At 48.5% G+C, this 142,687-nt stretch overlaps 2 protein-coding genes across 2 annotated transcripts; one reads left to right on the forward strand and one right to left on the reverse strand.

The window, feature by feature from the left end:
- The first annotated feature begins 24,236 nt into the window (after positions 1-24,236).
- On the forward strand, positions 24,237-92,007 carry NKD1 (NKD inhibitor of WNT signaling pathway 1). The gene is made up of 10 exons (XM_049786079.1): positions 24,237-24,408; positions 24,541-24,573; positions 25,245-25,378; positions 63,977-64,043; positions 78,951-79,057; positions 81,704-81,799; positions 87,222-87,369; positions 88,002-88,086; positions 89,751-89,878; positions 90,726-92,007. Exons 1-10 carry the CDS (start codon positions 24,384-24,386, stop codon positions 91,313-91,315), a joined length of 1,413 nt encoding a protein of 470 aa, XP_049642036.1. The 5' UTR covers positions 24,237-24,383; the 3' UTR covers positions 91,316-92,007.
- A 26,739-nt stretch (positions 92,008-118,746) lies between these two features.
- On the reverse strand, positions 118,747-140,371 carry SNX20 (sorting nexin 20). The gene is made up of 4 exons (XM_049787399.1): positions 140,236-140,371; positions 139,837-139,962; positions 121,864-122,015; positions 118,747-119,415 (listed from the first exon to the last, which is right to left on the reverse strand). The coding sequence occupies exons 1-4, from the start codon at positions 140,369-140,371 to the stop codon at positions 118,747-118,749; spliced, it is 1,083 nt and encodes a 360-aa protein (XP_049643356.1).
- Positions 140,372-142,687: the final 2,316 nt, after the last annotated feature.

Genomic DNA, 142,687 nt, shown 5'->3' on the forward strand with positions numbered 1-142,687 from the left:
GAGGGTCACTACTTACTGATCAGGGGAACACAAGAGTGTGGTCAGAGAATGCATGGAGGTCCTTATACCCTCTCAGACCTTCACAGCATGAACAATTCTCAGAGTGAAACTGGAGTAAGATGCACTTTTTGTTGCATGATCATTGGCAGGGTGAGGGAGATACTGGTGCCGGAGCCTGAGTCTGCTGAGAAGCCCTCATAAGGATACCTGGGAAAGATAGTCTTGCCCATGAATGATCTTGAAGACTGGAGAAATAGTCCAGGGGTTAAGGCACTTGTAGAACATGTGGCTGACCTAGGTTTAGTCTATGGCACCGAGCACCACCAGGAGTGATCCCTGAGCTCTGAACCAGAAGCAAGTTCTGAGCAGCATATAAAACTGCCCAATCCACTAGGCACATGCCTTACCCCACCAAAAACAAGTGTTCTCAGAGCAGGAAATGTGTCAGCTTCTAGAGAAGCTTCTCTAAACCTGAGTCTAGACTTTCACTATTCTGTGTGGCCAGAGGCATAAAGTCTTTTTCCTGGATGCTGAAGGGAATGGCAAAACTTGTCTGAGGCAAAAGTGCTCGTGCAGTTGTGTGAACTGTGAGCCATTATGAATGAAGATCATTTTCACTTGAAAAAAAAAAAGAATAAGATGCTGTTTGGAGGTGTAGTATGGCTGGCAGGATGCTTTCCTTTCACAGCCCACCTGGGTTTGATCCCCAGCATCCCATATGGTCCCTTGAACTTTGTCAAGAGTGATTCCTGAACATAGAGCCAGGAGTAAGTTCTGAGAACTGCTGGGTGTGCCCCCCCAAACAAAAGCAGTAATAATAAATAAAAGACTAACAGAGAATTGATGCTTGTTTAGACTTGAGTTTCAACAGACCTTTGCTAGGAAATGAAATATGGAGCTACAGCGGGTAGGGCATTAGCCTTGCACAAGGCCGACATGCTTCAATTTCCAGCATCCCATATGGTCTCCCAAACTAGCCAGGAATAATCTCTCAGCACAGCTGGATGTGTCCACCCCACAAAAAAAAAAAAAAAGAATGAAATATGACTGTGGCTTCAGGGAGGGAAAGAATGGGCAGTGTTTGTTGGGATGATGAAATTTTAGCTTTCAAGATAATGGCAAATGCCTCCTTTCTGTTCTCTGTGAAGATTCTCATTTCATCCTGTCAAGTCCTGAAACATTTAGTGTGAACTTGGGGAGGACATAACAGTGAGGACAGTGGGTAAGTAGGTAAGTAAGCTGCTGTAAGAACATCCCCGGGTGTAAGAAGATATAAAATCATGCAATTTGCTATTATACAGATAGATTTAGAGAGTATTATACTGAACAGTTAGCCAGAAGGAGAGAGATAGTCACACAGTCATCTCTCTTATATGTGGCATATAAAGAAACTGTAGGGGAATAACAAATGCCCAAAGATACCAGAAACTGAGAACTGGTCTTCAGTAAGCTGCATATCACTGCAGGGGAGATATGATGGTGGGTGGAGGGGAAACTGAGACAATGGTGGAGGGAAGTGGACACCCTGAGAGAGGGTGTGGTGCTAAAATATTATATACATGAAATATAATAAATAGTAAATAAAATAAATAAACATGTTAAATTTATTTAATAAATTAACAATAAAATAAATATATTCTATTTATTTAATAAATAATTTAATGATAATAAAATTAATTATAATAAATATTATATACGTGATACTCTATTATTAATAGTATTGAAACTATAGTGTTTAAAGTTAACTTAAAGTTTAATTTCAAAATTTATTGAGGGGTCTGTAAAGAGCACAGTAGCTAAGGCAGACCAGACTCAGTTCCTAGCACTGCATATGGTCCACTGAGCTCTGAATACCATCAAGTGTTACTCTTTCCTCTGCAAAATCTCTCTCCCTGAGCCAGAGATGGTATAGGGATAAGGCACTTGCCTTGTACTTGACAGACTCAGGTTTGGTCCACAGCACAGTATGTGGTCCCTGAGCCCTGCCACGCAGGATGCCTGAGCATGGAACCGGGAGATCATCCCTGAGCACAGCTGGATGTGCCTCAGTCTCCCCCCCAAACAGCACCAAAACAGCATTTATACAGTTTCTTTATCCTCATTGGTTTCTCATAGAGAAACTTGTAAATGGGAATAATTGGTATGAAGGTCTTAGGACTAAGTGAGTGAGGCCTGAGGGTTTGCTCCTCTCAGGCAGAGCTGGCTCACTCCCACTCTAGAGGACTCTTCTCAGAGCTGACAATTTGTTGTGTTTTTTTTCCCCCACTTTTTAAATATAAATCTTTATTTAAGCACCATGATTACAAGCATGTTTGTAGTTGGGTTTCAGTCACCATCACCAGTGCAACATTCCCACCACCAATACCCCTCCTCCCCCACCCCTGCCTATATTCACAACAGGCATTCTACTTCTCTCATTCTTCAACATTGTCATACTAGTTGTTAGTGTAATTATTTCCCTAACAGCATTCAGCACTCTTTGTAGTGAGCTTCAAATTGTGAGTCAATCCTTCCGGTCCTTCCAGCCCTTAAATCTATTGTCTCTGAACCTTATTACAGTAATGTAATTACAGTAATGTTTTTAATTTTTCTTAAAACCTATAGATGAGTGAGATTATTCTGTGTCTATCTCTCTCCCTCTGACTTATTTCACTCAACATAACGTGACATGACATGACATAACATATAATAACATGCACATCCATGTATAGGAAAATTTCATGACTTCATTTCTCCTGACAGCTGCATAATATTCCATTGTGTATATGTACCACAGTTTTGTTAGCCATTCATCTGTTGAGGGGCATCTTGGTTGTTTCCAGAGTCTTGTTGGGACCTAAATTCTGAACAAGAAGGGATGCCATTTTTCAAAAGCCACATGGCAGGTTTCTTCTTAGATTCTGAGCAGGGAGAAATACCATTTTGTAAGGACCACATGGTGTAGGTCACATGCTGAGGCTTCACAAGCCCATTTCCATTTGCACCCCCAAGCTACCTGGCCATATCAGGTAATCTATCTTGAAGGGACAAAAGGCAGCAATGGAAATACCCCTAGAAGACAGCCAATCATTTTAAAAATTATCAGAAGGCTAGAACCTCCCTATATCCCTATCCTATATAATCTCATTCGCGACCTTGAGCGAGGTTCTTTCATCCCTCATGGGGGAGAACTCTGGCCGGTCAGTTAGGAGCTGTTGGCAGGCAGAATAAAGTTTAAACTTTACTCCAATTTGTGTGGTCTCGTCCTTTCATTTCTGGACCCTAACAGTCTGGCTATGGTAAATAGCGCTGCAATGAATATAGGTGTGAGGAAAGCTCCTCCTTACACACCTAACAATGGGTGTGCTCTATTCAAAAGGCACAAGTGTTTGAGAGAGCTTCGAAGAATTAAAAAGTTTGCCTTGCACGTCTCCCCCCACCCACTTTTAGGCTGAAGGCAGAACCCACACACACTCTCCTCACTCACCAGATCATAGCTTGCTTTCCAATAAATCCCCAGAAGGGATACATCTTCAGCTGGAAATAAGTTAAATAAAGTAGTCTACAGAGCATAAGATCTTGGCCTAGTATCCTTCTAAAGAATGCTCCCTAAAATGTTTGGAAACATCTTTATTATCCCTTATTTGTTGGAACCAAGGGTAGAATGAGGAGAATGGACAGATAAACAGCAACCTGATATTCAGAAAATTGGCAATTGTTGTGGACCATCCCTGAGGCCAATTTCTGTTTTTCCTCCCAGAAAAATCATCCCTTAAGATAAACCCATTATGAAGATGCTTGTATTAATATGTGAAGGCCTTCTAATGTGTAATACTTTACCCAGATAGATTAAATTAGTTTAGGCAATTGACCAAAGAATGTTGTTCCTCTGATGATTCCTGATTCTAAGCAATAAATGTTGACTGTGAAGGACAGTCAGTCCATAAGGCCATTAGATTCTTGACCCCCAAGCCTTTTCTTTTATGTCTGTCTTTTTTCCTTAATCCTCTTGGTATCCCCACTTTGACACCGTTCACCTGGGCTATTCCCCAGCACTAATTTATTTTTGGCTCAAGAGACTGAGTCAGGTCTCATGCATGCTTTATACCGCTGAGCTACATTCTCAGTCCTACAATGATGATCACCATAAGTGAGCAAACATATCTGGTACAGATACAACTTTTGAATGCAGTGATGGCTCTAGAGGCCTAAGTAGAACCTAGGGGGCAGGTTTTTCTTACCTTCAAGATGACATGGTTGATTGGGAGATGATGTTACTTGCTGTTTGTTGACCACAGGCAAGAAAGGGCTTATCTTTCTTAGCATATCAGTAGCCTCGGAAAGACCAACATTTGAAATTTAAAGTCAAAATAGAGCTTTTCCACCTTTGTCAAGTTGAACTATGTTAAATGAGAGCCTTGTTAATCCAACCATTATGAATTGGGAACCAGCTGTGTCTGTGGACCCTTCCTATGTGTGTGTTTGAGGAGCCTGGATTCTCTATTGGGGAAAAAGATGTTCTGGTACTTCCAAGATCCCTGGATGAGACCTAATACCCAAGACCTGGTGCTTTACAATTCACAACTGACTTTAGTTACAGTGGGACACTGGAAGAGACAGGCAAACTAAGGTTTGCTGTGCGGCTTCTTTCTCCAGAGATACGGTATCTCCTCACAAGCATTGCCTCCTTTCTCGAGGGGCTGCATATTTTGGCCCTGACCCCAGATCCCAGACTTTCCCTGCTTTCTTCTCATTTTCTCCTTAGCCTAACTTCTGAGTCTCTATTGTATTAGTGCTAATCAGGGTTGGATTCTAATCTAACTCTCAGAATCCTTATTGGTTTAGTAGAGTACACAACACAATGAAGTCACAAAGCCAGATTGAGGATAGTTGAGTACAGGCCAACCACTGGAAATTTAATCACTTGGGCCTCTGGTTCTTCCTGGGGAAGTTCTTCAGAATGACCAAGATTCTAGCCTGTCAGATGCCTGACCAGTGTCTTCCTCCAGGCTCACATAATGGAGCTCTATTTTTTTCTCACTGTGGGTATAAAAATCATCTGGAATGTAGACTGGAATAGGGCTACTGGCAGGGAAAACTGTCTTGGTGAATAGTAGGAATGTTGGATGAAGAAGTGGCTCTTCTATTAGTTTGTTTTTGTTTGGGCTTCCCAAGTGGTGCTTAGGGGGCCTGTGGTGATGCCCAGTAATTTTCAGCCAACTGGTCAGAGCGGCTAAGTGGTGCCACCCCAGAGGCTCCTAGGAGGCATCAGGGCCATGTCCAGTGGTGTTCAGAGACCTCCAGAGCTACCCCTAGTAATGTTTAGGATATCATTTGGTTCCAGGTGTCAAAACTGACCTGACCACATGCATAACCTCTGTGCTATGTCCCTTCTATGCCCTGATGACTTTGACTTGGAACCACATCTCTCTCTCTTTCTCTCTCTCTCTCTCTCTCTCTCTCTCTCTCTCTCTCTCTCTCTCTCTCGGCCATATGCGGCAGTGCTCAGGAGTTAGTGCTTGTTCTGCACTCAGAAATCACTCCTGGCAGACTCAAGGAATATATGGGATGCCAGGGATCAAACTTGTGTTGGCTGCATGCATGGCAATGCCCTACCCACTGTGCTATGGCTCCAGCTCCAGGTTCAGTATCTCTTGTGTCTATGTTCAAATGTGTGAAATGAATCTCATGAACAGGCCTATGGGTGTGGGAGTCCCCTTAACTCACTGTGACTCTATATAGAGACAGGCAAGAAGGGATTAAAGAGACAATTAGGGGCTGGAGTGATAGCACAGTGGTAGGTTGTTTGCCTTGCACACAACCGAACCGATCGAGCTGGGTTCAATCCCTGGCATCCCATATGGTACACTGAGCTTGCCAAGAGCAACTTCTGAGCACAGAACCAGGAGTAACCCCTAAATGCTGCTGGGTGTAGCCCAAAAACCGAGAGAGAGAGAGAGAGAGAGAGAGAGAGAGAGAAAGAGAAAGAGAGAGAAAGAGAGAGACTATACCAGGGGTGTTTCCCCACAATATAAAAGAACATTGACTTTGATCTTTGACAAAGTTGTCCTGGTTTTGGGGGAAAAACTGTATTTTATCAACTTATCATTGATTTACAATGTCATGGTATTTCAGGAGTTTAGCTTTTTTCATCTGTGTAGGAGTCACCACCTCCACAATAAATTAAAAAATCTCAACATGTGGTATAGAAAAGATACATTTGGGCGAGGAAACAATAAATGGTCCAAGTCTTTGGAATGGAGATAGTGTCTTACATGAGCTTGTATTGAGTTGTGGCTTGGAGAGGTACTTGGGAAACAGGTGGAGGGAAATGGGCTCTCTGGTGATGATGAGGGTGTTAGAATGGTGGATGCATGAAAAGTATGATTAACAGCATTGCAAATTTCTCAAAAAAAAAAGGCTTAAAAAAGAAAGACTAAGAATAGACTGTCTTGGTGTCTAATGCACTTTCAGGGAATAAGAAGGACTACTCTGGACTTGAGAAGTCATTGGAGAAAGAAATGACATGATCCATCATACACCTGGAAAAATGCTTCTGGAGGGAGTCTGTGGTTATGGAAGTTGGAAGATTAGCTAGCTAGCAAATAGTCACAACTGAAACAGAAGGGCTGATGGAAGCTTAAGCCTGATGCTCAATATCAACTGCTGTGTAATCATTCTGTAAACCTAGTTGAAAATAACAACCATTTAAAAATTTTAATGAAAATATCATGGTATACAAATTTATTCATTGTGGGTTTTAGACATACTGTGGTCTGGTGCCATCCCATCACCATGCTTTCCTCACTCCACCAGTGTTCCTGACTTCCTCCTACTCCCTCATCCTGAGTCTGCCACCCTGACAAGCACATCTACTAAGTTTGGTTGTTGAAGTTTGGATCTCTTGTTTTCAGTGTTGTTGACTCTGGTTTAACTATTTAGCTCTACCACTACTTTATACCACCAATGTAACTGGATCTCCTTGACCCCTGGTGTCTCATTACTTCTTGTCCAAATCATCTTCCCCTCCTTGACTTTTTTCTTCTCTGTATTTCTCCATTCTATAATATGGAGCCGGATTTCCCCCATTCAAACACTGATCTCATCCAGTCATTCTATATACCTCATATAAGTAAGATTGTACTATGTTTGTCCGTCTGGTTCATTTAACATTCTTTTTACATAGTCCTTCTTCTGGGTTACTTCATTAATATGGATGGACCATCCATGTAGCATATTTCCATCCATCTAGCAGCAAATTGCATGCTTTCATTGTTTTTTTCTTGCAGTAGTACAGTAATCTATTGTGTGTGTGTGTATATATATATATATACATATATATATTTACTACATCTTTAAGATCCACTTATCTCATTGTCCATATCTTAGTGCAGCAGTGTATAATGGTATGCATATTTTCTAAGGGTAGATACCTAGAAATGGAATGGCTGGGTTACCTGGCAGCTTAATTATAAGTTTATTGAGATATCTCTATACTTTTTCCCACAAAGATTGGACCAGGGAGCATTCCCATCAGCAATGGATGACAGTTCCTTTTCATCACAATCCCACCAACAGAGACTGATCCCAAACTTTTTGATATGCACAACTGAAATGCTGGTGTAAGATAATATGTCATTGTTTTAATTTGAATTTCCCTAATAAAATGTGAAGCTAGAGAGATAATACAGCTAATTGTCTTGTATGAGACTGATCCGGGTTTAATCCATAGCTTCCCATATGGTCCCCCAAACCAGCCAGAAGTGATTCCTAAATGCTGAGCCAGGAGTAACCCCTGACTACCACCCCAAACCCAAAAATTTTGAAGTGACAATGAACAATTTTTTATGTACTGTTGGCCATCTGTTGGTCTTTCTCAGAGAAGTCCTGGTTCATTTCCACTCCTCAATTTTGATGATATGCTTGAATTATTTTGTTGTTGATTTTGAGTACTTTATACACCCTAGATATCAACTTTTAATCTGATTGTTGGATGCAAATATTTTCTCTCGTTCATTTAGATGATTTTTAATATTAACCATTGTTTCTTTTGTCATGCAGAAGCTCTTTAATTTGATGTAGTCCCATTTGTTTATTTTTGATTCTGCTGCCTTTGCCAGTAGCATTGCATCATCAAAAACACCTTTGAAGTTCAGATGTTGGAGCGTTCTGCCTATATTTTCCTCAATGTACTTTGTAGATTCTGGTCTGATCTCAAGTCTTTGATCTACTTTGAATTGACATTTGTGTAGGGTGTGAGATATGATTTCAGCTTTAATTTTTTCATGTGGTTTTCCAATTTTCACAGTACCATTTATTAGACTGTTTTTTTATTTCATTTCCTGCTCAGCATTTGTCAAAAATTATCTGAACATAAAAGTGTAGGTTTATCCTTGGTTATTCTATTCTGATCCTTTGGTCAGAGAGATATCCTAATTCCAGTACCACTCAGTTTTGATCATTATGGTTTTATTGTATAATTTTAAGTTAGGTAATGAGATACCTCCTAGTTTTTGTTTTTCAGTTTGGTTTTGACTTTTCAAGGTCTTTTGTTTCATACAAACTTTATTATTGACTGTTTGAGTCCTTGAAGAATATCGTCTGAATTTGGATAGGGATTGAATAAAATAAATATAGTAGTTTGGGTAGGAAGATCTTTTCATTCTTATAACCCATTTCCTAAGGTCTTCTATTTCTTTCTCAAGCTTTTTTAAGTTTTCATGATATAGATATTCCATCTCTTTTGTTAAGTTGATTGCTACATACTTGATGTTTATGGACACTATTTTGAATGAGATAAATGCTGATCTCTTTTCCCCCAATTCATTATTTGTATATAGGAAGGCAAACATTTTTTGTGTACTGACTTTATAGTTCCCCACTTTGCTGTAATAGTTTATTGTTTCTAGGAGGTTATTTTTTGAGGGGGGCACACCCGGTGGTGCTCAGGGGTTACTCCTGGCTCTACACTCAGAAATCGAACCTGGTAGGCACAGGGGCCAAATGGGATGATGAGATTTGAACCACCATCTGTCCTGGATTGGCTGCATGGAAGGCAAATGCCCTACTGTTGTGCTAACTCTCCAGCCCCTGTTTCTAGGAGATTTTTTGTGGGCTCTTTAGAGTCTTATGCATATTATTATTATTATATCATATGAAAATAGGGTAATTTGACTTCCTCTTTTCCAATTTGGGCCCCTTTTATTTCCTTTTTGCCTGATTACTAGTAATTTGGGGGCTAACCAATCTCCGAAGAATGTTTTGCTCTGTGTGCTGTTGACAGGGACTGCAGTACCCTGGGGAGTCATTTTGCTAATCACATAATATGGTACCCCCTCAGATTATTGCTGAACACCTGCTAGAAGCTCTCCTGGGGTGCCCATTGGTCCTACATAGATGACCTCCCCATGACTTGAAGTTCCAGAACTTGGGTTGGGTTCTGATAGAAAATGTTCCATAGTAAGCATTCCAGTGGGAGAAAAGAAAAGCATCTTATCCACTTGTAGGTGAGATTCAGCACTTGCACAGAGTTACTTCTGTCATACTGTGGGGGTCAGTAGTCACAAGGTCAGATTCAAGGGAAAGTTCAATACCTGTCACAGCTTTGCAGAGAATGACAAATAATAGATGGCCTGTTTTAATTTCTCCTACCTGGGCAATTGCTGGTAGTGGGAGGAGAAGCAGATTTGGGTAGAATGTATAGAACTGGATATTCTACTGGCATAGAAAGGAGAGTTGTAATTCCCAGAAAACCTTACTCAGAGTGGCAATTTGGAGCCCTTGAATCAGTGAGCTTTGGGGTTCTAGCATACCCTTCTCTATCATATGTTGAATATAGTCTCTGAGAGGGCAGCATGACTAGTCCCTTACAGGGTCTACAATTACTCCAGCAGGCATGATCTGGGTAGATGAACAGGGCTTCCATCAATCATTAAATTCTCATAGATCAAAGACCTCTTGGATACTCCCAGAAGTAAAAGGATGCTGCAGCCAGAGGATGATATCTGTGAGTGGTTGGGGTGACCTCTGATGACCTTGTTATAGCTTTCTCCGGAAACTGAATTCTCCCCCTGAGAATAGCACTGGCCTGTTCTCAGTTCTGCCAGCTGGTCTGGGTGGTCAGTTTTGAAGACAATACCCCCTTTCTTTTTGGAGATGTCAGGTCGCCTAGCAGAGGACATCACATGGTTCTACTCAATGGGAGAGAACCACCATTCTGTCTTCTTGAACATCCTAACCAGACCTAGAGAGCTGGTCACTATTTGGTCCAGGTAGGACATCACAAATCTTTCTCTTCCTTTAACACTAAGATATTTTTCCCCATTTCTTTTGGCTACCAACTTTCCCTCAGATGAAGCTTCTGGTCTCCATGTCACAGCATTTCAGGTACAAGGAATTTTGCTATTATTTCTCACAGCTTGCTTAAGTTTCTGCAATCTTAGCTTTTGCTTTCCCAGGGGCCAATTTCAAGAGCTCAAGGTTACCCAAGTCAAGACACCCAGGCTGGGTTCTGGAGGTGGCTGGGTAGGGAGGCAAGCAGCTGATTCAGCAGGGAAGACATATGGGACTGTGTGTGGTCTTTGTCATCTTCCTGCATTGCCAGGCCTACAGGGATTGGATGAAAAAAAAAAAAGCTATGAATTCAGAATGTCAGGGCTCTCACTTATAGATCATGTGACCTTGGGCAAGTTTTTCCACAGATCTGAGCTTTACTTTCCCATCCACTTCTCTGACAGATTTTGACTTTTGTGCATTAGAGGGTGGAGTTAGGAGGGCACTCTAGCTTATGCAAGAAAGAAAGAAAGTGCCCCTCCTTTTTCTGTCCTCTTACTATCCAAAACTATGATTGGGGTGATATAGCCCATTAATTCTATGTAATCACCACTGTGTTGTGAAAATTCTCAGGGTGAACGCATCAAACTGCTATAGTGATTGGTCTAGAAAGGAGCATGTGTTGTGGCCGGAACAATAGCAGCAGGTAGGGCATTTGCCTTCCATGTGGCTGACCCAGATTCCATCCATAGCATCTCATATGGTACCCTGAGTCTGCCAGGAGCAATTTCTGAGTGCAGAGCCAGGAGTGCTCGGTGTGTCCCTAAAACAAACAAAATATAAAAAAGGAAGGAGCATGTCATCCAAGGATCAGAGGCTTTCTGTAAGATTTTTCTCACCTAGTTGGAAAAGAAATTTTTTTTTATCACTCCTAACACCAGATTATAAGGTCATAAATGTGAAGATGCTCATGGTCTGTCCTGCAGCATCTATATACTTGAGTCCACAATGGTGCTTTTGGCTTTTGGCCACTTTCAGTTGGGTTCAGACATAATCACAACTGAAAAATTCCAAGGAAAATGTTATTTTGGGTGTGCTTTGATAATAGATAAGCATGAGGGCTCCTTGATGGTGGAATACTTGGCAGGCGTGCCATTTGCCATTTGCCAGACTCTGTGCCCAGCATATCTGATACAGGAGCTCATGACAAGTATTGTGTATCTGTCTCTTTGGCCTTGGGTTTTTCTTATCTGGTGTGGTGCTGCCTGGCTCGTTGCTGTGGGAAGGCCTGGCAGCACCCTCCCATAAGCCATGTGAGACCTAACATCTGTGTGAGGTAAATAGGGTGGTCTATACAGAGGTCTGTCACTACCCGGGGTCCCCAGGCCACATGCAGTTATCAGGTTAGTGTGTGGTTATCAGGTCAGTGTTTGTTTGGGACTAGTCTTCAGCAGATAACTCCTCAAAGCATCCTGCATACATACCCCCAAAACTCAGGCCTCCTTCCCTGTAATGATTTTCATAGCTCCTTCCAGAATCTTTTGGGGGAGGGAGAGGTGGGGAAAGCAGGTGAGAAGTGGTTCCTATTGTATCAGTGGGTAGAAGATGAGTCCTCCCCAGGCTCCAGGTGGAGATGAAATGGGGGAGACTGGCTGGGTAAGAGAAGTCACATTTCCACTGTGACTGCAGGACAAGTGCTACCCAAGTGGAGACATGGGAGGAACAAAAGGAAGCTTGGGGGAGTGTGTGTGATCTCATAGGAAGTCTGAACTTCCCAACGTTGGGTTTTGTGATATCAGTAGATGGTATTGATTTAAAAAAAAAACAAACAGAAAACTGATGATTTTGTGTTATAAAAAGGTGACTATTTGAATTGTTTTTACCTGAAGTTAGAAACATCCAGAATGTTACATGTGCATTAAAGCAGTGTTGAGAGGTCTGGGATATGGCTCCAAGGGGGCAGAAGTGTATCTGGTCTGTGGGAGGGGAGCCCTGGGTTCAGTTTTCTGCACCACATGGCTCCCAAGCATGATGCCCAGAGCACTTTTGGGTATGATCCCAAAACAAAAACAAAGCCTGAACCACCAAATAGAAGTAGAAGTGAATATGGGACCTTGGCTCTGAGTAGGACTCTCCTTAGCCCCCTTTAAGCACCTAATGGCTGTTTTGTCCTATTTCCAGTTTTAGGCTGAGGCCTGGGAGCATCTCAGGATGCTTAGGATGATCTTAGGATGGGAATCCTCTAGATTCAGTGGTTCTCTGGGTGGCCAGAGTTTCCTTCAGGCACCTAACAGCATACTCTTAGAAAGAGAAATGCTTTGGGTTTAGGGAAGGGCCGTGGGGTAGGAGTGGGGCTCCAGGCTCAGTCCTCACTCTACCTTTTGCAAGTCTGGGGTGCTTTGCAGTAAACAGCTTTCCTCTCACACACCCCCTGGAGAGACCCTAGCAGTGATGGAGGAGTCTCCACCCAGAGAAGCCAGCTCCAGGTGCCCCAGTCACCTGGGGCAGGGGAGGAAGGAGGAAAATCCTCTGGCTTGTTTCAGGTATGTTTTCATAATACCTCAACTATGACCCACATTCACACGAAAGAAAACAGGACAAATGTAGGAAGTAGAAAGTCTTAATGTTCTGCTTCAAAAATTCATAAGATAGATAGTCTTCTTCTTCTTCTTCTTCTTCTTCTTCTTCTTCTTCTTCTTCTTCTTCTTCTTCTTCTTCTTCTTCTTCTTCTTCTTCTTCTTCTTCTTCTTCTTCTTCATATTCTTCTTCTTCCTCCTCCTCCTTCCTCCTTCTTTTCTTCTTCCTTCTTTCTTCTTCTCTTCTTCTTCTACTTCTTCTCCTCCTTCTTCTCCTTCTCTTCCCCCTCCTCTTCTTCCTCTTCTTTCTTCTTCTCCTTCCTCCTCCTTCTCCTTCTGTTCCTCCTCCTCTTCTTCCTCTTCTCCTCCTTCTCCTCCTCCTCCTCTTCTTCCTTTTCCTCTTCTTCCTCTTCTTCTTCTTCTTCTTCTCTTCTTCTTCTTTTCCTCCTCCTCCTCTTTCTTCTTCTTCTTCTTCTTCTTCTTCTTCTTCTTCTTCTTCTTCTTCTTTTTTTTTTTTTTTTTTTTATTTTTTATCTTTATTTAAACACCGTGATTACAAACATGATTATAGTTGTATGATTACAGTCATGTAAAGAGCACCCCCCCTTCACCGGTGTAACATTCCCACCACCAATTTCCCAGATCTCCCTCCTCCCCACCCCCCTACACCTGTACTCGAGACAGGCTTTCTACTTCCCTCATTCATTCACATTTTATGATAGTTTTCAGTGTAGTCATCTCTGCATCTTCTTCTTCTTCTTCTTCTTCTTCTTCTTCTTCTTCTTCTTCTTCTTCTTCTTCTTCTTCTTCTTCTTCTTCTTCTTCTTCTTCTTCATTTGGTTTGGGGCCACACCCAGCAGTAACCAAAAATTACTCTAGGCAATGCTTGGGAGACCATATGGGAAGGCAGGAATCAAACCCAGCTTGGCTGCATGAAAGGCAAATGTCCTACTCACTACACTATTGCTCTGGCCCCATAACTAGCACTTAAAAAAATTAGTTTCCAATATTTTAAAATGTGGACATCTGTGATTGGAAAGAGCTCAGTGGGCTGGAACACACCAGGAGTGCTGGCTTGTCTCCCAGATCTTGCATGGTACTTCGAGCCCACTAGGAGCCACCCTGGAGCACTGAGCAGGAGCTGCTCCTGTGCACAGCCAGGTGTGACCCCCCCCAAAAAAAAACCCCAAAAGTAAAGAAACAAACATAACATTTGGAGATCTCACCTAGAAACTGGGTTTCAAGTACTTCTAATAGATTTACTATAATTGTCTGGGCCTCCCCAGCAAGACTGGAGCCCCAGGAGCTGCACCGAGAAATGCTCAGGAAGCTTTGTGGTGCCAGGACACTGAGTCCAACTTCTACCCAAAACACTCCTGAAAGTCAAAGCACCTGGTCACTTGGTGCCCCTGGCTGGCAGCAGGCTTGAGCCATAGCAGTCCCTGTAGGATGGTCAGAGGCCTCTAGGTCTACCTGGTTCCAGTCCCTTTGTTTCCCCCTATGAAATTTGATGGGGGTCCATGTCTCTCTGGTTTCTAGGTTCACAACAACTTTGATGGGGCCTTTATCAGGGTTTGAGTACAGGGTCTCCCCCGCCCCCTGAAGTGCAGCCAACAGGCCTGACTAGTGACAAGCCTTCATTGTGACCCTCCCACGGGGCTGGCGCTCTTCCTCCCCAACCAGCCAGCCAGCCAGGCCCCTGCATTGTTTTGGGACGCAAACATACACACGTTATTAGAACCCCAGATCAAAGGCAGCATCCCTCGGCCTGCTTCTCAATGGCCCCTTTGTGCTAGAGAGTTCGAACACGGGGAGAGGGAGGGGCTGGAAAGGGGGGCTCAGCACAAAGATACTTGTCACCCTGAGAAGTCAGCAGGCCACGATGTTAAGAGAGACGCCAGGTGGAGGACGGAGCCTGCCACAGTTGGATTCTCCTTCCAGCATGTAGTTGTGGGATGAGGCACAAGGGCCTGGGTGCATTCATTTGCCCCACTGCACTGGCTGGGGGCAACTACAATTGGAGCAAGAGCCCCTTGAAACCACAGGGAAGACTGTGACCTTCGCTTGGGCTCAGAGTCAGAAGCAACACAAAACATGTGGGCAGCAAAGTCAGCTCAAGAGGCAATTAGTGCCACACACACATTTCTGAAGCCCTTACCATGTGCACAGGGCAGGGGGCACATACAGAACTATGTTGGGGTCACTCTTCTCTTCTGCTACTCTCTTATCAGGGAGACTGGCATCTGCCCAGTTGGGCAGGCGGGCGGCTGGGTGCCCGAGTCTTTCACATGGTCTCCTTTATCTCAGTCCTGAACAAAGGTGTGCTTTGAGAGCCTGAGCCAGCTTGCTAGTAGGCTGTGGTGAGCAGAGCTGATCAGGGTGTAGTGGGAAGGGCCATCTCTAGGAGGGTCCCCAGGAGGAGGGAATGGAAGTGCAGAATTGTGGTGATGCTGAGACTGGTGGAGCAGTCTTCTGGGTCTGGGTAGTTCTCTGCATTCATCCAGGAGCTCAGTCTACACTGCTTTAAATTACAGTTACTTAGCCAGGCAGGAAAGACAGCTTGGTCCAGTGCAAGCAGGCTTATAGGGTCCCAGACTCGACCCTTGGCACTGTATGCCCTTGAACTGCATGTTAAATTGTGGCTCTCCTGGCCTCCAGCTACCAGCTCCATGCAGAGACGGTCATTGGATTGAGCAATAACAGTATCCTGTCCAGTGGCTGAGTGTCTCTGTAGTGGCCTCCAGGCCTCCTGAGTCCTATATGAAGGACCCAGATCAACTACAGCCAACAACTTCATCCCTGCCGGCCATCCGCAACTTCTTGTCTCCAGCCCTCAATTGGCTTCTGGACTCCAGCTCAGAAGGCCCATGGGGCACTTGTCCTTGTGGATGGGGATAAGAGAGCTCTTGATACACCGTGTTCAAAACTCAGCCTCCATGCTGCCCAGCCACATCCTCAGGAAATAGCACCAGCGCCATAGTTTCTGCACTTGCCAAAGGCTTGAGTCTTCAGACGCCCCACCCCATGCTTCGCTAACACAGCCCTTCTTGTCACTTCTTTCTCATCCCTCACCCTTCCATGGCAGCGCCTGCCACAGTCCCAGTTGAGCTCATGCTGAGCCCACAGCAGCCCTCTTCATGGGCCTCTGGGCATCTGTCTGATCTCCTGCCACACTCCACCGCCTTATTATGGCCCCAACACAGCAACCCACTTGCTTGGGGCCACATTTGTCCTCTAATGGTTCCTGTGTTCTTCCAGTACAGTGACAGTCTGGCCAAGGCCTGCAGTGCCCTGATCTATCCTTGTTATTTTCTTTTTCTTTTTCTTTTTTTTTCCAGGAGATATCAGCTTTATTTAGTGGATAAGGCTGAAGAATCCCCAGCCTTCCTCAGACCCTTGCTTTTATAGACAACAATCAGCTACCATCCTAGGGTGGGAGCAGAATACCAAGTAAGAAATAATCCAATATACTATCACCAGGTCACACCCTAAACTTGTCATTTTCTAACCTCCTTTTCTCCTCACGCCCACCCCCTACTCCCACCCCCCAACTACACTCTGCTTTCGAGCTGAGGTCTCCTGAACATTCTCATTTGTTCCTATCTCAGGATCTTTGCACCTGCTGCTCCCTCTGCCTGGACCAGTTTTTTTCCATGTATGTCTCCTTGCCTCTGCTTCCAGTCTGCACAAACCTAACTCCACCCCCCAGCTCACAGCCCAACCCTCCCATGGTATTTCTTCTCCCTCTTTCCAAGTTGATATTTGGTTTCATTTTGGGACACATCTGGCTGTGCTCAGGGTTTATTCTTGGCTCTGTGCTCAGGGATCACTCTTGAAAGGACTTGAAGGACCATATGTGGCGCCAGGATCCAACCCAGGTCAGTCACATTGCAAGGAAGTACCCTCCCTGCTGTACTATTGCTCTGGCCCTCACAGCTGATTCCTGCCCCATGTATTTCACTGACTTATTTGGTTTGTTCTGTTCACACAAGTCTGGTCAGCCAGGCTCTCAGTAAAGCATGGCTGGATGACTTAATCAGAAAGAAACACCTTAATTTCTCAGGTCCTTCTTCCTAGCCCCTGGCCTTCTTCTCCACAGTATTGCCACTCACTCAAGGGAGAGACAAGTAGGCTACTCTGGGGAGCTGGAGTTACCTACTGCATCAACATTCGCAGTTTGCAAATTCTCAGTCCAGCCCCTGCCTGCATTTTAGCTAGATGCTCAGCATTCTCACATGTGAGTTAAATTCCAAGAATCCCTGTGATTTGACCTCAGTTCAAGAAAGGGGACTAAGGCTCACAGGAGCAGAACAAGGAGGCAGCACTCTCAAGGGGAGGAACTGGGGATAAACAGTGTCGAAAGGTGTGTGCATGAGCATGTGTTTGAGTGTGTTTGTATCTGAGTGCATGTATGAATATGAGTGCAGGTGAGTGTATATGTGTTTGCACACACATGTTTTTATGAGGACACATGTGAGTAAGTGTACTGTATATTTGTGAGTGCATGCATGTATCTGAGTGATATATGTGTGAATGTGCATATGTGTATATGTATGTGAGTGTGTTTTTCCTCCTGGTACACTGGCTCGATTTTGCTCTCATGACATGGGTTTTGCTTCCTTTTATTTGTTCAGGACAACGATATGTACCCGAGTCACTGCTTTAGTCCCTGGGACTATAGAAACACCAGCTTTTAAGGCCACTAACAAATGGGACCCACTTCTTTTTTTTTTTTTTTTAATTATGCCAGAAGTTCCTGTTTGAGGTCAGGAGAGCTAGTCCAGGGTTAAGGCATGTGTCTTGCTTGCCTTGCTGTAGTCCCCCAAGCACTGCCAGGAGTGATTCCTGAGCACAGTCAGGAGTAAGCACCACCAGGTGTGGCCAACATTTAACCTCCCAAATTCCTATTTAGTCAGCCTTGTGAATCAACCATCAATCAGCAGTGATCAAGGAGTGAAGGGGTTACGAGGTACCCACTTTTGCCCTGTCGATGGGAGGAGAAGGAAAAGGAAGAGGCCCAGTCAGTAGGGATTCAGGAGAGTCAGCATGTTGGCCATAGCTAATGCTGCTACCCTTTCTCTCCTGGAATTTGAGCCTGCCACATAGGTTTGTGACTTCCCAGAGGCCTGGAAGTGAACAAATACACCCTAAGCCTAAGGGTAAGCTATCTCAGCACAGAGTTCCAGAGCCTCCCACATAGCCTGTTCTCACCAAGCTTCTGCTGCTAAGATTGTAGGTTAGGAGCCCTGGATTCAGGATTTGGAACCTCAGATTAGAAGGATACTGATGTCATCTAGTCCAGCATTTTGCAGATACCCTTATTTTCACCTGAAATGCCCAAAATATGTCCATTGGCCCACTGAGAATGGAAAGTGCTGTTTAGATGCCCACGTCTTGGAGAGTCACACAGCTTGAGCCAGTGGGAACCCCAACCTGTTCTTGGTAAGGGAACTTGTTCATTTAGCCGGGCCCAGGATGGCCAAGATTCCCTGGGAGCCTTTCCTTCCTCCCTCCCTCCCTTCCTTCCTTCCTTCCTTCCTTCCTTCCTTCCTTCCTTCCTTCCTTCCTTCCTTCCCTCCCTCCCTCCCTCCCTCCCTCCCTCCTTTCTTTCTCCCTCCCTCACTCCAAACCCTTGTGTTGAGAGAAACCCATTTTGGAAAATGCTGGCCCACTTCTTTTATGAATGCAAGAAAAAGCAGTCATTGGTAAGAGTCACTGCATGTAGTTGGAAACTAGCTGCTTTAAAGGTTAGGCACTTCTCTTCTTCCTTTTGCAGAAAGGGGAGTGGAAGGTTGGCAGCATGGTACTGTGATTGGCAAGACTTCTCAGAGGAAATGGAGAGCAGCAGAGAGGAGGCAGGGATAGAAAGGCAGAAGCAGGATGAGGCCAGACCCACTGGCTTCCTTTCCTCCTGTCTCTCCTGGGACACTTGTACTCTCACACTAGGGCTAGTTGGTGCTGCCAAGTCAGGAGATACAAGACTTCAATTTTGTGGATCTAAGATGTAGATTTGGGCAGGTTATTGGGTAGAGCACCCTATCCTGGGTTTTAGGAGGACTCCAACTTTAAGACCTGATTCTGGCAGATGGTGTTCCATTGGCCTCCTTCTGCTCCTCTTGTTTCAGTTTTTCCTCTTGCAAGACTTTTTCAGTCTGACAGCCACTCTGTGTGCTTGTAGCCCTACTGACAAGCTCTGAGGGGTCCTTTACCCAAGCCTATCTGAGCACAAACCAGAGCTAAGGTTAAATTTTGCTGAGTTTTGGACTCACAGAGGGTGATTCTAGTATGGTTCCAATTGGGATCTTAATTGGCATTTAATTGAAGTTTTAGTTCCAGTTTTGGACTGACTCAGAACCAAATTCCAGTTGTTTTGAGTAGGGAAACTATTGATTGTATGTTGAATGTCAGTGTACTGAGATTCATTACAACACCCTTTATCCCATGTGTTCCTTCTCAGACCCTTCCTTATCATTCATGGGAGTTTTTTTCCTCCCTGCACCCCAAAATTTCTGGACTTTCTCTGGTAGAACTGTTGAGCCCTTCTCTCCACCCAAATCTGGTTTCCTGGTTTAGCAATGCTAAGCTCATTGGGGAGCTATGGAGTTAAGCAACTCGAGGGCCCTGGGAGGACCCTGGAAGCTTGCACATTCATGATTTCCTTTCGATTCTCCAGATCATGCTCTTGGCAGCCTTCCCACCGTCTTACTACCATGCTCTCTGGGTTGTGGTGAGCTGGGTGGTGTCTTTTCCGTTCATACAGAGCGCCTCCTATGGGAAGATCTCGGTACTGCATCTAGAATTGCAAGGAGGCAAGTTCAGCTTCTTTATTAAAACAACAACAACAACAACAACAACAACAACAACAAGCAGAGACATATTGAGGGGGAGGTGTTGGATATTCAGAGTCTTCAAGGAGGTCAAGGAGGTCTTCCTCTAGGAAGGGACATTTGAAGGACAACAGATCAGACAGCTTCATAGGGGGACATGTGTGGGATTTGTCAAGCAGAACGATACGGGTGTTTTTAAAACAAAAAACCTCCCAGCTCCACATCTGACAGATTTCACCTAAAACAGCCTTGCTAAATCTCAGGCCCCATGAAACCCGTTTCTGTTATAATCTCTCTCTCTTATCTCTTCCTTGCCTTCCTTTCCCATTCTCCTCCCCCAAAGGATGAGAAATCTTCAAAGAAAAAGATGTGTCACTGTGAGTATACAGCCCAAGAAATGGGCCAGATAAATTATTAAAACACATAAAAAGAGAGTGAGTCGAGGGTGGGGAGCTGCCAGAAGCCGACTAGCCACCCCAGGTGGACAGAGGACCAATGCCCCGGGCAGGGGAAGGGCTCAGCTGGAGAGTTTTATGCTTCAGGGCCAGTTGGGGGGAAATGTATATGTGAGTGTGTGTGTGTGTGTGTGTGTGTGTGTGTGTGTGTGTGTGAATGTGTCGGTGTGTGACAATGTATTGTGAATATTTGTGTGCGGTATATATGTTTTTAAGAGTGCATGCATATTACACGAGAGTGTGTGAGCATGCTGTGATGTATGTGAATAGTTCTGTGTGAGTGGCATGTTTGAATATGTGGTGGGGTATGTAAGAATGGGAGTATGTATGTGAGCATGTGTGTTTGGTATATGTGTGAATTAGTATGCTTTTGGGAGTGTACTTTGTGATGTGTGTGTTTATGAGTCTAATGTTTGAGTATGAGTGTATTTGTGGGTGAGAATGTGTGTTAGTGTGTTTTGAAAGTGTATGTATATGTACATGTGTGTATTTTTAAGAATATGTGATAGTATGTTTTGAAAGTATACAAGCCCATTGGTATGTCGGTGTTTTTGAAAGTGTGCTTTTGAGTGTGCATGCATTTGTATGCAAGTGTGTGCACACGCTCATATGTGTATGTATGCGTGTGCGTGTGATCCCAGCAGCAGTATAGCCTCAGCACCTGCTGGGCTGGGCAGGGCAAGCAGAAGGTGCAGGGGGCCTTTGTGTCCGGACATTTGGGATTTATTTCCCACAAGACTCAGGCTGGTAACTGCAGAGTTTTAGTTCTTGCTTTTATCTCCTTTTGAACTGTAAAAAGAAATTCCCAAGGGGAAGTGGGGATATTTTTTTCTCATGAAAGAAGAAAGCCATGACTGGTTTAAGGAAGTACCCAACTTTTTGAGCACCGAGAAAGCAGACTCAGGGTTTTGCTTTGATTTCCTTGTAGCCTGGTTCCGGTGAAGGGTGGTGGCACTGGAGACTCACCGCAACCTCGTCAGACTCCATGGCTTTTGAGGGGCTGCAGAAGGCTCGCATTTGACTCAGACATGCAGCCCGACCTCCAACTCCTCCACACCCCATTATGTTAGGGTTTTGTTTTCCTACAGCCTCAGTCTTCTCTCTTTGGCACCATTGTCATTGGGGCTGGGTAATTCTTTTTTTTTTAAATTAATATCTTTATTTAAACACCTTGATTACAAATATGATTGTTGTTGGGTTTCAATCATGTAAAGAACACCCTCCTTCACCAGTGCATCACTGATGCCCCAAATCTCCCTCCTCCCCACCTCACCCCCACTTGTACTCTAGACAAGCTTTCTACTTCCTTCATTCATTCGCATTGTTATGATAGTTCTCAGTGTAGTTATTTCTCTAACTGCACTCACTACTCTTTGTGGTGAGTTTCATGTTGTGAGCTGGACCTTCCAGCCCTCCTCTCTTTGTCTCTGGGGATTATTGCAAAAATGTCTTTTATTTTTCTTAAAACCCATAAATGAGGGAGACTATTCTGCATCTATCTCTCTTCCTCTGACTTATTTCACTCAGCATAATGGATTTCATGTACATCCATGTATAAGAAAATTTCATGACTTCATCTCTCCTGACAGCTGCATAATATTTCATTGTGTATATATACCACAGTTTCTTTAGGGGCTGGGTAATTCTTTTTGGGGGGGTACTAACCCATACTTGGTGGGATGTTTACCTGGGCCAAGAAGCAAAATTCCCTGGGGGTAAAAATCATCCTCCGTGGTCATTGCTGAAAGCTGGTGCTGCAATTTATCTCTACATGCTGTTGACACAGTCCTCACATGTTTGTCTCCAACTTACCTTTATAGCAGGAGCCTCTCTGAGAGTGGGAATTGTGCTCTGTTCACTGGTATTGCTTCAATGATTATTTCCTTCTGGATCTGATCAGCATTTATTTTCAGATGAGAGACTTTTCTAGTAGAAGGTCAGGTTTGGATTCTGTTACAACAGACTGATACAAATAAATAACAAGTGACCACTATATATTTGTTATAAAGAAAACAAATATAGGCAAGGAATTGACAAGTTTGGGTTTGAGTCCTAACCAGGTCACCATCAGGCTGTGTGACCATAGGCAAATGATGACCTCTCTGAGCCTAGGAGATTCATTCCTTTGTAGAACAAGTACACTCCTATTGGCATGACAGTGAGGACTGTGTGATTTAGGACAGTGCCTGGCATGCAGTGGGCATGAGATAAAGAACTGCAGGATCAGGATGCAGTACAGGAGTTGAGGCGCATCCATTCCTTGTGATGAATCAATCCCAGTTGGGTACTTTGAGCTCCAGCCTTCAGCATTGTGGTCGTGGCAGTCTCCAAGCACCACCAGGGTAGCCTTGGTCTTCGAGGCCCCAAGTAGCCTCCCTTTAATGTCTTTGTGACTTAAGGAAGTACCCAACTTTGTTACTTTGTCACTTCAAATGTCTTTGTTAGGCAAGGATCATTGAGTGGCCTCAAGTCCCAGAATATCATCAGGGAGCCTCCCTAAAAACTAATTGCAATTGGGGCCAGAGTGATAGCACAATGGGTAGGGCTTTGCCTTCCTTGCACGTGGCCGACCCAGGTTCAATACCAGACATTCCACATAGTCCCCAGAGCCTGTCAGGAATGACCCTTGAGTGAAGAGCCAGGAGTAACCCCTAAGCACAGCCAGGTGTTACCCATAAACCAAAATAAAAATTGCAATAGAAGATTGACCATAATATTTGGAGTCAGCAGCATACTTCAAATGAAGCCACCCTGTTAGTCTAAGGATAAAGCTGACCTTCATGTTCGGCTTGATCAAACAACCAGGAGCAAGTAAAAATAAAGTCTGGAGGGAGGTTGGATCCAGGAAGCTGTGGGGATGAAGATGTGTCCCAGAGCCCCTTAGAGATGTGTAGGTGTGTGGAGGTATTGCAGGACTATCATGTCCCCAGCAGCTACTAATCATGGGAGTCCTGGTCACTTGAAGGTGCTAGCCTATGCTGAGATGTCTCTAAATCCAAATATTACCACCCCCATATGCATGGGGCTACATAAAATCTGTGAAATTAAGTTAATCTGTTTTTACTTTTTTTTTTTTTTTTTAATGTGGCTACTAGAACTGACAATTACACATGTTGCCATCTTTCTCGGGCACCGGAAGTCAGCAAAAGGGGCTCGGGCCTGAGATCCCCAAACTGAGTCCGTCTCAGCAAAGCAGGGTCTCAGCTCTCCAGCAGGCGCTCCAGTTCCCACGCCCAGGCCCACGGCGGCCCCCCAGCAGAGCAGCCATTCTCTCGGAGAGCCACAAAGGTGGGGTGGGACCCCTTGATGTCGCCCTCTCCTCTGCAGAGAACTCCCCAGACAAAACAAACAAGCCCTTTGGGTCTGGCGAGCTGCAGCGGGGAGCGGAAACCACCGAAGATCAAAAGAACCAGCGGTTACCCCCTTCCAGGCCGCGCAGCTCAGCTGGAAGTGCACCCCAGCCCAGCCCAGAACCGGGACGAAGAAGGGTCTGGGAAGTGGGGCGGGGGGCTGGCAACTCGTGGCTCTCATCTACTGGCCGCTGCCCGCTGTCCCTAACAGGCCCTGGGAGTGGGGACTAGGTGGTGTGGTCGAGTGGTCAGCGATACCCGCTGCCAAGGCGCAGATCGTGAGGGTTGGAACAGACCGCGCTGCCAGCAAGCGCACTGCGGAGGCTCCGCTGTCCCGTCCGGGCCTCAGTTTCTCTCTCACCTGTAAGTGGGGTGACCGAGCATTGCCAGAGCCCTCGCCCCGGAGGGAGCAGCCCGCGTGGAGGGAACGAGTGGAGGGACTGGGCTGGGAGGCTCAGCCGAAGGCGATGGCTGTTCCGGGGCGGGCAAGTTGGGGGGCGCGCGCGCTCCAGGGGCCGGACGCCTCCTGGCCACACCCCCCTGTCCCTGCTCCGGCCCCGCGGAGCCGGGTCCCAGCCCCCGCGCCCCGGGGAGCCCGCAGCTGGACCGGGCGGCGAGTGGGGCCCCGCGGCCCCGCCTCCAGTCCGCCCCGAACGGGGCCCGCCTCGCTTTGATGCGCCGAGCTGGGCCAATGGGGCTCGCGGGGAGGCGCCGGCCGCGGCGGCGGGCTGGGGGCTCGGCGCGCCCGGGCGTCAGTCGGGCCGCGGCCACGGCGGCAGGAGCGGGTCCCGGCGCGGGGGGCTGCTCCGCGGGGAGGAGGAGGACGAGGAGGAGAGCGAGGCGCGGCGCGGCGAGCCGCAGGGCCCCGCGATCGGGGGGCGCATGGCTTAGGGGGCGCCCCCGCCCGCCCGCCGCGCCTCCAGCATGGGGAAACTTCACTCCAAGCCGGGTCAGTGTCCGCGCCGCTCCCCGGCCCCCGCCGCGCCCCTGCCGGCGATCTGGGCTAACTCTCTGCCTCTCCTTTCTTTCCGGCTCCCGCGCCGCCTGCTCCACCGCCGCCGCCGCCGCGATGCGCCTGCAGCCGCCGTGTACAAGCGCAGGGAGAGCCCGGAAGGTAAGGGGCGCGCGGGGGGCCCAGCCGCGGGATCTGGTTACCAGGGCCACCCCCGCCCCCAACCCGGCCAGCAGCCCCACCAGCCCGCTCGCTCCCGGGCCCGGCCTGTCCCGCAGCGCCCCGTCCCCCTTCTCTGACCCTTCACCCCTTCTTTCACGGTGTCCCCCAACCCCTCTGTTTTCTGCACCCTGGCCCCCCTCTCTCTCTCCCGAGATCTGGGCTCCCCTGCGTCGTCGCGGGCACCCCCTTCTCCTGCTTGACCCCCCGTTTCTTTCTTCCCTTCACTTCGCGCTCCCGGAGCCCGTTTGCAGGCTGTCCTCACTCTTACTATACTCCCCAAGTCCTGATTTCGGGGCCTCGCTCTTCGGGACCCCAGACCCTCCCTTGTTTTTACGCACACCCTCGCGCCCCTGCTCTTGGAGCTTGGAGCCCCGCCGGATGGATGGATGGATGGATGGATGGATGGATGGATGGATGGATGGATCCCTTTACTCCTGCAAGAGCGAGTGCGCTTCGCTCTCTTTTTGGATCGTGCCCGGGACTTTCAGCCCCTTCCCGGGTGCTGCTGCCGCTGCCCCCGCTGCGCCGCGCCGCACCCCGGCCCCGTTGCTGGCTGGAGGTTAACTTTCTGCGGGGCCAGACTCAGGGGCTTCGTGTTGTCCCCGCCCCAGGTGACAGCTTCGCGGTGAGCGCCGCCTGGGCTCGGAAAGGCATCGAGGAGTGGATCGGGAGGCAGCGCTGCCCTGGCGGCAGCTCAGGACCCCGGCAGCTGCGGTCGGCTGGCACCGTTGGCAGAGGAACCCGGGTACGAAATCTCACTCATTCATCCCCTTTTTCGGGTCTTCCTATCCACCCACCCCAACTTGTAGCTCTCTCTTGAGTCCAAACATCCCTCCAGCACATGCTCTGACTCCATGCCTAAGGGGACCTTAGAGGTGGGGATGATGGGTACCAGTGGGCAGAGGACACCCGTATGGGGAGATGTGCAAGCAGGACTGGGTCCTGCTGACAGGAAAGAGGGTCAATACTGGAAGTACTGGAGGCCCCTCTTCTGCCTTGTGTCTGTAGCCAGCATTCGAAGGTACATTTGGAGGTGAGGCAGAGAGGGAATGGCATTATAGGAGTGTCAGGGTGGAGAAAAGCACTGGCCAGACTGGGATCATGTGGCGGTCCCCAAATGTGTTGCGAATGTCCGTGACATTCATCAGGACCTTCTACCCCAGATCCCCAGAATGACAGGCAGAGATTTGGGTGGCGGAGCTGGGCAATGAGAGCTGAGTTGGCCCTCAGGCTCTTCTCTCAAGCCCACGCCCCCCAGCCCTACACCCAGGACCCCTTCCCCAGTAGGAGCGGTGCCTAGGGAAGCAGCAGATATGACTGGGGTTCCATAAGTGTAGCCGCAGCTCTGGGTCTGTGACTGGCATTTCGCAAATGTCCCAGGAGCTCAAGAACTCCCGCATGGGGCTTTCAGATAGATGGGCTACGTGGAACTTGAGCGAGCCTAGGATCAAAGGATGATCCTTTTTAGATGTGACATTTAATTTTTTTTTTTTTTTTAACTTTGAGAGGATTAGCTTGAGTGTTGGGCCTGGCTAGTTTGTTGGTCCTGCCCATGGACTTGAAGCAGTGGTGGAGTCTGGGGGTTTGTGTGGCCCAAGGCAGTGGGACCTCACCTCTCAGCTCGATTGAGGGCTGCTGTAGGGCAGTGAGCTGGGTGCCTGGGTGCAAGTCGATTCTTGTAAGCTTATGAAATGCCCCGTGTCGGGGAGATGCACCCTTCCTGGGGGCTTTGCATTTCTCTGAACCGAGTGAGCAGAACTGGAGCTTCTCTCAGTGAAGTTTCCACTTTGGGGTTGGGGCACGCAACAAGAACCCTTTCCAAACAGCTCCTCCATTGCAGTTTTTGATCTAGTTATTTATTTAAACACCAAAGAAAGCGATCTCATTTAGCTATGAGAACAAATGCATTTGCAGCTCAAGGCAGGCTAACTGGGTGGATTTTTATTAATCAAGTTTGGGTGGTTTTTTTTCCCCCTCAGCCTGTGTATTTTTTACAAAGTATTCCTGCAGAATGACTTTTATTTGCAATGTTTCCCTCCCCCCTCTTTTCTAAACTGCCAGGCTGCTTGCTTTAGGGGAAACTTGAAATACAGCAAGGGCTTACTTCAATTGACTTTTATCTTCAAAGCCATAACAAATGTTACCCGCATGTTTTTGGTGGGTCTCCTTGGCATCCAGTCCTGGAGCATGGGAGGGAGGAGGAAGGAGAGGAAAACAAAAGTCTGTCGTTTTTAATTAAATAGTAGTGTTCCCAGCAAGAGGAATGCAGGCTAGTAAAAGTTGCCATTGGGGGAAGTGAGGGCGGGAGGGGGGAAGGGGCCCCAGCTTAAGTTTGTGGCTTTGTTGAAGTCATGGAATTCTGTTGCCAGCTGAGGACAGCATAGGATGGTGCTGGGTGGTGCCCTCCCCCCCCAAGACACACTCAGGGGTCATTCATGTTTGTTCAAAGCACTTTTGAAGATGTGAGGCACAAAGGCATCCCTGTGACTCGTGCTGGGTGGCTCTGCCAGCCGAGATCTTGAGGGGAGAGAACCTCTGCTCCCTGGAGACTTGTCTGTGGCCACTGGGACTGGGACACCTGGGTTCCCACCAGCCCTCATCCAGCTCTTGAGCCCCACAAAAGTGAAAGGAGCTGTGTATTATTCTCTATTTTTCCCCCAGAAAAAAAGAAACCCCAGAACATCAGTCTGTGATTTCAGAAATATTAATGCTTAGGATGAAGCTGAGTTAAAAGGGATGGTCTCGTGCCATCATCTCAGAAAGATAGACCATGCGAGTAGTCAAACTATAAGAGTGCAGGGTTTGGGGCCTGGCCCAAATTGCAGATACTCTGGAAGCTAAACAGGATAGCAGCTCGGAACCCTCCTAGGAAAAGTTCTGCCACCCCAGCCCAGAGAAGGGTGGCCGGCAGGATTTTTTTGTTATATCATCAGGATGGAATTGGACCCAGATCCCAGAGTCCCCTGTGTCCTCAGTGGAAGCCCCCTGATCAGCTTCAGGCTGTTTTGGAGTATGGCCTTGGTTCCTACTCCTTTCTTAGTCCTTCACCAAAGTAGTGCCTATCCAACTTGCATTATTATTGTTACCATGATAATGACTATTTGTTAAGTTCCTGTATATTCAAGCACTTTTTCCATGATTTTAATCCTTTCAGAACCCTTTCAGGTGACCAGACAACTGGTGTGGACTCAGTTTTTCTCACTTTCTCTAGCACTTTATAAGATGCTGGAATCCTGAAGTGGCCAGTCCTGCCAGAGCATCTACCTGGAGGGAACCTAGTGACCATTGCCAGGGAAATGCATGGTGGCCAGCAGAGAGGCAGGTTGATGTGAGAGGAGCCCCTGTTGTCTCTCTTCCTCCCTGAATAGATTGGGTCTGAATAGGGTCTGAATAGATTGGCCGATAGGTAGGTGGGTTAGGTAGTAAGGTCTGGGGTGGGAGAAGGTACATGACCCTTGGAAAACCACACTAAATGAGGTCAAGGTTGCTTGCCACCTTGCACAAGCCATGTCAGTGTGGCATGTCTTAGTGGGCTCATCTGTGAAATGGATATAAGAACATTCCCATCTCTGGCAGAGCATGGCCTATAACTCTTAAAAAAAGAGGAGACCTTTGAGCAAAAGGGAATGGGAGGTCCCTGACACATTGATGAGTGAAGCTGAGGGTCGGTACTAAAGTCAGAGCTCTCCTCACCAGTCCCTGCCCACTCTACTCCATGTTCACTTGGAAAGATTCATGTTAAGGCCAGATTATCAGCCCTTTCTGTGGCCTCATGATGAATGCAGAGGAAAATGAGTTCCTGGGAGCAAAATACTGTGCAGTGCGAGGTGTTACAGGTCCTGTGGGAGAACAATAAAGCGATGGGTTTGCATGTCAGACAAATGTGCTAAACAATGAGAGATTATAGTTAAGTTTGATCATCTCCCAGAGATCCAGGAGGATATTGTAAATAAGAAGCAGGCACAGGCTGTTTCAGAAGAAAAGCAAGGGGCAGCGCTGGGTCTAGGAAGTACAGCGGGGAAGCAAAGAAGTGGAAGAGGTGGGTAGACCAGCATGGACAAGGATGCTGGGCGGGAAGAGCCTCGATGGAGCGGACACTGCTCGGCTGCTTGCCAGATGTGTGCACCCCTGGAGGTGGACCGCCCGGCCTCCGCCCAGCCCCACCCGCCACTCGCTTTGGCCCTTTTGTTCTTGGAGAGTAGAGTTGCCGTGCAGGCCGGCCCAGCTCCGGATCAAAGGTGGCTGCCAGGCGGTTGGTAATTTGATTAAGGGGCGCCGAGTGCATTTTGATATTTGGGGGAGATGGGGAGGGTGCCGGCCCAGTGGGGACAGATGGGGCTGGGTGATGAGATTGGAGGCTGGCCCAGCTGCTGCCCGAGCACCGGATTCCAGGGGAATTACCCTTGAATGATACCAGTTGGCACAATTAAAAGGCCCCATGTCTTCCCCATATGGAAAGTGTTAGGCCTCCTTACGTGGTTTCAAAGCTATGTGCCGGGAGGTGGACTTGACATTTGAGGTAAAGCATAAATTAAATATTTGGGGTTTCAGGATTAAAAGATGATTTGCTGGGGGACGGCAGGAGGGCTTGCCTCTCCCTGGTATCTTTGGGGTTCTCCATAGGGTGGACCCACCTCTGCCCTCACCTCCAGATTCTCTTCCCAGCCAGGTGGAACTTAGAAGCAAGAATGAACAGAGAGTCAATTGAGAGCTGGTCATTTCTGGCACTCATCTCTGAGTTAATTTCTAACAGGGATGGAAGGTGGATTCACCACCAGGAATGAGGATGCTATGGCCCACAGAGGAACATGGTGTCCACATTCCTGAGAGTGGGGATGGCAGTCCTGAGAAGCTTTCCTGGGAAGAGCAAGTGGAGTCCTGGGAAAGCTCTGGTCCTTTGTGGCTCTGGGCACCTGCATGCACTGTGGCCACTTGGCCAGGTGGATGGTGGCACAGGTGTGACACATGCCCCCTGATATTTCCTGGGCAGTGGAGACTTGCACCAGCTATTTGTGGGATTGGTTGGCCACTGCTGTCCTGGCAGAGGCAGTCAGCTGTAGGGCCATGAGGCCCAGCTGTGGTAGGATGTGGTGGGGCTGACTGGGGTGGTGGGATCAGCTGTCTTGGCCAGGGGAGATAGTGACAAGCCAGTCTCAGAGCCCAGAGCAGCTGGCTCTGCCTCAGTGAAGAGGCCTCTTGTCCTGGCTTATCAGATGTATCTGAGGAAGGAGAGTGGGAAGGGCATCAGTCTAGGGTAGGGGGATGGCACAGTGGTCCAGGTGGTTACTGGCACAAGGAATTCAGGTACCCCACAATCCTCCTGGCTCCTGGGTTCATGCATCCCCACTTATGGGCTGTGGGTTCACAGTGTGTTTTGGCTGAGAAACTTCTGGAACTTTTAGTCTGCTTGCTGGCTTCCAGAGCAGGAACTTCCGGCTGCCTCCCTGACTTCCCTCTCTCTTTCTCTCTCACACGTGTTCTTTTTGTGGCTCTTGTCTCTCTCAGACATTCTTTCTCTGCCTTTCCCTCTCCTTTTCCCCCCTCCCTGTCCCTCTCTTCCTTCCTCTCCCCCTCTCCCCAAGGAAGGGAAAAATTCAGACTCTCACAAACAAAATATCTGCCATTCCATCCAAGGGAGAACTGAGGCAGGCGCCCAGAATATTCTGGAAGAAATGCCAGAGAGTGCTGAAGGCCTCAGTTGTTTAATCTGGAAGGCAGTCTTTGAGCCACCGTGCTCCGTTTACCCTGGGACGCTGCCTATTTCCTTAACATTGGCTCCAGGCGCTCCACATGAAGAATGGCGCTGCTCCTCCAGGGAGGAAAGCCTGACCACTCCCCAAAGGGCAGGCCTGGTGATGCCGCCTCTCCTGCCAAGCCCAGGTGGGGTGGGGTACCTTTTCCAAACAAGCATTTCCAGAGACATAAGTAATTCTTTGATAGCTTCCCAGGAGAGCAGAGGCGCTGTTTACCCATGTGGGCACCAGTCACGGGGCTTTAGAGGAAAGTCCCGGCACTGAAGTCATCCTCAAGCCTCAGAAACACAGGCGCTCTTCCACCCCAGCCCACCCCAGCCTGTGGGCCTCAGGAATCATTTGGACTTCACTTTCCTTACCTAGTTAGCATTGTGATCTGTGGCGTGTGTGCATGGCCTTGTGTTTGAGTGGTGGTTTACTGGGTGGACTTCACAATGGTGCAGCATCCCCTGGAATAACCTTCTTTTCTCAAGGCCTTGGAGATGAGTTCAGCAGTAGGATAAAATTATTCATGATAACATAGCAGCTATTGATTGAAATGTGTCCTGGTCATGTCATCCGTGACTCCTTGCTTTCATGTACTTACTTTTTAAATCCATGTATACATTTGCTTTTTCAAGTAAATCTTGCTCTTCATTCTCACGGAACTTTGAATCTAGTAGGAAAAGATGCAGATTTAAACAAACACTGAATTGCACAATCCGAGTTGTGATATGTGCTGGATGCTTTGAGAACATTTAATGGGGACCAGACCCAATCTGGTTGACTGTTCATTCCACAAGTATTTGAGAAGACTTAGGATGTTAGTATGTTGTGGAAACTCTGATGAATAGGACATAGTTCCTGCTTCACAGAACTCAGCGTTCAGTGGAACTAAACTCACACCACTGTTTCTCATCTGCTTTTCTTATCTTATTGCATTGGTTAGATTCACCTGTACCCTAATAGTCATTAAGTGTAGTCTTTTTTGGTTGTTTATTTAGTGAGAAAACGTCCTCAATCCTTGGCTTCCTAAGATTTTTTTTTAAGCTTTTAAAGCAAGAAATAAGAATGGAATTTTGCCCACTGCTGATGGGGCTGCTCACTCGGGACTTGTATGCATTATTAGGTCTCCAGTGTTTTACTGTCTTTTAATGCCTACATGAAATCCTCTGTCACAATAGAGTGCTGTTTAGGAATGTTGCTGCCTGCATTTTACTTTGGATTTTTGCATCAATATTTATCAGATTGGCCCGTCATTTGGGAAGGTAAAAGCTGAAAAGTGCATCCAAAATTAAAGGGATATTTGAGGACAAAAAGCAGGCGTTGGATCAGAGATAGCTTCAGAGGAGAAGCAGTTTCAACTGGAGAATGATGAAGGGAGGACAGGTGAGATGCAGGCAGGAGGAGAGACATATCATGTTCAGAGTCTTCTCTAGATGGGACATCAACAAGGAGAAAGCCTTAGTTCCTTTGAAGCACTGAAGAGGTGGAGGGTCTTCTTAGCCATGTTGCAGAGACTGGTATTTGTCCCTAGGGGCAACAGGTGGCAACCCAGCAGGACATAGGGATTCCCCATGACTCAGGGGAGCTCTGAAGAGTGGGGTATAAGGGTTGGGGGGTGGTGGTGGATGTCTAAGTTGTTAAAGAGGACTGGTATGGATAAGAGGATGTCAAGTGACCACACTTGGCCTTTGTGAACTAGTGATGGGAAGGTCAACCTTTGGGCTAGCACAGCACTCTTCTGGCTCAGCAAGTCCCCTTTGGTCACAGTTGGAGAGAACCAAGAATCATGATGGAATAGGACATCAGGCTGGACAGGATGGGGCTCAAAAAGCAAGGCTCAGAGCTTGTTGATCTGATGTCAGCGATGCATCTCTCTTTCTTCTCTGTGGGTCCTTGGGCACCATGCCAGTGAGGCCAATGCTGTGTCCAATGCTATGTCAGAGGAGACTGGCACACACAGGTGGACTGCTGAGTTTTAGCCTGTGGCTATAGCTTTTCTATACCTATGGGATTGTAGAAAGACAATGTCTTGGGAAGTGCAAAGGTAGAAATCAAAACTGTTATTTTGAACAATGTTTGGTCTCATCATGGAAAATGCACAGTGGATATGGGCTGCTGTGTTAAGCATCCATAGCATGTTCCCAGACCAACGGCTAAAAACCAGGCTCTTATCTTGTGTGAAAGAGGCATGTTCACCCTCTTCCCCAGTGGACAGTGGGGGAGTTCACTGACTTAGCGGGAACAGCCAGAGCTCCAGGGTGGGGTCCCTTCACAGGGTGTCCAGTCACTGGGAGTTGGAGTCCTTGGCATAAGTGAAGAGCTGTCACTGAGCTGCCTGGCCAGGGGACCACTGGTGTGTACTATTTGGGTTTGGATCTCCAGGGAGAAGGCTCAGTGGAGCAGTTATCTATAAATGTGGAGACTTCATCAGGAGCAGAGATAACTGGGTTGCCAAGCAGTGAAGGGCAGGAAAGGAGAAAGCCAGTCCCCATTCCCATTTCTGTTGCTGAACTCTGAGGCCAGAGACCAGGCAGCCTGGGTGACTGAATTCACGGGGCTTGACACTTGCTGTGGCACAGGGCAGCCCTGAGAACTGTAGGTAATGAAATGGATGTGGCCAGCCATAGACCCGTCTGCTCTGTGCCTCAGTTTCTCATATGTAAGAGGGAGATGGTGGACAGAACTTAGAGGGCTCATTTGTAAAACAGGTGCCTGTCTGTTAGATGCTCACTGCTCACTGCTGGTTAGCAGCTTGCACTGCTGCAGGTTTGGGGCAATCTGGGGGCAGCTCTGGAGGGAAACAACAGGGAGCAGCACTGAAGAATGGCCCCAGACCAGGAAGTCATAGTCATGAACCCAACAGGCCCCACATGTACTTCTGGGAGGGGCAGGGCTAAGTGTGTTCTAAGGATCATCTCCCCACCCCAGGCCCCACAAGCTTTGCCAAATGGAAAGGTGGCCCAGCAATGCCATATCTGCTCATCATGAAAGGAAACTCTTTGAAAACACATCCTTTGGCAGGCCCAAAGCTAGATCAGGTCTGTGGTACTCTGGTTTATTGATGGCTGGTTTAGCTGGGGACGATGGGGCAGGGTGTGAGAATGACAGTGATACTGGCCCACAGGATTGAGCATGAGAGGAGCTGAACAGTTCCCCATGTATGGACACACGAACTATGCAAAGTGTCAGCAAGACAGGCTAAGAGCCCAGCCTGGGAGCAGAATTTAAGTCACAGCGCGCGCGCGTGTGTGTGTGTGTGTGTGTGTGTGTGTGTGTGTGTGTGTGTGTGTGTGTGTGTATTTGTAGATGTACAGGGTAAGAATCTGGAAGGACATTGTCAGTAGCTGTAATAGGTTGGTAGAGTAGTGAAGAGAGGAGTTTTACCTTTTTAGATTTCTGCATTGTTTGGCTTGATTTTTAATTTTTCTGTTTTGGGGCCATCACTGGTGATGTTTATTATACTCCTGGCTCAATAGTTGGGTGAAGGGGTCACTTTTCAGGGTGATTGGGAAACTAGCATCACCAGGGTTTGAACCCAGACCTCATGCATGCTAAGCATGCATTCAAATCCTCGAATTATCTTTTCGACCCCAACTTCCTTTTTAATGAGCATTTACTACTTCTATGGGGACTTTTCAAAGAACCAATACATTTTAGTAGAGAATGAGGAAATTAACACACAGAGAAGCTTTTCTGGAAAGAGTGGAGAGGGTAAAGTCGAGGGGAGGGGAGCGGGGAGGACTCAGGTGTGGTGGAGGAGCCCCTGTATCTGAGCTGGTGAGTGCTATCTGAAGTGCAGAGATTTTGGAGCACCCCTGCCTCTGGGACTTGGCAAAATTTAGAATCATTCTGTGTTCTGGGTGACTGTGAGGGCAGGAACTTCTAGGAGAGACAGGGACTGCAGGCAGTTCAGAGGTAGTGAGTGGGTCACCGTACTTGCAGATAAGTGGTATAGGGGTGAGCAAGTAGGTTCTACAGTGAAAGTTTCTGGCCTCATTATTGAACTTTATTTTCTTGTGGGTCTACTCTTGGCTCCAGGGGACACAATCTTAAAATATTTTTGTTTTTTATTTGTTATTATATAGGTTGTTGCAATACTGTTCAAGTTGATGGTGTCAATGTATAAAAATATGCCACTGCTAGTGTAAGGGACAAAGATCTCTGGATCTTGTTTATACGAAATGGTATTGATGGAGAGCTTTCACTTTCTCCTCAGTAAAATGAGGAGACTCCCCACTGCTTGGGGTCTTTTTAAGAACTAACAAAGGTAAAGCATACAGTAAGTACATACCAAGAATTTCAGCGTTGTTGATGTGTTCTAGAAGATTCCCAGCCAACCCACCTGCATCTCCTCTTAGTGCATGGGGCCAGGCCAGCTCTCGGAAGGCACTTGACAGCTATGTGATGGATGCAGCAGTGAAAGGTTATATTTGCTTGCCCAAAAGGACTCTCTGTTCCCAGGTGGGAGGTTTTCAGTGATTTATCCAGGTGTCTTGGGGTGCGTTACGAGTGCCTTTCCACTCAGGCTATTCCTCCCTTACTTCACAAACAGGCCACTGTTGACCTTACATTATGGTTGCTGGAAGGACTCCCTTTCTCCCATCAGAGCCCTTTCCACTTTCCAGCCTCCAAGTCCCAGCGAGTGGCCCTTATGCCCTCCTGGCTGGTCACCAGGCCTAGGGTGATGGGTATTGTTCCATAGAAATGTGAGTTGAAGCTTTGCTTTGAGAGTATTAAGACACAAAGTCCCTGTGGTTAACAGTAAATTAATCACAGCATTAAAGAGGGAATGTCTGGGTAGACATGACTTCATGAGCTTGTCATAAAGTCTGCCCCTGCCATGTTTCACTCTCCAAGATTTTTGACTTTCAGAGAAGGAACTACAGATAAAGTTACCAAGTTTTACAGAAATATTTTTACTGGGCAGAAGATTGCTTTATGGTGAGAGCCAGTTATTTCAGAAGACAAGCAAAGAACCCTTTATTCTCACGTTCTGTGGGAGGAAAATCTTACGCTCAGAAGCCCATTTCTTGGACAGGCCCTTTGAGAAGTTGGGTTTCGTTTTTTGGAGTTGGGACTGGGTGGCAGGCAGTGGGGTGCGACTGGGGGGGTGGGTCCTGGGCTTATGCCTCTCTCTCTTATTCCTCCTCGTGACTTGTTTTGTAGGTGGTTAGTAAACAGAGGCAAAAGTTACAGAGCAGACAAGGGAAATAGAGGATGGATAGCACAGCTCAGAGAGGAAGAAAGTGCGGGTGGCATGTCAGTGCGAGGCTCTACTTATGAAACTTTGGGGTCACTTGTTCTCTGTGTTTTCTTTTCTTTTTGTTTGTTAATTCGTTTGTTTGGGGGCTACACTTGGCAGCGCTCAGGGGTTATCCTGGCTTTGCATTCAGAAGTCGCTCCTGGCAGGCTTGGGGACCATATGGGATGCTGGGAATTGAATTCAGGTCTGTCCTGAGTTGGCCGTGTGCAAGACAAACACCCTACTGCTGTGCTATCTCTCCGGCTCCTGTCTGTGATCTTCTTGATACTGCCTACTCCCATTCTGAACTACTGTTTTCAGTGTGGACATAGGAGTGAATGCTGTATGCATCAAATGAGATGGTCCATGCTAGGCCCTGAGCTGTGTCCTTAGTGCTGGTGAGACCTGGGGATCAGGGGACCAGTTTTCTTCCTCCTCTCTCTGGGAGCAGCTCATCCCAAAGCTTTTGCTGGTCCTGTGTTGCTGTGGGCCAGTCCCACTGGCAGACTTCTGCTTCGACATGCTATGTTGAAATCTGGGCTGCCCTAGCAAGTTGGAGATTTATGGGTCTCAGGCCTTGAGCTCGGTCAGTACTTGGGTTCACGGAAGGGACTGTTCTCTCCTGCAAATCAGCTCAATTGTCTTCTAGGAAAGTAGATTTGACCTTTGCAGAGCAGGACTATGGATGGACGGTGCCTGCCAAACGTTTGTTTGTGTCTGGAGCAACGCTCTGCCTGATAAGCAGACCACCTCCTTGCCCCTTCTTGCTTCAGACCACAATTCCTTTTAAGTTGGGCCACTGCAGAGGGTTGATTTATCTCCTTCTCTTCCTCACCCCCTTTCATTATTTAGAGTGTGAGGGGGAGTTTATCTTGCTCTGCAGGAGATCTGTTGTGGTAGCTTGGGAATGGCATCCAAGTTTACAGAATGGAATCGGATGCCCAGAACCTTCGGGTAAATATTTTGGGAAGTTGGATTCTGCTGGCATCGTGGCCCACAGTTTGAGCCATGGGTGCTTTTCCAGGACCAGATGATAGAGTAAAGCCCCTTTATGCACACACATGAGCCCTGCATGGAGGCATTCGAGAGCCTAGGTTTCCTGCTGCTTTGGAATCCATTGGGCTGAGCTTTACCCCAGTGACCTCTCTCTATGCTCCTGGAACTCAGATGTCCTTCTTTGTCCTTCGTACCCTTGTGGACATACCTCCCTTTATGGAAAATAAAAGTCTCTCATAATGTGGTTTTGAAGATTTGGGCATGAGAAACACGTTGGTCACTTCTGTGGAGGGTGGTGTCAGTGATGTGCCCAGTAAGAATTGGGGGCATGGTGGCAGCTGGGTCAAAAAGCCCTGCAGGTGTCAGAAGCTTAAAAGTAAGTTAAGGTCTCTCTTACTAATTCTGCTTCAACTGCATATAATGATGTTATTTTGAAATAGCAAAAGAAATTCTGCAGTGATAAATTGATCACACAACATTATTAAAATGGATTTTTCTTTTCTTTTCTCTTTTTAGTATGGCTACTAGAAATTTTAAGTGGCACATATGGCCTTGCTTTTTGTTCCTGTTAAACAAAAATTAGATTTTTGATTCTAGATCCTTCTCAGAGATGGTGATACTGAGATGGCAAACATTGGCTGGAGGGAAAGCTATCTGTCTCTTTTTACTTATGAACTATATTTGCATATCTGATAACTCACTCAGTACAATGGAAGCATTAGCATTTCTTGGAGGTATGATAAGGGAAAATTTAAAAATAGGCTTTATTTGGGCAGGTACAGGTGAGGAGACAGAAGGCCTAGGATACTTATAGTAGTTATGGGCACATGTCCTATCTACCCTTCAATCTCCTGTACTGCATCCCCCAGCCCAGCTCTGCAAGGAATAACCCTGGGGTCCTTGAGTACTGCTGGGGTATGTTAGCACTGCTGGACTTGAGCAGGTTGTATCCTCCAACCCTAGCTCTGAGCCATGAGGTCCCACTGTTCTGGTTTCACAGGAAGTAGTGTTCATGCCTCCTGAGCATTTTTAAGAGTGTCTTCCCTCAGAAGAAGAGAAAAGGAGACAGCAGAGTTGAAAGTGCTCCAGAAACAGCCAGAAAAGATTAGATGCCTGGTTCATCACTTATTAGTTGTTGGCTGTGGCCTAGTTTCTTCCTCTCTCTGGGCCACTCTGTAAATAGGAGTAGAAGTGGCCCTTGGTAGGAGCTGCCACGTGGATGAGGTGAGGATTGTGTGGAACAGAGCACACTCCCTGACACACAGAACAGGGTGGCTTGTCATGCCTCTTAGGGGGAACAGTTGAGGAGTCTACTGTGGAAGTCAGTGACTATAGTGCACACCAGCCTTGGCTTCCTGGGTGGGGTGTGCACCCTTGGTGCCGGGTGTGGCCATGACTGGATGTGGGTATGGAGGTGTGTGCCTGTTGCACCCTGCCATCAGCTTCAGTGCCTTGGTGGCTTTTGCCAGGCTCACGGTGAGGTCCTGTTTCTGTGGGCCTCCAGCTGTCAGCATGGACTGGGCCTTCCCGGGCCTCCTTTAAAAGGCAAGTAGGGGGCTAGAGCCATGGTACAGTGGGTAGGGAGCTTGCCTTGTATATAGCTGATCTGAGTATGAACCCTGGCATCCCACATGGCTCCCCCAAACCAACCAGGAGTAATTTCTGAGCACAGAGTCAGGAGTAACCCCTAATTATCTCCCAATGTGGCCCCAAAAAGCAAAGTCAAAACAAAAGCAAGTGGGCAGCAGGTGGAGGGGGAGGAAGGGGCTGCCCATGATGCCAGCTGCAAGATACAGCTTCACCCTTTCCTGAGATGTTGGGGTCCCCTTGGGTGCCAGGGCTCTGTTGTCTGTGGGAAAAGGGCAGGCAAGGGCGTCAGCATAGCTGAGGAGGAACCCTACTGGATGGGACCAAGATTTATGCGCATGGTGGCTCTGGTAGTTGGCTGGGGAGGCATTGGGAGTTCTCAGTGGTTGGAGACTTGCATGTTCTGTCAGCATTCACACCTCTGGGGTACTCCAAGATTTCCTCCAGCCCTATGATTAACTGGTCCTCCTGTTCCCAATGCTCAGACCATATTTGGAGGGCATCCCCAACTCTTCTTTCAAGGCACCTGGGGGTCTGCTCCTGTTCGTCAGGAGTCTGTGCCACAGTTTCTGCTCCCATTCTGGTCTGTGCTTCCCCCAGCCATGCTGAGGGTATTCCCCAACTGCTGAGCTCTCCCAGTCAGCCAGGACCAACTGGCTGGCTCACACTGCTTGCCAGAGCCCAGCTCAGAGTCCTGTTCGTCTCTCACTCAACACAGCCCTTACCTGCTCTTCTCTTGTTGATTTTTCGTTTGTTTTTGGACCCATAGTGCTCAGGACTTACTCTGGCTTTGTACTCAGGATCAGGCCTGGAAGTGTGGAAGACTGAACCTAGGTCTGCTGTATGTCAGGGAGGCACCCTAGCTATTTAACTCCCCAACTCTGACTCTGATCTGCCTTTGATATGTGTACTCACCCCAACCTTTGCTCAGGCTCTTTCTGTTGCTTATGTTGCATTTTTGGCTTCTACATAGCCCCTGAGAGTGGCTTTCCAGAGGCCCCTTTCCCCCCTCAGCACTACCCCCTACCCTGGTTTTCCATTCCCCCAGCAGATACTTAGCTGTGCAGTTTTTGGCAACTCAGCCAATCCTTTTGAAGCTAAGCTTCCCATCTGTAAAATGGCAAAACTCATTGCACCTCCTTTGCACTATGTGTGAAATTTTTTTTGGTTTTTGTGTCACACCCAGCGGCACTCAGGGGCTACTCCTGGCTCTATGCTCAGAAATTGCTCCTGACAGGCTCGGGGAACCATATGGGATGCCAGGATTCAAACCACCATCCTTCTGCATGCAAGGCAAATGCCCTACATCCTGATATCTCTTTGGCCCCCATCTGCCCCCTGGTGTGAGATTTTGGTGACTTATACTTGCATGTGTACCCCATGGTGGACAAAGACCAGGCAAGCAGTAGAGCAGCTGACCCTCCTGGCACTAATAATTCCCTTTCAGGATGGCTTCTTGCGAGGGAAAAGTCCTCCTAGAACTCCCACCCCATGGAAAAATATTTGTTATTTTCTTCCTTACTGGATGCCCCTATCCTGCCTATCCCTCTTCCCATTCCTTCAACATCTTCCCAGTCCACATTTGTTTTTGTTTTTGTTTGCTTTTTGGGCCATACCCAGTGGTGCTCATACCTGGCGCTGCTTATACCTGGCTTATACTTGGCTCTACACTCAAGGCTATGTTTGGCTATGTTCAAGGAATCATGTGGGATGCCAGGGATCAAACCTGGGTTGGCTCTGTGCAAGGCAAAAATCTACCCACTGTATTACTGCTTTTTTGACCACAGCCCCATACCACTTTGGAGACTCCTGCTGCCTGACAGTGCCAAGGCAAGTGTTATCTGGAAAGAACCCATTTGGGCTACCTAGGGTCCACGTACCAGTCTGCCCCTTGGATGTCCCTTTGGGGGCTTTCTTGTTGGCTTCAGCCCAGGAGGTCCCCTGTGCACAGCCGTTCGGAATCTGAGTTGGTTTGTAGATATGCAACTTTGGTAGGGTCGGGCAGGGATTCATGTCTTTTTGGATCTCTAAGTCTTCCTGTTGATGTTTTTAGAACCTTCCCACATTTACCATAACCTGGGGAAAGGCAACGAAGTGTGCAGTTCCCACTTCTGTCTTCTTTTCTGGGGAGGTTATGAATACAAAGGGAACTGGATCAGGACCTGCCTGAGCGACAGAGACTAAGGAGGCCCAAGGATACGGGGGTATTGTTCCCACAGTGAGGCCCCCAAACAGGTGATGCTGATTGCATGTGTCTGAAATGTTGCCCCTCTTTCTAGCATGCACATATGTAGATGTATATACATGCATGTGTGGAGATCAACACGCACGTGTGTAGAAACACTTGCGTCTCAAGGCTTATTTGGATCTTATCTTGACTTTGGGGACTAGCCTTCTCACTTCCCTTATGTAGATGGTAAAACTGCAGCTCTGAGGGAAGAGATACTTTATTCCTGGTCACATGGGACATGGGACATAGAGCCAGACATTGGACCCAGACCCCATGAGCATTGCCCCTTCACCTCTCTGCCTGACAGACAGGCACTCCTTCTGCTCTTGGGTGGGCAGTGCTCGGAGGCAGTGCTGGGTTGCAAAGTGTGTGAATCCTCTTCCTGGCTAGGACTAAGCTTGGAGCCAAGGCCTCGAGCTGTAGTTGAGGTGTCCCAGGAGCCCTGGATGGTTTGGTTGACCTTTCTGAGGGGGCTGGCCCTGCCTGGCCCCGTGGCTGAGCAGACACAGCCGTCTTTCCCCCGGGGACTAAATTTAGGCTTCCTTGGCTCCTGGCCGGCCCTCGCTTTGTTTTTGGAAAGTCTCCATTTTGTTCCTCCTGCTTTCTGAGGGAGGCCCGGGCCATAGCCCGGGCAGGGCCGCCCTGCCGCCTGTCCTCCAGCTCTGGCCTGAACTGATCTTCTTGGAGTTAATTAGCTGCTGGCCTTGCAGACCAGGCCTCCAACAGGCAGGAGGTGCTGTGTTGGGGTGTGCCAGGAGCCAGGGGGGTCCCTCCCCACCCCCCTGACTTGCTGCTGCCTCAGGCGGAGGCCCTCTGAGGGAGGCACTGGGGTTTTCTTTGGCACTTGGTGAGTAAATGGCTCCCTCTCCCTTTTCTTCTGAGACCTGTAAAAATACAAAGTTAAAAAGACCCTCAAGTTTGAACAGTAAAACCAAATACATGAAATCAAGCTGCTTCCAGGTGGGGGCCACAGACTGTGAACACCCAAGTTTGAAACTTCCTCTCCTCGGAATTTATGGGAGCCTTGGAAACTTTTCCTTTTCCCTTTAAACATCAGAATTGGCTCAGGGCATTCTTTAAAAGCAGAGCCCCGGTGCTGCTCACAGCTTGATTTAATACAGCTTGAATACAATAGTCACTTCTGAACCCCGGCTCTCTTCAGAGTGAGCTGGAAAGTCTTTTCATGACACCAGTAAGTAGGTTCCCCCCCCAACCCAACACACACACCTTATAGCCAAGAAGTATATTCTAAGATTTATTAGATTCTCCACTGCCCTCCTCCTAGTAACCCAGATTTTTGCTGCAAGGAAAAGAAACTTACTCCAAGCAAGTTCTTTGAGTAGTGGCTTCGAGACTGAGACCCCTGGGGGCTGGGGAAAAAAAAGAGATCACTGGGTTTGGGAAGTGGAGGGGGGCCATTCCAAGAGGAAAATGGTCAGGCTAGAACCACACAAGGCTGCAACTTTACAGCACCAACAGGACAGATCTGGGGCACAGTGCCTAGAGGGGGTGGCAAGTGAGGGAGAGCCCCACCTTCTTGCTATGGGGCTCTGTTCCCTGCTGGGTGTTCAGGCTGTGCTCCCTGGACTGGCTGGTAGAGAGGCTGAGGGATATAACTGTTAGATGTCCCCAGAAATAACTTACTCCACAGATGCTAAGCTTTGTGGGGGCAGGTCTCACTTCATAGGGCTCTGATTAGTGCTGTAGGACCGGGGTTTGGCCTGCAGGATGCTGGGGGCTCTTGGCAGCCGCTTGGCTAGTGACTTGCACAAGTAAGTTTTGGTTCTTATTGCTGTCACTTGATTTGGGGACCACACCCAGCAGTGCTCAGGGCTTTCTCCTGGCTCTGCACTAAGGAACAACTCCTGATGGGGCGTGGGGGACCTTGAGTGGTAGAGGGAGGAACGCACATGGGCTACATTCAAGGCAAATACTCTACCCATTGTCTCTGAAATTATTTTTTATTAACTAGTTACCAGAACTAAAAGTGGGGATATGGCATGTGATAATAATAATAATAATAATAATAATAATAATAATAATAATAATAATAATGATAATCATCATCATCATCATCATCAGAGAGGATGAGGGAGCTGAGAAGTCCAGGCCAGCTGGGGCCACACCCTATGGAGCAGGCTTCCTCTGAATGGAGGACTGTGTGGGATATTTGGTTGGTACCACTTAGTTTATAGGGTGTATGTGTTTGTGCATGCATGCGTGTGTGTGTGTGTGTGTGTGTGTGTGTGTATTCGTGTGCTGTCTGTAAAGAATGGGCAACCAAGCACAGCAGACTCCAGAGAAAGATGTCTGTGGCCAGGACATGATTCTGTGCCCTTGGTTCTTTCCCGTGTCCAAGCAAAAACCCACTCAAGTGGGGCTTCCAGGCTCCACTTGGCAGCAGAGCCCACTAGCTATTCTTCTAGAAGATTCTGAGTAGCTGAGATGGGTCACTTGTTTCTCAGCTCATTCCTGCCTTTTGTTCCAAGTTGGGCCTGTATGCTAATTTGCCCTCCCTCCTCCCAGGGCCCTGCCCAGGCTCTGGACAAATGGCTGGCAGATGTGTGCAGGGCTCTGTTCTCAACAAGTCCAGAACAGCTGGGAGCTGCCTTGCTCCTTCCGCCCCTCCCCTACAGCAAAGATCAAACCTCCTGTGTGCCCCCCCCCAGATAATGGTTTCTGATTTAAAATAACCAGAATTGGTTCAGGGGGCTGGAGTGTTTTGCATGTGGGAGCTCCTGTCTGATCCCCCACAGTGTCCCTGCTTAGAGCTAGCTGTGCTGGGAGTGGCCAGCACCCAGCACCTCCCAGTGTGGCTCTCCCCAAATAAGAACAGAAGTTTCCATAATGAATAAGTATTGAATTGCAGTTGAGTTGCTGTGGCCAGGTAGGGGCTCGGGTAAGTATTGCCTGTCCATCTGACCTCTCCCTTTGTAGTAAGAATCCTCACTCTCCTCGAGCTGGGCCTGGGAGGCTGAGGTGACTGTGTGACAGCTTCACGGGGCACAGTTGGGGGACAGAGTTCTGAGGCTGCCCTTAGGAGGTGCTCAGTGACTGTAGGAAGTGATTAGTGGGAAGGGTGGGTGGTGCCATGAGCAGGGGCTGACACCTATTATGGACACATCTGCCTCTCTCTGTCCTGCAATCCTGCTAAAAAAATCTGTGGGGGCTGGGAGCTTCCTAAAGACTGTGGTGGGGTGGTGGGTGGGGTGGGTCTGAATTTTTTTTAAGTTGACTGAGATGGAGTTAGCAGATGTGACTAAGCACCAGGGGGTCAGTGAGGTTGGGAGGGAGACGGGCATCTGGGCTGAAGGTATTATGGCCTAGGCAATGATGTAGTGGCCCCAGCTCTTTCTCTCTCTCTCTCTCTCTTTTTTTTTTTTTTGCATGTATCTGCAGGCCTGCAGTGCTTTTGGATAGAACCAGGCTGTCTAGGCCAGTGCTTTAGTGACTCTTCCTGACAGGCTGTGTTTGTCTCTGGGCGTGCTGATGTCGCTGGGTTTCCTGGAAGAAATCAGTTACTTACCCCTGCAGTCTCATCTGTGAAAATAAATGAACAACAGTCAGCTGAGTCCCAGCTGCACCCTGTGCCTGGCTAGGAAGATGGTCTGGAAGCCCAGCCCTGTGCATAAACCAGCTCATTCATGTTCTCCCTCTGTTCCCAGTCTACTATTCCCCATACTTCTCTCCAGATGACCTGTATTTGAGAAAGGATCCCACTTAGAAGGGACTTGAGTGTTAGGACACTGCAGTATGTCTCCTTGGTGACCTGGCCACTTTGACCACTCTGTACTTGGTGCAGAGTTCATCCCTAATCATATATGCTGTGATGAACCCTGGTGGAGGGGCCCTGAGGTTTAGGGAGGGGGCTTAGCCAAGCACAGTGAACAGGTACTGCCAGCCACTGACCCCTTGGCCCTTCTCCCATGCTCTTCCTGGCCAGTAGACTGGGCAGAACCTGCTGTGCCAGGCATGGTATCCCTCTGGGGGACAATTTAGGGAGAAATGGTATTATAACAGTAGGTTTGGGAACCACTAGACAATTCAACTAGGTTCTTTTTCTGCAGGACTTCTCAGGATCTTGAGTGTGGGGTTTGAGACAGTCATTCTCTTTTTGCTTAATGACTGGATCCCTGGCCCTCCCTACTGTAGGGGTACCTACTCTCTGCTCAGAAGCATCTTGGACAAGAGTTGCACATGCTGGTGCTCACTGTGTGTGCTTGGTGTGTGACTTGGTGTGCAAGTCACTTGGTGTGACTTGCTCGGCATGCTTGGTGTGTGCACTGTGGCCTCCAGAGACTTGTTCTTCCATCCAGTGTATTGTGGGGTGATGTTGTAGCCCCTCTCACGACAGCGTGCAGTCTGGAGGCACAGGTTTTAGAGCTGGAGGGGCAACTATGTGAGTGTAGAGAGGGGGTCTGGCTCCTTTCCCTCAGCTGTGAGTGCTGGATGCTGTGTCTTTCTCTCAGGTTCTTTAGAAGAAGTCTTTAAGCAGTGCTCAGGAGACATAGGCTCTCTGGGGACTGATCAGCCCCACTATGAACACATCATAGGTCAGTGCTGGGGCCCGCCAAGGTATTCCTGGTGGTGCAGTGCTAGAACCTAGGGCCTAGCACATGCAGGAATGGTGTCCTATCCTTTGAGCTCTCTCCACAGCTCCCAGAAAGCATGTTCTTGCCCAGAAATGTGTCATCTCTCTGCCCAGCTCCTGGACCAGATGCCAGCCTTGATGTGCTGTGCTCCCTGGGACATTTCTGAGGAGGCCAGAGCATTCCATCCAAGGTTGTCTCCGCTAATTAGTCCATTAGAGCCGACAGGCTTCAGATCATGAGTGTGGAGCTGTCTGCTAATTATGCTTGAATGTGATTTTAGTTAAACGATTAAGGGCTGCACTCCCTTGAGCACTCCCTCGGGCCTCTGCCCAGAGCTCTCTCTCCAGGAGGGAGAGCACTGCCCTCTCGCAGAGTCTACGGAAGCCACGTCTCACAGGTGCTGTTGGTGGACTTTGAACCTTTTGCAAAGACCAAGGTGGCCTCACACCCCCTGGATGTTTCAGTGTCCAGGCAGAGATAGTGCCATTCCAAGTCAACTCAGAGACTCAGAGGACTCAGAACCCTAGCCTTGGCTTTCACCCCTGAGTCATATGTGACATTTGAGGGAACACACAACACAGGCTTGTTCGCAGCCTCTGTAGCTGACAATCTGGCCATTGCAGGTGTGGGGCCCTGCAGCTGTGCAGAACTGCCCACATTAGCCGAATTAGCATTGGAGGGGGGTGTGACAGTGCCAGGCAGAGGGATTGCAGCTTCTTGTTGGCATCCCTTGAGAGAGGGGCCCTTTGTTGCCTGCAGTTGATAACAGCCTTAACAACTGAAGGTGTAAGTAGGAGCTCCGGAGAACCCATGACGCACAGCTGCTTCTTTGCTTTGAGAGCACTAAACTGCCGTGTGGAATTCGAGCAGGTACTTGGAGAGACAGAGTGGAAGGTCCCACTCAGAGAGGCTCTGAGATGGTGGGATGAGCAGGGCCAACACTGCTGTCCCAGGAGAGTGGGCCATGTTCTGAATGTCTGCAGCTATGCTCTGATAACTGTGATCCAACCTTCACCTACCACATAAGATGTGCATGTCTGAGTGGAGAAGGTATAGTGTCCTGAGAGGTGACAGCAGTGCTTTGCCTCACAAAACACTTCCAGCAGGTGTAGCCCGAGTTGGCTTGTAGGAAGAGATGTTAGCTCCCTGCACATGGCAGCAGCTTGTTTCAGGAGAGCAAGAAGAGTGACAGATGGTGCCACTATAGGCACAATATACAAGTGACAGAGTTGTGACCGAGGGGAGGTTCATTCCTTTGGGTGGTGTCATCAGAAGTACTAGGATCCTAGCTCTGATCTTAGAGCACAGCTCATTGGTAACCAGTCTTTGAAAGTAAATCCTTGGAGTTAAATAGATTTTTTTATTCAAAATACTACACTCTTAGGGCCGAAAAGGGTGGGCTGCTTGCCTTGCATGCAGCTGACCCAGGTTTAATCCCCAATACCACATATGGTCCTCTAAGCCCTGCCAGAAGTCATCCCTAAGAACCAGGTGTAATTTCAAATCAAAACAAACAACACAAAATAGTATCCTCTTCCCCCCCTGCTAATCTCAGGAAGGCCTGTCACCTCTCTGTGTATCCCATTTGCCACGTTCCTGTACTGTGTCCAAGAGACCGGGCAGTTTGGGCACAGACACAAAGTAAAGCGATTGGTTAGTAGCCGTTGCTATGCTACGAACCACCTTGGATGCAACGACTTCAAACAGCCATTCTTTCCTATCCCGTTGTTCAGTTGGAGCAGACTATTGATCTGACTCATGCTTCTGGGGACAGGGGGCAGGCTGGCCCCTCTCAGGTGGAGAAAACACTCAAGGGACAGCAACTGTCCTTCTCTCTGGGCTGCATTGCTTGGCATGGATTTCCTTGTGTGGTGGTCAGAGTGTGATGACCCAAACCGAGATGCAAATGCCAGCCACTCACCTGCGCTGCTGATGCTGCCTGCCATGGGGTCAACGACCCATATGGGCGGAGCTCAGCTCAGTGATGTGGGAACTGTCATTGGGATTCCTGCCGCCTGTGTGACCCCTGCTCAGTGCCTCTGTGCTTCTCTGTCAACTCTATATTTCACTTATCATGCTCCTGTTCAACCATGTCATGAGCACATCCTGTGGTTCTGCTCAGCATCAGGGGTGAAGGACACCCACCCCACCCAATAAAGTGTGTGTGTGTGTGTGTGTGTGTGTGTGTGTGCGCGTGCGCATGTGCATCCACATGTATAGGGAGATGTCAAAGGATGCAACCAGAAATAGGACCCAATAGTCTCACCTTTCTTTCTGACCACAGGTCCTGGAACTACCACTTTGTAGGCGTGTAACTGCCATCATTCTTCAGAACTTCCTTTATCCCTCTGTCTTGTCTCGTCTCTAAAATGGACAAAAATAGATGAGCCATTGCAAGGGTTTAAGAAAGTTGGTGTAAAGCACGTGGCATCAAACACGCTTTGGGCCCAAGGAAGTTCCTGGTAAATGTCAGCCTTTGTGGTAATTACCAACTAGCTTCTAAGTGTCCCTGGGTCAAAGCTCCTGGTAACTGGTTGTTACTGGGGCCGGGCGCTTCTCTTCTTTGGTTTCCAGGCATAAACAAGGGGTCTGTCTGCCCTCCTGGGTGGCCTTGCTCAGCCTGTTTCCTCCTGGCTATGGAGAACAGAAGCCTCATGAACAGCCAGCCTTCCATCCCATAACACCATATACCCATGGTTCTGGATAAACTATCTTAGAGTAGCACATCCCAGAGCCAGAGTCCCAGGTGGTGCCACTCACTGGCTGCTCAGGGTCCCCTGGTAGAGCAGGTGGGATGGCAGTGGAGTGAGGGTGGAGACAGAGAGGGTGTTCTCTCTCCCTGAGTTCCTAAAGAATCAAGAATGCTGCCCATTTCCAGATGTGTTAGAAAATAGATGCTGGGGTCCTCATTGTTCCTCTTCCTGGAAATGTTGCTTTTCCTGGGATTCTGTTCTCAGCCAGTGACACTTGTCATTAGATTGTGATTGGGACCGTGTGGCACCCTTCAGGGGCACTGAACTGAGTGACTGGAGCCCCTCAGGGGAGTGTGCCCAAAGTGTGCCTTTTGAGCAGTGACTGGGACCATGAGCCATGCCGGCAGACTAAGGGGGGGTGTGCCGGCCGGCGCCTCGGCAGCTGTGCCGTGTCAGTCTCGTGGAGACACAGGTCCTGCTGGCCAAGGAATTCTGGGCTTGAGGCTGAGCCCAGCTGCCTTGGAAGCACTTCCCGGGCGCTGGAAGAATCTGAGCGCCCCGGGGAGCAGGCCTGCTCAGGGACTTGGGGCCGGAATGCCGGGAACTGAGAGCTGGCCTAACTTCTGAGGCGTGTGGATCTGGCTCTTAGGAGACTGCCTGGCTCCACGATGCAACCGGCAGCCCCCTCTCCCCACCCCCCAGCCCCAGGCAGGGCCTTCCCCTCTGCCCTAGCCCCATCCTCTTCAGCTGTCTCTCACACACCGGGCCCAGATCCCCAGCCTGCACAGGGGGAACCTGTGTCAAGTTTCCCCCATTCAAGCTTGGTGATAGTAATTTCTGTGGCAGAATGATCTGCACTGAGAGCCACCTTTTACCTGAGACATGCTGCACACACTGTGGTTACTGTTGTTGAGTCTCTGAGTGGTTAACAAACACCAGGAATGCTGGCCTGTCCTTTGTACTGCCGCATTTTGGATTCTTAATAACGTTGCCGACAGCATGCCTGGCACTCCTCAGGAGAGTTTCTTGAGATGAATGCATGACCTCCCTGTTACAGACTGAATGGTGGGTGCTGAGGGGTATTGAGGGGTGGGGCAGAGGAGCCCCCAGAATCCCTTAGAAGAGGCACTCCAGCCGGGGATGGTGGTCCAGTGATTTACCTCACCAGAGTGCTTGGGGCCGTTTGTACCGTCCGTTCTTGTTGCTCCATTCATTTGACATAACATGTCTCATGAAGAAACTTGTCTAGAAGATAGAAACACTACTTTCAAGCTGAATTCCCATCAACAAGTGAGACCACACACAAGAGATTAGATTGACAAGGTCACATGCCCTATTGGCAAAGACTGTCGTTATCCTTCTGTTCCTGCACCAAGAATTTAACCTGTCCCAAGCTTTTGATGATGCAACTTAAGTTGTTAACAGTGTATAGTAGACTATAGACTGTTAGATCCCTAAGGTATTTTATATGTGTCCTGTAGTAATCACAGAAAAACTACCTGAGGAAGTCACACAAAGGGGAAGGACAAAGGAATCAAAACATATTAATACCAAAAAAAATATATTAAGAAAACACAAAGCAAGTGAGCATGAAAGGAAAGGATTAACAAAAGAGCAAGGAGACTAATAGAAACCTTTAAGCAAAGTGGCAGTAGTGAATCCTGCTTCACCAAGAACTACTTTATCACATTAGAGAGTTTTGTTAGTTTGTTTTTGTTTTGGGGCCACTCCAGCAGTGCTCAGGGTTTACTCTTGGCCCGATGTTCAAGTTTCACTCCTGGCAGTTCTTGAGATCAAATGGGATGCCAGGATGAAACCTGGATTGGCCACATGCAAGGCAAATATCCTCCCCACTGTACTATTGCTCCAGCTCCTATGTTAGCATTTTAATTTCCTTCCTCTACTCCTTCCATTCCTAGTTGTTGTTGATATCATAGTGATGGGGCTGTGTATTTGTCAGGGGTGGCATTCACCATTGAAGTGCGTGCACTTGTGTCTCCTGAAGCCAGACTCTTGCTAAAGCAGGCAAATTGTGATTGTAATCCTCCCTGTCTTCCTGCCTGTGGTGCTAGCATACTTTTTGGGTGTGTGGGGTCACACCCCTTTGTGGTATTTAGAACCCCCTCGTGTGGTACAACTAGAAGTTACTTGCACAACCAGGGGTCACAGCAGAGATGCCACAATTGTTTGGGGCCACAGGTAGTGGGGTTTTGACCTCATGACCATACACTTTGGGTAGGCATCCTAGGTCATGATAGTTACTTTACACATTAATGGGTCATACTCCAGCAAAGGACTGGGACCATGCCTACACAGAAAGTAAAACATGCTATCTACAGGAACCGGCCTGGCAGCTGTGAGCTGGTCTGTGTCTGCTAAAGCCTAGTGAGGCCTGGCCAGTCCTGTCCTATAATTAGTGGGTTCACCGCCTGTAAGGTGTGGGCTCTAGTTTGAGGGCAGGAGGGAGGCATTATGATCATGTGGGAACCTTTTGTCAAACCCTCTTTTGACCTTAGCATTTCAGGTTTACCCTTCGGTCTTAGATAGAGGTCGGAGCTTTCCCAAGACAGCCATGTTCACCTCATACCCCATATCCCTTCTGTGATAGTGAATGAACGTGAGAACCTCTCAGCAGCTCACCTAAGGTGCATCTGCCTGATGGAGTAGGTTTCTCCCCTCAGAGTCTCCCCCATCAACAGCCATAAATTCAAAAAGTTTCCCAATGGTCATTCCTTCTTCTAGGGGAGGGGGTCACATTTCATCCTTCTCTACTTCATCTGGACCTGTCTTTATTCATTGAATCACATTTGTAGCAGACACCGTTCTACATGCTGGGGAAATCTCACTTCATTTAGTCACTAGTATTAATTAGGAACCTTAGAAAAAAGCTTTCTGTGGAGGCCTTGCCACAGTGGAGGGAGGCCGATTAGGAGGAAGGGACAGCTCTGACAATGACAGTGGAAAGGGACCACTCTGAACAAGAACTGGGTGCTGAAAAGAGGTAAGGTGATGTGCAAGATATCCTTTCAGTGTTCCAAATCACAGTGCCTAAAAGGAAACAAGAAGAGTGTCTGCTAAAGGAGACTGGGATATGGGAGGGAAACTGGGGACATTAGTGAAGGGAAGTGGTGAAGAGATGGGTGCTCAAATATTGTACGACTGAAACTCAGTCATGAATAACTTTATACTTCATAGTGATTTGATGAGTTTTTAAAGACAAAAATAAATAGAAGGAAGCAAAAGTACAGGGAGGTGCATTTCTTGCTCAGTATTACATAGCTGCAAGATGGCAGAGCCAGAGCCTGGCCCCAGAGCAGCCTGGCAGTGTCTGGGACCTTGGAATGTCTTCAGGAGATTATTGCCTTCAGGACTCAACTGCATGCAAGTGAGCCTGCTCACTGTTCCTTTTCAGGGTGTGCTGTGCAGGTCGTGGGTGCCTTTATCTTGCAAAGGTGCTACTTGCTCTTGTCCCATTTTCGGGGGAGCCAATATAGCTCACTCCAGGAGAGTAAGTGCCAAACCCATGTGAACTCTGGCAGAGCACCCTTCACAGCACACACATCTCCTCTGCCCAAAGAGACAGACCATCTCAAGACACTGACCAGTGACCCTGGGAGGGAAGGGCCTTTGGGCCTGCCAGATATCCAAGAATTAGGGCGAGGTAGAACTAACCTAGTCAGAGTACCCTGAGTCAGGAATGTGGGAGAAGAAAGTCTTTGGAGGTACCGTCCTATCCCACATCACTGCTTTTTAAAGATGAGGAAACTGAAGCAGCACACATGTTTCCTGGCTAGCAAATCCCTCTCTGGTCAGCTCTGTCTTCTCAGTCCTATTCACCAGGAGACCAGTGGACTGCTAGGAAACAGCGAGTCTCAGAGGCCCAGGGGAAGATGTTGATGATATAGAAGTTTGCCAGGATGGGGGTTGTCAGCCAAAGAGCCTGTGTGGCAAAGTGTTCTTCAGGTAGCGGTCTTGGGCTGGGAGCCTGTGTGAAAGAGAAGCCAGCAGAAGCTGCCCAGGGCAGGCCACCCCAGAGGACGCTGTCTGCTCATCAATGGGATGAACCTGGGTGGTAGGGGGGATGGAAGGGGCTAGGGTTCAGGCTGGAGAGGCCTTTGCACCTGTCCATTTGCATTCGGGGCAGTAACTTGGCCGCCGTTGAGTTCAGAGCTGGCTGAAACTGCAAAGAGACGCGGGCTTGTGTTTTGAGCAGGAGCCAGGGCTGGATTCTGCAATCGGCAACCAGCCCAGGGCCAGTCCACGTTGGCCCCAGATCAGTGAAAACTGTCGTGGGGCCAGCCTGGTGCTCCAGCCCCAGGGCCTGCTGAGCTGGGTGGGGCCTTCTGGGGCCCACTCTCCCTGGATCTCTGACTGCAAGCGTATTATCAGCGTGTCCAGGCCTGCCTGGGCGGGTCCCAGCAGCTACCCTACCCACATTCATCCTGGCTCTGTATCTCACCCTGGATGGCTGGATGGACTATTGAGAAGAGGCCTGCAGGAAGGAGAGAAAGGGGGCCACATGCTTCGCTCAAAACATGCTTTGCATGTTCCCGGCCCGGCTAGGGTCTATAAGGTGTTCAGTGTTGAGGCAGAAACTACTGTCCTCATGAGCTGTTCAGTGGGGGATGTGGGTGCTATCAGTCCTGAGCTAAGGACTCCAGTATCTAAGGTCATGGCAGGGCAGACTGAGGCCAGTGATGGCTTCTGACTGAGGCATGTAATGGGTATCCCTGGGTAAAAGAATTAGGGCTTAGTTTAGGGGAGTGAGCTGGCAGTATCCAGAGGGCAGTGGCCACAGACAGAGTGGGAGTGAATAGCCATGAGTGGGGGATAAAGCTGGGGTTGGGAGGGCTGTGCCTGGTCTATTTACCACATCTATTGTAAATGCCACAGCTCTTTTACTCTCAGAGGATTCCTGTTTGGGGTGTAGAATCATGAACACCTCAGACCTGGGCACTGGTGCTCTCATTGCTGGACCAGGGGCCAAGGCACCTGGAGATGTGGGTTAGTTTTGTTAGGTCCTAGGTGGAGAAGGGCAAGACTGGAGGAGAAGCAGCTTGTCTGGCTAGAATCTCTTGTCCCAGAATTCCATTTTCTGTTTGCAACGGAGTATGACTTCTTAAGCAAAGCAACTTCAGCATTCTCTGAGCAGAGCTCTGGGCAAGAGGAGGATGAATAGAGTAGGGGCTCAGTAAATGGCCCATGACAGAAAACAAGCTCAGATTGACTTCAGCAAAAGGGAAATTCTCTGGATTGTGGGATTATAAAGTCTCGGGGGAGGCTAGCTACAGGCATCAGTGTGATCAAGACCTTTGGTGTGATCAGGATCCATTTTTTCATGTCTCACCTCCAGTTCTGTTTCCTTCTGTTGGCCTTTTCATTAGACAATATCTCTCTGTAAAGTGATGGTAATGTCTTCCTCCAGGCCCACTTCCCTTCCTCATATCTTTTTCATTTCAGCAAAAAAGAGCTATGTGATTGCATCTTTTTGTTCTGACTTGGGTCATGGGCTCAACCTCAGTGAATCTAGTTGTCAGGCAGAGGTTATGTGCCTACCTTGATGGCTAGAAAGAGCAATCAGCTTAGATACCACATGGATAAGAAGCATGGTAGAAGGACTGTGGACCCCTATTAAAAAAAAGACCATTGAACTGAAATTTCAATAACATGCTCTTTTTCATATAAACATATCCCAAATTCCTCACAAGACACACAAGCTACTTGCTATTTACCTGAGATTTTGTTTTTGTTGCAAAGACACTTCGTGGATAAACCAAAGTGCTGTCATGAGAATGAGGGAGGTCTAGATTCTGAGGAGAGAGGTGGAATGTCCCCAGTGCAGGCAAATTGAGGTAAAGAATTGTCCTGAAGTTCTGGGGTACTTGAGTATCCCTTACAGCAGTCTGAGGTCAGCTCAGAGCTATTCACTCAATGAGTCCCTGGGGATGGACAAAGTACTCAGAAAGTGCTTTTTGCTCTTGTACTCAATGGCAAGGGGCTTTCCTCAAGAGGCTGATAGGAAACAGGGTGAGACAATGAGCATCCCCGCTTGCCTTCCAGCCCAGGTCTGCACTGAGACATGGGCACCTGTCCTCCTCTAGCTAGACTGGCTTTGGGTGTTCACTACTCTGCTAGGCTGAACCTATGTCTCCTCCATGTGCTTTCAGAGATGGCCCCCACTGGAGGCAGGATAGGCGTTTTTCTGCTCAGTTGGGCAGTCAGACTCAGACCATTGTGGATGGAAGATGAGTTGTCCTGTGCTTTCTTGTGCTTGCCTAGGATAAAGCAGTGTAGGACACCCCCTGGACACCCTTCCTAGGTGTGGCTGCTGCCAGGTAAAGTGCAGCAGAGGTGGAATGGGTATCCCCCACTGGCCTGGTGAGAGCCCTCATGAGCAGCCAGCAGAAGCCTGGGAAGTGAGGGTTTTAGGGGGCCAGGGTGTGCTTGCTCTTAGCTTCTGGGGAAGCAGAGTGTTCTGGGATCCCCTCTTTGGCCAAGTCTTGCCCCATTTCAAGATCTCAGTTTCCTCATCCACAGTTTGGGAGGTTTTTGCACTAACTGCCAAAAGTCTCATCAGGTGGAAGGGGTTCTCTGTAACCTTTGACTTGTGTGGTCTTTTCCTGGGGTAACATTATCAAATAGGTCTAATCATAGATCAGGGTTTCTTCTCGAGGGGGTCTGACTGGTGCTGTGGTCCAGAGGACCAAGTACCATAACTGTTGCCTCAGAGACTTGGTCCATTCCCACAGCCTTGCCTACTTTTTGCAGAGTCCACTCCCCTTAGGTGTAGAAAGGCAGCAGCAGCTCCTTGTGAACCAGTGAGTCTGGTGACCAGGGACTACAATGGACAATGCCTGTGTGGTGGATGGAGTCACCCCTGTGGAAGCTGCTTGTTCTTCAGTCCATGAGCATCATTGGAGCTTGAATGCTGGTGCAGCCTCTCACAGCCCCTATGGGCTTTTCAGGGACCCCTGTGTTGTGAGGGGCCCCTGACTTCCTGCAGGAGCTATGTGGGGTTTCCACCTCTTCCACAGCCTTTATCAGTGAGCTGATGAAGGAGCCAGGATGAAATGTGCTGTGTAGGGTGGATCCAGGGAGAGCTGCCTCTCCACCTTCAGTGATGGTGCCTTGATATCATGCTGGCCTTATGCCTCTTCTGGCATCAAAGCTCTCTGGACATCACATGATCACTAAAAAGAGTGTTGACAGCCCATGCCTGAGCTCTTGTGCCCTCTCAGCCAGAAGCAAATGATCCCTGGCAGAGATCCCTGAGGGTCTGATTGCTTGGGGTGGTTCCTGCGGGAGGAATGGGGTCTCCCAGTGGGTATCAGAAACCCTCCCTCTACCCTTTCATTAACAGTAGTACAAATTAAAAAAAAAAACAGTAGTGCAAATCACATTATCTAAAGGGGGATAAAGGGAGGGAGGGAGGGAAGGAGGGAGAGAGAGAAGAGAAGAGAAGTAAAATGTCCCTTCAAAGCAGTCAGTGGGGAGGGTGAGAGGGAAACTGGGTACATTGATGGTGGGAAATGTACACTGGTGAAGGGTGGTGTCCATGTCCACTGTATGATTGAAAATCAATCATGAACAACTTTGTTACTACATATTTAGATAAAGTCATTAATTAAAAATAAAAAGAAACCCTTCCTCTATGGGGAAGGTACACATACATATGCCTTCTGCAGAACTGTCTTGCCATACCCACTGAACCCCATTTCTCCCAGCTCAGATCTATCTGGTTTCCCTAGAAAGCCAGGCTTCATGCCCTCTGAGAAGGCCAAGCCGGTCAATGGGTGGCAAATGCTTGGCCTGCACCACCTCTCAGTGTATCCCAGCATCGCTTGCACCAGGCCGGCCTCTTCGGCGGTTCACACAGAAACATGGTGGGCCGTCATTGTGCATGGGGCCCAACCTGCTCTTTCAGGAAAGTCTCCCTGGCTCTGACTTCTGGGAGTGAGCCTGTGTGCTTCTCTCTGGTGCTGAGAGACTGAGGTGAGGCTTAGGCTGGAGTGTGTTGCCCCAAAGTATTTATTGTGTGGCCCTCAGAAGAATTCTGAGGTGTCTTTCTACTTTTATTTTTATCCACTGATCTAGGCCATACCTCACTTGCTCTCTCTCTCTCTCTCTCTCTCTCTCTCTCTCTCTCTCTGTTAGCAGTGTAGACCCCTCACAAATAGCAACATTCCCTCTCCTGAGCTTCCATGTGTACCTTATAGGTGACCCAAGACCTCTGTCCCAGGTCCATACCAGGACTGTAGCCACAGAGGTTCTGAGTCAACCAAGGGTCCACACATGTGACTCTGGATTCTGCTCCTGTCCTGGTGGGAGGGGAGATTGGGGGTCCCAAACTCTGATGCTGGAAGGCAAATGCCAGATCTTTCTAGGCCAGGGATGCATGCAAATTGTGTGGAGGTCTTGTGAAGCAAGTGAAAAAGTGAAGCAGTTATGGGAGGACCGGGGCAGGATGGTTTCACTGGGATAAAATGTCAGAAAGCTGACTTCTGCAAGAGGGAAAGGGCCAAAGGGTGGCCTGTGAGTACATGCATGGGATCTCCATTACTCCCACCTATGTTCATGAGTGTATGTACCTGTATTTCTATAGACCTATGTATATGCATAATTGTGTATAAGTGGTACATGCATGTACATATGTGCCTATGTTGTGTACATAAGTATGCCTGTGTGTGTATATCAGAGAGGAGTGACTCAGAATTTGCCCCCCTCCCCACCTCTGTTGTTTGTGTCCTCTTGTGGGAACTGGGATCTCTGAATGCTCACAGGGAGCTTCTAATTGTCACTCAGGGCAGAAGCCCCAAGAAGCCCTGGCCAGCTTAGGCTGGGGGAACAGTCACTCCTGGTCCCCAGACTGTGCAGCCCTTAGCAGGGATCTCTTGCTGGCACGACGTGGCTGTTGTGGGGGCTGCACTCTGATTAGCAGATGACGGAGCTGCCTTAAGCAGCAGCCTAGCTCACAGTGCCTGAGCAGGGTACACATGCTAGATGCTGGCAGACACAGGGCCTGTGCCAGGGCCAGCAGCTGCTGCACAGGAGCCCAGAGGCATCCACTGCCTCATCAGGCATGGCTGGGGACTGGGTAGACAGCTCAGGGGATGTGAAGAGTTTAGCCTGGTAGGCAGAGGTATGACAGGGCAATAGGGAGATGGGCTGATATTAGTAGGGCTGTAGCCAGACCAGCCAGGCAGGAAGGCAGGACTGATCAATAAGTACCACATTCTGGCCACTGAGTGTACTTCAGATGCCACCAGAGGTGTTAATGTGCTCTGCCCCTGTAGGTCTCTTTGGGGACATTGATTGGGCAGGATGAAGGTCAGGCTCTCCTTCCCAGCTCCCTGCCACACCAGCGCTGTCTTCCCCCTGTTTAGGTTAGAGCCCGAGGCTCAGGCAAGTACAAGCTTTGCATGAGGTCACAGTGGAAGGGAGGGGCTGGGCTCAGCAGCGCTGGCTCAAGAGTCACCCGTCACTCTTCTTGGCCTTGGCAGGGTGGCAGCCACAGCAACTTACTTGGGAGCACCTGGCAATGCATCTAGTGTGCTGTGCTCACACTTGGCACAGGCCCGATACTTGCAAAAGTGGCTCTGGTTCCTATTATCACGGAGTCGTTTATAGGTGTGACCCTGGTTACTCCCATGCCCCCTCCGGCCCATCCAACCCTGTTTCCACTGTAGAAACTCCTTTGAACATTAGCCTGTAGGAAAATTCCAGTCACACCAGCTACAAGTTTTCAAAGTCCCAAGCCCCACCCATCCTTGGACAATCTGCCTGGTATGGGTCATCTCTTCCTCGGAGCCTGAAATCCCGATGGTTACCAGTGAGGGAGGATGCTAGGATGCTAGAGCCCAACCACCCTGCTTGCTGCAGGTTTCAGACCTGCACCTGGAACACAAACCTTCCTGAAGGCCTAGGGCCGCCTCTGTGGCTGGCTCAGTGGCCCAGGCATTGTTGAGATGTGAGTGCTGACTTTCATCTCTTTCTCCTCATCAGGCCGTAGCCCTGCCAGCCCTACACCCCTCACCTAGTCCTCCATTTTTTCCTTCTGGAAGCAGCCTGCTGCTCTGGGTGGGCATAGAGTAGAGGCCTTCAGCTCTGGGCTGGAGAAGTCTCAGCATTTCCAGGCAGGATCCACATTCTCTCAGCAAGGGACTGGGACTCCGCGGGGGATTTCTTGCATTTAAAGGTTCCGTGTTTGTTTAATAGGAGTTCTATTTTTGAAAACCCCCAACTGTAACTAGGACATCTCACCCACGATTTCACTGATCTTATTGCTTGTGGCAAAGGGACACGTTTAAGAAAGAGTGAGAGCTGGTACATGTGCTGAGGATGGCAACGATACAGGATAAGGACAGGGACAGGAATGTGGCTCAGGCATGAATAAGATCTGGGCACTACCAGAGGTGCCCTGGTACCTCTGAGCACACTTGGATCTGAGAACTGTGGGAGTCCTTCTGCCCTGTGGTGATAATTGCTCTTGGTAGCCTGGTAGGACTTGCTGTGAGGGTAGCAGGGACCATGACATGCTGGGGTGTCAGACCAGGTGACTTTGCTGGTCTATATTGGCTATATTTCCAATACTAGGATTCCACTGTATGGTCGGGTGTCTTCAACTCCCAGGCCAAGAATGAGGTAACTTCAGAAAATAAGTTAAGACTGTAGCTCCCAACATGTTGTGACAGGGCATGGGGCTTTGGGGGTGAGGGCAGGGCCAGCCAGGGATGTGGGGGAGGAGATAGGGGAGGTGACAGGTACAGGGATGTGGATAAGAGGGGAGGCATGGGAATGAGAAGGGGCAGGGATCAGGGGCAGGGTTATAGGAAGAGGAATGTGGAGGGAAGACAGAGGTGAGGGAAGGGTTGTAAGGGCAGGGGCCTTTGAAGTGCAGAGACATTTATGATTTTTTGAGCAACTATGATCAGGAAGAAACTGGGGTTTTCTTTGCTGCAACTCAGGCATATTTATTTAGTTTTTGGGTCACACCTAGTGGTTCTCAGAGCTTACTCCTGGCTCTCTGCTCAGTGATCACTCCTGGGGGGGCTCAAGGGGCCATATGGGGTGCTGAAGATAGAACCCAGGTCAGCTGCATGAAGGCCTTAATGCCTGTATTCTTTTTGGGGCCCATATCAGGAGTCTTGGCATCTCCACCCAGATGGATCAGCTGTAGTTCCAGAGTACAGGACCATGGCTCTGGGGTTCTGGGGTTCAAGTTCTAGGGCAGTGTTTTTCAACTGGGGGCTTCAGGTGATTTATGTGTAAATGGGGGGCATCGGAAAGAAACAAGGTCAGAGGGGGCTGCATTAGGAAAAAAAGATTGAGGAGCTGCTCTAGGGGGTCAAGAAATTTACTCTGGGCCTGAAGAACCCAGAATCTAGAAGTTTCTAGAAGGTTCTAACCCAGCTTTAGCACTTTTCGTCCTTGGACCCATCATTTGATCTCCTGCCCAAGTCTTGGATCTCTCTCTGGGAAGCGGGTTGTTATGAAGGACTTGGTTAAATTCACTACATGACTCAGGAGCACAACCTATGTTGTGAGAAATGCGACTAACTCACATACATCATGCTGGAAATGGCACCTCTTCAGTAGTGTTGCTTGCTAGGGTAGCACCCCTATGTGGTAGTACTCACACACAGTTGACCTTGACCGTCTCTGGCCAGAAATCACTTGCAGAGGTGCCAGTGCTATAGCTCCTGGGGCAGCACTGTGGATCCAACTCCATTCTTCCAGCTTGTGAGGCAGATCTTTATCCCCTGAGCCTTGTCCAGGCCCTGCCCTGCTCTGTGAGCTCTGCCTGGGATTCTGCAGTTAGTCTATCAGCTCCCTTTGATGGGTACTAGTGTGCCTTTGGCTGTGGGTGAATAGAAAGCTCTGCCCTCACTAGCACAGGTCATGAACAGATCTCCCTGGGGTGGTCCCAGAGTGGACATGAGACCTTGAGTCATTGAGCATAAGAATTGTGCCAGGGCACTGTAAGGGGGCTGTTTCCATCTCATGGCAGAAATGGGGACCCAAGATACTCTTAAAGATGCTGTCTTTATTCAACCGCTCTTGGTGTCAGACCCTGGTGCAGGTGCCAGCCCATATATTTCCATCCATTTCAGGGGGATTTCTAGATCCCCATTTCAAAGAAGGGCAGAGTGGAGGTCAGAGAGCTGCCACTCAGCTGTCCAGGCTGGGGGTGGTGGGGTCAATACTGGGCAGAACTCACCCTACTCCAACAGCCTGAGCTTGCTCTGAAGGGTGAAGTTCCTCAGAGCATGAGTTTAGCCTGCCCCTTGTGTGCTGGTAGGGGAAGAGAGGGAAAGGGGGGAAGGGGAAGAGAGAGGGGAGGAATAGAGGGAGGAGGAAGGGAGCTTGTGCCCCAGGAATTTCCTGAGGCAGCTCCACGCTGACTGTTTGGATCTGAGGGCAGGGCTGGGTGTCGGGCTCCACTCCCACCCGCTCCCCTCCCGCGTGTCCCAGCCCCGTGCATTCTTGGAATCCAAACGGCGCACTGTGTTCTATGGCACCAGGACTTCCCTTTGAAAGCCCGTGGCACCAACATCTGTTAGCTCTTAGAGAACAGGGAGATTGACAGAGTGCTGCTGGGCCAGGCAGTGGGGGAAGATATTAAGCTCTGGAGTATGAAGGCTCAAAGACAAAGAGGAAAAACCCCAACCCCACTCCAGCCCGCTCCCCAAGGCCCTGCTTTGATGTGGTTTTCCTTCCTAGAGGCCTTATAAGGCATTGTGCCTGCGATTCTGGGCTTGGGCTGGTGCTGGCTAAGCTCTCCCTAGCCTGGCTTTCTGGGGCCCAGCGAAGGGTGGAAGGGGCAGTGTTGAGAGGCAGGAGAGGACCAGGTTTGCCCACCAAGCCTGCTCTCTGCTTAAAGGGCAACCTGGCCCTGGGCTGGTGGTCAGGAACTGTCTCGGGGACCCAGGAAGGTCTTTGATTAGAACTTGTATTTGAGGCTGAGGATAGCTGAGCTGGAAGCCAGAAGATGGGGTACAGGGGTTGGGGTGACTGCTGAGCAGACACGGCATGGATGGGGGCAAAGAGGATGGCACCCCAGAATCCCAGCTCTGGCTCCCACAGTGTGGGGGCAAAGGTGGAAGCTGTGGAGCTGGATGGCAGCCTCCAGTCCTGTCTCTGACTCTCCCACTATGCTCACCAGGACCTGTCTCCCAAGTGGTTTACTGGGCTTCGTTTTCTCATCTATGCAGGGATATTAGTGGTCCTGCTTTAAAGAGTTGCTACAAGTGTTAAATGCCAAGTCCCAAAAGCAGTGCCCTGGCTCCTGAGACTGTAACCCCTGTCCATAGAGAGTAAATCCTGAGAGAGACAGTTCAGACCAGAGCACTTTGGCCACTGATCCCTGTGAGTTGGTGAGTGGCTATTTTTTCCTACATGTCCTTCTGCAGAATACTGGAAAGGCTAATGCCAGCCCTCTGCAGACACAGAGCAGTGACACTTGAGGAGCTGGCAGCATTTTTTGCTCAGTGCCTCACTGCTTCAGGATCAAACTCACAGCCTCTTGGAACTCATCCATGGTTAAACCTGGAGCTATTGGGAACCTTCTCCTGAGCTTCTTGTCACTACCCTTTTCAGCAGGCACTGGAATACAAGGCAGGCGTGATGGGCATTAGCGGGATTTTCCGGTTTCAGACAGCCTTAGCAATGGGCCATTAAGAAAAGAAAAATGATGACGATGACGATGCCTTTCACTTGCTCACTTGCTTATTTTAAGGAGCCTGTATTGCTTGTGGACTAGAGAGGGCGAGAGCAGATCTGTGGTGATGGGTCATGGGCCCTTCCAGAACACCCCTCTTACTGCTGCTGAGGGTCTTTAGCGGTCCATTAGGCAGAAGTGGGGAGCCAGGTTCCAGGAAGACAGTGACTGGCCCCAAGACCAAGAATGAGGAAGACAAGAGGCTGGATGCTGTCTCCCCACTGTTGCCTCCAGTCAAGTAACTGGTGCCATCCAAATGTTGACTGCATGCTCAAGGAGGGCATGTGTTTGGACTTGCACTGTGTGGCAGGGTGCCAGCTGAGTTCCAAAGTGTTCTCCAGGGCCAGGTTGCCACAAAAAGAACTGTGTCCAGCACTTTCTTGTCTATGTGGTGGTGAGCTTGGTCTACCACACAGTTTCATTCAGAAGTTCGTTTGCAGTCAGGCTTGTTCAAGAGTCTCTGAATCACTACTCTGGTGGGGGGACATCAGGAGTCTTTTTTTTTTTAATTTTTTAAATTTTTTTTTGGAGTCTTTAAGTTTCTCTCTGTGTGCCAGTGAAGAGTCAGAGGAGTTGGGGGCCACCACTGTCAGCATGGAGCCCCTCTTGCTGGAAGCCATCTGCCTGTGCCTAACAGCCTTTTGTTTTTGTTTTTGGTTTGCCATACTCAGCGGTGCTCAGAAATTTACTCCTGGCTGTATTCAGGAATTATTTCTGGTGATGCTCCGGGGACTTTATGGGATGTGGGGGATTGAACCCTGGTGGGCCACATGCAAGGCAAGCACTCTACCCATTGTACTATCACTCCAGCCCCCTGACAGCCTTTTAGGACATGCATGAACCTTGGGCTCTAATTGGCTGTCAGGTTGTGCTGACACCTAATTGATGCTGCTTGCTCAAATCCTTTTCTGTCATTGTCTTCCACTCCCTTGTATACGTGGTTCCCTTGCACAAACAGCCAGTGTACACACCAGGAAATGCTTCCTGATGATTCTGGCTGGCACTAAGGAGACAGAAGTGTGTGCCCCCCCTGGAGCAAGTAGCTGGTTTTGAAGTCAGTGGGACATAGAGAGTCTGAATGACCATGTCGGAACTGCCTCAGAGAAAATGTGTGATGCTCCAGAATGATTTGAAAGAAGAAAGAGAACAGAGACAACCAGCCCTAATCCACAAAATCTCAGTTGTTTATCTTAAGGAAAAAGAGAGCCACTCACCTCCAACTGGGTGCGGTTGATAAGATCAGCCAGGCAAGGCATTTTTTTTTCCTTTGGTTAACCAAGAAGGGCATGGGTTCTCTTGCAAGCTGCTGAGGGGTGGGATTTTTTTCTTCTAACTTCCAAGGAAAGAGTGTTCTTTTCTTTTTCTTTTCTCTTTAAAAGAGAGAAAGAGAGAGAAATAGAAAGGAAAGAGAGAGAAAAAGAGAGAGACTGATGGCAGCTGCCGAGTTTGAACTTTTTATTGTTTCTCATTTTGTGGTTTTAGAAACCCTAACTAGGAAGCATCATTATGGGTATCCAGAGAAATAAAGCTGATAACCCGCCACCCCCACCCTACCCAGGTTACTTTCACCTCAGAGAAAAGGGCTCTTCTGGAATGCCAGAGGAAAACCAAACTCTAGGCCACTCATCGTTGGGCATACATAGAGTTAGCTTCTGTCCCGAGAGTCTCTGTGCCTATTACCTATGCAAACCCTGCAGGAAGGAGCTGGTTGGACTTGCTTTAAAAGCAATCTTTGTGGGCCACAGAACTCAACTTGGCAAAGTACCAGCAAATGCCCTCGCCTAGCTTGGTCCATATCTAGAGTCATCTTGCAGGGTAGTATCAGATAGCTGAGGCCTTTGTTGATATCCCCAAATTTTCTCAGTCTGCTGGGTCAGCCCAACAACCTTTCAAGTGGTGGCCTAATCAGGTTGGTGGGGAGCCACTGCTGTGGGTGGGTGTGGGTGGGTGTATGTGATGTGCCAGATGTTTTTATCTCATGCACAAGGGCCCAGCCAGAGTTATGCTAGGAGTGTCCTCATTCCTGGAAGCATGTCTGAGATTGTGGAGCCAGAAAGTGAAGGCTGCTTAAGAATTTGGCATTGTGCAGAACTGTTACCCCAGTGCCCCTTGGCTAGAGAGCTTCCTTCTGCCCACCAAGCCCACCTCTCTGGGAACCTTTAATGGGAAGGAATCCAAGTTCAAATCTCTCTTGGTGACCAGGTTTGTTAGTTGAGTCCTTTAAATTGATTTAAAGGTCGGGCCTTTTAGGATCACGTCTGTCTTATTCTAGGCCAAAGGTGGGATTTCTTTCTGAAGCTTTCTTTTCTGTCATGTCCTGTGGTTGGAGTAGGCTGAAAAAAATTCACTTCCTTAGAAGCACTGTGATAATTCCCTTTCCCATTGGAACAACATCTACCTTGTTTGACCTGAATTTTTAGCATGAGAATCAAAATCCATTTCTTCTGTGTTCTGGTGGACTGCTTGGCAAATGTGCACCATTCATGTCCCAAGGCCTGGTTGCCACCTAACCCCAATACTTGATTAATATCCCTGCTTTGTCTTCTAGGAGTTCCTGGGTGAAGTTTTCAGAGACACTCTCAGTGAGGAGGAAGACGAAGACTTTCGGCTAGAAGGTACTAGAAGTCCCCATTGCTTCCTTTTCAGGGACAGTGCAGAGGTAAAGGGGCTATCTGGTGTACCATGTGCCTTGTATTTCTTCCAGAAAAATCCACAAATCAGGTCGAGGACATAACAGATTCCCGAATGGGACCATGGGGAGTGAGGCATAAGAGAGGCATGTACACTCCAGAAGTCTGAGTCTGCATTGGAACGAGGACCCCTGGGTTCATATCCTAAACTTAGACAATTTGATTTCCCTTCACTTTCCTTCTAGAGATGCTCAGAGTTGCTGTTCTTAAAGCCTCCACACTGTGCTAGGAATATAGTACATACTAAAAGCCTATTACATTTTCCTTTTTTCCACCCATATGATTACATTAGAGCTGCAGCTTGTGTGTGTCCTTCCTTCCTTCCCTCTTTTTCTCTGTCTCCTATCCTCCCTCCCTCCCTCCCTTCCTTCCTTCCCCTCCCTCCCTCCCTCCCTCCCTCCCTCCCTCCCTCCCTCCCTCCCTCCCTCCCTCCCTCCCTCCCTCCCTTCCTTCCTTCCTTCCTTCCTCATCACTTGTTAGATTAAGGGCAAACCAGGCCACCTCCTAGAGTCTATTTCCACATTTGAACAATGGAAACATGGGCTCTTTTTTTCTACTAACTCCCTAAGCTGGCTCAAGAAGCAGGGGACACCTGAAAGTTTTGCAAACTGCGATACTATTTCGGCTATTTTGCTCAGAATCAGATGCAAGAATCACTTGACTGGGGAAACCTGGGGCAGCAGAATCCTTGCTGAGGGAAGGGCAGGAAAGCTGAGGGCCGCTTCCAACTGCTGGGCCACCAGTGACTCTTAAAATAGCGTTTCTCAAAGTGCAATGTACACACTTATCTCCCAGGAGCCTATTAAAATGCAGGTTGGATTTGGCAAACTTGGGTGGGGCTCCATCTGCCACAGCTCAGCAAAGACAGCCAGTCTTCCCTGGAAAACCTTTCACACCAGACTCCACATTTAAGGGGAAAGTAATAGGCTAGACACTAAACTCTCCTTCGAAGGCCCCATAAAATCCCCAAGACCTAGAAACTTCTCAGAGAAGTTGGGCCACTAGTGGGGAGGCCAGCAGGGCACCCAAGAACACATCTAGCATTGCAAAATCTGAGGATGCCTCAAATCCAAGGAATGGGGCTTGGTTTCGGTGGCAACAGATTTTTTTCTGACTCTGTCTACCTATGTGGACCCAGGAGCTGCTCTTAGGGGCCTGTGTCTTTGATTAGGCTCCTCCAAGCTTCATCTTGTAATCTTGAAGAAATGCCATGATTTGACCTCGAGAAAAGATTTGGGAGTCAGGTCTGCAGAGTGTAAGCCCTAGGGTCAAGATGACTCCTAAACTTTGGTCACACAGGTTTCAGCACCTGCTCAGTTTATATGTTCATTGACTTACTTGTTCACACTGTAGACTGTTAGAATGTGTAGAATGTTAGTTTGTGTGTTCTCTTTTCCACCTATCCCTCTGTCTTGTCTATCCTTTACCCATTTTCTTTCTACCCAGTTACCCACCTGTCCTCTTCTTACTTATTCGCTAACTCAATATCCATCCATCCATCCATCCATCCATCCATCCATCCATCCATCCATCTGTAATGCCATCAGTCACTCCTTCCTAGTCATTCACTCCCTCCTCTTCTGTCATACACTCAGCCTGCTGGCATTCATCTGTCACCCTTCTGTCCTCCATTCATCCATCTGCTCTTCCCTTCATCCATTAACCCAGCCCCAGTGTTCACCTCTGTCTCCATCAGTTACTAGATCTCTGGCAACTCCTGTCACTTCCCAACATTTTATTACTTGAGGGACAGTCAGAAGTCATGTGGTTGATTTCAGATCAGTTGACTTCCCGATCCAGTGACCTTCTCTTGGATTTAGCCCCCTCTAAAGGAGACAGCCACTTTGTTCTAGATCTATGTTCAGAGTGTGGCATGTGTGTGGTGCATAGAAGAACCTGTGCCCACAGTCCATGGATCTGGTTCCCTTTCCTTTCTGCCAGTGACTTGCAGTGGTCCTGTGTTGGATTCTCTCTGGCCTCCCACTGTCACATAATGAGTAAGAGTTGGAACTGGACTCAGAGGTGCTCAGAGGAGGTAGGCACCAGTGTGGGGTGTGGCAGAGAAACTGATCATGAGAGGGGAAGTAAGGATGGTGACACTGTGGATGACCCAGGGGTTTTGTCACTCCAGGTATGCTGGTATCGTGACATATCACCATTGTCAACCCAAGTTCTTAGGCAGCTCTACCTTGCCTTAGTTTCTCAACCATACAACTAGGGATTGGTATAGGTTGTTTCTTGGTGGTTATTTTCAGCATTTTTCTTCAAACAAAAACTTACACAGACTCCCCAGATGCTCAACAAATTTTCAGAAAGATCCAGGAGGTTGGAAACAGAGCACTTGTGTTTCCTTGTCTGTGTATATTTACATCACAGACATATGTTCTGGTGAAATTAGGGGGCCAGGACAGGCAAAAGCAATAGTTCTTCCATTTATGGGAGGAGGAGGCTGAGATTGGAAATGCAGGTCAGAGGCCTGTAGTTTTACTGTAATTATTGCTTTAACTTTACAACAAGATGGTAATTGTATAGTCCTTATGAAGTGAAAAACTAATGGCAGAATTCGACAGTAAAACCCAGGTCAATAAAGCAGGCTGAGGAGGACTCTTGGTTGGGCAAGGCCTGCTGGCATGGCTTGAGGACAACATGGAGAGTAACTGTTGGTGCAGGGTCTGAGGTCAGGCGTGGAGCACATGGCTGTCATGAGAGGCCTCCACAGGGCAAGGACAGGTGGTGCTTGCTGAGCCCCATCTTCTGAGGAGTACCCCCCTACCCCCGGCCTGGAGCCCCTCGTGTTTCTGGCCAAGGGAGGCCAAACTGAATCTTGAATCTCTTCTTTGTCTTCCTCTTGGCCAAGTTCATTGCCTCTTGGCGGGCTGGAGGGCTGTTTAAGGGAGAAAAAAGGCCATCTGAGGCGTGAAGATAAAAAGAAGTCTTTTAGCCATCCCAGGAGAGGATGGCTTTAGCTCCTGCGTTGTTATGTAAAGCCGGCCCTAATCCAGGGTCTTAACCGCCTTAACTGGCCAGCTGGGAGGGAGAGGGCTGGGAGATTAAGGCCCGGCTTGGGGCTATTGCAGGCTGGGGCCCCAAACTCCTTTTGAACTATGGAAAGAACAAAGTAAACATCAAACGTCCCAGCTCTGAGAGCTTGACTGGGTGTGGCAGAGGTGGGTCACTTGGCTTTCTGGGGGAGAGGGGGAAGAACTCTGCTGGCCTTGTTGGGGTCTGAGGACAGAGGAAGGTCTGCCCTCACTTTCCTCCAGCACCCATCTTCCTTCCTGCCCCCCTGAGTGGGCAGGATGGTACCTGGAGGCAACCCTAGTCTGGTCTGTGGTGAAAGTTGTTGCAGTACTTACAAATAGCCCCATCCCTAACCCTGCACCCTGAGAGGTTCCAGGGAGAAGTGGGGGCCTTCCCATCTTGAGAAAGCTGCTGTGGGATTGACAGACCATTGCTCTCAGCAGCCTTTTCTCCCACCACCTAGTGTTGTCCTCAGGGCCTTGGGCTCTCTCCAACTTTCCACCCTGTTTCCCTGTTTCTATCCTCCACACAGCAGCAGCAACAAATCGCAAAGTCTCAGGTAGACCAACACCAGATTCTTTCTGGACACTGACATGTGGAGATTTCTCTGAGCCCCTCCTGGCAACAGGCCTGCCCCCATTGAGGATCCACTAAGGCAACCTGGCCCTTGCCTGTTAGGCTTGCTGGAGCCTCTGCTCCTAGCCAAGTGCAGATGTGATGTGTTTGGAGCAGTTGATTCTGCCAGGCACAGGGTAGTAGAATTAAAGTGTGGTGATAGGAGGCTGAACAACCCACTGGGAACCAAATTCTCAGGATGTGCAGGAGCCCAATTCCCATTTCCCACAGCCCATTAGTTCCTAAAAAAGTTCCTTCTACTGGACCATGTGCTTTGCATGCAGGAGGCCCGGCTCACCCTAAGCAACACATGGTCCCCCAAACAAAGAACTGGGAGTAGTCCCTGAACACTGCCACATGTGACTCCAAAACCAAAGGGAAAAGCAGCATAACAGTTCCTTCCTCATTTTCTTTTTAGTTTTGGGGAAATTGCAAATTAGACTTCAGTTCCAGCCTCACTATCACAGTTGTTCCATCCCTAGAACCCCAGATGAGCCCTACTATAAGTGATCTCTGAGTACTGAGCCAGGAGTAAGCCTTGAGCAAAGGTGCACATACCCAAAACAAAGAAATAAAAAAAAAAAAAACAAAAAAAAACCTAACAATTCACTGTGACCTGGAATAGGTCCCTGAATCCCTCTATGTTCACTGGGGGCATGTCCTGTTTGGAGATAATCCTAATATGGTTTTAGGACCAGCCTGTCCTCTGACATGGAGGCTGAGTAAGCCCAGAGAGCAGTCTGGGTTTGGGGAGTGGGGGGAGTTCATGTGTGCAGTGTCCTGATCTCTGTGGACATTGGGTCATCTTTCTTGGGGCCAACCTGTGTCTATAATCACTCATTAGTTTAGATCAAAGAGTCTTGGCTTCAAAGGGCTTCTGTTAGCATCTCTGAGTGCCTGTTGGCAACCTGGGATCCGGCTTTACTGGAAGAGGGAACTTGGTACCAGGAAGTCATGAAGTCAAGGACCCCTCTCTCCCTGGGGCACCCAGTAGGACATTCATCTTCCCTGGGGCCCTGGACTCTCAGTTGTGCCATGTCAGCCATTTACAGACCTGGGGGCCTTTCACCTCCTTCATTTGAGAGGGGATGTAACTTGTTCAAGGACCCAAAAAACTGGCCAGTCCCCTCATTTAAATCCCTGCCCTGTGTGTGGGTGCAAGCCCCACCTGGGTCCTGGAGACTCAGGCACAGGCAGGGTAGGTAGGCCCTGCTTGTCAGGGTACTCACAGAAAGGCATGAGAAAGTGGGGAGAATTGGCAAATTTTTGCTCCCAACGGTTTGCAAAGTAGCAGAATCCTGCACAGATAATGACAGGCTGACCTCTCTGAGGGGACATTTCAGCTGAGCAGCAGTGTCCCGAAAGGAGCCAGCCAGAGGGGGCATGAAGGCAGAGAGGAGCCAAGAGCAAGCAAGCCCCCTAGGTAGGAGGAAAGCAGGAGCTTGGATAGAAAAGAGGTTCGTGGCAGTAGGGGCCAAAGGCTAGAAGTGGGGTCCCTAAAAAGCATGAGGCCATGTGCAGAGGCTTTCTGCTGCATCTCTGAAGTTGGCCAGTCTCAGTAGATGAGTGTCACATTCTACTAGCGTTTTAACCACATGTGACTTCTGGCAGCCAGGTCCACATAGAGAGAGAAAAAGGCTGTAAGGACAGCAGGTGACTGAACAGGCCCAGGGTCATGGCACTGAGCTGCTGTGGGTTGGAGAGAAGTGTAGGGGTCTGAGCATGGAGTGAGGAGGTGGATGAAAGAAAAGACAGACCCCAGATATACCTTAGACTCCAGCTGCAAGAATTAAGAAATGGTGGCGTCACTTAAGTGACAGTTGTGACTGGGACTTAGATACCTGCTTGACAAAATCAAAATGCTGAGTAGGGAGCAATTGAGTGATGGATAGGGTGGAGGGAGAAACAAGCAGACTCAGGCAGAGTGAGAGACAGAGGACTTCTTGGGGAGGACGTCTAGTCAGAGAAGAAGCCACATGCGGCTCCTCGAGACTCTTAGGCCAGGCTGGTCAATCGGCAGGGCTGCCCGATGGTGGCTGGAAGTCTCAGAGGGAGAGTTGTTCACTGAGAGCAGGCCCCCCCCCCCCAGATAGAGGGGGCAGGCGGGCCACACCCCGCTGGCTTCTCTGCCTCAGTTCAGAGCCTGCCCTGCCGTGAGTGTCAGTCGGCCCGACTCCACTCCCGGCAGTGCCCCCAGAAGCCTGGGCTTCAGCGGCGACAGCAGTTTCTCTCAAGTCTGTTCTTCATAAAAGCTCAGCTTGAACAGTGGAAATTCTGACTTGTGTCAGATACCGAGGAGGCTTTCATAGTTTCAAGTAGCTCGGGGTTAGGTTTGAAAAGTTGAATTTCATCACATGTTTTAACTGGGGTGGGGCTGTGGGGGGAGAAGAAGGGACATGGTATTTTTAGCCCAAAGCAGGCTTTTTTTTCCCCTCCTCTCTCCCGGCCAGCACATGTTCCTCTCAGTCCTTTCAAACCTCAAAGCCGACTGGCCATCAGCCTTACACTCTGATGAGGAAAAAAGGCCAGAACGCTAGTTGTTGGGTTGGGTTAGCATTTCTCCCTCTTTTTTTCCTTCCGTCTTGATCACCACTGTTCTGACATAAATTAGCTAACAGTGAAATGCAGCCTTGGGAATGGGGGTCGAGGGCAGGATCATGAAGGAGACCCCCTGAGAGATATTTCTGATTTTGAGAAGTGGGAGAGGGCCACTGTTGGGAACTGCTAGAAACAACCCTAAGTGAAAGATGAGGGCTGGAGAAATAGCATGGAGGTAATGCGTTTGTCTTGCATGGAGTAGGTCGTGGTTCAAATCCCAGCATCCCATATGGTCCCCCAAACCTGCCAGGAGCGATTTCTGGCATAGAGCCAGGAGTAACTCCCGAGCGTTGCTTAGTGTGACCACCCCTCCAAAAAAAAAGTGAAAAGTGAATGGTTGAGTAGGAGTTTCCCTAGAAAGTAGGTGTTCAAAGCAATGGAAAGATCATTAAGTTAGAACTGTTTGGGTTCTTTTGGATCTTCAGCTTAAATTTGCTGAAATCTTAGGTTCATGAAATTGAAAAACAATATGCTCTAGGAGATGGTGCCTAAAAAGGGTTGGCTGGATCCAAGGCCGCCTCTTACATCACTGTTTTCTCTGCTAGCCAAGATCTTCTGGGACCCCAAGCATCTCCAGTACGAGGAGAGACCTTATTTAAGAAAAAGAGCTCATGTATCTTTTAGGACCATGAACCCTTCCCACACATACACACGTACGGAGCTCTCTTGCGAACCCTAAATAAATCTATCTCAATGCCACCACCCCTCAGTAAATTCCAGAAATGCCTGTGTCACTGCCATATCATGTGATATAAGAGGAAGTCTGAGGAGTCAGAATGGAAAGAGATGGCAGTTCCCACTGATAGAGGATCAGATTTCTCCTTCAGAAAATGTTGTAGGGACACAGGGCCATGTGCACACACGGATCAGCTTATTCCAGCTGGGCACAACCTGTACAACACGCGCCCAGAGCTCAGCTTCTTTCATGGTACCGTGCATACCCCTTCTCTCCTGGCCAAGTCCCAGCCACCATGGCCATTAGTATGGTCTGACAGCTCAGTATGAGGGACTTAGCACAGTCCTGGAGCCGCCTTGCAGGCTCTGCATAGATTGGGGCTGGGGAGAACGGCCCACCCATGGACCCCCTGATGCTATTATCAGAAGCAAGATGTGGTGGCAGGCAGGAACAGGTGTCAGCCTCTGTGCAGACAGAGGGAAACCTGCTGCCAGCAAAAAAGAGAAAGAGATCATATGTGCATTCCAGGCCAAATGGTTTATTGCAATATCTGCACGAAGTGCTCCTGTGGGAGTCACACACATGAATGTACGCAAGTATACACACACACACACACAAGCACATTGACACACAGCTGTGGACTGGGGCTGACACACAGCAGGGGCTGGGAGTTGGGAAACCCTGGTTTTTGCTCCTTCTAGGTTTGCTTGTTCTTGGTTTTGCTCCTTCCTATTTTAGATAATGATGGTGCTTATGTACCTCTGTTCAATGTGATAGGCAAAGAGCTTCTTTACGGCTGTCATAGGAGGATTCAGAACGTTGAACAAGAAATGAAGGCTGTGTAGATAGCTAGCACCTGCCTTGTATGCAGGAGTTCTGGGATTGATCCTCAGAACCACAGGGTCCCCTGAGTTCTGCAGGAGCCACTCTGATCACATATCCAAGAGTAACTCCAGAGCATCATTGGATATAGTTTCCCCAAATTAAAAAATTAAAATAACATACACGAACAGTGATAACAAGAATATTAATGCCAGCATCCTGAATGAAGAAATGGAATGAGGAGGCCATGCTTCTCAGAAGTCAGAAGCTTAGTTGGGAGACCCAAAGGCTAACTGAGCTGGGTTGGAGGTGGAAAAAGGGGAACAGCAGTGGGTGATAACACAACAGGCTTTGTCTTCCGTACAGGCTTGAGACTGAGGGCATGGTGCAGGTGGGCCCCTGCAGCAGGGACCTAGCTGAGCTGACAGTTCTCCACCCCGCATGCTGTCACTGAGAGGACTTAATGAAACCATGTGTCCACACACACTTCACCTGCCATCCCAGTCCAGTCCACAGCTGTGTGTCAATGTGCTTGTGTGTGTGTGTGTGTATACTTGCGTACATTCATGTGTGTGACTCCCACAGGAGCACTTCGTGCAGATATTGCAATAAACCATTTGGCCTGGAATGCACATATGATCTCTTTCTCTTTTTTGCTGGCAGCAGGTTTCCCTGCCTAATTATATTTGGCATTGGCTAATATTAAAATTCATCAGCATTCCCTTGAACAGCTGCTGTCAGAAGGGTGGGGGAGACAGACATGGTCTGGCGAGCCACTCCACGACGGAAATATTTGTGGCAGATCATCTGCACGTGGATGAGAGAGAGAGAGAGAGAGAGAGAGAGAGAGAGAGAGAGAGAGAGAGAGAGAGAGAGAGAGAGAGAGAGATAGAGAGTGAGAGAGAGAGAGAGAGAGAGAGAGAGAGGAGAGAGAGAGAGAGAGAACTTGCCTACCCCACTAAGGAGGCTCTGGGTAGTGTTAAACCTTAATATTGTAGCAGCTGAGAAGGGCGGCAGATGCCTGGGTGGGGGCAGGCATTCACTGGCCTGGGAGTGTTAGTATTTCTGGTCTTTGCTGGGACTGATTTGGTCCGAACCGTCTTCCTGCTTTGTCTTCCCTTCCAAAGTTTTGTATCCACTGGGCCTTTCTGGGTTCTGTTAAATAAAATAACTTGACATTTGCTGATAGCCAGCCCCGGTTTGGATTTGGCCTGAGTTTGGGATTCAGAAGTTCCCTGTCCAATGCCAGTTTCCAATTGCCATCAAGCCAGAATTGAAAGTGTTTGTGAGGAAGCCTTCCTTTTGTCTCCAGGTGGGGTTTGTGCCATCTAGCTAGCTGTGGTGGCAGCCCTGCTCTGAGTATGGTCAGAAACAAGCCTAGGGTGGAGGACAGCAGGACCCCCACTCAGAAAAAGCCTGCATCAACTGAGCAGACTAGAAGCCCCAGAAGGTCCAGACAGGACTCTGTCAAAGTGCTAGATTGAACAGAGACCAACAGCGCACTGCCAGCAACAAGTGTGTGTGAATGTGAGTGCAGATGAGGATCCTTCTGCCATCTGTCTGGACGATGTCCTCACACAGCTCAGATGTTCATGTCCAGTGTGTGCAACGAAGCTCTTGGCACTATACAGGACACAACTTGCCTGCCTTGAATAGCTGGTATCCCAGTGACCCCAAGTGCCCTGAGAAGCAGTGCTGAGGTGCTGCTGAGGAGGGCCAGTGCAGGACAGGGGTCTGGTTTATCTCATAGTCTCTTTACAGACTGTTTGGTGGCACTCACTGCCAGCAATTTGGGCTACCCAGCTGTGCCCTGTTGGTCACTGCCAGGGAGTTCCCAGGGGAAAAATTCCAGGAAAAGGCCAGGGCACTCCCAGCCTATGGTCCCTGTGAGCCACCACTGCCACCATGGGTTGAGGATGGGATTGTCGAGAAGGGTAGGTGTTGAGGGAGTCCAGACCAGGGGCAAGTTGCCATCATTCAGGTATTTGCTTCCTTGCTCCACTCCGAAGTGCTGCTCCGTGCTGTCCTTTCTCTCTCTCTTTCCATACCCCCCTCTTTTTCAAAACTGGAGGAGGGGAGAAGGAAGAGATTGTCTTTGATCTCAGCAGAGGAAAAAAGTCTGTTCTGTTCAGGCTTTTGGCTAACACAACAAACAGTGTTTAAAATTTAACTTTGCTTAATTAATTAGTAATTCTGTTTAATGCTGTCTGATCTCCCTCCAAAAGGTATTTTGAAGCTTGAGAAGGGAACATCAAAGGGAGCCGGGTGAAGATGGTCAAGTAATGCATTTAATCTGGCAGTTGCTGGGGGTGGAGAGATGCCAGGTTGGGAGCTGACGTGGGAGGGAACCATCATCTGGCCAACACAGCCAGCGGTGTGGGGCGTGTGGGGGGCTGCTTCTAGGGCTCCACCCACTGCCCCAGGACTTGGGCAGAGATTGGTGTAAGAAAGCAGAGTTGACATTTTCTTTCTTCCATGGCTACTGTGCAGATGTGCAGGCTGTGCACAGCCACAAGGGTTTCGGGTCAGACGGTGAGCAGCGGTGAAATGAAGCCTGCTTCCCAAGCAGGTTTAGCACAGCAGTATCACTCAGGGTTGGGAGAACACATGTTTTCAGCTTTATGGACTACGCAGACCCCTAACCCCTGGTGTACAACATAGAACCTATAGACACTGAATATGCATGTGGCTATGTCTCCATAAAACTTTATTTACAGAAACAATGGGCAGGCCACTTTGCTACTTCCTGTTCACAGTCTTCCAAACATTTCTTCCAGGCTCTCTTTCCTTCCTTTACCCTACTCTCCTCTCTTCTTTCAAGCTAGCTGTATCTCTCGTTATTACAACTGAAGAGTAATTGGAATGCCCTCTTACCCCTTAACCCCCTAAAGAGTACTCTGGGTGTGAATTCTTTGCTGGCCAAATGATAGCTCGGACTGTGGTGTCGAAGACATTTGCTTTGACCTGGGTAGCCTGAGCCAGACACTCTCGCTCCTCTCCCCAGTTTGGGGGCTGACCAGTGGGGTGTGGAAGTCTCTGTCTGTACTGGGTCTGAGGGCTGTGAGTTGCCCATGCATGGGGAGGTAGGCACTTGACTGTAGGCACTTTCTGACATGCTCTCCACCATTTCTGACCCTTGGGTGGAGGACCTGGAGAGAGTGAGGTTTCTTTGGTGAAGGAACAGGGTGCATACTGTCTTCATGCACATTCCTTCGGGCTCTTGGATGGGCTGGGTCCCCATCTTTCATCGGTGAAGGTAGCCTGGATCTGGGAGTGGCCCCCTTGGTCAAAACTTGCCCCAGGCAAGTTAGAGCAGGTGGGAGACAAGCTAGTGAAATCACATGGAGGGAAACTATGAAGAGGGTGAGAGAGTCCCAGAGACATTTTTTCACCTTCCTAGGAGAGCAGGCAGGATAGAAGAAGGCAAGGAGATGACTGGTGTGTGTGTGTGTGTGTGTGTGTGTGTGTGTGTGTGTGTGTGTGTGTGTGTGTGTGTGACATGATCAAGCTGTCTACATGTGGGGGTGGGGTGGGCGGGGGGATGCTGGAAGGAGAGACAGGGACAGAGGCTTCTTTTCTTTGGGTTTTATCAAGTGGAACTAGAAAGGCAACATTGAACCTGAAGGTGGTTTTCTGATAACTTCCCTTTGAACTTGAGGTTTGGTTTCGATAAGCCTGGCCGGCTTACATCTCCAGCCAGGACCTCAGTGGAGGGAGGCAGCAGCTTTGAAGATGGAGCTGGTCTTTGTTTTTCTTTTTTCACTTCCTAGGGTGGCTGGGTGGAGAGAGGATGATGCAGGGCATGATTTCTCTTTGCTTTCTCCAGTGGAGAGTTGGGGTGTGGGGCCCTGGTTTGGGCCAGGCAGTCACAGGAGCCAGGACTCCTCCATATCCTTTGCAGTGTCAGCATTAATTGGCACTGACTGTATTCAGGACATTGTTCTCATAGGCCCTTCCAAGAACCCTGCCAAGGAGAGACAATGTATCCCCATTTGACAGATTGAGAGACTGAGAACCAAAGACATCAAAACCCAAACTAGTAAGTGGCAGCTGGGATAGGAACCCAGGATAAAAGTTCAGATGTTCTCTCTCAGGTGTGATGCCTTGGCTGCACTCAGTGCCCTCACTGGAAAGGCTGCGGTGTTTTGAATTAAGGGTTTCTCTTTGTGCTGGGAATGAGGAGAGAGCCGACTCTCCAGCCCACTCACACAGATATCTAGACCTTTCTGCCTCATTAAATGATAGTAGAGCATATGACCTTTGTGTGATTTTGGGGTGTGTGTGGGTTTGGGGGGTGCATGCATGCAAACACGCACCCTCACACCCAGCAATATTTAGGGGCTACACCTGGTTCTGCACTTCAGGAGTTACTCCTGGCAGGTTTGGAAGACATGGGTTGCTGGAGATCAAACGTGAATTGGCCACATGCAAGCCAAGTCCCCTCCCTGCTGTACTATCATTCTAGCCTAAGAATACTGCTTTGTGGCCATTGATTCTGCACTGTCTCCTAACTGGTCCTAAGAAGGTGACATCTTAGGCCTTTTGGGAAATAGTAGACTTGGGAGAGGGTATTATGGTGACTGACAGCTGCCCCCCAGGCTCTTGAACTCAGCATCATCTTGGACTAGCAAGAAGGGCAGCATGGGTTGACACCCTTTGATTCTCAAGGAACAGCTCCTGGCTTAGTGCTTGGGTGTGTTGTTCTGGGGCCATGTAATGCTGCTGTGGAACCTAGCCTCCTGCATATTAACCTACGCTCTAGGCCCCTAGAGCCATCTCTATGGACAGGACTATTGATCTGCCACATCAGAAGGGACCAATACCACTGGCTTTTCCCCACCCTTCCCTTTGCAGTGACAGGGAGGAAGCGAAGCCCCTTACTCTTCCGTGGCTGCACTCACAGTTAGATTTCTTCATTGCCACTACCAGGCAGGCACCATGTTTGTGACTTGATGTCCAGTTGGAGCACCTGCCTCAAGTGGGGGCTGGTCCAGTAGTGGTTGCCTGCACCCTTCTGGGTGACCAGCAGTAGGGAGAAAGGATTTGCAATCTGCTGTTTCTTCCCCAAGTACAGCTAACAGGGGAGCTGTAGGTAGAGCTGGGTCAGTCGCTTACCTTCCTGTGCCCCTGTTTGGACAAATGATGGGGGTGCACCTTATCTTCATCCACTCCTCTTCCCCTTCCTGCTCCTGGCTACGTGACCCTCCTGTCTGTGTGTAGTCCTGAATCTTCATTCTGAGAAATATTAGCTCCCAAATCTCAAGGTCCCCCAAAAGATCTCAGAGGTGGGGATCTCTCAAGTCCCTGATTGACTCTTACCTCTCAGATCTGTCCTGGTTCTTGGCATTGAACTCTTACTCTCACAGCTCCTAGAATATGCATATGAGTCTTCTGGGGTTAGCTCTTACTGCTAGGGAAACTGATATTCCTAGGGATAGGAGATGACCTATCCTGGCCCAGACTGGCAGAGACCACCTGTCCCCAAACTGGCCAGAGAAGCGAGTGGGTGATCCTGCTACTAATCTCAGTCCTATTGTCTATCAGCAAAGAGCCAGCACTCATACTCCATGGGCTGTGGTAAGGACTAGTGAGTTGATTGGTCAGCACCACATCAAGCCTGATAAGTGAGACCACTGCCTCACCATCTTTACACACCAGGCCACGAGGGTGGGAAGGAATAGAAACTGGAGGGAATATGAGAGATCTTTATGATAGGAATCAATTGGAAAGGATGGAGGACGTGACCATGATGGGAAGAGACCAGATGGGGAAAGTAGGTGGCTGCCATAGTTGAAAGGGACAGAAGGGGAGGGAGTAGGCCATCATGATGGGAAGGGAAAGGAGGGGGAAGAGAAGAGACTACAATGATGAGAAGGGTAAGGGAGGCGAAGGACAAAGGCTGTCATGATTGGAGGAAAGGGAGGAGGTCCTATTCTGGAAGAGCTTTACTAGGATGGGAGGAGAACCCCACAGGACAGAAGCGAGAGGGATGGTGGGCTCTAGTCTCACCTGGGTCATTCTTGTACTCTTAGTTCTTGGTCTGAAGAGCTAGGCTATGTGAACATGGGTGGGAGATGGGTGTGGGTGATACAAAGCAGCCACCTCCCAGTCTTCGTAGTTTCTTGGCCTGTGGCTTCATTTCTCTGAGTTCCCACCTCGGACATTTCAGTTTCACCTTTGGTAGCCTTGGACCACCAAGAGTGTCTGGTGACTGAGGAATCTATTGAGAGAGATGAGGAATGTTCTCCAAGATGCTAGCCCAAATGATCCCAAGTCCTTCTGTCGGGGAATAGTGCAAGGTCAGAGAATTTTACAGCTATTTCCAGTTTGAGGAAGCCTTATACACTGCCTTCACCCCCCATCAGGTATTCTCAGGTATTCTTAGGAACGTGTTATCCAGGGACCAGAGTGATAACACAGCAGTAGGGCGTTTGCCTTGCACACAGCCAAACCTGAGCGGACCTGGGTTCAATCCCTGGCATTCCGTATGGTTCCCTGAGCCTATCAGGAGTGATTTGTGAGCACAGAACCAGGAGTAACCTCTGAGCGCCGCTGGGTGTGGCCCAAAAACAAACAAAAAAAGGAAAGTATTATCCAGAGGTCATGGGTTCTCATATAAGTACCTCACTTGTAAGGACCAAAAGAGTTGTACCTTTGACAGAGGAGGGACCCCTGGTCACTACTACTGATCCCTCCCACTAGGCCATGTGCTAGCTTAGATAGTTGCTTCTTCCAGGAAGCACGGTGCCCACATGGAAGGCAGGAGATGTGTACAGGCAGCTATGGTCCACATGTTATTTTCAGGGTCTCTGATGCCTCTCTTTACTCTCATCTATGTGTCCTGAGGGCTGAAGGATACCTACCTGGGCTGCAGGTTCAGAACAGAAGCATAAGGTATACTGGGTGTTGAGTAGCAGTGTGGACCCATGAGGTCTTCCAAAAAATCAGAGTGCCTTGGGCTTTGGCTCAGGGCTGTGGACAGGACCACTCCACCCTGCTGGGCACATTTGCTCAATGTGGGAACAAAGTCTTAGCACCTCTGGCATTGGGCCCAGGGGGCTTGGATGCCCCTTACCTTCCTGGCTTGCTTCCCTCTGCAGTGGCCCTGCCCCCCGAGAAGACAGACGGATTCACAGGTGGAGATGAAAAGAGGATGGACAAGGCAAGTGACTCTTGTCCTGGCTCCAAGAAGCAGCTGAAGTTCGAGGTGAGTTTTCTTTCTTGGTGCAGAGCCTAGAGAGAAGGATCTGGCTTCTGGGCAGTGCTTCCTGGGGAGGGGTGATGTGGCTACCCCTCCCTGCAATCTGAGACTTGGGTGGGGGTGATTTTTTGCAGGCATATGCTCAGCTCAGCAAGCATAGCCTTTCCTCACAGGGAAGCCCTGTGGACCTGTGAGATGGTGTAGGGGCAGAGGAGGGCACACATGTTTCAACCAGCATTGCTGCCTCTGGGCCTCAGTGTCCTCAATGGTGACACCTTCCCTTCCTACTCACTCCTGAGTCTATTTTGAGAAGCAAGTTGGTAAGGGGTTGAGGGGAGTGTAGGTGGTGGTGGTTTGATAACCTGGGCAGTCTCTGATTGCCTGGGACTCAGTTTGTCCATGTGGGTAGGGTAGCAACAAAAGGGAATGTGGCCTGTGAGAGCTCACAACTTGCCTGTCCAGCCCATCCCTTCCTTCTGTGTCCTAAGCAAAGAGGCAGCAGCTGGAAGCAGATTCAGCCCTATCAATCTGCTTCTGGGCCTCTCTGCCTCAGCTCTGTCCCTCCTTTCCTCAGACTGCCAGGACACAGCTCTGGGGTCCCCAGGATGGTGCAGTCCCTAGGGCTGCTAAGCAGCTTGGGGCTTAGAAAGCTCCTGGAAGTAGCTGTCTTGGTGGCCCTGCCAAGCAGTGAATAAAGCAGAAGATCAGCCTCAGGACATGTGCTTAGTGGGGAGTCGTTCAGCATTTCACTCTGCCACGCACCCATGGTTGGTTGCCTCCTGCCAATCACCAGCAGTGAATTGAGTGCCCTGGGATGACTGTTCTGGGCTGGGATAGCGGGCACCTCTGCAGGTCAGCTGAGTGCATGCACCTGGCCCTTCCAAACCCTGTGCTGCTGGAGGAAGGAAGTAGGCAGAGCAGGGAGGGGAATCCAGGGCTGGGTGTGGAGAGGGAAAGGCATTTCCATGGGGCAGTCTTTGGGATAAGGACACATGTAGTAAAGGGAATAGCAAAGGCCCACAGGCTTGTGATGTGGAAAGAACTAGCCATCTTGTGTGTCTTACCTAAGAATGGGGGAATACTGTGGGGATGATCCGAAAAAGAGCTCAGGGGTCCGTGACTCCCGGATGTTGGAGTTGAGGTGGGTGAGCTCCATCTCTTTGAAGAGCGATGTCTATTTCTTTCTGGAGCCCTACCTGCTCTGCAGGACTTCTGGGGGTACTTGGCAGGCTGAGGGCAGAGCCAGGAGACAGAAGGAAGCCCCAGATCAAAACACCTTTCTTGCTGATTGACTCCTGGCTCACCCAGGTTAGGGGTAGAAGGTCAGGGGTGAGCTACTTACTCAGCTTTATTTTCTGAGCATCAGAACTGAACATATGTAGGAGCACCTGCTAAGGAGCCTGAATCAGGGGATCAGGTGCATGTGTTTGTGCCTGTGTCTGTGCACTTAAGCTCATGCATGTCCTTGGAGGTAAACTGTGTGTTCGTACACACATGTGTGGAAGTCTGTGCACTTGTGTACATTTCCATGTGTGCCTTTATGTGGGTGTTCACATGTGTGTGCATGTATGGATATGTGTGCATATTTGCCTGTGCATTTTGTGCCAAGTGAGATGTCCAGGAGAGGAGGGCAGCACTTGGCAGGTATCAGATGGGCTTGTCATAACTAAGGGAAGGCTTTGAATTCAGCTGGCCCTGAGAACTACTAGAGGGAGAGACCCAAGAGCAGTAGCAGCTGGCCCAGGGCAACTCAGGCACTCAGGCACACTGCCACCAGCCAGGCAAGACATCCTTACATCCAGCATGGGGGTGTGGTCCCTGGGAGCCCAAACAAGAACTGAGGACCTCTCACTTTCCCAGAATCTCTTGGTTTTCAAAGGCCATTTGTGAAGCCTCTTTCCCCACCAGCCATTCTCTCTAGAATTCTCTACCCAAGTTCAGTGGCATCCATATCTGTGTCCCTTAGAAAGAGTCCTAAGTAGAGTGTCCTCACACCACAGCAGCAACCAGTTCTGCTACTGCCATGCACAGCATCCCAGCACCTGTTCTCATGTTTCGGACAGACTCCAAGGCCAGGACAGGGATGCAAAGAAGCAGGGCAAAAATAATTGGGCAGCAGGGCCCAGACTGGGAGTGGTGAGGAGGGGTTGACCCCACCTCAGCCTGCAGTCATTTTCCCTGTTCATCCAGTCCCACACAGGTGGGCACTGGTACGGGCAATAAGAAACTGCTACCACAGCTACAGGGTGCTGCCCTGTGGGCCCAGAGGCTTGGGTCATAGCAGTAAGGCTCTCCAAACCCTTGAGGTGCAGAGAAGCTGTGCTCAGGCTGACTCTGGACAGATTCCAACTCTCTAGCCCTTTATACTCCAACTGTCCCACCTTCCCAGCTGGGGGTCCCAGGAAGCCCCTCCACAGATGTTTGTCTTTGGGCAGTTCTGGCCACTGGTTCAAGTTTAGTCTTCCTGAGACCCTAGAGAGTCCCCTGAGTCCTCTTTGTCTTTGACCCCTAGGAGACAGTGTGATGGTGGCCAGAATCCCCAAGGCACAGATTTCCTGGCCACTATTATTGTCCTTCCTCAGAATCTGGGGAGGGTGGTGAGACAGGCTGTAGTCCTTGTGAGTGACCACTGTGCTGTGTCTGTCCATATAGGAGCTACAGTGTGACGTGTCTGTGGAGGAGGACAGCCGGCAGGAGTGGACCTTCACTCTGTATGACTTTGACAACAACGGCAAGGTCACCCGGGAGGTGAGTGCACATTCTGGCCACTGCCAGGTACTCAGGCTCCACCCCTGCACCCCCACTGCTGCCCAAGGCAGGAACAAGGTTATCACTTTTGGGTGTAAGATTGGGTCCAGATAAATAAATTTTCTGCCCTCATACCTTTGCTACTGGGGCTGTACTCAAGGTAGAGAGAGACTGTCTAGGGCATGTCTCACCTCAACCAGTGTGCCCAGGGCTCAGTGTGGGTGGGCACACAGAGCTGGGCAGAGCCTCCCTCAACCCCAGGGAGCCCCCTCAAGCCCTGAGAGTGCCTGGTTTGACAGAAACCTGCCCACCCTCATGCCTATTGTGTTTGCTCTCAGCTCCCCATTTCCGTCCTTTGTGCCCTATGAGTTTTATCTGTGTGTTGAGCACCTCCTGTGTGGCACCTCCTGCAGACTAAATATGGGGGTACAGTGGAAGCAGCACACAAACCCCTGGCCTTTTGGCTCCCTGCAAACAGAAGTGGGAAGGCAGGCTGGGATGGTCTAGGGACCAGGGACAGGGCAGCAAATGCTGGCAGAGCTTGGGGCTAGAAGCTGGGCAGTGTGGCCTGTCAAGTACTGCAGAGGAGGCAAGCCCCATATTCTAGGATCTGAGGCCTGGCTGCTGGCAGGATGGTCCAGAAAAGTCTCCTGGCTGAGATTCTGGGGGTTCAGGGAAGCCAGCAACAAACCAGGGTCTTCAGGGAAAGCTTAATGGGATGAGTAAGAAAGGACCTTCTGTCTTTGGACTTTGGCCTGTACTTACCATCCCTTTGGCTGCATGGTCCTTTGACTCTCCATCTGTGCAAGGCTCTAGTTCACAGCCCTTCTGTAGCAGACAGGCTTGGAGATCTAAGTGGACAGGCCTATTCCACTTTTATTGCATAAAGACTTCTTGGCGCACCTCAGAGGTGGGGGAGCTGAGGTGTCGTAAATTTGCCGATTGGGGGCTTAGCATCTTTTCTGCTGGATGTGTGGGAGCAGCTGCCAGAGGAGAGCCAGAGGGCAAAGACTGACGCTCCTCAAGCTGGGGTTAGGGGAGGTGGAGATGGGCTGGGGAGAGAAGCCAGAGCCAGGTGCCTGCAGTGGGTATGGCAGAAACCTAGGGAGTCACCATGCATGAAATAGGAGCAGGGCTGACACATGGTTGAGCTCCTACCTCAGGCCTGGCCGCACAGGGAAGCCCTGTCTATGTCCTCAGGGCTCTTCTATGGTCCCCACTCAGCTACATCCTATGGCCAGGCAGGATCTTCCAAGTCCATAACAGGCTGACAGAGGGTGGTTTTAACCTCTGTCCTACCCTCTAATCAACCCCTCAAAATTCAGAATGTGAACACAAGTTCTAGAACCCCCCATTTGACTCCTGGTGGCTACACAAAGCCAGCCCTGAGCCACTTCTGCAGTGGGTTTAGGAAACTTTCAGTGACTGCTCTGAGTCATCTGCTTATGTAGGACCAGAACAGTAACATGGTCCCTGGACTACAAGGGCCAAAAGTAGGAGGGACTGATCTGATTCATGAAGCAGTCAACACTTCCTAGTGTGGTTTCCGTGGGAGTGAATTCAGACAAGGACTGATAGAAAACATGGGCCTGGTAGCAAGGTCTTTGGAGGTTTAATTCTGTGCTGAACACACACATCATGTCACTATTTCCTAAACAGTAATAGACCAGCTATGTACTTGGCATTTTTATAGTACCAGGCACTGCAACCAGTTCAGCAGTAGGAATGGTGTAAGTGTGAGGGAGATCGTGAGTAGACCCCCTGCAGTAGTGCCACCCTGCTTTATAGAAAGGATTTGAGCATTTGGACTTCTGTACCCTGAGGTGGGTCCTGAAGTTATCTTTTACAGATCCCAAAGGCCAACTGTAAACAGAACTCCATATGATTGGGGCAGTGTTTCCCAAATAGATAATTCCTAGCCACTAGGGCACTGGAACTCAGAGGAGCAGAGCCATGAGCAGAGAGTCTGGGCTTTAGGGAAGGATTGAGACCCTTCCCTTCCAATTTGTGGCCTCACCGGGCCCAGAAGTGACTTTCCTGACAATCCTACGTTGTGTGTGGTAAGGGTTTCTCTATGAGTTCCTGGCCTGCTATCAGGGAAGGGCCACAGTGATATCTTCTCTTTATGGGGAAACATGTCATGAGCTTGACTTTGGATGCTGAGCTCAGTTGGAGTGACCCTGCCATTTTAGGCGTAGGACTTGAGGCCACCAGGATGGGCCACATGGTACTTCCTTTCCTTGTGATAGGGGTCCACTGCGCCCCCTGGTGGCTTCTTTATTCTGGTTCAGTTGCCTGGGGGCCTCATGCACTGACCTGGGGAGGGTTTGTGCCCATTGATCAGAGTGGTTAGACCATGCTTCCCTTTCTGTCACCTTTTAATGCTTGGTAATAGAATTATAGTAAGAAAGTAATGGATAGGGTCCAAGGAAGTTGCCTGCCCCAACCCTGAGAAATAGTCTAGGTGGACATTGGCTTCCAGTTTAGGGAGGACCCCCAGCCTGATGTTTCCCATAGTCTATCTTTGCCCCCAAGCACCAAGCTGGACTACCCCAGATCCCCAACCCTGTGCACATGGATGCTGCCACAGATTTGGTGACTGTGCTGATGTTCCACCTCCAAAGATACTCCCTATTTGTTCTTTTGTAGGCATTAGATTTGAGTGCAGAGGCCCATTCCTGCCATTACTACTTGGATTACCAAAATTTGTTGGGACTTAGGCTGACATCCAAGGCTCTTCAAATGAAGCCAGAATTCTGACCTTAGCACCCATATCTTTTTTTGTTTGTTTGTTTGTTTTTTGTTTTTTTTGTTTTTGGGTCACACCCAATGACGCTCAGGGGTTACTCCTGGCTATGCCCTCAGAAGTCGCTCCTGGCTTGGGGGACCATATGGGATGCTGGGGGATCGAACCGCGGTCCGTCCTAGGCTAGCGCAGGCAAGGCAGGCACCTTACCTTTAGCGCCACCGCCCGGCCCCATAAACGTATGTACCATGAGTTTTGAGCACCCATATCTGTGGGGAAGATCATCTGCATCCTTCCCAAGATAGAGAATGAGCCATGAGCAGCTCCAGGGCAGAAGAGGAAGTGAGGTCCTCTTGCAGGCATTTGGGAAGAACTGGGATTGCTCAGTGAGTGGTTTAAGTTGGGGTCTCAAGATGGTCACCTCCATAATTTGGGCCTGGTCCCCTGGTAGGTTCTGGCCTACCTACATCCCCCCTCCCTGAGTTTTGTTGAAAGTTAATTTAGCACAGGCAACAAAAGTTAGATAAATAGGACGACATCAAAACTAACTGCACATCAAAGTATGTGATCTAAGGAGGTCAGAAAAATAGCGCAATAGGTGGGACACTAACCTTGCACATAGCAGACCCAGGTTTGCTCTCCAGCCCACCATATTGTCCCTGAGTCCTGCCAGAAGTAATCCATGATCACACAGTTAGGAATAAGCCCTGAGTACTGAATAGTATAGCTCCAGAACCAAAGGAAAAATATTATAATAGCAGGATGATTGGTGCCTTAGGAGGCCTGAACCAAATGTGTAGGTCATGGCTCTGGTGAGCAATCAGAATCCAGAAGGTTTAAGGGACTCTTGCACCTTATACAGAAAGCATCTCATCTGTTATTGGATGAGGGACTTCCTGTACACTTCTCCCATGCAGAAATGCAAACCAAAACATGGTGTCCTCAGTGTGAACAGAACAGGGTTTAATGTGGTAGGGAGCCCCCCACCCCAGAGTCTTCCTACTTTGGATTCAAAAGCAAGGTATTAGGGCTTGAGAGTTAGTACAGCAGGTAGAGCTCTTTCCTTGCACGTAGCTGACTCAGATTTGATCCCTACCTGGACTGAGCCCTGAGCACAGAATTAGGAGTAAGCCCTGAGCATCTCGGTATACCTCCCTCCAACCAAAAAAAAAAAGGCAGGTATCTGAGATAGAGACTCACACAGCAGTAGCAGCAGCACTGGCCCCAAGGGAGAGCCCTGCAGCCTTTGGTGCAGATGGGTGGATGGGGAGCTGTGGTCTGCATGGGGTGTGGGGATAGTACAGCACTCTGTCTCACCAGGGGAGGCCACAAATGAACCCCAAGGACATACCTCATTGCAGCCTCTGGATAGTGTCTGGCTGGTGGTGGAGTTCAGTCCCATTAAGTGGGGCTGTCAAATATTCTAGACTGGACTTCTGGTTTCTCCGGTGCCCCTCAGCCCACATTGCTACCTTATATAATGTGGGAATTTTGAGGGGAGGCCATGACTACCACCCACCAACAGACCTGCCTAGCTAGAATCGGCCAGATATCCCCCTGCCTATGAGGTCAGTAGAAGCTGATATGTGTGTAGGAGGCTTCCTTGGGCAATAACCAACCTCAAGAGAAAAGTACCTTTTCTAGAATTTTCCAATCCCTTTGAAAAGCAGAAGTATCCCAAGTCAGATGGCCTTAGCCAATGCCCAGAATAAAGGAGGACCTCTTGATGGTGACTGGGTCCCCCCTTGTTCTTTGTGTTTTAACATGACTACAGGCCACGTTCTGACTGAGTGAGTGGCTGAGGTCCAGAGAGAAGAGATTTGGTTACAGTCTTAAGAGAATGGATCTTTTGGAGTTAGTTCTCTGTTTACTTTGGCATCACACTTAGGAATGCTCAGTGACAACTTCAGGCTTAGTGTTCAGGGGTTGAGCCCAGTAGTGCTCCAGAGACCATGTGGTGCCAGGGATGGAACCTGGTCCTTCTGCCTACAAATTGGGGCTCAGTTTCCTGAGTTCTCTCTTCAACCCCAGAGAATAATTTATCTTTAGGGACACATGAAGTTGCTATTTTTCTTTATTTATTTCGTTTTGGGCCACACCCAGTGACACTTTAGGGTTACTCCTGGCTATGTGCTTAGAAATCTCTCCTGGCTTGGGGGGACAATATGGGATGCTGGGGATCGAACCAAAGTCTGTCCTGGATCAGCCGTGTGCAAGGCAAATGCCCTACTACTGCACAATCACTCTGGCCCTGAGTTTCTATTTCTCATCCTGAAGGTGCACACAGACCTGCAGTAGATGAGTTCAATATACTGTCCCCAGTCCCCTAATCCCTCTCATTCTCCCCTACTCACTCCACCCCATGACTATGCTGGAGCACAGAACCCACCAGAAGAACTTTCCCTAGAGTAGGAGCTGGCTCACTTCTCATGGGAAAGCCTATGAGTGCAGGTGTGTAGTAAGACCTGGACTACCAAAGGCAGGTATGGTGCTCCCCCAGGGCCCACTGCAGAGGAGCACAGTGCCTGAGGCCAGACTGTCTCAGTCCAGTCCCTGCTCTCAGCTCTCCTGCTGGCTCAGGAAGGAGTGGCGGCACTGGGCCTCATTGGGCTCTGATTCCTATTTTCAGTGTCCTGTGGCTGAAGCCCCACTTAGGTTTTGCTTCCTCCTCTCCAGGACATCACCAGCCTGCTGCACACCATCTATGAGGTTGTCGATTCCTCCGTGAACCACTCCCCAACATCGAGCAAGACACTGCGGGTGAAGCTCACCGTGGCACCTGATGGGAGCCAGGGCAAGAAGGGGCTTCTCCTCCATCACTCTGGTGAGGGGCTAGAGTGGGCACCAGAGACAGGAGGGTTCACTCCCAATCTCAGTGCCTACCTGAGAGGAGGGATCAGAAGATGGGGGTTAGATGGGACTGATCAATGCTGTGTTCCCCAGTCAAACCCCACAGGATAATTCACCCAGAGGCAAAAATTGTATGTATGGGAATTACACCCCAGACTAGGGAGCCAATGGGAGGACAGACAGGGCTTAGGGCACAGAAAGAAAATAAAATCAAAAGGAGGCCTTGGTTGAAAAAGACTGGGGGGGTGTAGGGGAATTCATAAGAAAAGAGCACTGGATAGGAACAAAGAGGAAAGGGGGTTCACAGGAGGGCCTGTGTGAACAAGGCCCTGGCTTGGACCTGGACATGGGAGTAGCTATGGAAATAGTCTAGGCTGGCATGAGGAAGGGAGCTGCTGAGCAGGCCTGGCAGCACAACAAAAGCACCTTGAAGAGAAGGTAAATAGGAAAGAGGATTTCAAGAGTCCCCTAGAACTTCTCAGAGCCTTTGGGCAGCTGCCATGGGTCATTTGTCAAGGGCCATATGCCAGACATCACGGGACACCTGGGCAGGCCAGAGGCTGCCAATTGCTTACTCAGCTATTTCTTGGGGTTCGGGGGACTCAGACCTGCAGAGCACGAGACCCCGAGCAGACACCAAGCCTGCTGAGGAGCTGCGGAGCTGGGAGAAGAAGCAGCGAGCCCCACTCAGGTACTGTGGGCCCTGACGGAGAAAGTACTCCAGTGTGCTGGAGCACTCATAGAGTACTCACTTCATAGGTCTTCTGAGCAGCAAGGGCATTGGTCTGTGTTTTCTATAGAGGCTACCCCAGGGGCTGAAAAGTTAGTAGAGTGAGCAGGATGTTTTCCTGTGCACAGCTAACCTGGGTTTGATCCCAAGCAACTCATATGATCCCCCTGAACACCACCAGGAATAATTCTTAAGTGCAGAGTCAGAAGTAACTTCTAAGAATTGCCAGGTGGGACAAACCAAAAAGAAACAACAAACAAACAAACCAAAAAATAAACCCCAAATACCTCAGGAGCCAGAGCAATAGTATGGCTGGCAGGGTGCTGTTCTTGCATGCAGCCAACCTGGGTTCAATTCCAGAACCCCTTATGGTTTTCCAAGCCCTGCCAGGAGTAATCCCTGAGAACAAAGCCAGAAGTCCTTAGCACTGCTGGGCATGGTCCCAAAAACCAAAACCAAAGAAAAGTAATGGGACCCCTCTTTGTTTTACCTTTAATACTTAGGGCCAGATAGGTTGTGGAATTGTTGGGTTTCAGAAAAGTGCTTCTGGTGTTTTTTTCCATGTTTTATATTTGGGGTCTGGGCAGAACCTCAAGATTTAGCACATTGATACTCTATAGGGAAGCATGAATATTCACACCAAGTGAAATAAACACTGCAGCCCCCTTCACATCCTGTTAGGGTAGCTGAGGCTGCCAAAAGGGGTGTGAAAGACTGTTTTCAGGCTTTGGGGCTTTTAGAAGGGTGGATAAGGAATTACAGGGCTGCTGTCACCCCTCACCTGTTTCTATCTCTTTAAGGAGAGGCTAGAAGGGAAGGAAGGAAGGCCTTCTGGGAGCCTTAAAGGAGCTGGAGTTAGAGAAGTATCTGCATGAGGGAAAGAAGAGACAGACCAAGCCAACTCAGTGTGGCCTGGAAAGACAGCTGAGGATTGGAGGGGCCCAGGCTGTGGGGAGGAGATTTGTGCTGGTCTCCCTGCAATGGTGCATACAGAGCCAGAGGCCCCAGAAGAAAGTGACCAGGAGCCTAGAATCTGGCAGAGGGTGCCTGCTGTGTGTGCCCTCACATGCACATATATGCACAGGCATACTACAGTCACCTGCTCATAAACATGTACATGTACATACAGCATACATTTAGGTACACACATGCACACATCACTCATCAGGGACACTTGCACACACATCCCCTTTAAGAAGAGTCTGGTGATAAAACCCACATACATAGAGTTTCTGTGTTCTAGGCCTACTAAGGCTAGGACAGCCCCAACTCCAGTATCTTGAGGACATCTGCCCATCTCCCCACTGGGGAACCAGTTCATTTAGCAGGCAGATACCTGCAATGGCACACATATCTAGTTTGAAACCTGGCTTTGGGGCAGCCTTCAGTTTTGACCAGTAGCCCTTGGTTTTGACTCTGTCCTGTTCATAGTCCCTATGTCTTGAATGCCTAGGGAGGTTGGCAGTAGTTTGCAGAGATAAGCACGTCTTCCCTGTCACCTTTCAGGGTACGTGAGAATGTAGCTAAGAGTCCAGAAGGGCTTCCTAGGCTGGGTGGAGCTGGCCTCTCTCCTCAACTGCCCCTATCCTGAGTTTGGCTCACCCACGTACCCACCTCTGCCCTAGGTTCCAGGGGGACAGCCGTCTGGAGCAGTCTGGTTGTTACCACCACTGTGTGGATGAGAACATCGAGAGGAGAAACCACTACTTAGATCTTGCTGGGATTGAGAACTACACCTCCCAGTTTGGGCCTGGTAAGAAGGGTCAACTCCCAACCCACTTCTCATGAGCAAAGGGAGGGCTAGGAGATGCCTCGCATGACTGACTCCTGCACTGAATGAGGTGGAGCTTTTCCTGGAAGCAAAGAAGCTTTGGAGGAGAAAAACATGGAAAATTTTTAGTGCTGAAAACATATGGAAAATTAAAATGATCTGTGCATAAAGCGGTCCTGCCCATTTCAAATAGTCCTCAGGACCAGTTCCCTGGCTCCCAGGCTGAGACAGGCTACAACTCCAGATAGCCACTCCCTCTTCGCCCAGGCACCCGCCCACCCTGCTCCCCCATACCACCCCACTTACCCGTTGGCCACGCCCTCCTAGCCCTTAATGCCACGCCTACAAAGTTTTCTTCTCCCCCAATGCCAGGCTCCCTTATCCGGTCGCCACATCCATATTCTCCATCCCTTCCCAATGCCACTCCCCTTGCCTAATGTCCTGCCTTCTCACCCGGATCCCACCCCTGCCCTCTGCAGGTTGGCAGACTGTTCTGTTGTTCTCTGAGCAGAGAGCCCTGCAAGGCCTTCGACCAGTCTGCCTCTGTGTTCACTTCTCCTGTGGGTTCTCTCTAAAGGGATGTGCTAGATTTGTTCTGTGCCTCTCTCTTCCTTGGCACTAGGGAGAGTCAGCAGTTGTGAAAAGCTAATGGAGAAGTAGTCTTCCTGCTTCACAGTCAGCAGGCCCTCCGAGGCTTCCTTCTGGCCATGGTCACAGAGGAGCAATGTGGAGCGCAGTGGGCTGCGGGGAACTGGGGCAGGGTGATAGGGACTGGCTCGCTCTGGCATGCATGCAGTGGGTGCTCATCATACGCTGAATTGGTTCCTAGGCTCCCCGCCAGTGGCCCCGAAGACAGAACTGCCGCCCCGTACCTCCAACCCCACTCGAGCTCGCTCCCATGAGCCAGAAGCGGTCCACGGCGCACCCCGAAAGCCCCCAGGCACGGAGCCCGCATCCTTTCACTTCCTTGACACCCCTTTCGCCAAGGTCTCCGAGGTCCAGCAGCGGCTCCGGGGCACCCAGGATGGGAGCAAGCACTTTGTGAGGTCCCCCAAGGCTCAGGGCAAGAGTGTGGGTGTGGGCCATGTGACCAGAGGGGCCCGAAGCAAAGCCCCTCTGGGACCCTCCATCCCCGCAGTGTCCCCATCAGCTCCCCTGGCCACCAGCCCGGCCCTCCTCCCCACGCTGGCACCACTCGGGCACAAGAAGCACAAGCACCGAGCCAAGGAGAGCCAGCAGGGGTGCCGAGGCCTGCAGGCATCGCTGGCCGGGGGCAGCACCGTCGTGGGGCGGGACCACAGAAGGGAGCTGCCAGCCGTCGTGGTGTACGAGAGCCAGGCCGGCCAGGCGGTGCAGAGACATGAGCATCACCACCACCATGAGCACCACCACCATTACCACCACTTCTACCAGACCTAGAGCCCCTCCCTCCCCAGAGCCCCACCATATGAAGGACCCCCACCCCAGCCCCAAGGCATTATTATTCTATTAATTATTGTTATTATGGCGATTATTGTTATTAATAATTATTGTTACTCCACTAATATTCAGCTAGCCTCCATGTAGAAGATCTATGGAAACACAGAACTAAACTTTTATTTATATGTTGTGGGAACTACATAACCTACCCAAGAAATGACTCTGGGTTTGGAAGTGGCCTGTGGACATCAGAGGCTCCCTCGGGCTCTGGTTCTGGACTCTGGTTCTGCACGGGTCCACTTGGGCCAGTTCACACCCTTCCTGGCTGTGAGGAGCCCTCTTCCAGAACTTGATCCTAAACCCATCTCTTCCAGGACAACATCCTTACCTGACCGACTTCCAGAAAACCCTCAAATCTCTGAGAAGATAAACAGCTGCTACCTCTTAGTATTATTCTGATTTTATTTTGCCCTTAACTGACTGTGATGTGCTACAAGGGATCTTAGCAGACTTCAGATACTCTGCCGCCCTGGCTGGTGTGTTTATGTCCCCACCTAGAAACCTTAGCCATCTCTTTCTGGAGTGACCTGTTCTGCCTTTCAGTAGGGGCCACATCCTTCTCCCCACACAACCCTTTTCTTCTTCCTGAGCCCCACACCAAAACACACTCCTCCTCTCTTTAAAAATACACATACACAGATAACACACATGCATACACTCACACACAACCCTGAAACCAGCCTTCTCATTTTGGAGACTTCTGGAGTGGGAACTCACCATATAAACAAGTGTGGTTTTCCAAGATGGGACACTTGTGTTTTGTTGGTTGTGACTGAAAATGCGGAGGCCTCGTATACTACCATTGGCAAATAGATCCCTGCGTCCGTGGTTCTCTGACGGAGCTTTCTGTACCTAGAGCTAGATGCCACCTGTCCGTTTCTATGTATCTTTCTATAAATATACACTCTCAGGTACCTTTGCTCGTGTGCAGAAGTCAGTGGTTTGCTTTTCTAGGTGCTTCCTGAGCCCAGACGTGTGTCTCTGTGTGTCTCCTTTGGGAATGTTCTCTATCCCATGTGCTGGTCATTTATCATCTGCTAGGTCCATCCTGGGAATGGGGGGGAGGGTCTACCAGATTTTAGAACCTGCTAAGGTTCAGAAGCTTGATGGGAAATAGGGACAAACCTGTAAGCGACCCAAGAGGGGTGTGCTCTACCAAGGGACTAGGGGAATGGTCACTGTCAACCATCAAAAAATAGAGGACACACTCCAAGTGAATAATTGGAGATGAATTTAATAAAGGGAATATTTCCAAAGCATAGGCAAAACCCTCTGCAAACAATGGGATCCCACTGGTGTTGAGTTGTAAGGATTCTTCCTCATTGGACCTGGGAGTACTACAGTAACCTTCATTGGAAATATGTGGACAATAGTGGGGACCCCATCCAGAGACTGATCTGACCTCTGGCCGTCACTCCCAGGAGAGACCCCCTGGCAGGGATTGAAAGCTGGAAATGAGGCAGCTCATGAACAGGAGAACACATGAGTCTGGGGGACCATGGGAAGGAAGTGGTCTGTCCTCTGCTTCTCTCTGGGCCAGCACTTCTCCAAAGCTGCTTCTTTGGTTTTATGTGGGTTTTGAAGATTGTGGATTTTGTTGTCACCCTGTTATTAATTTTATTGGTTACTGGTGTACTTGGATTAATCCAGTTAATCCTCACCACAGCCCTATAAGGTGGCTTGGAAAGAACCATAGGCTCAGAGAAGTTGAATTACTTGTGGCCACACAGCAGGTGACAGAACTGAGATTCTTGTCTTTCCCATAATCTCTTAACCACTGGGTTTGGGCTTTTCTCTTTCCAGTTTGGACACTTCTGTCAGTCAGGATCCAACTCATACCAATGGGAATGTAACTCAAAGAAGGAGTTAGCTTTAAGATGACAGGATCCAGAGGCCAGGGGCCCCAGCTTTGATTCCTCATGGTACCCCTAAATGACTCATCAGCTAACCCTCCCCCCACACCAAGAGACAGTATTCAGGATGTGAATGAAGCTACAAGTTTACCTCCACTTCCCATTTCTGAATGTATATGTCTACCCAGGCATGCTGTCATGGTCTGACTGCTTAAAGGATGGAAAAGGACCCTTTCAGGGGGTGCCTAAGAAAGGATCTGATTGGCTGTCACAGAAGCCAGAGTGCAGGGACCAGACAGCACACCCTGGTGTGAGCCTCACATCTCCCTTCCCTTACCTAGCTTTACTTTTGGAACCCTGTACCCTGGGTAAGGCCAATCTGAGCACCAAGGCTGGGTTCAGACCCTGCTCCATCTTGATTAGGGTCTGCTTTAGGGGCCATGGTTGAAGCAGATGTACCTTGGCCACTTTCACACTTCAGGCTGGCAAGCAGAGCAGAACCAAGGTCTGAGAGGATTCACAATCCCACTTTTCCCTGAATTGTGAGTGCCTCCTGCTCCTCTACAATATCTTCTAGGGCTGGAGGAGTACAATGTGTTCCTAAGGGCACATGCCTGGCATGCAGGTATCCTGGAGTTTTGTAGATATTAGACAAAAGGGCAAAGAATAGGGGGTTCTGAGCTGCTGGCCAGTCTCTGTAGGAAGGACCTCTGTATGGCTGCCTCTGCACACCTGCACCTTGGTGGTCAACTGGTAAAGATGATACAAAGGAATATCTCAGTGGCTTTGAGCACCTGCTTGCAAGCCTAAGGCCTTGACATCACTCCCTTAGGTTGCTGCCTGCACTGAGCATGAGGTTGGCAGCTCTGCTATGTGTGACCCCTCTGTACTGCAAGCAGTTCCTGCTCACACCACTGCCAGATGAGTGGAACTAGCACAGAAGTGTGCAGTTCCCAGCAAGTAACACTTGTAAAAGGTGTGTGAGCATCAGAAGTGCAGAAGCCCTATGGCAGCCAGAAGTACAACCCCAATATCACCATCACCACAGTCTCAAGAGTGTGATAAAAAGGCAGGAGACTCTGCAAGCACCCCAACTAAAAGCATGGGCACTGCTTGTGTGTGACCCCTTATACACACGTGTGTGCGTGCATAAGCACACACATGGATCAGAGGAAATGGAGGTGAGTAAAAAACTTTAAAAAAAACTTAAAAGAAGAAAAGAGAGTTGGACCAGAGCAATTGTATATAGCAGGGAGGTCATTTGCCTTCCACATGGTCAACCTGGATTCGATTCTCAGCATCCCATATGGTCTCCCAAGCCAGCCAGGAGTTATACCTGAACACAGAGCTAAGAGAAACTCCTGAGCACCACCAATGTGTCACTCGTCCCCTCTCCCCCCCAAAAAAAGAAATTCAAAGATAAAACAGAAGCCAGATGGGGGCAGCTTTTGAGTTTGGTCTTTTCTCCTTTGGAGTTGTTCCCTCCAGTCTGTGAGACCATCATTGTGGAGCAGTGATATCTCATCTAAGTTAGGGAAACACAGCATCCCCAAACTTTTAATTTTTTTAAGTAAGAGTTTAAAAGGAGAGAGAAAAAAGAAAGATGCGGCCTTTCACTGTTTGAAGAAATCTGTCCCCCTCCCCCCCCCCAAAATAAGCCAGGAAGAGTGCTTCATAGAAAAGAGCATAGAATTTTCATGCAGGAGTTCTGGGCTTATCTCCAGCACCACACTGTCCCCAAGCACCACCAGGTGTGCCCAGAACCAAAACAAAACCAGACCAAGAAAAGGCAAAGGAAAAAGAACATGATGTGGCCAGAGTGAAAGTACAGAAGGGAAAGTGTTTGCCTTGCATGAGGCTGACCCAGGTTCAATCCCCCAGTACCTCACATGGTCTCTCAAGCCCTGCCAAGAGTAATTCCTGAGTGTGTAACTCAGAAACAAAAAGAGAAAGGAAACAAAGGAAGAAAAGAATGGAGGGAAGAAGGAAGGGTATTGTTTAACTTATTTATTTATTTTTGGTTTTTGGGTCACACCCGGTGGCACTCAGGGATTACTCCTGGCTCTGTACTCAGAATCACTCCTGGCAGGCTCAAGGAACCATATGAGATGTCGGGAATTGAACCACTGTCTGTCCTAGGTTGGCCACATGCAAGCCAAATGCCTTACTGCTGTGCTATCACTCCAGTCCCTGGTTTAACTTATTTAAAAGGGGTAAACTCATGTTCAATTCCCAGCAACTCATATGGTCCTCCAAACCCACCAAGAGTGATTTCTGAGTGCAGAGCAGGAGTAACCTCTGAGCATTGCTAGGTATGGCCCAAAAATCCGAGAGAGAGAGAGAGAGAGAGAGAGAGAGAGAGAGAGAGAGAGAGAGAGAGAGAGAGAGAGAGAGAAAATATCTTGGTAACAATGAAATGTCTATGTGTTTCTATGTTTTTTCTTAATCAATTTATGGGTAGGAGGTAGGTGGAGGAGCAGAACATTCTTCAAACTACAGAGGTGAGAGCACTGAACCACTGGTCACTCCACATTGCTCCCTTGGCTGGGCTTCAGCTAATCCTTCAGTGGGGCCTGTGGGAGGAGATGGGGTGTCAGGCTGGCATGTGTGACATGGGCATCTAGATAGAGGGCATTGTGCTCAGAACAGTACCCATTCTTTAGAGCTGGGACCATGAGATCCAAGAGGTGGAAGCAAAGTTCTCATCCTGCATACCTGGAGGAGCTCCCACTTTAAGGATGAACTACACTTACTTGCTTTACCATCCCCTTTATAGAAAAAACAATCACTCAGCACCCCCTTGGACATCATCTTCTTTAAGCTGAAGATCAAAAGCTCTCCCATCTGCACCCAAGGATACTATCACTCCCTTGGTTGTTCCTGCGCTCCCCGGGGTGGGGTGGGGAGCAATGCCCACTTTGGGATGCACTGGAGAAGATTAAGAATTTTCTCCTAAGCTTGTGTTGTCTGTAGAAATAAATTCTGAGGGGCCAGAGTGATAGCACAGAGGGCATTTGCCTTGTACACTGCTGACCTGGGACGGGCCCAGGTTTGATTGCCGGCATCCCTTATGGTCCCCTGAGCCTGCCAGGAGCGATTTCTGAGTGCAGAGCCAGGAGTAACCCTGGGCACCACCAGGTGCGGCCCCAAAACAAAACAAATAAACAAAAAGAAGGAAAGAAAGAAATACTCTGAGAATATATCTGCGTGACAGAAAGACCAACACTCCATCCTCTCTCCTTGCTCCCAGACCCCTGATCCTAGCTCAGTTCAGGATCAGAAGGCAGCTGGGGAGAGGGGGTGCATTTCTCAAAGGTTTGACTCCACCTCTCCATCATCCACTCCCTCTACTCCCCTTGCCCCCACCATCCTGGTGCTGTTTGAATTACTCAAGCAACTTGAAAAGAACGCAGAGGGTGGGAGCACCCCTGAGAGACTTCTGTGGTTCTGTCATCACCAGTGACACTGCAGGTATGTGGGGCCTCTTCTGGGCTGCTGTCTAGAAGGTAGCTCCATGCACCTGAGGAACTGAAAGCATGGGGCAGGGGTGTAAACTGAGCCAGCCTATGTACGGCTACCCTACCCTCTTTTAGCTCCCGTCCACTCTGAGTCTTTGGAGCCCACCCTGGTCCCTGGAACCACACCCCGAATAGATCCAGTTGTCTGCCCCTTCCTGGCTGAGTGGCTGGGAGCCCTGAGCATCTACCCTTCCTGGCTGAAAACATTTGATCAATTTTCTTTTCTTTTTTGTTTTGGAGCCAATCCTGGCTCTGCTCAGGGGTTACTCCTGGTGGTGCTTGTGGGACCATATGGAATGCTGGGGATCAAATCTGGGTTAGCCATGTGCAAAGCAAATGTCCTACCTGCTGTACTATCACTCAGGTCCTGTGATGGATATTCAAGTCCTGAAGCTTCTCAGAAGGGGCAGTGGAATACAACTGAGAGGCAGCTTCTCTTTTCTTTATTTCACTTTTTTTTCCTTTTCAGCTTTTCTTATAGAGATAAACCATGTGACCCTGGTACCCACATTCCCACTTGGCAGCACCACGCAGGGCTGCCAGTCCTCTCCAGCCTGGCACACATGAGCTCTCCTTGCCTGTCCCTCCTAACACTGAGGGTGAGATTTGCCTAGAAAAAACAAGGCCAAATTCAGGACAGAGTTTTGATAGAAATGGGCATGAATTGGGTGTTGGGGCTCAGGAGGATTTTTGTGAAGATGATTTTGGGGCTTAGCCTGGGGATCCTCAATAGTTCCCACCCCCCTTGGATTGGCTAGTCAGGGTCGTGTGTGGGAGACCTTGTTGGGCAATTCTCAGGGAAGCCGAGTAGGCAGCAGCAGGACCATAACTGCAGAGACCCCGGCCAGCTTCCCTTGCCTCTCAGAGATGCAGTGAACTTACCTATCATGGGCCCTTAGATCATCTACACTTCAGGTCCAGGAGCACAAAGATCCAAACAAGAACACTGAGAGAATCACTCTCACTCCCCTAAGTTAATACTCTGGGCCCCTGGAACCCCTGTTATCTTGGAAGGGGTTTGGAGGTAGGATCTGGGCAGCCCTGTGCTGCCTTGTCCAGCCTGCTACCTCAGGGTGCTGCCCTTCCTGGGTTGCTGTCCTGGCTAGAGAAGCTGGAATTTGGTCCTCTCATACATGTGGGAGGCCGGTCATCAAATTCCCTGGTTCTGCTCATGGAGGAGGTGATGGAAGCCCATAAATGGGCTTGAGGATGCAGGTTGGGGTCATTCAGCTCAGAAAGGCAGGAAGGCTCTGGTTGAGGGTGATTTGTAGGAGCCTGGTAGACACTCCTGAGATCTGGTTCTGTTGTTTCCTGGCTGTGTGACCACGGCCACAAGGCCAGAGACCTCTCTGTTGGCTTTTTTTCTCTCTTGGGACTGTTAAGAAAATCCAATTCTCTTGTCTATTGTGTGAGAATCAAATTAAATGCTCTCAAGGTGTGACGTGGTCAAGCAGAGTGTGGCTGGAAGCCAACCCTCAGCTGATTGGACATAAGGGGAAAGAGGTATAGATGGAGGGCGCCCCTTGTGCCACTCTACAGCTGCAGGGTTTTCTGCTGTGTAGCTACTGTGGCCAAGGAACCTGAGGAGACACATGATCCTGAACCTAAGGTCAAACAGATTCAGTGTCTCTGAGTTTACACAGGTCCAGGAGCCCTGAAGTTACACAGTTCAAGTTCCCAGAATTCACACAGGTCCAAGTTCCTGAGTTCCTACAGGTCTCACTGAATACATATTGGTACAGGTACAGTAGCCCCCTCTGCCAATTCCATGTTTTAGGGTTCACCTGCTTCTAGACCTATTTGCTATGTAGAATGAGCCATCACTTGTCCTCTCTAGGCCGTGAAGCCCATATTTGCATAGTGGGGCTACTCTTGGTGCTGACAAGCTGGGTCTTGGGGTGGCAGCTCTGCACCCTCAAAGGATGGAACAGCCTCAAAGATAGCCCCAGCCCCCCTTCTCCTGTTCAATCGGGGAGGAGCAGCCTCTGGAACAGGCCCTGGATGTCCTGCATCTAAGTTTCTCCTTGACCTCATTGAATCTGGTTAAGGCTGGAAATGGAGTCTGAGTCCAGATTACAGAGACCCTAGAATGTCTCTCCTGATCTCCCATTATTTGTGCATTGTCTCCTGTATGCTTATTGACATCCTGAGAACAGTGTCATGAGGAAACCAGACAAGATTAGTCAAGAGGTCTTTTTTGTTTTGTTTTGGTAGTCTATCCAGTTATATTCAGGGCTCATTTCTGGATCTTCATTAAATGATCACACCGACTGACTTTGGAGACCAAATGAAATACTGGGGATCAAATCCTGGTCAGTCACATGCAAGGCAAGCATTGTACCCACTATCTCCACTATACTATCTCTATAAGTCTTAACTCCTTCTTTACTATCAATCCAGTCAAGTTCTGGGAAATATGAGTGAGGGGAACACTGGACCTTCTATAAGTCCCACTTGCAGCAAGAAGGTAGGTGCCCAGGTGCCTGTGATGCCCTTCTCTTCCCTTCCCTTTGTTCATAGCTGATCTAGAGTCTCATGACTCATGGTGGATAGGCTGATAGTTGCTTGCAGGGAATCAGTGAATATTGGGCTATCTGGTATTTCCAAGAGCATGCTTGTGACTTTGGTTAGTATTTTCTCCTAAATATGGCTCCTGTTTCATGTGTTATTTTATGCAAGAGTTTCTGTCTGATGAGCATAAGAACATGCACTTACAGCATTCATCAACACCATAGCATTATTTTTTCCCCATTACTTTCACTACACCTATTTTTTTCCCCAAAAGTACAACAGAAGCTGCTCACACTTAGAACATTAGCTTGATCCATTCTTAGAAATAAATTGTTGTTTGTTTTTGCTCTGGGACCACACCCAGTAGTGCTCATTAAGAACTCTCAGCTTTGTGCTCGGGGATCACTCCCAATAGGGACCATGTAGTGCTGGGAATCAAACCTGGACCTCCCACATGCAAAACATGCATTTGACATGTTGATTTGGCTTTAGCCTTGGGGAACACTTTAAATTACATAATGGCCAACAGACCACAGAAATGCTAAAGACATGGCCCTAACTAGCCAACAGAAAAGTGGCTTGAGAGTAGTTGTACAGAGACCTGTAGATGGGGTCACCTCTTTTGACCTCTGTGGGGGCCGAGCACTTCCAGTGACTGAGATTTCCTGTGGTTCAATCTCAAATGCAAATGACCATAAAGGAGCAGTGAGTATTGATTGGGGGGTTAAAGAACGGACAAGTTCATAATTAAAGCTCTGAATCAGCCAGCATTCTTGGTGTGCACCAGTTTGCCTCTCTCTGATTGATTGGTTAACATCTGCTTCCACCAAAGCACTGTATTGTTCACCAAAGATTTTTTTGTAATACCAAGATCCCAGTCCACAGTTTAATATCTGTTTAATATCTGTGGAGCCACAGAACAGTCACAGGTGCTAGACCTGCCCCAAGCCAGGCCAGCACCTGACCTGCATAGGACACACAACACTTCTCCTAAATACAGATAGGCAGGGAGATTCCCCTCACAGGGGGCTCTGCCTCCAAAGAGAAAGAGCAGCCCTGGCACAAGCTGAAAGCCAGAAATCTCTACGAGATACTGAATCTTTTCCAGGAAGTGTATGGGACTCAACCAAGTATCTTAGTCCTGTACTGAGTCCAGTGACTGTAAGAGTACAGATCCCATGAGCAGATCCCCTCCAGATGGAGAGGGATTTTGGCAGCTTCACTGAAGCTATCATATTCCCATTTTCTCTCTTTAATCCTCAGAAACTAGCATCTCATTGTGTCTTGGTTTGTGATTTCTTGGTTGAAGGTTCTAGCATGTTCCAGCAACCTTTATGCTCTTCCCTCTCTTCCTCTTTCCTTCCATCTGTTCCATTGTCCATCTGGAAGTGCACTTGCCACTCCACCACCTCTCTGAATCTTACTTACTCTTAAGTTACTTCGAGTCATTTTCTGGGGCCCAACCTCTCCCAACTGACCCAACTTGAGATTAGGCAGAACAAAGTGTGATCCAAACTTGGAGTTAACTTTCAGAGAAGGTTCAGGCCCAATGGGTAATCCTGAGGCCAGACCTGTGTGAGTCCATGTCCAGGTTTCTCAGCCCATCACTCACATTTCCTCATCCTCCATCCTGCCAGGAGTGTGCTCAACACTCACTGAAGAGAACCTGCCATGTTCTTCCTTTCCCGGCAAGGCTCAGTTATGAGATGTCCTGGGGTTGCAGGAACCTAGCAAACCCATTCTCCCAAACCTGTGGAAACCTCTGTTGAGCCCTGTGAGGAAATCACAGAGGGGTCATGTGAGAGAAAGAGAGCCGGATACATAGGGAACCCTGAAAGAGGAGGAGTTGGGTGGACAACCTGAACACAGCCCGTGCCAGTCCCTGAGGTGAGAGAAATTCTGAGTCACTGTGAAGATGGGCAGGCACCTATGAGGCAAAGCATTGAGAGCAAGGGGTGAGCAAGGGAGGGAGCCCTGGGAGACAGTTGGCTTATTACTCTGAAGTCAGGAGGGGTAGCCTGGAGACAGAAAGTGGTCTTTGGCTACTTAGTGGAGACAGTAGCCAGGTAAGGGTCTCTCACTGTAGACCAATAAGATCTTCTGAGGGATAGAAGCTGTTTAAGAGATTCTCTGACATTCTCTGAGAGGGGCAGAGATGTCTCAGATTGGGCTTTTCTGGGTCAGCAAACCCTTAGGCTATTGAACAACAGCTTCCCTGAGGGCTGGAATGAAGAGGAGGCAGGAGAGGCCAGCTTTGCAGTGGGGAGAAGAAGCCCCAACTTTGCTCTCTAAGTGCTGAATTGGTGAAGGCAGAGAAGGCCTGGCTGACTTGTGTCCTCTGCCTGGAGAGGGGAAGAAGATATTGACTTAAACGTGGGGGATTTAAAAGGCCCCTATGTTCCCACTTTGTGCTTTGCTTCTAACAGACAGCCCGGGACCTTTGAAGTCGGTCTGGCCCAGTGGGGAGCGGGCTTCTGTGGAGACAAGATGCTAACAGGGGCGGGGGAAGGGGGCCAGGGGGCGGCCGAAACTCTATTAGGCATGCTCTAGGAAAAAGAAAGGCAAATCCAATGATAATGTACATCTGTTTCAGGGAATTTATAAGCTTTGAACATTTTTTATGGGCAGATAAGTGGGTCCTTTTCTTACCATAACTTAGAACTTCAAAGCTGAGTGTGTGGATAATGCAAATTGCTGAAATATGAGATTTTCCCTACAAAGAGGTTTCCAAAAAGATGAGGAAGAAAAAGAGTGAGGGGGAGAAAGAGAACGAAGGCTAATTGATGCCACAGTCTTTTATGTACACAGCAAAAACGGGGCAGAAATTGATTTTTATGGAATAAGAAATTGATGGGAGAGAGGAGGAGGTGACTCTTCCAGGCAGGTGTGGGGGCTGGGATGGGGTCAGGTCAGCTCAGGCTTTGGGTCAGTTCCCAGGACGTGGTTCCTCCCTTTAAAACCCCAGTTCTTAATAGGAAGATGAGACAAAGGCACCTGAGGGTGCTCAGAGCCAGTCCTGGGCTTCCAGCAGGCGCAGGAGAATCAGGGGCAGGCATGATCCTGAAGACAGGGGTTATTTGAGCTGGCAAAGAGCTGAATTAGGGGTTCTCAGGTGATGCTTCTGCCAGCCTGCCCCTGCCACAATTCGCTCTGGCTGCTTTTCTGGTCCCCCAGAAGCCCTGAGGTCTATCCAGGCAGGGATAGAGTAAAAGGTTCATGAGACCTTATTGAACAGACAAGTAACAGAGAGTCATCAACTGTCACAGCCACAGTTCACTTGTCTACAAGTACTGGGCTGACTTCACATCTTTCTGTCCTTAAGTGACTTGTCTAAACAGTCTCACTCTTGTTTGGATTTACTATTGTTTGGCTTTCATTGTGGCATTCTAAATATAGATGATTTTCCTTCTCTCCCTCTGCCTCCTCTTTGTCCTCAAAAAAAAAAAATGATAGAAATAGGAGACCTCTAGAAATGACATTGTTTGCCTACAACTTGTTTGATAAAGCCATCTTCTTTGCCAGTGATTGGCTCAGGAAGTGACACAGGACCACCTTCTGATCAATGAAAGCTGAAGGGATATGGGCGACAAAGTTGTGGAGGCAGCCATCTTGCTACCAGTCCAAAGACCACCAAGTAAGCACCATGGAAACTAATGTCTTTGAGCATCTACAATGTGACATGTACTACTTGGTGTCTGCAATCAGGTGTTGGGTGCTGTTTTTTGTTTATTTGTTTTTTTTTTGTTTTTTTTTTTTTGAGAAGAGGATGAAGATTTGAATGCAAAACATTGAGGTCATCCTGGTGAGACAGAGAAGAGGTGAGAGGGAAGGAAAATACATGAGGCCACTCTCCCCACACACAACCCTTTTCACCTGTTTTGTGAAATCTCTCCCAATATATAAAATAAACATACAAATAATGTATACTGATAGTAAATCATAAAGAAAATATTTTAAACTAAGCTCTTAAAAGGTTATGTGACCCACAGTTTAAGAGTATAGATTCTAGACAACTGGAGCTCAGTCTTGCCAGGAACATATGGAATGAGGAAGCTGGGGCTTGTATCCTGCCCTTTACACCAAACATTTGCTGAGCCCTGCCCACACATAGGTGCAGTGAGCCCTGGTGACTGACAGATCTTCAAAGGGTCTTAAGTGCTGGTCATTGGGAAAAGGACAGCACACAAGTGGTTCATGCAGAACTCAACCCAACACTGTGTGATTGCTCTATAGATTTCATGGCAGAAAAATATCCTAATCCATGCCTAATCTTTTTCCAAGGTAGCAAAGGGAAAGGAAGAAGCTTGGACAATTTCCTAAGAAGCCCTGGGCCCTTGTCTCCAGGGACAGATGAAATGGAGCTGATGAGACAGGGAGTAAGGGGTGTTGGAGACCCCTGGGGCTGTGTAAAGACACCTGACATCCACCAGTATCCTGGAAGAAGTTCAGCATCTGACTGAACTCCAGTTTTTCTGTTTGCCACTTCCACTCCTTTTTCTCTCTTCCTCAAACACTTTTGAAGCCACAGAATATGTCCCTTTCTCTGCCCTTCTTTCCCACCTCATAGTCCTCTTGTCCACGCTCCAACTCTCCTTCCCTCCCTAATGTCTCTTCCTGCTTGCTCTGTCAAAGTGGGAACTGGATTGCCACTGATCTGTAAAACACCTGCCTTCTGCATCCCCTAGTCCCCAATGGACAAACAGGTAACTTGTGAGAAAAGTTCAAAATTTGAAGTCAAGGACTTAGATTACTGGTCATTATCATCACTAATCTGTCATTGACTTTTTTGTCCCAATAGTCAGTGATATTTCATGAGCTGCCATGGTTGACACCTTTCATATATTTCATGATAGCAAAAACATCCTTTCTCTCAGAACACCCTAATTCTGTGCTCCCATTGCTGGTTCACCCCAGATCTGTGAGCCTTCCCTTCCACATAGTAGATATCTAGTTTAGAATTAATGAATCAAAGCCAAAAGTTCTAAGACTCTTTTGCAACTTACAAGCAACAACAACAACAACAAAACCAAAAAAAATTCTCTAAATCTGATGCAAAATTTAAATGTGTTACTAGACTAGTCAGTGGGAAGTGCCACATGGCAATTTCTGAGAATTTTCCTTACAAAGATGGCTTATTTCTTTCCACTATCCCTTTCCATTTCCATCTCTTTTTCCATTCTGTTCCTGGAAGGATGATGTGATAGCTGGAATTCTAGTCATTGTTTTGGACCATGAGGGCAGATCAACACCCTAGAGATGACAAGTATCTGGAAAAAGACTGTGTATTTAAGGTCTTAGATAAGCAGGGCTTCTATTCAAGACTGGGACCTATATCTATTTGAGGTAAGAGGTCCTCGCATGTAGTTCTCAAGGGACTCAGGCCCATGCTGATACTAAGGCAGGGCCTGAGGATCTGGGGCTACTTATGCTAGGTGGTACTGAGAAACAGTCAGTTCACATCAGCCATTTGTACTTAGGAATTAGGGACACACTCGGCAATGCTCAGGAACCTCTGATCTGTCTCTAATAATGCCAGAAACATGTGCCTTAAACCCTCTACTGCTTCTCCAGACCCTAGGATTTACTTTTAGAAGCAAAGGAAGCCAACCTCTTAGTTGGTTAACCCGTTCTCAGCTGTAACTAAGTTATTTCCTCATTAAATTCCTTTTTTTTTTTTGCAGGGCCAGAGAGATAGTGCAATAGGTAAAGCATTTGCCTTGCATGCAACCTGTTCATGTTTGATCCCTAACATCCCATGTGGTCCCCTGAATTGAGTCAGGATTGAGCTCTGAGCATTACTGGGTGTAGCCCCCAAACAACAAATAATAAATGACCAAAGTATTTCCTGGCATTCTACCTTGTGGATTTTGCCTTTCCCTGCCATTCCCATGCTCTCAGGTATTTCTGTAGTCAGCTTTGCCCTGTCTGCCTTTAGAAAATGCAGCACTGATCCTGGTGTCTGAGTCCCCTGAGCTGTCTCTGCCAATTCCCAGACATCTGTGACTATTTCAATATTAAAAAGTTAAAAATGTTGGCATGCCTGCCACTGCTGTCATGGTCCCTTGCATGGAGTGGCCTCAATGATCATCTCCAGGAAGTTGAAGTGTTCCAGCTAGATGCTCCCAAACAAGTTATCATCTAATTGCAAAGCTTGGTCTCAGCTTCATGAAAGGATGAGATAGCCCACCAAGTAGGCCATACCAGAAACGTGGGCTTCCTCACTATCTCTTCCTTCACTCAAATCTAGTTAAAGACCTTTCCTGAAAAAGTCTCACATCCGATGCCCCCCATGTCTTCCATGGTCCTCCTTGGCCCTTCTATGGCCAGTGTGGCTTCTGCGGCCCTCTATTGTCCCCCTCCATGTTTCTGGTACAGTCTACCTGCTGTCCAGGTTTCCTCTAGTCTTGTTCCCTATCACTGTTCTGTCCTGCTAACAGACACCAGCCTGACTAGGCAGTATCCTATCCACAAACCCTCAGGACAAAGCCCCAACACAGTTCAGCAATCAAGTCCAGAGCTTTTCCTGTCCACTCCCTGCCTTTCCTTTTGTCCCTCCCCATGGTTCTCCTGAGGGCCTGGCCCACAGAAGCCTCTGCTTTCACTGTATTCTGCAGAGTTGGTTCTGGTCTTTAACCTGAGAGCTTCCACAGGGCAAGCTAGCATTGTTGTGACAGGAGGAAAAGAACTTGGCTGGATCCAAGGGGGCAGATACAGAGACAGTCAGAGCAAGGGGTAGACTTGGACTTGGATTGCCTAGGACTCATTCACCAAGTCCCTGGTATCATGATGAAAATTATGAGTAGTTGTGGGTCTTCGAGGCATTGATCTATCTTTGAGACCCTCTCCCATCTCTAAAAGCTCACCGTGGTCTGCACACTTGAGATGACAGCCCTTTAACCTTTTGTATCTTCTGGCTAAAACTACAGCAAAGCTCGCATGGGCTGAGATGATTGGTCTTGTAGTATGGCTGCCACTTGGAAGGAGTTTGGGGCAGAGAGGAAGGGTTAAAACACTGCTTTGTGAGGAGGCTATCATAGGTCAGAATTGACCTGAGATGCCAGAGGTAAAAACTCCAATGGAGACAAGGCAGCCCTGCTGATAGCTGTGAGCTGGAGGGCTGGGGATACCTGTTATACCTACTTCTAAGAATGAGAGACTGGATGTCACCAACTTCCGCTAAGTGATTTTGCCCAATCAGGTTCTTGTGCCTTGGGCATTCCTTCCCTCTCCTCCATCTTTCTCATCTGCTCCCCCATCCCCTCTGAAGTGGAGTGCTGAGGGGATTCCTTCTGTTCTCCCATTGACTGAGGCAAATCCATGGGCAGATCCAGAGATGCGAGGAAAATGGATGCCTAGTGTTATGAGAAGCAGAGAGAGGCAAGTCCACTGGCCCAATGGTCTTTGTCAACATGGGCAATGCAGGAGAATTAGAGGAAGAGTCTCTCCTGGGGCTGCTAGGGGAATCAAGCAATGCTGGATTGAATGGTGATTCTCTCATGCAGAGCCTATACTCCAGCCCCATGAGCCCCCTTGTGCCCCTTGCTCTGCAGCTTGAGGAAAGCATTTCTCCTTCACAAGCATTAGGTTCCCACCCAGGAATGGGGTTAATGACAATGCTTATGGCAGAGGCCACTGGCAGGAGAGGGATGTGCACATTTGGGGACAATGTGGAAGGTGATGTCTTGGCTCCCCCTCCAACTCACCCCTGCCCCATTTACTTAGATCTAGTTACATTTGACTTGGCCTTCAGCTTTGCCAGAAACCACAGACAACATCCCTCTCTATCCCCTGGCCCACATCTACAACCCTGGGGAAGATGCTTAAAGGCCTGTATTGACTTTCAGTCTGATTGTGGAAGGTGGGATGTGGTGGGGTGAGGATAGGATATGGGGCTATGGAGAGGGTCCCTGGATTTGCAGGCCTTCCCATGAGCCATCAGCAAGCATCACGTGCTTCCTGTCAATGAGTGGTTTCAGATGTGGGATTATGAAAGGAGAGAATACAATTTCCTGATAAAATAGAAGAGGCGATTAAGTTAATGAAGGCTCATTTTGCTGGTTTGAAAACTATAATTAATAGGCATTAATTGTCTATTTGGAAGTTTAGCGTGGCGTGGGCTGGGGCACAGCTCAAACACAATGACATGGTAAGCAGTGCATAATGAAGACAGGGCCCAGATGGTCCTCAAAGCCCCTAACGAGAGCTTGGCGAGGGGCTGCTGTAATGATAAAAGATGCCACTTGCTGTTCTGCTCTTCCTTTAACGACATCCTCTCCGAGATCATGCTTATCATTTGTACTTTCATCTTCAGTTAAATAGCATATGGCCCCGGCTGATTAAAACCCCCTCCTGGTTTTAATCAGGGACTCGGGATCAGGTTTCTAATGGCGGTGGTGGCCTTGCTGGTCCTGCGGAAGAGGCTTTTCAACCACATCTGAGTCTGGAGGAAGGGGTGGGGGCCAGGGACTCCACGGTCCTGTCTGTGCCTCAGGTGGCCAGAGAGTTGAGTTGACCCTCTAGAACCATCCAAGCCAGAATCCTGGCCACAAAAGCTTGTTCCCCTTGTCTTTGTTGGCGGCAGTCCAGGCCTGGATGAGCATGGGACCTGCTTTATCCTGTAGATAGTATCAGAGGCTGTGGGATCACTCTCCTGGGTGGAGGAGGATGGGCCACTGGAAAGACTCTAGCCTCCATGCCAGTCTGGCTCGCTTTTCTCATTGTGTTGGGTGGTAGGGAGGGAGGAGGGGGAAGGTTCTGCTGCTCCCAAATTATCCACCTCGTACAGATGCAAAGACTGTTGTACAGATGCTCCTTCAAGGGCTGAGAGGGAATTTATTTTGGTTGGTGAATCAGGAAAGATGGAGATGGAGATGACATAATGGGGTGGGGGTCTTGACCCCAGAAATGGGCATCTTGGATGAGGGACTGCTTGGTTACCTTCCACCTCTTGACTCTGTAAAGTCCTTTTCAAGATGTCAGGTTTACCTCCTTTAGATGTGTTTTCAGTTTGGTGATCTAGTGGGAATGGACCATTGCTGAGGTGTCCAATAGCAGAGATTTCAACTGATCCCAAGTCTCTGGCAGTTATCTGTCCAGTTCTGGCCATTGGACTCTGGTGGACGTGATCTGCACAAATGGGAGGAGTAAGGGACTATTCTATGACTTTCCATCCAAGTTTCATAGAGAGATAGCAGAGTTAGAGGAGTAGAGCAGCCTGCTGCACCGAGATGCTGGAGGAGAAGTACCATGAAATGTTACTCGAGTTGCTCTGGAGTGTGACGATAATAGGGGTGTGCCATAAATCATAAGTCATTGTTAGGTAGATTAAGTGGTCACTGTGTCATAACCATTCTTAACTTGATGACTATGAGATGGAATTACTGAGTCAGGGGCTGTAAAATCCCAACTCCTAACCCCAGGTGAACAAGTCTAAAGCAGATGAACTCCAATCCTAGGTGAAAAAGTCTAAAGCAGAGTCACTGCACTAAATAATCCAGATCAGGCTGAAAGTGAAACTCAGGTATTCTGGTAATATTCTACCTTGTATCAAGAGCGAGTTTTTTTTGCCAGAACTGTGATTTTTATTGAGTACAGAGACCACCCCATGCTGGGTAGTAAGAACAGAGTAAGGACAGAAAGCTCAGGCTAGCCTGAGCCAGTCCCACTCAGGTTTACATGTAAGACAATTTCTGTTTTGGAATACAACTAAATGGTAAACAAACAGATACAAAAAAAACCAAGGATGATTTTTGTTTTGGGTAAGATAAGGTGTAATATAACAAGGGGCCAAGGAAAGGGGCTGGTTATGGATTTAGTTGGCATTGGATCCTAGCTGGTCTGGCTTAAGATCATCTAGACAACCCCTGCCCTTCTTCAAGGCATTGGTTTTCTCCTCCATGCTCAGCTTTGTGGGCTACTGCTTAGGGCCTGCTCAGAGGAGAGAAGCTAACACCCAGATTCCTGTGTCAAGTCCAGCCCCAATAGCTAATTCAGTTGGTCTGAGTTGGGGCCTGAAACTTTGTACTTTCTGTCACGTTGATGCTGCTATAATCTAGAGATACACTTTGGGAACCACTGGTCAGAGACATTTATGACCCTAGTCTCAGAAGAACAGTCTCTCCTCCAAAGTAAACTTGCTCTGGTATTTGTGCCCACTCTTAGCATCCTGATCTCTACCACATCTCCATTCTGCTAGCCTTTGCTCCCTATGCTCTCACGATCTCTACCCAACCTGAACACCTAGGGCAGGTGTCCTCAAACTACGGCCCACAGACTGCATATGGCCCACTAGGGACATTTATTTGGCCCGCCAAGTATTTTTGCCATCACTGCCTGTCCTGCTTAGCAGAAAACTCATCCTGGGCCCTCGATGCACATGTGTGAGATATGCACTGCAACTCTACAACTCCCTTTCTTCTTTCTGTCTCTTGACTAGAACAGGGTTTCTCAAACTACAACCCACCAACAGCACGCCCATAGTCCCCACTAAAATACTGATAAGTTTGTTAATTTAACTTTACTTGTTCTTCATTTTATTTATTTATTATTTATTTATTTATTGTTTGGGGGCTACACCCAGCAGTACTTAGTGGTTACTCATAACTCTGCACTCAGAAATTGTTCCTGGTAGGCTTGAGGGACAATATGAAATGCTGGGGATAGAATCTGGGTCTGTCTTGGGTTGGCCATGTGCAAGACAAATGCCCTTCCACTGTGCTATAGCTACAGTTTCTTGTTCTTAATTTTAAATAGTGTATTTGTTCATGTTTTGCTTTTTTACTTCAAAATAAGATATGTGCAATGTGCAGAGAAATTTGTTCACAGCCTTTTTTTTTTAAAGCTATAACCTGGCCCTCTAATGGTCTGTGACATTGAACTACTCCCCTGTTTAAAATGTGTGAGGACCCCAGACCTAGCAAAAGCCGTGGTGTCTGAACTTCTATCACATCTTGTAGGGTCCGAGTTGACTACCCAAGTGTCGGTGCTAAGAGTGAAAAACCACCTCCAATAATGCAAAGTGCAAAAGGGAGTTTTTTTTCAGCTAGCTGAGATCCAAGTCTCATCCAACACAGTGAAGTCTTGACTATGACCCTGATTAAATTTCCAATCACTTTATGTAGGGCTTCCAAGCATTTCATTGGTTAATACAAACAGTTCATCCTTCACCACATACATGATTGGCCCATTTCCATTTGCACAGAAATCACATCATTCCTTTGTTGACTCAACTTTGTGTCAAGGGGTCCTTATCTGGTACAACATTCCAAACTCACCTAGTTCCTCTATTTTAGCAGACCAGGGAGGTTCTTGACCTTTACAGGGTAAATTCTGTGATTTTTATCTCTGGACTGACTCTCTCTGCCTATGGGGAAGTGGTAAAGTGGAAAAATATCGTGAGCCTGCATCAAAAGTGGCTTTACTGGGGGACTTGGGACCACATTGGTCCTAGGCCCAGTTTGGCCCAGGGTATCACAATCTCTTCTTGACCTCTGTGGTTGGCTAGCCATAGCTGTCTCCTTTGTCTTATTCCACAAGAACCCCTAAGAAATTTGAAAGTAGCTGTGTAACTGGAACTCTATTGCATGCAACGGGTAGAATACCAACTCAACATATGCCTAAAATAAGGTTCTATAATTCTTGAGATAATTAAGAGATAGATCTAGGATCTTCAGCCATAACTTAATCCAGGAGCACATTGTTGTCAGAGTCAGTCTTTTGTTCTTATACCTGAAAAGTGATTAAATGCTGAGTGCCAAGTAGATGAAAGCAGGTGTATCAAATGTTCCTGTCTCAGTTTTTAAACCTATAAAACAGGACTTCCCACTTCGAGGAAAGTGCTTAGATTGTAGGAGTCACAGAACTACGAGCCATTTCTCTGGGCTCTGTTGGATAGGAAGATGTCTTGGTAAAAATCACCTCACTGGTGTGGCCCATCCCAGGATTCCACTATGTGATACCCCACTTGAGCAAGCAGTGCCCTTCCTGTTCCTGTTCCTGTTGTTGAGGAACCTAGAAGGAGCTAGAACCATGCTAGAAATGGAGTGATGTAGTGGAATTATAACAGAGTTCCTGGAGAGAGCAGGGTGCCTGAAGACACATATTCAAGTGATAAAGAATGGTTGTGAGCAGAGACTGCCTGACCACAGAATGTGTAGAAAAGGATGTTAGTTACTTCCACATACTCCAGTGCAGTTAGAGTTAGGAGTTTAGATCCTGAGGACTCAGTGTCCATGTCTCTCCATACATAGGGCTCCATTCCCTTTGGCAAACTCTCTGGCAGCCCTACTCTGGTTCCTGACCCCTGACAGACTTAGCTGAGCTGGCTATTCTCATTTGCAGGGGCCAGTGAACCAGGCACCATGACCACTTCTTCGTGTTCCAATTGGCCAGGTCATAGCAGGCTTCCCCTTAGGCAGTTCTGAGTCCCTGGTAGCACCTCTAACTGAAATTGGAGCTGAATGCCTGAACCAAAGGAGGGTGGAGAGGTGACCCAAAAGTACAATTGGGGGACTGAGTCCTAAGTCCTGAAGAAAGTGAAGAGCATCCTAGGTCCATGACCTGAATGACTATCCTGCCCCTCTGGCCTTGCAGCCTGACCATCACTCTCCACCCTGCCCCATTGCCCAGCATGATGACCACAAAGACTTTCCTTCCATGGGTAGAGAGAGGGGGAGTTTTCTCATTAGTTACTCTGACATCTTTTGTCATCTCTCAGGAGAACAAGCAAGTGCTTTGATCTTAGCAATAGAAAAAAAATTAAAACACAGTCCGTGAACTTCATTGAGCAGAAGGCAGTAAAATGGTTGGTGGTTTTCTTTTTTTTCTTTTTCTTTTCTTTTTTTTTTTTTTTTTTGGTTTGTGGGTCACATCCAGCAGCGCTCAGGGGTTACTCCTGGCTCTATGCTCAGAAATCGCTCCTGGCAGGCTTGGGGGACCATATGGGATGCCGGGATTTGAAGCACCGTCCTTTTTCGTCTAAGGCAAACACCCTACTACTGTGCTATCTCTCCGGTGCAGTTGGTGGTTTTCAAAGCAAAGCTTGATTCCCCGTGTCCAGACTTGGGTGCAGAACAGCTATTCAGAAAGATCTGCCATGGGTTGGAGCAATAATACAGCAGGTAAAGCGCTTGCCTTGCATGCTGCCAACTTGGGTTTGATCCCAGAATCCATATGGTCTCCTGAGTGATATTCAAGAGTGATTCCTGAACATTGCTGAGTGTGAACCAAAAACAAACAAACAAATAAAACAAGGGGAAAAAAAAACACAAGAAAGATCTGCCAAAAGGGCAATTTTTAAAAGGAAACGAGGGACCCTGAGATTAGGTGGGGGAATTCCAAGGGGCTCAGGAATTCCAGAAGAAATGGGAATAATAACCCAGCCTTTGGTTTATCTTCAGTCACAGATGTTGATACTTAGTGTTCACTGGAGATGAGCACTGGACAGGGAGTCTGAAGGTCAGATGCTTCCCCCACCTCCCTGGCCTTGGATCCACATGGGCTCACGGTAGGAAGCAGAGAATGTCCCTCTCTGTTCTCTCTGTGATTTCCTATCCCCATTTCTGACCTATTTCCATAATGTGCCCATTGAGTACAGAGCCCCTTCTCTTAATGTAAACACATTTAAATTAACAAGGGCCACTGATGTCACTGCCCACAGCTAACATAATCAGACCCATGGTAAGTATAAGCTCAGCAGGAAGCAGTGGCAAATAGCACCCCATTTTATCCTAGCCAGTAACTGCTGTCCCTGAAGCAGGGCCTGCACCTAGAAGGTGAAACATCGAGGCTAGAAAGGGAAGATGTCCAGGGCCCTGTCCTGCCCGGAACAGAGAGAAAGGTCTGGAACTCTTCTCCAGCATGGTCACAGGGAGGCTATCCCTCCACTGTGGGACAGCCTGGGTCCTGAAAGCCAAGTCCCTTCTGGGGCTTCTTATTCACATGTATCACCTGTGGGAGCCCATGGAGAATGGGGGTCCTTCTGCCTGTCTCCCACACTACCTATACTCCAGGGCTCTGCTGCGTGAGTCTGAAGTGCCTTCAGGGACCTGGGTTCCAAGGCAGTACCTGAATGAGGTTCAGGTGGACCTCAATATTTCCCCCATGCTGTATCTCTGTTAAAGTGCAGGAGATTTGTGTGTGCAGTATCACAGGGTGTGTGTATGCATGATCTCACCCTGCCAGGGACACAGTGGTCCCTGTCATTAACCAATTGGGAATGTCTTCTCTCTGCTAGGGGCAAACAGATGGGTGGTGAAATGGGGAACTTTGGACAAAAGCACCTCAGGAAGGGGCTAGCAGGGGCCAGAGGGTGACACAAAGCTGAACATATCCTTACATACAGGAGGCCCCACTGGCACCTTCTTTGGCACCAAGAGGCTCTGAGCACTTCTAATTGAGTAGTGCCAAAGCACTAAGCCAAGAGTAGCTTCAGGCATCGCCAGGCATGGCTTGAAAACAATAAGTAAATAAGTTTTTCAAAAAACCTTTAAACAAGTGAGAGAGAGAAATAATGGCTGCCAAAACTTCCCAAGTAGTCTGGTCCAGGCTGATACTTCTGTGGCATTCACAGAAAGTAGGGGCAGAGGGTGGACTCCCCTTTCTGCATGAACTACAACAGCCCAGCTCCATGCTCATATTCCCAGCAGAACAAAGGTCTGGCTCTTCCACAATTTCCAATAGATAACAATGGCTACCAACACTTCGCAGGTAGCTGGATCCAGGTTGATGATACCTCTGTAGCCTTCTCAGAAGGGTTGGGGATTGGAGGTGGCAGACTCCCCTTTCTGCAGGAATCACAGCAGCATAACACCACACCCTTCACCCTCCAACAGAAACTGCCCAGCTCCAAGAATTTACCTTATCAAACTTCCAAGGCATCAAATTTGTTTCAGATCTATAAATCCTGGACCACATGACTCCACAGGGTGCACAACACCTCAATGTTTTATAGTAGTGTCAGCCCAGGAGTATCACAGACAATCTGATGAGAAAACTACCTCATAATCTACCACATTCAGTGAGCCTAAACAGTAAGACTCAGTTAGCACCAACCACAGCACAATAAATCCTTAAACAGTGACTTTATTAACATTGTGGAAATCATTTCAAATTGATCCAAGTTTTGAACCTTCCACTTGCCTTTGTGTTAACAAACCATTTGACATAAATTTATTCCTGAAAAGGGATTGGTTAGGGTGGTGGGTGGGAAACTGGGGACATGAATAGAGGGACAATCACACTAGCGGTGGGATTGGTATTTGAACATTCAGTGCCCCAAATGACATTATAATGAACTACTGGCAAATCACAGTGTTATAACAAAAAATTGGAATGAAAACTTTTAAAGAGGAAAGGGTGGTTTGAGAGGATAGTTCAGGGGTTCCAGCTGTCTTTAAATTCCTGGTCCCTGAGCACTACCAGGTGTGACCCCCAAACCCAAACCAAACACAAAGTGTTGCAGGTGGGGGCAGCAGCACCAGGGGGTAGCGTTTGGACTCAGGCAGCCTTGAGTAACCCCCTGTTAATATGCTGGACTCTACTGGAGTACTCTACAGGAACCTGGGGAGTGAACCCTCAGTGTAGAGGGGGACTTTAAGCAGACTCTGAGGTGCTACCTCACAGGGCTGCGGGCTAAGTGGAAGCTGGTGGTTTTAGGAGGAGAAATGTATAGAGCAGAAAGGGGCACAACCAGGTGATGCACCCCTAGGGGCCCATTTGCACTCCCCTCTGGGGGTATGCAGATCAGCTCTGAGGGTATGGGCAGCGATGGCTGGCCATTAATCCCATCTGGGGGTCTGCTCTCCACTGAAGGGTCCCTGAGGCCAATCAGAGGAGCCCAATGTAATAAGGGTGGAGGTGACTCAGAGGCAGGGCCAGGTGGAAGGGGGCAGGGAGGGGAGAGTCCAGGGAGGTTGCACTGAAAATTCATCTGGGGGTGCCAGGCTAGGGCACCTGTTGATGTGGTTGAGCTGTCACAGTGGGAGACAGCTGGGTATGACCTTAGGGTTTTTTGGTGCTCACCTCTGTGACCTTCAGATTCTGGGCACAGGCCCTTGGTGTGTTCTCAGCAGCACCCACGGAGCCCAGGAGCTAAACAGAGTCTGGGCTGATATGGGGCAGAGCTGGGCTCTGTCAGGTTTCACTTGAGGAGGAGGAACTATATCACTCATGGATCACTCTGCACTCAGGGATTATTCCTGGAGAGGCTTGGGGTCCCTATGGGGTACCGGGGATAGAAGCTAGATTAGCCACTTGCAAGGCAAATTCCCTACTACTGTGCTTATTGCTCCAACCTCAAAGACTTGGTCCCTTTCTAAAGAAGCCCGACATTTGTCCTAGCTTTGCCCTGTGCCCTTCTGCCATGACTCCCAAGAGTTTCTATCAGGACAAATGTTTTTGCTTCTATTGCAGTGACCTGCTGAGAAGTTGCTGACGGTGTTCTGTAAACCGCCCTCTTGTTTATCCACAGAACCCAGACTCTCCTGAGAGGTCTGGGAGCAGGTGAGGGAGAGAGAGGTCAGCACTAATGCCAGTGGGAAAGTCTTCTGAGGAGCCAGCAGGGGAAACCACAGAGGGCAGACCCCAGTTCTGAAGGATCTTGTCCTGTCTCCCATCTGTAAGGCGAGGTTCCCGGTCCTCGGATAAGGATAATTTTACCCCTCATATATCAGTAGTAGCCCCCCCCCCATTCCTTCCTCCCTTTATTTGCACAATTCAGGTTTTTACCACGGTCTCTGCACTGGCCCTGGGAAACTGAGGGTGAATATAGAATGTTGTGGGGGTGTTTCCTGTTTTACTGAGTGGGTGGTGGAACCTCAAATGCCCTCCAAGGTCTTTCTAGGTCAGGGGGGTCACCTGAGAGCGATAGTGAGAGTGATAGTGGGATATGAAAAAGGGCTTATGCAAGACCCCGAATCCCATATTGAGAATATCTTAATCAGATTAACCAGGTTAACCAACTACTTAACCTACAAGTCACGGTGCTTTTTTTTATGGGGTACAACGTCTGACTCTGGTTTGCATGCTCCCGTTTGGTTAGGGATTGTGGGTTTCACCTGCCTAACTGCCGAGATGATGCGCAAGGAGGCCCTAAGTGGCTGTTAGCCCTGAAAGGGTCAACGAGGCAGAGAAACCTCGTCGCTTTCCCAGAAAATCCTTGTCTTCCTAACATTTTCTCAAACGCTTTGGATGGTTTTTCAAAGTCTTTATTCTCTCCCCATCTAACCCCGCCATGTTCCATCCGCCTGGGGCTTGGTCCTGTATTCCCTCTCAGCCGGCGAGCGTTGGGCGCCAATGGGGCGACCACGCCATCTGCCGGCCATGCTATGCAATGCTGCTTGAGCGCTTGCAGAAGCTTAGCCGGAAAGGGCAGAAGAAACTCGCGGCCCGCACATTTTGTGGCCCTGCCCTAGAGGAATCTTTTTTTGTTTTGTTTTGTTTTAGTTGTTTGGGTCACACCCCGCAATGTTCAAGGCTTATTACTGACTTTGCACTCAAGGATCACCCCGACTTTGCCTCCTGCGGCCCGCAGGTAAATTGAGTTTGAGACCCCTGCGTGGGCTGGCAAGATAGCATGGAGGTAGGCGTTTGCCTTGTATGCAGAAGGACGGTGGTTCGAATCCCGGCATCCCATATGGTCCCCCATGCCTGCCAGGAGTGATTTCTGAGCATAGAGCCAGGAGTGGCCCCTGAGCGCTGCCGGGTGTGACCCAAAAACAACAAAAAATAATAAAAAATATACCTTATGTATAATACAAATGGTCATTGAGTCCACTAAAAGCTTCACAGTCACGAGAACTAGTAAACGCAATCAAACCACGGATACTAACTTCGGGAGAGTTTGAAAATGAGATTACATGATTCAGAAACACGACTATTAGAAGTTGCATAAAGAATGCACAAATTCAAAAGGGTTATTGTGCCAAAGAAGGGAACTTAAGAATATTATACAACTTAGTTAAAATGCTCATGGCACCAATTCAAGTGCAAGGAAACTATGAAAAGCAACCTGGAAGATTAGGCATGATAGGGAAATGATTGTGGTGAATAAATATAATTTAATCACACTCCAAAGATGATTTCATTGGATTTTACTGAGTATGATACGGTAATGGTAGCATACATCAGTGGCAGATCACATTCATTCATACTCACAGACTGGGTACCCATAAGGCTAACTATAGATAGCATATAGGTGAGCATGATGGAGCCTCTGCAGATTCAGCAATTCATTGTGACAAGTGCACCACTCTGAAGGGCATGTTTCAGTAAGGGGCACTATGACAAGGGTGGTGGAAAAGCTCTGCCTTTCACTCAGTGTCACTGAGAATCTAAATTTGCTGAGTAAGCTTTACAGAAGCAGACACAAAGCAGATCACAAAACTACAGTTAACGTTGATTTTTTGTTGTTGTTGTTGTTTTTCGGGCCACACCCGTTTGATGCTCAGAGGTTACTCCTGGCTAAGCGATCAGAAATTGCCCCTGGCTTGGGGGAACCATATGGGATGCTGGGGTAATGAACCGTGGTCCTAGCTTGGCTAGCGCTTGCAAGGCAGACACCTTACCTGTAGCGCCACCTCGCCGGCCCCTAACATTGATTCTTTATGTTGCCTTCAGGACAGCTTTGCTGAGCCAGATCCCCATGTAGGTCAGAGAGAACCCATCCAGAATGTGGGTCCCAATGGATAGTCCCACTCACCACCTCAGCGTACTCAGTCTTCAGGGACTTCCAGCCTTCAATATATTTGTGCTAGAATATATTCTATATATATTCTGTGCTAGAATTTTGGAACCTGGATCTCAATACCCATCTCCCTTCATTTGGGGCCCCAGTGTCCATTTCTATCCACTTGGGTCTGTCCCTAACAACTCAGGGATGTTCTAAGAACACTGTCTTTGCCATGGAGTGCCCCACTGAGTCCTCTCCCTTCCCACCAGGGGCAAAGCTCTACCTTATGGCCGGAATCACACTCTGGGAAGTCATCGTGGCTCTGAACAGAGATCTCTGAGTCCTAGAGTGCTGGGACAACCCATGTAACTAATGTCCAATAGGACAAGACGAGATCTACTCTGGGAGTGACAAACACCCCATTTTAAGGTCCCAGTGGGAAGTAGGCTGGCTTGAATGGCAGAGGCTAATGCTCATTAATCATAAAGCGGGGCTAGGTGGGTTCCTGGTGGGAAACCTGCAGGCAGTGGGGTGAGGCTTGTCGTGGAGGAGGACCTGCATCTTCTTCTCTAGCCCCCATGCCAACTCCCTATGTCACTATCAGGAAGATGTAATTGCTCTGAGTTCTGAGAGTGCAGTATGAACATGCCACAAGTCTGGCCCTTCCTGCACTTCCTGAGTGCTGCATTCCAGGGTGACAGCTCGCTCCTGTTCAACACCGGATGGACCAGAGAAGAGGCTTGTCCAGACGCAACAAATGGACAGGGACCCCAAGTGTTTCCCCACGCATGCAAACTTCTGCAACTTCCTTGCCAAGACCACCTAGTTGAGATACTCGCGGACCGTGAGCTCCTTCAGGGAGTAGGCCCGCGAGGTGGGCCTCCGGAGCTGGCACTCGTCCAGCCTCTCCTTGAGGGCCGAAAAGTCCTTGCCTAGCGCGTAGGCCAAACTGATGAGGGTGTCAAGCAGAGGCGCATAGTAGCGGTGGCCCTCGCGGGCGTGCAGGCACTGCAGGGCGCTCTCGCCCGCCGCGAAGGCCTCCAGGGGGCGCTCGAGGTCGCGGTGGCACAGCAGCGCGGCGCACAGCGCGGGCACCCGCAGCGCCGGGCAGTGCGGGGTCAGCTTCTCCAGGAGCGGCAGCACGCGCACCAGGATGTCCAGCGCCCGCGGGTACTGGCCGGCCCGCAGGCAGCCGAAGGCCTCGCGCAGCTCGGGCCGCGTGAGGAAGTCGATGAACTCGCGCGAGCGGCGCACGCAGCGGATGGCGTACAGCAGGCTCAGGTACTCCTTGAAGGCCAGCTTGCGCTCGCACATCATCTCCTCGGTGAAGTTGCCCAGCAGGTGCTTCCTGGGGAAGGCCACGTCCTCGATCTCTTCCCTGAACTCCTTGAGCAGGCTTTTCTGCAGCCTCTCGAAGTCCGAATAGCGTCGATCCAGGACGGCTTTGTGGCTGTCAAAACTTCCCGTCTGGATGATGACGATTTGGTACATCTATGGAGCAAGGAGAGTGGGGGGGGGGGGGTTTGGAAGACATCCCAAACGCACGGTTTTAGCAGACAGAGAGATCCCGGCTGTTGAAAATAATGACCCTGATCTAAAGCATTCTGAAAATAGGCTGGGCTTCGCTGCAATTCTGCTTTGAGTGGCCCTCTAGGCATGGCTGAGCTGGAAAGGTGGATGGTGACAAACTGGGAATAAGGAGCATAGTCAGGTGAGAGGGTTCCAGGAGAAAACATAGGGGCATGCCACAAAGGCATGGAGGGATCCTCTTACATCTCCTGTCCTCGGAACCCAGCCTCTAGTTCCCAAAGTGGGAAGCTCAACTTAGATATTTTTTATTTTTCTCATGTGTGGTTTTTAGAAGGATCCATCCCCAGCTTCCCGTATGATCTCTCAGACAGAGCCAGGAATAAACCCTGAGCATTACTGGGTGCGACCCTCTCCCCCAAAAATCCCCCCCCCCCAATAACCAAACAAAAAGATTCATTTTCAATTATTTTTTAAGAGAATACAGGTTAAAGATACCTATTGTCTGAATTATTCCCTGGCCTCACCCTTGTATAATTTTTTTTCCATCTGTGATTTTTTTAGATCATTGCTAGCAATGCTCAGGGCTTACTCATGGCTATGTGATCAGGAATCATTTTTGGAGGTTCTCAGGAGATCAGATATGCTGCTGGGGATTGAACCTGGGTCAGTCACATGCAAGTGTCTTACCAGTTGTCCTATGGCTCCACCCCCAACTGTTCTATGGGTTTATAAGGATAAGTTGACCTCTGCGGTGCAGTTTTCTGATGAAGAAAATGTGGATGGTGAGAATACCCACCACTGAAACTTTGTCCTGCACAGTGTGAGGCCCAGCTGTCCTTGTGACTGCGGGCCCAGTGAAGGGGATGAGAGGCCCTGAGTGTTGTTCTCCATAGCATCTCTCTGTATGAAAAAAGCTCCAAGTCTGTTCTAACCAGGGATTTAGATTCAGAGCACAGAGCCTTCTCCCAGAATTTAATATCAAGAATTTAGTAACAGACTCAGAGTTCTTTGTTTTTAGTCTGATCTATGCCAGGTGATGCCGGTTTTTCCATGGAAGGTATTTCCCTTTCAAAGAAATGTATTCAGTATTGTGACTGTGTTCTCACTTTGTTTTATAGTGTTGGGAATTGAAGTCAAGGCCTTAATCATTGGAGGCATGTGGTCTGCAATTGAGTCATACCCCTGACCCCCAATAGATGTCGTGTTGTTAAAAAATAAGTTGGGATTGGGGCAATAGAACAGCAGGTAGGGTACTTGTCTTGGCCAACTTAGGTGTGATCCCCAGCAGCCCATAAGATCTCCCAAACACTGCTAGGAGTGATTCCAGAGTGCAAAGTCAGAAGTAACCCCTGAGAGTTATGTTACACCTTATTTTACCTAAAACAAAGATTATCCCTGGTTTCTTTGTATCTTTTTATTTACAACTTGGTTTTGCTGAAAAATAGATTGTTTCATATGTAAACCTGTGTAAGACAGGCTCAGAATAGCCTGAGCTATCTATGTCCTTACTGCCCCCCACCTGAGGTGGTCTCTGTACTCAATAAAAACAGTTCTGTCAGGCAGCTAGGTGGAGATATGAGGTAGAAGACTGCCAGATTATATGTGTTTCACTGCAGCCCAGTTTGGATTATTTCATGTGCAACACTGAATAAGACTTGTGGTCCTGATTCTGTCTTGTTCATCTGGGTTTGGAGATACAGCTCATGGAGATTTTACACCTGAGCACGCTGGATGTGGCCCAAAAGCCATGAAAAAAGAGTTATTTTGGGACTAGAGAGATAATATAAAGTATAGAGTGCTAACTTTGTACATAGTCAACCTATGTCTACCTGGTCCAGCTAGGAGTAATCTCTAAGAACAGATTCATGAATAAACCTTCAGGTATGGCCCCCCCCCAAAGAAAAACAAGATAAAAATTAATAAAGGAAAAGAAGTTAGGTATATGATAACATAAAGATAAAATGCTACATATGTAGGTTGGGAAGAAATGGTTAGAAGGGCATAGCTGGATAACATTAGTCAACCAGATAAAACAGGACTACTTAGGAGTGTGGCCTTGACTTATACATGGCTGTACCCAATGTAGTCAATGTTCATCAAGAAGATTTTAAGGTGGGGTGGGCCGCATCAGTTGGTTATCAGGGTTTATTCCTGGTTCTGTGCTCAGAACAGCCCCTAATGGTGCTCAGAAGATTATATGTGTGCTGAGGGCCAAACCAAACAACTGTGTGTAAGGCAAGTACATGCTGCAGTACTACCTTCATAGCCTTTCCATCAGGAAATGTTGTGCTGTGGCCATTTTCTCCAGGGGAATCTGTGATCAAACCATCTTTTGGCTGAGGGACATATGCTCCTCAAAACTTGCCCTAGGGCCTGGCAGGGAAAACTACAGGTCCTGATCAGACTTACCACAAACTTGGAGACTTTCCTCTCCACGATTCGGGCTGAAGCAATCTCGAAGAGCAGTTTGACATGCTTGTGGCTGCCCTTCTCCCTTCTCCAGTATTCCTGTAACTCACGTGTGGTCATACTGGAGTGGGCGCTGGGGCTGCTGGGGGCGCCTGTGAGGAAAGCACTTTAAGACCAGGGCAACACTTTTGGGGGACAAGGATTTGGGGAGATGGTGGGATGGGACATTTAAATATGGTCTGATCCAACTGTGGTTGGAGGAGGGCATCCTGTGGGTACCTGCTTCTAGGCTGAGTCTGGAAGCCCTTCCTAATGCCCTTTTCTCATTCCCCTGTTCCAAATATTTTTTCTCCTCCTCCTTCTCATATCAGCACTCAAGGTTTACTCCTGTCTCAGGAATCATTCCTGGAAATGCTTAGGAGTAATATGTGGTGCCAGGAGCAAACTGAAGTCAGTCAAGTATAAGACAAGCATCTTATCTCTATACTCTGCCTCTTCTTTTTGTGGGAGCACATCTGGAGTTGCTCAGGGCTCCTCTTACCTATGCACTAGTAGGTTGCTCAGGGGCCCACATAGTACTGAGGATTAAATCCAGATTGCCTGTATGAAAATCATATGCTCAGCCCACACTGACTCATCTTTCTGGACACTTTTTTCTGACATGCCTCACCTTTTGCCTCAAATATGAGTTTCTATTTCCCTTTTTCAAGACATGAAGTGTTTCTGAGATCTTGGGGGAGAGCCCAGTCCTTCCCAGCCCAATCTAAACCACACCTTTCATGAGTTTTGGACCTCAGGACTCTTCCCAATAAACCTCTCCAGCCCCCAAACTGCCCTTAGCTTTGGTATGAGAGCTGCCCACTTTGTCCCTCTAGCTTTACCACATCTCAGATATTTTGGGGGGGCCCACATCCAGTGGCACTCAGGGGTTACTCCTGGCTCTGCTCTCAGAAATTGCTCCTGGCAGGTTCAGAGAACCAAATGGGATGTGGGGATCAAATCTTGTCATCCTGAGTCAATAGTGTACAAGGCAAAAAAGCCCTACTGCTGTGCCCCATATCTCCGGCCCCATATCTCAGATACTTTTTCATAGTCTATTTCCCACTTGAGACCCAATGTGTCAATGTTTATTTTTCCCCAGGTCTCCTCTCACAGGACCTGAAGGATGGAATGATCTTGAGTCATTTCATGAGGAAAGGAGCAGATATTTGCTCCAGTTGATGTCTGTGGCTGGAGGCCAGTCCCATTAGAACTCATTGCTATATAGAAAATGCCACTGGATTTCTCCCAGAAGTGCTTTTCTTGCTACTGAGAGCTTTCCCTAGAGATGGGAGAGATGAGCCCCAGCCAGGCCTCCTGCCTCATGAATGGGAGCAGCACCCTGAGATATGGTCTGAATAGTCTCCCAAGAAGTCTTTGCACAGGGGAAACCTCATTGTCTGAACAATCATCTGCTCTTTGATAGCCAGATTCTCTGTAAGGACTTCCTACCCTCCTTTCCTTGCTTCCCTACTTTCCTTTGCATCAAGATTGTCTCCCAGGTCCACTGCTTACACTAAATTATTATTTTGGTGTCCTCTGTGCATAATTTGAGTTAAGAAAGCCCTCCACCTTGCTGTAGCCATGAAACCACCCACATTGCATGTCAGATATTCCAATCTATCCCTCTTTCCAAGCTCCCAGCCCACCTAAGTCATCAAATGGCAGACATGCAGCATCCGATCCAGTGACAGAGACATCCTGTTTGGTCTCTGCCATGTACTGGGCTCTGGGTTCCCCACATCTGGGACTTTCAGGGTGCTCAGAACTTGCCATTCTCCAAGCCTGCAAGGGGACAAGAGAAAATAGTGAGTACCTTATAAGTTGGAGGTGCCTGGTGGATCCTGGGATGCCTAGAATCCATGTCATAGTTCACATTGCTTAGTTCTCTATTGCACCCTTTACTGTATACCCAGTGTGCACAGCTATACCCTGGCCTGTCCCTTTGCTGCTCTGATACTTCTCCAGACCAAGAATATCCTTATCTTATGGGACTAGTTAGTTACAGTACTACCCAACTGTGCCAAACTTTTATGTAAGATGCCTTAAATCAAATGCAATGGCTTTAGCTATTTGGGGGGGGGTGTTAGCCCATGCCCCATTCTTCCTGTAACCATACCTGCTAATAAGACCTGCCCATTTCTGGGAGGGTTCTTTGGTAGGCAACAAAAGGTTTAGCCTGGAGGGCAGTAGAGAATTTTGGGAGGATTTGGAGGATGGATTGAGAGAGAAGCATGAGGAGGAGAGATGGCTGAGAGACAAGGTACAATGCAGGGCCGAATAGGGATCCACCATAAAAGGTTTATAGGCCACACATGTGGTGGCTAGGGCCATGAATAAAGCTGATATCTCCTGAAACCTGACTGCTGTGGATTTTCTTCCCTCCGCTATCCTGAACTTGCAGACCTGCCGGCTGGAGGGGGTTGCAGACACGTGGCCTGGGGTGGAGGAGAAAGGCCTCTCTCACCATCCACCACCATCCATTCCAATCCAAGGGCTTTTATTCAACAGGGGGGAATTGGGGCCATAGCAGTGCTCAAAGCTTTTTTAGTTATGCTCTCAGGGGCTATTTCTGGGAGATTTGTGATGTGATGTGATGTGATGTGTGTGTGTGTGTGTGTGTGTGTGTGTGTGTGTGTGTGTGTGTGTGTGTTGGGAGGTATTAAACCTGGATATGTCACATGCAAGGTAAGTAGTCTACCCTCTGCTCTCTAAGCTATTTCTTGTGAGAAAGAAGCTGGCTTGATCCAAGTCTTTCAATAGCTTTGACATGAGTGAGATCTCAGCATGCACAGCCAGGCTGTGAAGGTGCTGCTATCCCCCCTCCCCACCCTCCAAGTAAACATTCGCTGATGACTGGTACCCACTTCACATGGATCAGATGCTTCATAGCCACTATGGTAGTGGTCACACATAACATTCTCTGTCTGGTAAGTGTGTCTTACAGGTAAGGAAACTGGGGGTTTAGCTCAAGGTCCTATGATATGCAGTAATATGGCACTGCCAGACTGTGTGCTCTAAGCCCCGTGCTCCTTTCCCCCTTATATGGCTGGGACTTAGAACTGAGCACCAAGAGCTAAGAAGAGGTGCTCAGGACTCAGGGCCAGGGTTCGGTGCTAGAGGAGTGGGACCTTGTAGGTGCTAGAACTTAGTTTATACAGTTCTGTCATGGTCCAGATAAGAGGATGAAAAGACTTAGTGCCTGGCATGTTATGAAATGCTGGTGTCCTCCAGTTTTCTCTAAAATGGGCATACTGGAACTGGAGAGGCAGTACAGGAGAAAAAATGCTGGCCTCACATGTAGCCATATTCATTGCACCCCTAGTTAAGATCCCTCACACTGCATATGAGCCCCTGAGCATATCCAGGTCCACGCCTGAGCACAGAGTCAGGAATAGTCCCTGAGCACCATCAAGTAGGTTCTTGGAACAAACAAATTCGTTTATCAATAAATAAAATGGACACATACCACAGGAGGCTGTGAGGGGCTCTGTGAAGCTCAGGGCCAGCACCAGGTACTAACCTGTGATCTGCATCTGGTGTGGGGATTTGAGAATTATTTTAGGAATAATTGACTCTAGAGTTAGGTGTTAAAATATAAACTAAAAGTTTATGGCCAGAGCTGGAGTGATAGCATAGTGGTAGGGTGTTTGCCTTGCATGCTGCTGACTCAGGACAGACCCAGGTTCTATCCCTGGCAATCCATATGGTCCCCGAGCCTGCCAGAAGCAATTTCTGAGCCAGGAGTAACCTCTGAGTGCTGCTAGGTGTAGCCCAAAAACCAAAAACAAACAAACAAACAAATAAAAGAAGTTCATGACCACTGAGAAAAGTGTATTTGGGCTCATTAAAACCTGAGGTGGGGCAGAGTCAGGGGGGAGGCTTGGAGTGAGGGCATAGTGGGAAGGGTACTTAACTTGCATGTGGGTGATAGGGGCTTGATTCTGGACATTGCATATGGCCCTCTAAACATGCACCAAGAAAGATACCTAAAAGCAAAGTTAGGAACAAGTCCTGAGCTCTTAGGTACAACCCCCAAACCAAAACCAAACAACAGAATAAAAAACCCTAAGCCTGGATGGGTCAAGTAAAACCTAGATGGATTGAGTAGCTGAGCTCTCAGACACACAAAATTCTAATGAATTGGGACAGCTTCTGGCCTCCTGAACAGCATCTGAGGGACGCAGAGCACCAGGAACTGATACCTGGACTCTGGTCTGGAGCAAAGCTGCAGCCACCCTATGCTGCTGGGACCTCACACACAGATCAAGCTGTGCCCCTGTCAAGGGTGTCACTGGTCTGTGACAGAGTCAGTGCTCAGCCTGCTCTGGGTGAAGGACTCTTGAAGTTAACCTAATGGGGTACAGCACATTGGAACCCTCCCCTGGGCATTCTCCAGTTGGCTCTGTGCAGAGGTCCAGTAGATCCCTCTGAGTCAGTCCCTCCCCCCATCCAATACCACCTGATTCTGGTAAGAAACAGAGCAAGGGCTTGGCTGGCCTAGCACCATACACGCCTGAGCTGCTGTGGCTGAAACACCTTTGTCGCCTGTGCCCTGAAGGACTCAGCCTCTTGTTCCAAGTGTGTCCTGTTGCCCAAAAGGAGTGTGTGCTGAGGGCTAGGTACTCTCCTACCCAGGGGAGCTAATGGTGGCCCACAGGTATGTTCAGTATTTCTGGGGTGGGGGGCATTCCTGCTTCTCCAATGAGGAATTGGGGCAGCAAGGAACCCTGATCTCAGCCCTAGCCTTCAGTTCTGCTAGGCAGCTGGTGCTATACCAGCAACTAGAAACCTGGTCCTTGAGATCCTGAGAATCCTCAGGACCAAGGGCACTGGCCAGATATGCCAGACACATGGGGAAAGCTGAGCATGAGATAGACTGATGATAAGCCATGAGTCCTACAGCCCCCTATCTTCCTTGTGTCATCTCCAAGGTCTTGGCCTCAGGCTCCTCACAAGAGCAAGGAAGGAGAAGGAAAATGTGTGGGTGCCCCCAAACAATGGGTGGCTTCTCCTTCCTTGCTGGGCCCTACATTTTTTGCTGTAAAGTGAGGAAATCAGTATTGTCTCTGGGGACACCACAAGTTTGCAACAGAAGTTTGTAAGCATGTATATGGGGGATAGGTTAGGGGCCCTGGAACAGAGTAACTTCCTAGGAGCTAGAACCCTAAGCCATGCTCCCTTTGTACATGGCTACTTTCTCCTCCCTCCCAGTCCCCTGATGTGTCCATGGGGATCACTTGAAGAACCTCACTGGCTGTAGAGGATTCTGGGGTGGAGGACTCACCCATATGAAGGCCTCAGAGTTTCCTGATACTTGGGACTTGTCCCATCGAACAAATTCTGATTCAAATCACCAGTGAGACCACTCCAGCTGTTTCCCCCAATTCCCCAGCCTTCTTCCGCAGGAGTTCCCGGCACTGTTCTTTGGGAAACACACACACACACACACACACACACACACACACACACACACACACACACACACTGTTAATGATTCCTTAGAAGAAGGGTGGAAGGACTTGACTCTTCACAAAAGAGAGAGGTAGAAAGGGGTGAGGAGCCGGTCCTGTTCTGCTAAGGAGAGACCCAACACCCCCAGAGCCCAGTGTCTGCCCGCCCTGGCCCAGCCGGTACCAAGAGAGTGACAGGTCACCGGAAATGGATTCCCGACAAGTTTCACAAAGCCACTCTACTAGGGGTCTTACACTGACCTGTAGCCTCTGGCCTGTGTGTCTGAGGTCCCAGAGAATGTCTCATGCTCTGCTTGGAATCTCTGTGTCCAGTGTGGCAGCTGCGAACAGTTGAGTGGTAGCTGTTCCTATAAAGCTGTCCCTTTTGAAAACAGGAAATAAGCTGTGTGGCCTCCTCACGGCCCGCCCATGGGTGGCACTTTGAGTCCCGCTGACACCCAGCCTGAGTTGCCCAGACTAATGGGCTTCACATAGAAGCAAAAGATGAACTTCACATACCTGCAGCCTGGCCATTATTTGTCCCACCCCCCCAGGTCCCTGGACAGTATCAGCGTCTGGACATTTTCTCTCAAAGTTTCTTAATGTTCACACAAAGACATAAGTGTGAGACTTGGGGCTAAAAAGATAGAACAACAGGTAGGGTGCTTGCCTTACTGTGGCCAACTCTGATTTGGTCCCCAGCATCCCACATGGCCCCTCAAGTACCACTAAAAATGACTCCTGAACACAGAGCCAAGAGTAAGCCCTGAACCAGGTATGATCCACAAACAACAACGATAAAGGACTTGGTGTGTCTCCTTAATAGAGGGAGAAACTGAGGCTTATAGCACAGAGTTGGAAGAGTCACAGAATGAGAGTGAGAGATCCACTGTCCTCTGGAGCCTTCCTCAGGGCAGCTCTGTGTCTACACCACTGGGAAGGGAACCCATGAGCCCATGTACTCTGGGGGCAAAGGCAGGGCCAGGGCTGCACATAAAACCTCTTTATTTCCAGAGCCACCAGGTACCTCTCTGCAGCTCTGTGCATCTCCTCCAACTTATCTCAGCCCTGACTGCCATGACAAATGCTCCCTGACTTCCTGTAGATTTACTGCCTGTGAATAGATGCCCAAATAAGAGCTTCTTTCTCTTACATTTTGAAACTTTGGGGGACCCCACACCCAGATGTGCCCCTGACATTACACTCAGAGTTCACTCCTGACATGCTCAGGGCAGTACCATATGGTAAGCCAGGGGTAGAACCCTGGTTAGGTGCATGCAAGGCAAATGCCCTACCCACTGTACTAACCCTTGGCCTCTCAGTTTTTAATTTTATATAAATTATATACATTTATATAAATATAAATCTCACCATATAGTGATAGCTCATCTGGTAGAGCGCGTGCTCAGCAGGCATGAGGCTCTGAGTTTGATCCCTGCTACCACCTCACATGCTAAGCATGAGGTTTAGGGACCCTGATGCTACCACTCACTCAAAGTTGTCCTGAGCGTGTGAGTACTGCAACTGAGGATTATATGTGTTCCGATCATGTAACAATGATAATAGCAACAAGGTGGAGGAAATAAAGTCCTACTTATCATCTGTGGAACTTAAGTTTTACTTCTTGCATTCAACATTTATGAAAGTTTATTTGGTGTATGTGTCTAGAGTTTTGTTATTTTGTTCTTTTTATTTGTGGGCCTCCTCCTAGCTACATCTAGGTCCTACTCCTGTCTCTGTGTTCTGAGATCACTCCTGGTGGTGCTGAGGAAACCATATTAAGTACCAGAGATCAAAACTGGGTTGGCCATGTGCAAGGCAAGCAAGCACCTACCTACTGTACTATCTCTTGGTTCCCCATGGAGCTGGATTTTTTAAAAGACATTTGTCATGTTTGCAATATGTTGCCACATTTTCAATCTGTCATTAGTATGCTTCTTTGTCTGCTGATGCATGTTGGGGAATTATCTGACTTAGGCCATCCTGGTCAGTACTGCAGAGACTAGCCCACAACTGACCTAGATGTTCTTGTTTATCTGAGGTGTTTGTGTCACTTGGGATCTTAGACTGACGATGGCTTCAAGTGTACTGGATTGTGCTAAAGGATTTCCAGGGTAACCTGCCCGTGAATCCTGCCGGCAATGCATATCACCTGCACTATACCTGGCCACATTGTTTAGTGTGATAGTTTCCCATGGAAGAATTCCAGCTATTTAGCTGGTGATCCTGGCAAATATCCACATATCCACTGTGGTGATGTGTCTGCTCAAGCCTATTGCTCATTTCTCAGCTGGGTTTTCTTAGTAGTTTGTGGGTATTCTTGAGGGTCTGTTGGCCACAGGTGCCTCTCAGTATCTATTCACACCCTAAGATTTGCCTCTGCAGTTTATCTTTTGTTTGTTTGTTTGTTTGTTTGGAAGACATAACTTACACCCCCTGGCAGTGCACTGGGGACCATAGGAGCTGCGGGAATAAAACCTAGTTCAGCCCTATACAATGCAAGCACCTGCTTGCTTTGCTATCACTCTGGCTCCTACAGTTTCTTTTTTCTTTATTTTTTGAGGGGGCCATACTCAATGGCTCTCAAGGGTTACTACTATCTGCACTCAAACATGACTCCTAGCAGATTTAGGGTACCATATTAGGATGCCAAGGATTGAACCTAGGTCAGCCGTGTACAAAATGAGTGCCTTACGCTCTGCGCTATCGCTTTGACCCTCCCTACAATTTCTTGATGGATGTCTTGAAAGAGTGGAAGTTTAAGACTCTTAAGCATTCCATGGTGTCAATCTCTCTTTAACTGCTGTCTCCTACGTCAGGACTGGGCAGCTGCCCCTTTCTTGTACTTTTCTGTTGCTTCTGCAACCATGTCACTAGCCATTATAGGACTGAAGCTGAACTCAGAATTGCCAGCAGTTAGAACTGTGCTGACCAGGCTGGAGCAATAGCACACGAGCAGGGCATTTGCCTTGCACACGACTGACCCAGGTTTGATCTCTGGCATCCAATATGGTCTCCTGAGCTTTCCAGGAGTGATTCTTTGGAGCCAGGAGTAACCCCTGAGAACTGTCAGATGTGGCCCAAAATCCAAAAAAATAAAATAAACAAACATAGTCTGAGTAGATCTTGCTCATGTTGGTCCCACCATGCACTTGGAGGAGAGGTTTGTAGGGAGGTAAGGCAAGAGCTACTTTTCAGGTGTCCCTACCTGCCTGCATGGCTGTTCCCTGTAAGCAGTTAGGAAAAAACAAACAAACAATCAGTCTATTTAGCTGTGGCTGGAGATGTTGGTGCCACTGTGTGGCTGGTGCTCAAGGGCCCTGTCACATTTCCCTGTGCTGGCACTGCTCATACAGGTCCTGGGCTGTGCAGATGTGAGCTCCAGTCAGCAGTGGCTGGAATGCCTCCTCTGTTCCCTGCACTTTGCCTTTCCTCTGTTACTCTGCATGGACCTGGGTACTTCTGAGGCCAGAGCAGACTCAGCTCTCTTTGCTTTTCTTTCCTTTCTTTAGGGGTGGAGAGAGTGTGGTGGTTTGCTCCATATCCAGCTGTGCTCAAGACTTACTCCTGATTCTGTGCTCAGGGATCACTCTGGGGACTATAGGGTCCCTGTGATCGAACTTGAGTCAACAGAATGCAAGGCAAGGTCCTACCTGCTTTAGGGTTGTAGTTCTCTTTTCTATAGCCCTGAGAGCCTCCTAGCCAGCGCCCACAGGACAGAGGGTGGAAGCCCCTACTTCCTCTTCTGGGGGCTGCTCTTTGGAAACCCCCAGGGGCTGGGGAGCTGACCTGCATAGGAAGGGTGGAGCTAAACCAAGAGGGACTTGGAAATTCATGGGGGGGAGGGTTCTCTCACAGCCCAGCTCTGGTGGTGAACAGCGCTGACAAGGCCTATCAGGTGGGGGTGTAGACACATAGGAGGGGTGTCTGTAGAGGCTAGAGGTGAGGGGGTCATTTCCAGGTCCTGGGCAGCAGGAAAGCCTAACCTATCTTAGAGTTGCTGTGTCTTCCCTAGAATTCAAAATCAAAACACATCTTCTCCTCAGACTTTTCTGGAACTTTTCCTATCAGAATAAAGCTTCTCAAAGTCCTACCCAGCATAAAGCAGGCCTCTGACATTTGCTTGCTCCCTTCCTGACCTCTGATTGCGCCATTCCTGAGGAAGCTTGCTGTACTGACAGGCCAGCTGCTTTCTGTTCCTCAAACACTTAGTCTCAGTCCCTGTGATTTTTCCACCACAGAATCCTGTGGCGTCTAGGCAGCTTGGCCTTCGCTTCATCCTGTACCTCTTAGACTCCTCTAACAGAATCTTTCCTTGCTTGGTTGATTAGCTGGCCCCAGACATCGCATAAGATGGAGACTTTGTGTAGGCATTTGATTCCCACTGCCTGCCAGCGGCCATTCGGTCTTTGGGGTCTGTGTGAATGAATGAATGAATGAGTATGCAGTGATGGTGCAGAGGGGGTGGGTTCTGTGGCTCCAGCTCCGGCCTGACTCATTCTGGGACCTAAGCAGGCACCGCCCTACTCTGAATTTCAGTTTCCTTAGTTGCAACATGAAACCAAGGCCCCTCCTTTCACCAGAACATTCCACACCAGGCAAATAACTGAAGACTTGTTCTACTGCCATTCTGGAGCCTGGTTGCCTGGGGTCTCTAACACACATACTTCTTGTGTTATATTCAACGAGTAGTGATCAGTCTCAAGTGTGCCTCAAGTGTGCAGATCTAAAGAAAAATATACTTAGAATCCACCCTCACACTGATGAGGTGTTTGCAGGTGACAAATAAATTCCACTTTTCATCAGTCTTGCTCAGCTTACGTCAATCTTGCTTTTCCAGAGCTGGGTGTGTGTGCCTCAGACTTTCAAAAAACCCAATGCTTCCTTATTTTTGGTGGGGGTGACACACTTAGTGGTGCTCAGGGGTCACTACTGGTAGGCTTAGGAGAAAAAATCGACAGGTTGTGATCTCACTCCACATGCTGTTGGTTTCACGAATGGGTCTGGAGAACCAGGGTAGTGGCAAAAGAAAAAAAAATTCCAAGCCAGTCAGGAAAAGATGAATGCGATGTCTGTGGCCTTTTGCCTTGTTCAGGCTCTCTGCCTGAATCCCAAACCAGAACTGCCCTTTCTTTATTCAAACCAATTCCCAATACCAGGAGGTAGAAGGTTGAGTAATCCAGGTGGGCTTTTACATACCAAAAGAAGAGGTTTAGGGAAAGAGAATGTTGGATAAATATCTTTGTTTGATGTTCATTGATTGGTATCATTTTACAGAGAAACACATGGGATTATGGGGATTGGGTTTAGGATAGTCCTTACAAGGCAAGTACCCTACTCACTGTACTACCTCTTCAGCTCTTTTAAAAAGCTCAAAATTTCTTAGAATTTTAGGATTTAAGAATTGGGCCACAGACAGAGTGTTCTGGGGTGAGGGAATGCCATTATGTTTGTGTCAGGACATAACTGCTGTGTGTGTGTGTGTGTGTGTGTGTGTGTGTGTGTGTGTGTGTGTGTGTGTGGTGGTTTCCAGGGTGTAGGCCTTGAATCTACACTGCAGGATGGGATGAGGGGTGCCTCAGCTCCTCCTGGGTCTCACAGGACCATCAGCCTGTTAGTCCTTATATGTGCAAAGATGCCTAGCTATGACATGGTCAAGATTTGTGGCCAAAGACTCCTGGTTAAGACTCTCCAAATGTACCATCTCTGTCTCTCATCACAGAACTCTTCAAATGCACCCATTTCCGTCTCCCAGGCAGAGCTCTTATAGAATTGGGAGATTGGTTCATCTGGGTGAATTTTTTTAAGTTTGTATTTAGTTTTGTGGCCTTACCCATAGTGCTGTGGTCTTCTCTCATGCTGGTGCTCAGGGATTACTCTCTGCAGTTCTGAGCTAGACTCTCTCAGGTGGGAAGAAGAGTTCCAGTACACTGAGCTGTCTCCCCTTGCTGAGTGGTTTGGTGAGTGGTGTGGGTGGGAGTTTAGGGAGTTTAGTTTTAAGGTTGGTGACTGCCAGAAGGTGAAATGGTACTGAAAGCCAGCCCTTCTCTGTCTTTCTGAACCCTTGCAAACCAAGAATGTGACTTTTACTAAGGTGTCAAGGAGCTGGGCTGCTCATACATACATGGTGAGTTCTGTGGGGTCCTGAGTTCTGAACAAGGAGAGATGACATTTTGTAAGGACAGCATGGTGTAAGCCACATGCTAGGTTTCCATTAGCCTATTTCCATTAACACTGCCCCAAGCTACCTGGCCATACCAGGTAGCCAATCATTTAAAGATCACCAAAAAACTAGAATCTCACTATATACCTTCCCTATATAATCCTCTTCATGACCTTGGGCAGGGTTCATCTCCTTCTAGAGATGACCCTGGCCAGTTAGTTTGGGGACTATTGGTAGACAGATTAAAATTTTGTCCAGTAGTGTGGTCTTGTACTTCGACTCTGGACCCTAACAGTCCAACTACTGGAATGTTTACTTTAGCTGAGGTGGAATTTGTCACCTGGATAGGCTAGAATGAATGGAAGTTTGATAAATCAAACTTTTTTTTAGAGGATTCTAGAAACATCTGGGGAGGGGAAGAAGAGGAAGGTGATACAGCTGGATGTCTGTGAAGGGGAACTGGATCACATTTGTTGGGCATCTGAACTTCAGCAAAACCTGCCTTCTTCACTGATGGGCTTGGAACTGGGTTGGTGTATGTATTTGAAGGGGTTTGTAAGTATGAGGGAATGTGGTCATGGAGGTCAGAGGATGCCCAGACACCCAGAGTCTGGGTCTCATTTATCTTTCCCCCTCCCCCCATGTATGAAGCTGTCCTGAGACAACTATCTTTTCCCATGTGACATCCCCTTGGTGCTATGTCATTCAACAAACATGAACCACAGGTCATGGAGATAGAATAGAGGGTTGGTGTTGATGTTAGCTAACCCTGACACCACATGGCATCCCATGCAAAACCAGTGTGGCCCCCAAACCTTAAACTAAAGAACTCCCAATCTGAGGGATAAGCAGTATAAACTGAAGGATGAGACCATCCCCATGAGGGAAAAAAACAAATAAGAGTCCAGACAAGGCCTCATCAACTTTAGGACAAGAAACCTCTACCATTTATTATTCAGGGTCTGAGAAGCCATTAGAAGGAGGACTTAGAAATGGGTCACATGGGCTGGAGAGATAGCATGAAGGTAGGGCGTTTGCCTTGCATGCAGAAGGGTGGTGGTTTGAATCCCGGCATCCCATATGGTCCCTCAAATCTGCCAGGAGCGATTTCTGAGCGTAGAGACAGGAGGAACCCCTGAGCACTGTCAGGTGTGACCCCAAAACCAACCCCCCCAAAAAAAAAGAAATGGGTCACATGCCTCAGACCCACCACCGTAGCTTGGTCACTGCTGGGCAATTACTGAATTTTTTGCTCTATATGACGCACCTGAACATAAGATGCACATAGTTTTTAGATGAGGAAAACAAGAAAAAATATTCTAAAGCAAATGGTATACAAAAGTATTTAATACACTATAACAAAATAAACTGATTTCTTGTACTATGTATTTTATCTGTGCAATAAAGGGGATATGCTGCGAATATCTGCAAATATCAAGTGTGAATACCACTGCAAATATCAAGTGGTTAGTATATGCTCTCTTCCCCTGCACTCAGGCTTCAGTGCAAGGCGGCATTCACTCCATAAGACACACAGATGTTTTCCCCCATCTTTTGTGGGGAAAAGTGCATGTTATGGTACTAAAAATATGGCATTTACCTCTTGGAATTTCATACTCTTCCTCCTACAGAGAGGTTCAGGATCCCCTATAGATGTCAGGAGGATCATATGGAGGATAAATGCATGCTGGGAGCTTGTAAACAATAATGTAGTGTCCCAGTTAGAGGGTGTGCAGTGCTTATACCATGTGCCTAGTCCTTTTTTTGTTTTCCTCATGGTAAGATGTCTTGTCAGCACCACTGAACTATGAAAGAAACCGAGCCCAGAGTTGAAAGTGGTTCAACATTGAGGCCAACAGATAATTCAAATTCTGGTTGGAGATAATTCAAATTTTGGTTGGCTTGAGTTAAAAGTCATTATAATTTCCACTGCCTGTCTCCCACTGGAAAGGCCCAGGACTCTAAGAATGCTGGTGCCTCTGGGGATGGGGGGCATTTATGTGTTCATTCATTTGGGCTGAGCTGTGGAAGGTTTGGATCAGCAAGGAGACTATTGCCTGAGGCAGAGGTTTCCATGGGGGTAGTAGCCTTGCTTCGCCTCTTAGCAACACTTTGGGCTCCTCTAGGATATGAATTTGCAGCTGGCTTCTTTCACTTTGTATGTTTTTCAGGCTCGTCCAGGTTGTAGCATGTATCAGCAATGCATTCCTTTTTTGGTTGAATCATCTACAATTGTATGGATTCACCAGATATAATTTCTGTAGCCACTTACCAAATTTAGGTCATTTGGGTGGCTTATACCTAGGGTTTTTTCCTGAGTAACTCTGCTGTGAACATTCATATATAAGTTTCAGTGCTCTGGGGCATGGAATTGATTGGACTCAAGTGGCTTCCATAACTGCATGACACTCTCTGATCTCACTGAGCACTCCAACTTCTCCACGTGTCTGTCAGCTCTTGTTATTGTCCACTGAGTTTGTTGGATGTGAAGAGCTGTCTCACGGAGGAGGGTCTGATTTGCATTTCCCTGATGACTAATGGTGTTGAGCATCTTTTCATGTGTTTACTGCTATTTGTATATCTTCCTTGGCATAATGTCTGCTCAAATCCTTTGCTTACTTAAAAAAAAATCGCGTTTATCTTTTTTTATTGTTTGATTTTAGGAGTCCTTTGTAAGTATAATTTTTAATTATTCACCCCCTCCTTCTGGCTGTCTTTTTACTGTTCCAATAGTATCCTTTGAAGTCTGAGCATCTGTATTTTGGATAAAGCCCAATTTTTTTTAGTTGCTTGTTCTTTAGATATCAGATTTGAGAAACCATTTCCTTATCCAAGTATGCAAATATTCTCACCATAGATTTTACTTCTATGAGCTTTCTATTTTAGCTCTCACGTAAAGAACCTTGATATATTTTGAATTAGGTTTTCTACATATTATGAGTCAGGGATTCATATAAATGGTGGAATTTATTATTATAAATTTATGTTATTTATTAAGATAAATAAGAGTATATTCTTGGCATATGACTAATTTTTCTAACCCCACTTATTAAAAACAACAACAACAACAACAACCAAACCTACAGCTTTTCTTTAAGGTATTCTTGAAACCCTTGGTGTAAAGCAGCCTATCTTTTTAAAACTTTATTTTATAAATGCCACTTGGAGCTAACATGTTTATCTCCATAGCGCATTTCAAAATAAATTTAATGGTTTGAGCCCAGTGTGTAGGGCATTTGCCTTGCATACAGTCGATCCAGTTTTTTTTTTTTTTTTTTTTTAGTTTTTGGGTCACACCCGGCGGTGCTCAGGGGTTACTCCTGGCTCTATGCTCAGAAATAGCTCCTGGCAGGCACGGGGGACCATATGGGACACCGGGATTCGAACCAACCACCTTTGGTCCTGGATCGGCTGCTTGCAAGGCAAACACCGCTGTGCTATCTCTCCGGGCCCCCATTTTTTTTTTTTTCGGTCCAGTTTTGATCCCTGGCATTTCACATGGTTCCCCGAGCCTACTGGAAGTGATTTCTGAGCATATAACTAGGAGTAATTCCTGAGTGCTACCAGGTATGGCCCAAATACAACAACAAAAAAGAAAAGTTAAGAAGCTTAAGTATATGGCTCAAATATTAGAGTACATTCCTTACATATTTGAGGCCTTGGGTTTTATCCCTGATAAAAGATGGCCTTGGTGGCCCTCAAACAATGTTTAGTTTGGTCCAACCCATCCCACCCCCCAGCATTGCCTGGCATGGCCTCTCAGAACTAAAATAAGTTAATAATTCTGTCTAACATATAAAAGGCTGGAGAGATAGTACAGTGGGTAAGGTGCTTGTTTTGCATATGTCCAACCTAAGTTCCATCCCCAGTAATTTGTATGTCCCCTGAGTACTGCCAGGAGTCTTCCTGAGTGCAGAGCCAGAGATAAGCCCTTAGTATCACAGATGTGACCCAAAACCATAATAAATAAATATGATGAACATAAAGAAACATGAAAGCTTCCTAATTCTTTATCTTGATCAATATTCATAAAGTATTTACATCCATATAACCATCATTCAAGTAGAAAGAAATGGAGCATTGGGGACAGGGAAACAGCTTAAATGGTAGTATCACATGCTTTGCATGCAACAAACCTAGGCTCAGTTCCCAAGCACTACTCAGAGTGTTCCTGAGCACCATGCTTCTAGTTGTAACCCCTCCAGTGGAGCATTATTACTAGCACACCAGTCCCCTTCATCCCTCTTGGATAAGTTAATGTGACCCCTACACTAATTTCCCTGATAGTGACCTCTAATTCTGGCCTACATTTAAATTGTATGTCTATGATATCAGACAGTCTAATGCTCTGGCATCTGCCTCTTGCCTCCCGTAGGCAACAATAGTTCTTTCATCTACACTGGTTATTAGAAAGCTAACATTCCTTTCAACATGTTCAGTGGACAATCACTGCTTGTATGCCAGGCTCCATTCTCATCCCTAAAAAATGAAGCAGGGAACAAGAGGAAAAAGACTCCTGTTTCCTCAGAACTCATTATTTGGGCCTAGAGACCAGCACCAAAGATGGTATACATAGAGCATGATGTGTGGCAACAAGTGTGGTAGAGAAAAATTGCAAAATAAAGCAGGGAAAGGGATGTGGGAGGAAAAGGCCACACAAAGGAAGCCACATTTAGGCAAAGAGTTGAATGCTGCAGGAAGGGGGAGCCATTGGTGATTTCTAGAGGAAACACATTCAGACAGAAGGAACAGCAAACACAAAGACCAGAGGCAGTAGCAGGCCTGGCAATTTCCAGGAGGCCTACCCTACCTGAAGTAGAGTGAATGAGGTTTGGGGGTTCAGACAAGGTGCCAGGTACAATATTCATTAAGCAGTCCTTCAGAAACATTCTCTCTGAAATGGGAGGTATCAAGGAAGCTGCATTAGAGCTTCATTGGCTCTGTAATCAGGAACCACTCCTGGAGGCACTTGGAAAATGATATGCAGTACCAGGGGACTGAAGCTGGGTTGGCTGTTACAAGGCTGTTGCCTTATACCTGCTACTATTTCTCTCACCCTTCATTAAATTTTTTAAAAATACACACCATGGCTGCTCTCTTGGTAAGATTTGGATTAAGAGAGAAGGTCTAGCATTCCTTCTACAGTCCTGAGAGAAATGATGGAGAGTCGGCAGTTATGACAGGGAATCGCATTCTGGATATATACTTTTTGTTTTGATTTTGATCACACCGGGCGGTGCTCAGGGCTTACTCCTGGCTCTACACTCAGCTTATCACTCCTGGCAGTGCTCACTGCACAATAAGGAATGCCGGCTGTCAGCTGCATTACAAGGCAAACGCCCTCTCCATTGTGCTATCTCTTTGGCTTTGGGCCACCTCTGGATATATTTTGAAAGCCTTGCTGGAAATTTTGTTTCAGGTTGGGTGTGTCATATAGACGAGAGGAGATGGCTAAAATTTCCCGGTGCAGTTGCTGAATGCTTTAAGTAACCTGCTGCTGGGCATTTAGGAATCTTCCCACTTTCACCAAGGTACCCTTCCAGAAAGATGCCCAAAAAGTTGATTCAGTCTCCCCCCCCCCCCAACTCCTTCCCCTATCCCCCTTGTGAACACTTCAGAAAGACATGCTAGCATACTTGGCTGGGGCCAGCGGTTCAAGGTGAAGGCCCTTGGGAGTACCCAGCGCACTCTAGGCCCCGGCCACCCAGGAGATCCTTAAGGTTCTCTTCTTCCCTCCTAGACTTAGGTGTGTCCTGGACTGCGGGGCGGCCCCGCGGGGTTGCGGGGCGTGCCTCCGGGCCGAGAATGGGCGTGGAAAGGGGTGAGTCGGGGCGGTGCAAGGTGGGCGGAAAAGCCCGAGTTGAGTCTGGCCCGCAGAGTCCGGCTTGGGCTGCAAGGTGGTGAGTATTCCTGGGCTCAGCGCTGGGGTAACGACGAACCGGTGGACACCGAGGGGGGTCTTTCCACCCTGAAACTGGCATCTTTGTCTTCAAGGCTGTCCTGAAGCCTCGTATTTAAGAAAGGGCTGCCTTGCTTTTCCTTTTGGAGAGTTCACGTGTCTGGAGGGAAGGCAGAAGCAGAGGGGGTGTCTGCGTAGCAGCGTTTGGGGCGGGTTGTGGTTATGGAGGATCAGGAGCTTTGTGGCCCAACTTCCGAGGTCCAGCGGCCTTGGGGTCAGGAGACTGATGTGGGTGACGCGGGAACAGCGTAGAGAGAACTTACAAGGCAGGAAACCTGAGGCCAGGAACTGCATGAGAGGGGAGGACTCCAGTCTTAGGGATTCCACAGGACCCCTTCTCCCTCTGAGCCTCGGTTTACCCTGTGTCCTGCAGGGTGGCGGTGCTTTGCTAAGGAGAGGGGCGATCATTGACCAGATGTGGTTGGCGGAGCCGATGATGGGGAGGTTCAGGTACTTGAAGACCAGTGGAGACAGAGTCTTAAGCACTGGGGGGCAGGGAGTGTTTATGGGGAATACTGGGGCAGTTGTTCCAGCCCAGAAACCAGGAGTCCTGCTGTGAAGGATCTAAAGTTAGAAAAGGACAAGAGAGGGCCTTCCTTGAGGATGGAGAAATTCCAGCCTGGATTTGGCAAATGGGGACTGGGAAAGCTTGGAGTGGGCAAGAATGGAGGATGGAGCCAGAGAGGCTAGGTGTCTGGCTAAGTGCCACATCAGTACAGAAGATGGGCATCCCTGGAGCTCTCCCTGCCCCTCCACACCTGACTGCAGTGGGAGTGAGGCCAAGATGTCAGTGCTTAATTCAATCAGCCAGCCCAATGCCCAGCAGTATCTGTTGATCCTGGTATCAGGATGGAAGGCAATGCCTCCCATTGAGCCTAAGTTGAGGGCCTTCATGGGGTGATCGCTCAGTCTAGAAATAGGCCCTCTCTTTGCTCAGCCTTGCCTTCTCAGATGAAATTGCAGTCCGTGAAGTAGAGAAAGGAAGAACTGACTATAGACTGAAGAGATAGGAAACAGCATATTAGGGGCAGTTTTTATTGAAATCAGTGATGACATACCCTTAAATTAGTCAAAGCCTTATTTGTGGTTGGAATAATTCAGTAGAAAAGCAAAAACAAAGGAACCTGAAAAAGGAACCAAACACTTTTTTTTTTTTTTTTACAAATGCACTCAGTGGCCTTTGCACCTGAGTGGAGCTCATTCGAGCAGATGCACTAACAAAGCACAAATTCTCTCCATCATACTCAGAGAAAACCAAAAGGACCAGGGAGAAGACAGACTCTAGCAGAGTGAGTAGATTTAAACACAACATGCAGCTATTAATGGCCCAAACCTTCCTCCTTGTTTCTGATAGCTGCAAAATGACTTAGTGATGTCATTAATTTGTAAAGGCAAAGAGTATGGCAAAGAAATCAAAATCCAGCATGAGGGAGCCTAAGATAGTGCAGCAGGTAAAGCGCTTGCCTTGCATGTGACCTTTCCAGGTTCAGTCCTCAGCACCCCAAATGGTCCTCCAAACACTGTCAGGACTAAGCCTGGAGCACAGTGTAGTATGGTCCAAATATTCCCCCTGTCCAAATGCAACATGCAGTGATATTCATGATGTTTTTGGTATATCTTCAAAGACTTCTCCCAAGACTTTTTGTCTCAGAGTACCTGCAGCACTACCACACTCTGGAAACAAAGATAAGGCAGCAATGTGGCAAGTGTTCACTTGCCCAAGAGAAGTATTGCTGGTTTGTTCCAGCAGCATGAGTCCAGAAAAGCAGGCAGTTTTGGTCTTGCTCCCAGCATAGGTAGAATCTGGATCAGGGGTCCTCAAACTTTTTAAACAGGGGGCCAGTTCACTGTCCCTCAGACCATTGGAGGGTCTGACTATAGTAAAAACAAAACTTTTGAATGAATTCTTATGCACACTGCATATATCTTATTTTGCAATGAAGAAACAAAACAGATACAAATACAATATGTGGCCCGTGGGCCATAGTTTGAGGACCACTGATTCTGGATGATTTGGGACAGGCAAAAGCCCGAGCTGATTAGTGAGAACAAGTAGCAGGTGCTTTAGTTGAGAAAGGACAAGGCCTGCCTCATGGGTCCTTAGGGATTTTCCCTGCTCTGAGGTTTCTGGAAAGAGGCCAGGGCAGAGATGGGGCTTTCCATTGGGGTAGGAGGACCGAGTGCTTCCAACCATGGCTCTCCTGCTTCCAAGGAGGCTTGATTGCACCTGGGTAGCTTGTACTGTGAATTTTGGGATGGACCTTTCCCTGTTCACTATCAGTTTCTGCTCAGTTTATTTTGCATGCTGATCCCAGGGTTTGATCTGCCAGGGTTCCAGTGGATGTCCAGGGCCAACTGCCAGAACTGTGGAGTATGACAACATATTGACTAACTCTGGCTTCCGGCCATCCTTTTGGGGTTTCCCCGGGATGTGGGTTTTGGGATACACGTGGACCTGCCCGTCCTGAGCCACATGTCTTTTGCCTTCTTGCTCTAGTCCTGCTGATGTTAGAAGAGAGGGCGAAGTGCTCTGAGTGAGTGGGGTACACCATCCTCCCCTGCTTAGCTTCTTAGTCTCTTATTCTTGGTGACACACGAACATACCCTTTCTCTGGTAGAGGGTGAGAGCTATCCCCAACTTTGGGCTCAGAGGCTGGGGCAGATGGGGGGCTCTCCACAACCTGAGGAGGGGTATTTGCAGTGGACATGGGAAGGATGGCCAGAGAGGTCATTTCATCTCTAGTTTTTAGAGGCCTCTGCATTGAACTGTCCTCCCAAGACACTGGACATGCAGGTCATTGTGCTGCCTTAGTTTCCCCATCTGTTCAAGACATGATTTCCAGCCTGTGTCAGTAGCATTCTGATATTTATTTACTATTTCTCAACTGGCTTGGGAGAATAGGCACAGAAGGTTTTAGCTCCTTCCTTTTCTCCAAGGATTTTTGGTTTCACAATATTCCCACGCTGATTCTTCTCCTCTAAAGGCTTTGCCCTATGCCAGGCTCAGGAATGCCTGGATAAATAGTATTTTGCTCCACTCAGGAAGGAGGGAACACACATACATACACACATAGAACAGGAAACACACACACACAAACACACACACACACACACACACACACACACACACACACTAGGAAAGGCATCCCCTGCTCATTCCTTTGAGGGTTCTGGAATGTCCCCGGTGAGGAACAGGCAGGCCTTCCTCTT

This window comes from Suncus etruscus, chromosome 14 (genome assembly GCF_024139225.1).
Source record: "Suncus etruscus isolate mSunEtr1 chromosome 14, mSunEtr1.pri.cur, whole genome shotgun sequence".
Classification (NCBI taxonomy): domain Eukaryota; kingdom Metazoa; phylum Chordata; class Mammalia; order Eulipotyphla; family Soricidae; genus Suncus; species Suncus etruscus.

Coding starts and splice junctions, on each gene's coding strand:
- NKD1 (XM_049786079.1), top strand. CDS start 24,384: ATGGGGAAACTTCACTCCAAGCCGG. Junction 24,574..25,244: donor GCGCAGGGAGAGCCCGGAAG/GTAAGGGGCGCG, acceptor TCCCCGCCCCAG/GTGACAGCTTCGCGGTGAGC. Junction 64,044..78,950: donor CGAAGACTTTCGGCTAGAAG/GTACTAGAAGTC, acceptor TTCCCTCTGCAG/TGGCCCTGCCCCCCGAGAAG.
- SNX20 (XM_049787399.1), bottom strand. CDS start 140,371: ATGAAGGCCCTCAACTTAGGCTCAATGGGAGGCATTGCCTTCCATCCT. Junction 139,963..140,235: donor CTCACTCCCACTGCAGTCAG/GTGTGGAGGGGC, acceptor CCTGCCCCCCAG/TGCTTAAGACTCTGTCTCCA. Junction 119,416..121,863: donor GGAAAGTCTCCAAGTTTGTG/GTAAGTCTGATC, acceptor CTTGCTCCATAG/ATGTACCAAATCGTCATCAT.